General features: G+C 45.9%; 3 protein-coding genes across 10 annotated transcripts in view; 1 reads left to right on the top strand and 2 right to left on the bottom strand.

The window, feature by feature from the left end:
- LOC125627264 (uncharacterized) overlaps positions 1-4,658 on the bottom strand; it is a 17,893-nt gene extending 13,235 nt beyond the window's left edge. For 2 of the 4 annotated variants that reach the window (XM_075123358.1, XM_075123357.1), the window contains exon 1: positions 4,127-4,471. Coding sequence is in view for 1 of the 4 variants with exons in the window: in XM_048831189.2 (XP_048687146.1) it covers positions 4,127-4,332 (206 nt within the window). In the remaining 3 variants the exon portion in view is untranslated. Of the gene's footprint in view, positions 1-4,126; positions 4,474-4,550 lie in introns of those variants that run through there. The other 2 variants (XM_075123359.1, XM_048831189.2) reach the window with 2 other exon arrangements.
- Positions 4,659-4,688: 30 nt separating this feature from the next.
- ACSBG2 (acyl-CoA synthetase bubblegum family member 2) lies at positions 4,689-44,980 on the top strand. The gene is made up of 15 exons (XM_048831182.2): positions 4,689-4,828; positions 16,500-16,617; positions 22,661-22,740; positions 23,328-23,566; positions 25,342-25,430; positions 26,318-26,438; positions 27,259-27,339; positions 28,884-29,033; positions 33,117-33,293; positions 34,200-34,381; positions 35,322-35,555; positions 36,763-36,980; positions 38,909-39,048; positions 40,114-40,360; positions 43,070-44,980. Exons 2-15 carry the CDS (start codon positions 16,505-16,507, stop codon positions 43,174-43,176), a joined length of 2,178 nt encoding a protein of 725 aa, XP_048687139.1. The 5' UTR covers positions 4,689-4,828; positions 16,500-16,504; the 3' UTR covers positions 43,177-44,980.
- A 6,077-nt stretch (positions 44,981-51,057) lies between these two features.
- On the bottom strand, positions 51,058-112,747 carry MLLT1 (MLLT1 super elongation complex subunit). 5 transcript variants are annotated; one of them, XM_048831191.2, is made up of 13 exons: positions 112,614-112,747; positions 105,633-105,813; positions 91,171-91,253; positions 79,148-79,291; positions 76,766-76,891; positions 73,975-74,520; positions 66,982-67,069; positions 65,265-65,376; positions 62,704-62,803; positions 59,880-59,951; positions 58,952-59,014; positions 57,044-57,115; positions 51,058-55,522 (listed from the first exon to the last, which is right to left on the bottom strand). In XM_048831191.2, the coding sequence occupies exons 1-13, from the start codon at positions 112,623-112,625 to the stop codon at positions 55,394-55,396; spliced, it is 1,728 nt and encodes a 575-aa protein (XP_048687148.1). In that variant the 5' UTR covers positions 112,626-112,747; the 3' UTR covers positions 51,058-55,393. The 5 variants fall into 5 exon arrangements, with proteins under 5 accessions (XP_048687148.1, XP_074979192.1, XP_074979194.1 ...); XM_075123091.1 differs by having other exon boundaries at positions 66,982-67,079; positions 73,976-74,520; XM_075123093.1 differs by lacking the exon at positions 112,614-112,747 and adding an exon at positions 108,735-111,088 and having other exon boundaries at positions 66,982-67,079; positions 73,976-74,520.
- Between the last annotated feature and the right edge of the window lie 31,432 nt (positions 112,748-144,179).

Genomic DNA, 144,179 nt, shown 5'->3' with positions numbered 1-144,179 from the left:
GTGTGGACACACTTTCCTTCACTGGAGAGAGTAAGATCTTTTATGCTGCACATAGCCTTGTCTATCATAGCAAACTTTGTAGCCATAATTCCCGCTTCATATTGCTCCACCATTAGCAGCAATGACAGACGTTATAGTGTAGATAAGACTCAGCCATTTTTTATCTTATCATCTAGCCCTACTTAGCATCTCTGGAGTCATACATGGGAGGAGAATTAAGTGAGTCCAGTGTCTTATCTAGTAGGCCACACTACCTTTTTGCTGCTCAGTACGTCTACTGTTCTTGCTGGCAGGGCTGGCTAATGTTTGCAGCTACAATGTTTTCTAGCGTAGATGCAGGCTATGAGCTTTGTTTTGCACTGACCTGAAAGCACTGAATGCATCCGATGAAGTGAGCTGTAGCTGACGAAAGCTTATGCTCAAATAAATTTGTTAGTCTCTAAGGTGCCACAAGCCCTCCTTTTCTTTTTGCGAATACAGACTAACAGGGCTGCTACTCTGAAACCTGTCAGTATGTTGCTAGTTAGTTTCTAATTGTATAGTGGAAACATCTACTCTGCTCTCTGTTGCAACATTTGATATGCACATTAGGATTTGAATAATTTTTATTTTTAGAGACACTATATTTTTGGTAGAAACTTGGAAGAGTACTGTGCTGTATACAGGGATAACTACTGCACCATTAAGAAGAAAGTAAACACTAACTCGTATTAGTAGTTCAACACTGCTGTTACAGAGTGAGACACACATCAAGGCTATGTCTACACTACGCACCTTTTAGCGACACAGCTGTGGGAGAGCTCTCCTGCCAACAAAGCGCTGTTCACACCGGCACTTTTTGTTGGTAAAACTTTTTTTGTTCAGGGGTGTATGTGTTTTTTTCACACCCCTGAATGACAAACATTTTGCTGACAAAAGTCCAGTGCAGACAAAACCACACTGCTCTCTTCCTTTGTGAAGATTTTACATTTCTACGTTCTTTGTTATTGCCTTTCATCTAAAATAAAGGCCATCCAGACACAAGGTAAATGTTTTCCCTTTGTCTATGGAAAAACATCACAATCACCAACAGAGGACAGAGTCATTTGTTAGAAAATGACAATTCTGTTTTGCAAAAATATTCAAGGTTTCAAAAGGTGGTTTTGTTCCCTTAGCGCTACTGACCAGCATGTTGCAGACTCAAGGTCACGTCCCTGCTCTCCCTGATTAAGAGTAGCTTTTCCATTCCAGATCACTCTAAATCAGGCAGATCAATGATTTGAATATAGGTCTCCCACAGCACAGGTCAGAACCTTAACCACCTGGCTGTAGAGTAACTCTGTCTATCTCAAAAACCTTCCTGATGAGGATTTTGTGGAAACTATCACATCACCAAATGTTTTGGCTTTAACAAGAGTATTTTACCAAAATGTCATTTCAGCATAAGTGTCCTGACTAGCTCCAGTAGGACCCAATTCTGCAGTCTTCCTCAAACACTTGATTTCCATGAGACTACTTGATTGTAAAATCAAGCGTGTGTGAGTCTTTCCAGGACCAGAGCTGTTGAAGTGTGGGCTTAGTCACCTGGATTTCTCTTTGCAAGCAGTCCTCATATAATACTCTTTTGTAGGTTCATCACAGTGTACTTTATTTACAATGTCATAGGCAGCTTCCTGTCCCATTACCACAAAAGGTGCATTCCAGTGGCAAGGATAACCCCAACATCTGTTTCTGCCTTGTCTGTCCTGTTCCTTCTTTCTCTAGCTCCTACTTTGGCTTCTTGGCATCTCCCCTGGTCCCTCACTCTCTAGCCGTTTGGTTCTTCAGGCATTTCTCTCCTTCCTTAAAGGAAAAGGGCTCTGATTTGTCATAATTAACACAGATTGGGGCAATGCCTTGACAACTCCCGCCTGCTTCCTCTGAAATGTTCCTCCAACTTCCAAAGGCACCCAGGCCACTGGGAGATTTTTCTTTCCCTGTGGATACGTTAGCCTCAATCTTTCTCCCAGCACCCAGTGTCCTAACCAACAAGCATCCCTCAGCAAAATCTTCTAGACCTGTCTCTTGTCACCATCCAACTCTCAGAGAGACTATAAGTGCTTGCTTTAATTGCTTCCTGAAGATTCCCCTCTCCCCCCTGAACTTGGCAAGATTATACAGTAACTTCTCACGTAGCGTTGTGGTTATGTTCCTTAAAAATCCTACTTTAAGTGAAATGATGTTAAGCGAATCCAATTTCCCCATGAGAATTAATGTAATAATGTGGGGGTTAGGTTCCAGGGAAATTTTTTTCGCCATCCAAAAGACATTATATAGCAGGGATCGGCAATCTTTGGAAAGCCCCTGGCGGACCGGGCTGGTCAGCATCTGCAGGTTCAGCCGATCGCAGCTCCCACTGGCTGCGGTTTGCCGTCCCAGGCCAATGGGGGCTGCGGGTAGCTGCGTGGGCCGAGGGATGTGCTGGCCGCACACACAGTATAAGTTTTAAACAAACAATTTAATACTGTACACAGCAATGATGATTGTGAAGCTTGGTTGAGGTGGTGGAGTCAGAGGGTGGAAGAGAGTGGGTTATTTCCCAGGGAATGCCTTACTGCTAAATGATAAACTAGCACTCGTCTGAGCCCTCAAGTGTTAACATATTGTTGTTAATGTAGCCTCACACTCTACAAGGAGCACGAATGGAGGGAAGAGACACAATAGATGCTTGGCAGTAGCTGCAAACATTCCCTGTGGAAACTGAACGTGATGATGACCCTATCCCACTGGGGTGCACCAGTCCCTCCACTTTCCAAACTGCCAGGGCCAGGGGGGTTGCATGTGTGTGTGTGAGAGACACACACACTGTGTGTGTGTGTGTGTGAGTGAGAGAGAGAGACACGCATTACCCCTTTAAGTACACTGATCCCACTCTAAGTACACTGCCTTTTTAAGTAGATCAACAAGTTGAAACAGCAGCTGCTGCCAGCAAGCTCCCTCCATCCTGAGCCCTGTCACGATCCCCCAGCTCTGTGGAGATGGGGTACAGGAGCAGGGGGACACCCTGACATCAGCATCCCTTCTCCCTCCGCTTCCCCCCCCCCCCAGCACAACAAGCAGGAAGCTCCTGGAAGCAGCTCCAAGGCAGAGAGCAGGAGCAGCACACAGCAGGGGGGGGGGGCACTCAAACTGCCTGGCAATTGAAAAGCCTGCTGGGCAGCTGCTGCACAGGGAACTTAGGGGCACTGCCGGCTCACCCTGGTTCCAAGCCTCCACCAGCTAGCGCCAACGGGCTGCTCTTCCTGCAAGCAGTGGAGAAAGCAGGCAGCTGCCAAACAACACTATAAGGGAGCATCGCACAACTTTAAACGAGCATGTTCCCTAATTGGTCAGCAACATAACAACGTTAAATGAGGAGTTACTGTCATCTACATAGGGGCAGTCCCTTTTCAGATGTCCTGAGCCCCCACACTGATAAACAGTTTGGCAATTTGTGGGTGGGGTGTCTTTCCTCTCTTCTCTTTTCTTCTCCAGCACTTTGTAGTCAGTAGTTCCTCATCTTTCCTCCCCAGGTCATGTTCTTTAAATGAACATGTTGTTTTACTAGGGACACCAGCTTCCACAAACTCCTCAGTGAATTTAACAGTGGCTTCCAGAATAGTGGGTTAGTACCTTCCGCACCCAAGACCTAGTGACTTTGGGTGGCCACTGGAAAAGCTATTCCAAAATAATGAAGTCCATGATCTCCCCAACCCCTCACCTGGCCTCAGCCACCCAGTGGTCCAATCCAATAATTTGTGCAAAGCCCCTAGGTCTTGTCCCCTGTGACCACCTGGCTGCCTAAAACTTCTGGCTGTATCGATCTGCTGACAGACCCATCTGATCTAAAATGGCAGCCTTTATGGTATCATAATCTGATGCTTTTTCATCCCACAGCACCCTATAAACAGCTTGAGTTTCTCACGAGAGGTTGATAGGGAGCCCATACCCTTTATACCCCGAAAGGCAGGGAGGGAGGCAGCTGAAGACCCCATACCCTCTTTACCCAGTCTGCTCCTGAAACCATCCGTTCAAACATTAACCAGAAGGCATCAGGGTCAAGCATATGGCCCATTTTGCACAGCCCCATGACCATCCCCCACTTATCACTCCCTGTCATGAGACTCACCAGTTTCTCCAAGAGTTGTTACTGCACCTGAGACTGGCCTGCAATAAATTGCTGTAGACTTTGTTGCTGTTCTGCTTTGTTTGTTCCCCAATGCTTACTTTCCCAGTATCTGTCATCCCCTGCTTGTGATTTATTACCAGCAGGTTATGCAATTTATTACCAGCAGGTCTGCAATTTGTTTGCTGCCCCTGGCCGATTATAACCATATTTATAAGCAATCGATGCTAATTGAGACAATCCCCCGCTGTTGTAACAGCTCCTCCGACCCCCTCCTATGTCCCACCTCCCCTGAGCAACGCTCCCGGCCCTGCCAGTACCGCGCAACCGCGTGCCAGGAAGTCGGCTGCAGACTCCAGGTGGTCTAGTGGAGGTCAATGACCGAGGGTTACAGCAGGGGGCGGGGCTGAGGCAGCGCGGAACCCACCTCTATTGGCTGCTGGCGAAAAAGTTGCTCCTATCCAAAACGGCGGAGCTCGCTCCTGGCCCCGCCCCCTCAGGAGAGGCGCTCCGTCCAATGGGGCGGGGAGGGGGCGCGCGCGGGGCTTTCAAGCGGCGGGGGGTGACGCGCCGCGGACGGGATTCGCCCTCTCGCCCCTCCCCTGCCCGCGAGCGCTCTAAATTTAAGGCAGCTGGTGCCTCCTCCAGGCAGCCAGTCAGTCCTGCAGCGCGGAGAGGAGGCTCGGTTCGGCGCGGCCACCCCAGGTAAAGGGAGGGGGGCTGGTCCCGCAGGGGTGGAGGAAACTGCCCTTACAACCCCTCAGGTACTGGGGGGGGCTGCCTCAGGCCGGTGTGTGTGGGGGCGATGGAGGGGCCGCCCTTACCCCCCCCAAGTACTGGGGAGGGACGCGGCTGCTTCAGGCAGGTGTGGTGGTGGTGGTGGTGGTGGGGGGGGGGGGGGCGATGGAGGGGCTGCCCTTACCCCCCCCCCTCAGGTACTGGGGAGGGACGAGGCTGCTTCAGGCAGGTGTGGTGGTGGGGGGGGGCGATGGAGGGGCTGCCCTTACCCCCCCCTCAGGTACTGGGGAGGGACGGGGCTGCTTCAGGCAGGTGTGGTGGTGGGGGGGGGCGATGGAGGGGCTGCCCTTACCCCCCCTCAGGTACTGGGGAGGGACGGGGCTGCCTCCTCAGGCAGGTGTGGTGGTGGGGGGGGGCGATGGAGGGGCTGCCCTTACCCCCCCTCAGGTACTGGGGAGGGACGGGGCTGCTTCGGGCAGGTATGGTGGGGGGGGCGGCGATGGAGGGGCCGCCCTTCGCTCCCCAGTACCTGAGGGGGGGTATGTGCCTGGCCCCTCAGGTGGGGAGGCGATGGATGAAGGGGCTCCCCCCCGGTACGGCTTGGTGATGGAGGGGCGGCTGCTCCCCCGGAGATGGGCTGTGGGGGGGGGCTCCCCTGCTCCCCTCCTCTCCCTCTGCGTGGGCAGGAGCTGGCGGGGCAGCGGCCGCCTGAGTGAGGCGGCTGGCGGGGGCTCTGGTGACCCGCCCCGCCCGGGTGGAGCCGCTCGCTCCCTGGCCCGAGTGCCCGCAACGTGCCGCGGGCGGGACGCCGCGTTGCTGGAAGCTCCGCTGCGGCGGGCCCTCGGGCTGGTAGCAAAGGCTCGGCGAGGGGCTGGGCAAGGCAGGTGCCTCACCGCCCCCCCACTTCCCCACAGCGGAGTGAGGGCGTGGGTGGACGGCAGCTTCCTCAATGAGCTCATGGCTGGAGGGCGCTTTATGGACGGAAAAGCGCAGCACCCGTGCCACGTATTGGGTTTCCCCTCTGAGGGCGCGGGGCGGGCGGCCCTGGGGGGGGGGGGGGGGAAGAGACACGTCATCTGGGGCACTTGAGGTTTTGTGTCTAAGGGGAGAACTGGAATTTCCATTTTCTCTTTTGGTCTCCTCTTTCTCCCCCCCCCCCCCCCCCCCCATGGCGCAAAGAGTGAGCGTTTGGCCGCTTATTAGCGCGTTTCTGATGTGTGCTTGCTCAGAGTCCCCCCCCGAAGGTAAAAGTCCTCCTAGCTACAAGAACGTTAGTTTGTTCCCTTACATTTGAAATCTGCCAGGATGTTTGTAGTTGTCACCTAGTTTCTAGACCTTTGTTTTGTTGACACTTCCTTAAGCAAATATTAATACAACGCTATGCCTGCGTGAGGGCTGGTCACTTGTGTCTCGCGTCTCTCTAAAAATGTGACAAAGTTGTTTAAAAAGACTTCATGTTTCTGATTTTTCTGAACTAAAATCTTAATGTATTCCATATTCTTAATTGGTACTGGAGCTGACCTCATCAAATGTGAGATCTGATCAGATTTTGAAAAGTCAGTCTTCCAATGCTGAGGAACTTCCTGCTGCAAAAATGATGTAGATTGTGCTTTGTATATATTATACCCTTTCTTCTGTGGCTGTCTTGTAAAAACTGCCAGTATACTTCAGAAACTGGTGCATATTTTAACTGCCTATTTCCAGTTCTGGACAAAAAATGTTTGGTGCTATGGTAGACCCTAGAGGAGAGATCTCATCTGCCTCTATTGAAACAAGATCAATATAGCTGTGTATCAAAGAATCAGCAGTAGACTTCCTGCCACATACATAACTTCCTGTGGAAAAGCTGATGGCTATAAACTGTAAACAGTGCTCTATACTTTCATCAGTATTAAACTGTTTTCAGTGTGTTTCCATCTGTGTGAGTAACTCATAGTACCTCTGCTGTCTGCCTCGACAGGAAGAAGTGCATTTGTGACCTCTACAACAGGTTAATGTTCTCTGATAACCTCTAAGCTTACTCATGCAGTGTCTTGAGACTATCATGTGTCAAAATGATGACTTGTAACATGTCTATTGGCTGAAATAATCAGGTTACACTTGCATGATGCTGTAGAGGGAGCCTGCAGTGTTAGGAAAACGGTGCTGAAATGACTAACGTTGGTATAAGACATCAGAACATTCTGCAGCCACAAAAAACTAATCGTTCATACCAGGATTTTTAAATGTCCTCTGTGTCCATTCAGTAACAAACTCCACATTTTCCTAAACTATATTATGTCAGTTAAATCCAGATGTCAAGTAGGATCGCTATATAGAATGATCACAGTAGTATCTAGTTCAGGGTTTCTGAATTTTTCATGAGGTGGTTCACATCATAATTGTGCCATATGGAACACCACCCCTTCTGTTTTCGGCAGTAGCATGGACCACCATATCTGCCAGTAATATCAAAACACCCCTGTGGCAAATACAGAAACTGCTCTTCTAACCTTGTTCTGTGGAAGCAAGGTGGCTTAGCAGATGGCTACAAGGGAAGTTGGAAACCTGTGACTATGCAGTCTCAACAGATCACCAGTGTTCCATGGACTACAACTGTTCTAGATTTGAGATCAGATTTATACACTAAAGCTAAAAACACAGTTAAATGAGAGAGGAATCTTAACCAGCTCCTACTAATTTATAACTAGTGTAGCCTTAACTAGTGAACAAAAATTACTACACTTGCTGTGATGGCTCACCAAATTTAACTGGTGGAGAGTTCAGGCTGCATATCTAGCCAGTTCCACTTGTGTTCTGGATACCTGCAGTGAATTCTGTCCTTTTCAACCTACAGTTCTGTACTGAAAAATGAATACATTTCTCTGCCTACCCTCACAAAAATTCTCATGTACAATAAAACAGGTTTTAGCATCTGGTCAGAAGTCCATTGAGAATTCTGGCACCCAGAAAGGGCTGGATAAATTTCCAGTTCCCATTCTGGGCAGGAATAAAGAAGATTAAATGTTTAGAGGGGGGAGGAGAGGTTTACATCTATTACTCTTCCCTAAGCAGCAGCTAGCTGCCTACCTATATTTCCCTGTCTCCTGTATTTCTCCATCTCCCTCCTGGTGAAATATAGCTACAATGAAGTAAATTTCTGATTAGTAGAAACTAGCTTAAAATTACCTTAAAGATTCAGTAGGGGTCCTGTTGACTTGAAATTCAGTCAGTTTAAAAACTCAGGTTAAAGGGATAGTCTTGAATACTACACCAACACTCTGGTCCTGTCAACTTTTGTGGTTTCAAAATTGTAGCATCATGCTTGAAAAAGTGGCTTCTCACTGTGTGGTGAGGGTGGGGGGAACCCCAGTCAAACAAAGGGAAACTGACTATATAGTCAAACTTATTTTGAGCTTATGCTCAAATTTTAGTCTTTAAGGTGCCACACAAACTTGTGTTCTTTTTGTGGATACAGACTAACACAGCTGCTACTCTGAAACCAGTCAAACTTACATTACCCCATCTAATGTGCTATCAAATGCACAAACAGAAAATAGCCTACTGGTAGAGGTATGCTGGTGGGGAATTTTAGCAAAGTTTCCCATGTAGATGCAATCTGTTTAACCTGAAGCTTAGCTTTTTTTCAAGCATAATTATGTTTAAATGTCAACTATAATTATGGTAACAAAACTATCTTTGTTTGACACCCCTCTGCTGTAAAACAAAGAACCTTTGAGAGAGATAGTGAGGAAGCTGTAGTAAGTCACACTATTTCCCATATGTAAGCAACTCTCCAGTACATGGCAGGAAATTGCAGGAAAAATCATTTGAAATCCATGCTCCCCTTCCTCCACCCATTAGGGTCATGTTCAAGAAAATAGTCTTACTTAGCTTCCTCTAAGTCAGTGCCTTCTGCACAAGGAGATCAAGATTTAAAACCATAAATATAAAGTACTCCTGCACTAGAAACCATGTAATCTGAACGGTTTCAGAGGAACAGCCGTGTTAGTCTGTATTCGCAAAAAGAAAAGGAGTACTTGTGGCACCTTAGAGACTAACCAATTTATTTGAGCATGAGCTTTCCTGAGCTACAGCTCACTTCATCAGATGTTTACCGTGGAAACTGCAGCAGACTTTATATACACACAGAGAATATGAAACAATACCTCCTCCCACCCCACTGTCCTGCTGGTAATAGCTTATCTAAAGTGATCAACAGGTGGGCCATTTCCAGCACAAATCCAGGTTTTCTCACCCTCCACCCCCCCCACACAAATTCACTCTCCTGCTAGTGCTAGCCCATCCAAAGTGACAACTCTTTACATAATCAAGTCAGGCTATTTCCTGCATAGATCAAGGTTTTCTCACATCCCCCCCCCCCACCCCCATACACACACAAACTCACTCTCCTGCTGGTAATAGCTCATCTAAACTGACCACTCTCCAAGTTTAAATCCAAGTTAAACCAGAACAGCTGGGGGGGGGGGTAGGAAAAAACAAGAGGAAACAGGCTACCTTGCATAATGACTTAGCCACTCCCAGTCTCTATTTAAGCCTAAATTAATAGTATCCAATTTGCAAATTAATTCCAATTCAGCAGTTTCTCACTGGAGTCTGGATTTGAAGTTTTTTTGTTTTAAGATAGCGACCTTCATGTCTGTGATTGCGTGACCAGAGAGATTGAAGTGTTCTCCGACTGGTTTATGAATGTTATAATTCTTGACATCTGACTTGTGTCCATTTATTCTTTTACGTAGAGACTGTCCAGTTTGACCAATGTACATGGCAGAGGGGCATTGCTGGCACATGATGGCATATATCACATTGGTGGATGTGCTGGTGAACGAGCCTCTGATAGTGTGGCTGATGTTATTAGGCCCTGTGATGGTGTCCCCTGAATAGATATGTGGGCACAATTGGCAATGGGCTTTGTTGCAAGGATAAGTTCCTGGGTTAGTGGTTCTGTTGTGTGGTATGTGGTTGTTGGTGAGTATTTGCTTCAGGTTGCGGGGCTGTCTGTAGGCAAGGACTGGCCTGTCTCCCAAGACTTGTGAGAGTGTTGGGTCATCCTTTAGGATAGGTTGTAGATCCTTAATAATGCGTTGGAGGGGTTTTAGTTGGGGGCTGAAGGTGACCGCTAGTGGCGTTCTGTTATTTTCTTTGTTAGGCCTGTCCTGTAGTAGGTAACTTCTGGGAACTCTTCTGGCTCTATCAATCTGTTTCTTTACTTCTGCGGGTGGGTATTGTAGTTGTAAGAAAGCTTGACAGAGATCTTGTAGGTGTTTGTCTCTGTGAGGGGTTGGAGCAAATGCGGTTGTATCGCAGAGCTTGGCTGTAGACGATGGATCGTGTGGTGTAGCTCACGAAAGCTTATGCTCAAATAAATTGGTTAGTCTCTAAGGTGCCACAAGTCCTCCTTTTCTTTTTTCATGTAATCTGAAACCTCTACTCCCTGCCTTTTTTGTAAAGGTACAGCCTGCTCTAAACATTAAGGCCAAATTAATTTTAATAGTACAGTCTCTGAAGTGATGTTACTGAAATATTAACTGTACTAAAGTTCCAATATTAGACTAAGGGACATCAGTTAGTTCACTTTTGGCCAAGAGAAGCTGACTTGCTGAAATTATCCTGTCTGGTGCAGCTTCTATTTTCAGTGTTCAGTTGTTTCAGAAATATTTCCAGAGTACTTTTTAAAGTTAGACTTTCTGCTCCAGCATCCAATGTTTGTTGCTGTGTCAATCCCAGGATATTAGAGAGACTAGGTGGGTGAGGTAGTCTCTCTTAATTGGACCAACTTCTGTTGATGAGACACACAAGCTTACACAGAGCTCTTCTCCAGGTCTGGGACCAGATCTATGCTACCACTTATAACTTATGTAGCTCAGGGTAGGGTGTGAATAAGCCAACCCCCTCAAGCAATGTAAGTTACACCAGCTGTTCTCAAACTTCATTGCACTGTGACACCCCTCCCCCTTCTGACAAATTACTACATGACCCCAGAAGGGGGGACCAAAGCTCAAGGGCTTCTGCCCTGGGCAGGGGGCATATAACCTTAGCCACCCCCTCCCTTCCCTGGGCTGAAGCCCTCAAGCTTTGGCCCCAGGTGGTGGGGCTCTGACTTTAGCTTCAGTCCTGGGTGGTGGGGCTTTGGCCCTAGGCCCCAGCAAGTTTAATACCAGCCTTGGTAACCCCATTAAAATGGGGTGGTGACCCACCGTTTGAGAACCCTTGACTTACATTTCCGTAAGCATCAGTCTGGACCATGCTATATCAGCAGGAGAACTGCTTCTGGCAACATAGCTACTGTCTCTCACAGAGGTGGATTTATTATGCCAGTGGGGGAGCACGCACACGCTCTCTCATCTGCATAGAGTAGGGGTGGCCAGACTTACAGACCCTCTGAGCCACATACAACCATCTTCAGAAGTTCAAAAGCCAGGGCATGCCAGCCAGGGCTCAGGGCATGAGCCCTGTGGGAGACACCTGATGGGACTTCAGCCTCGCTCCTGCTGAAGCCCTGAGCCCCTGCAGGGCAGAAGCCCTGAGACTCCCACTCCATGCTGGGCAGCAGCCCCTACCTCCACCACCTCACTGAAAAGCAGAGGTCCCAAGCTGCTCCCCCAGTCTGGTAGGTGGGGTGGGGGGGGTTGCAAGCTGCACTTTTAACAGTAAAAGAGCCACATGTGGCTCTTGAGCCACAGTTTGGCCACCCTAGCATAGAGCATCTTGACTAGATACACTACAGCAGCGCAGCTACACTGATGCTACTGATGTAGCACTTACAGTATAGGTACCCCCTGAGCGATGCAAGTTTCAGTGCTGTAACATGGCTGTATAGACAGTGCTGGGAGCCCTTCCCCTCACAGAGGTGGCTTTATTACAGCGCTGGCAGAGCTCTCCCCCAGTAGTGGAGCCAAGACTACACAGCCATGTTAAAGCGCTGCCCCAGCAGAACTTACACAGCCATGTTAAGGCATACCCTAGAGCTGGGAAACTTAATCGAAATAAGCTATTACCAGCAGGACAGTGGGGTGGGAGGAGGTATTGTTTCATATTCTCTGTGTGTATATAAAGTCTGCTGCAGTTTCCACGGTAAACATCTGATGAAGTGAGCTGTAGCTCACGAAAGCTCATGCTCAAATAAATTGGTTAGTCTCTAAGGTGCCACAAGTACTCCTTTTCTTTTTGCGAATACAGACTAACACGGCTGTTCCTCTGAAACCAGCTAAATATAAGGTGGAACAGATTGTTTAGCATAAGTATTTAACACATTTCAAGGGACCATTCAAGGTGGAATGACCTGTTAACATGCTTCCAGTGGGGGGGGGGTGTAGACTATTGAACCTTAAATCCAGCCTTGACAACTCACCCATGGCTAGAAAGGGTTAAACATCCAGTAAAATGAATAACCCAGAGAAGACATGTGGGGAGATAATGTTTGCGTATTTACCTATATATGAGTAGGGTGGACCATGTAATCAACAGTCTTTGCTACTACAAAGCTCACCATCTCTGCTGTGAATCTGAAACTCAATGAATTGAACTCCTGTCTGTGTATGTATAGTGATCTTTTAACCACATTCTTTTTTGTTTAATTTTTAGTTTAAATAAGAATTGGTTGTCATGTATATTTGGGTAAGCTCTGAAACCTTCATTAACTTGGGAGGTAAACTGTCCAATCCTTCGGGACCGATAGAACCTGTTCTTTTACATGATGGAATATTTGACATGCATACCTGGATGGGGGCCTGATGCTGGATCACTTTAAGGTTACTCTTTAGACTTGAGTAACCAGTAAGGTAATAAATAAGCTGTGCTGGATTGGTGAATTTAAGTATTGGAATATCCACCAGCTTTTTGGGGATTGTCTGCCCCATTCTTTGCAGTTCACCCTAATTGAGTGACCACAGCTGGCTCCCCCACTAGGACACCAGGAACAACTGACCAGGTCATTGTACAAGATTCACTTACATTAACTACAGACATTACAGCAGCACAGCTGTACCACTGTAAGGTCTCCTGTGTAGCTGCTCTTTGCCAGAAGAGGAGCCTCTCCTGCTGACATAACATTGCCCACACCAGCACTTTTGCCAGCAAAAATTATCTCTGAGAGGTGGTTTTTCATACCCATGACTGACACAAGTTTTACCAACAAAAGTGGTAGTGCAGACAAAGTCTCTATATTCAGTTACCCAATCCAATGGCTAAACATTAACAAATTTTGTTTACTGTTTAAGCAACTACTTATGCTAAATGAAATGGAGGCTGAGAGTCTGTCTTGAATGGACATATTAAGAATGTATACAAGGGCAGCCAAGCGATTTACTAACAGTTGTGCGACAATTAGCAACTATGGTAATCTTTTAAAACGAGTGTTCACTAAGCTAGGTAAGTTAATACCTAAATATTTGTAACTAGTGTGTGAACAAGTGACTAGATGTTCTAAATGGTACCATGTAAGGAAATGTGTAACGCAGCAGCAGCTCCTTGCCTTTGCGGAAGATGGTGCAGTAGGACTGAGCCATCCATCTCCTGGGTGCTCCTGGCAGACCTTGGTGGGGTCGATCAGGGTGCCTGGACAGACATGGCTATCCTCCTCTTAGAGCACTGAATGGGAGCCAGACACTCCAGGTCATTCTCCAAGTTTTGTCTCATGGAGATTCAGTCCTGCCTGGAATATAATGCGAGTTGGAGGCTCTCCCAGCTGGCAGCACTGTGCAGTCAAGCCTACCCCTTGCTCCCGTGGCTCATGAAGCCTGGACAGTAGTAAGGAGCAGTTCAACTATAGGCTGAGCAAGTGCAGAATGTGCCTTTAGATGTTTAAAAGCTCACTGATGCTGTTTGCTGACTAGGTCAGACCTCAGCACAACCAACATTCCCATTGTTGCTGTTTGCTCTATAATATCTGAGTAAGGGGGAAGACATTTTATGGCAGGGTGAGAGGTTGAGGCCAATTGCCTGGTGTCCGATTTTGAGCAACCAGACACCAGGGCATTTAGAAGAGCACAGCAAGGCACGCTGCGCATCAGAGAGGCTTTGAAAACCAGTTTCATGACTGGCCAGGCTTCAGTGTGACAGTTGTTTCTCCTTGATGCAAACCTGCCCTTTGTTTTTAATACACTGTAAGCCAACCACCCTCCCCCCTTTGAAATAAAGTAACTATTGTTTTGAAACCATTCTTTCCTTATTAAGCAAAACAAAAAAAACCTGACAGGGTAGCCTGAGTGGGGTAGGGGAGGAGGGAAGGACAAGGCCACATTGCTTATTGTAGGAACACTCAAAATCAAACTGTTTGAATGACAGCCTTCTGTTGCTTGGGTCATCCTCTCCAGTGGAATGACTGGGTGCCCGGAGTCTTCTCCTTCCCCCCCCACTCCCCCCACATTCTTGGGTGTCTGGGTGAGGCAGCATGGAACATGAGGAGGAGGGTAGGCGGTTATACAGTGGATGCAGCAGGGGTCTGTGCTCTTGTTGGCTTTCCTATTAGCTGAGCATCATGTCCTGCCTCCGCTCTTCACACTCACTGAATTCTTTCTGGCCTCTGCCACTGAATATCTCAGGGCACAGCTTAATGCATGATCAGTGCGGGGGGGACTGCATAAGCTCGGAAAACATGTCATGAGTGCTCCCCCCACCCCCGCCTTCCCACCTGCGATCTCCTCAGGGATGGAGATGATAGGGGGAGCCTAGAAACAGTCTACACTCTACAATTCTGGGGGGACTGCATGGTCACCTGTACTGCTGAGTTTGCCATGCTGACCAAACAGGAAATGAAATTCAAAAGTTCCTAGGACTCTTCCTGTGTACCTGGCTAGTGCATCAGAGTTCAAAGTGCTGTCCCAAGCAGTCACAATGGAGCACTCTGGGGTAGCTCCTGGAGGCCAAAACCATCGATTTGCATCTGTACTATCCCAAATTTGACCCAGCAAGGTCAATTTTTAGCACTACTCCCTTCATCAGGGAGGAGTACAGAAGTATAAGAGCCCTTTAGGCTGACGGAACAGGCTTGGCTGTGTGGACGCAGTCCTTTTAAATTGGACCTAACATGGCAGTGTAGACCAGGCCTTAGTCTTGCTGGATGTTCTGATTTGATTTGGGGTCAGTTTGAGCCAGTCTTTAATGACTTAGCTCTTCCACTCAGACCACTAGGTGACACTCCTACTTCATGCTTCCTGCACTGTCTTAGCAGGAGACTTAACTTTTTTACAATGCAAAGTGCAGAGGGGAAACAGAGGCACAAAGGCTTCATAATAAATATTTCAGAGAATTCCCATATTGTCTCCCCTTATCTCCTACACTGGTGGCTTGACTGCCCTCCTATCACTGAACATCTGTAAGAATTTCCTACTGGGATAAGAGTCTAGCATACTATAGATTGGCCATGGTGAAGCAGCCACGCAATATATTTTGAAGAGTTGTTCTGATGCAGCAAAATGATTCAGAGCTGCTATTACTCTCTTCTCTCACCCCACAGTTCAGCAGACTCTCTGCTTCATGACTAGCTAGAGGAAAGCAACCAGCCCTTAACCTAAACCCATTTATTGGATTTTTAGGTTATAGTGCCTTTTATTGACCACTTTAAAGTTATTGCAATGTCTGTCCTGTTAAAAGAAATAAAAAATAGTATGGTGAACTATGCCTCTTAAAGGAGTTAACAAGAATGTGTTTTCCTCCCTGTTTATAGGGTGATTCTCTTCCGGGAAAATAAAGCCCAGCCCAACCCAACTATCCTGAGTTTGAGGACTATATACTGACATTTCTTCTAGCATTAGGTTAATTTTAGATGAACAAACTCAACCTTTAAGACACAATAGTGATACATTCACTTAATGCTGACTATGAAACCCACTCAGGAAGAAGGCAGCTACTGAACTGTCATTCATATAAAAATGAACTGTGCCTACTTTGTGTTCAAATATAATAGATACTTGACTGTCTGTAGCATAGTAACCCTGTTCCTGTGACCACATCACAGTTGTTGTGGACATGTTCCAGGCAGGAAAAAGGAAACTATCCAGCATCCTCTAAGAAAGTAATTGCATGTGCTGGTGTTGCAGGGGAAGGAGGAACAAACACATGATCAGTCTTTCTATATAAGGAGAAAAGTGGGGTGATGGGCTACTTCCAATTGCAATGCAGAGAACACATGACCTAAGATGTTACAGCTCTTCCTGGTAGGTGCTAGTTTTAAAAAAAAAAAAGGATGTTACACATCTGTGCTCATGCTGATAGACTGCAGAGGAAGAGGATTGAACAAAGGCACAGAAAATGCACTGAGATTCTAAACCATAATTCTGTGGTGGTGGTTGGGTTTTTGGGGGTTAAGATCTAAATTCATTATTTCTGGCTAAATAGCATAGGATATAAATGAGAACCTTTTTATGAGATGTTCAAAATTGTAAGCAGGTCAACTATAGACCATACTTTTAAAAATGAATTGAAAATCTGACTAACAAATCTCATTATATATATATTCTATATCTAGCACCATCCTAGTACTGGACCAGATAAAGAATCTTATTTTATTCTTTGCAAATACAAATATTGCTGCTTTCAGTGACAGTTGTTTGAATGGGCTTGTTCAGATAACAATGTTGATAAGTGGTTTCCTTAAAGCAGTTTTAAACTATCACTTTGTCATTTTAAACTTTTGCAGGGACAATGCTGTCTGAATCAGAAATGGATACTGTATTGGCAGATTCAGCCCCTAACTCAGAAGTTCCAGTACCATGTGGGGTGTCTCTTAGTGATGTCTTGGTGAACTCTCCATCCAGGTTTGTCCAGTTTCTTTAAGAATTTAGATTAATTTCCATTTGATTAACTAGAATAGTTTCTATGATCTACATTCACATGGGCTTGTACTATTAAAATCTAATGCTGTGAGGAAGGAAAAGAGCAGAATAGAACTCGCTTTTAGTGCGGTGACTAGCTTCTGAAATACACTGCGTTTAGCTTGTATTCAAAAAGCATTCTGTACAGGCAGACTGAACTTCTTATAAAAGTATGCATTTAATGTTAACTCTGGCAGAATTTAAACTTGTCCGTAGAAAGGCATGGGCCGATATTTAGCACTTCTATATTATGGAATGTTGCTATACTGCAAACAGAATATTGGGTGTCTGCAGGGAAATCTCCAAATGTAGGAAAGTACATCTTGTTTGTGCCACATATGAGGGAAGTAAGGGGGATTTTGGTCAAAGTAGACCATGTAGAGCTATGTATCTCTTACAGCCCATGGGCAAAACTAAAAGATTGGCTGCCCAGAGATGGGAGATCACTGTGCAGCTCCCCCCGCCCCCTCCCCCGAGAAAACACACTCAGTGGTGTGGCTGCACCCAACCCTGACACTGCACAAGGACCAGGCCTGCCCCAGAAACACCCCAGGGACCTTCCCCTCCATGCCAGGTGTGGGCAGGCAGGCTCAGCAAGGCAGGATCCAAGAGTGGAGGGACTTAGTGTAGGGGGGAATCCAGGTGTGGGTTGAGAGGGTTGTGTGGGGCAAAATGAGGAATCTGGGTGCATGGGCTTGTTGGGGTGGGGGTCTGGGTGCAATGGTGATGGAGCCCCTGCAGGAAGTCCCAAGTGAAGATGGTTGGGGCTCAGTAGGGTGGGGGTGCAGGTAGCTCAACAGGGTGGTCCAGATGCAGGGGGAATGGGGCTTACTAGAGGGCTCTATGGGGGGAGGGGGTGTGAGATTCAGCAGGAGGTTCTAGTTATGAGACTGTCTGGATGCATGGGGGTTGGGCAGATGGTGGAGCATTTCCCTGTACAGGGATCCCTCCCCTTGCAGCTGAGGAATGATGGGTGTAGGAAGCAGGGGAAGTTTGCAGAGCTTCCTGCAGCTGGATGAGAAATCTTTGGGTAGGTCTGACCCAGCTGCCATGTGGGGGAAGAGGAAGTCCTGTCCTCCCCAGCCCAGCCAGGATTAGCAGCTGAGCCAGATGCAAGGTAGAAACCATTAGCCAGGTCTTCCCCTGCCCCACAGTGATTTACATCTCTGCTGGCTGCCCTGGGTACCCAAACCATACTGCTGGGGAAGGTCATGTGATCACTCTTGTGGCTTTCCTTTGCTTCCCTGTCAGTCATTTTTCTGCAGTGTTTGGGGAGGAGAGAACTCCATAGGTTCACCTGACCAGCTATAGTCTATTGCTCCATGGCCCATAAAACCCTCCCTAATTTAGATGGCCTGGAACAAAGATTTGTGTATAGCCTTGAACCCTAGCCAATAGGGAATGTCTTGCAAAAAGATATCTTCAGTTAAGGCTTAAGGTGATTTAAGCAATAATATTTCATTCACACTTGCTCCTGCATAACTATAGCATAAGAGCCTTGTCAAACCAACTGCTGCTGGAGAAATTGGGATCCTCTTTTTTAAAAAGGAGCCTAAGAATTAGGCTCCCCAGTCCAATGAAATTAGTGGGATTTAGGTGCCAAACTCTCCAGAGGCGCTCGGCCTAAGATCTTGTCTCTTTATTTGAAACACATGAAGAAAACAACTTTTGACCTGGTGTGGGAAAATAGCCTGAATCTCCAGGTAAATCAAAAGGAAAGCTTGTGTTGTGGTGGTAGCATTGTTTGTGGAAGTGTTTGTACTCCAGTGCCACAACCTGCTAGAAAAACCACCCACATCTTGCTAGTGAATACCAAACCATGTTAAAAAGCTGGTACCTCTTAGCCCTGCGATAGTTTCCCAAACTTCCTTCCAATAATAAGCAACCTCATTGTACTGCTAATAGAGTAAATTTTACCATTTGCAAATACTGCAACACTGCTCCTCTATTTTCTTAATGATGTGGCTTTACTCTTTGATCCATAAGATTCAGTAAGAATGACCAGTCTGACTTTTCAGTGGTTCTGCATCCATTTCAGTATTTATCCTCTGCTAGCTTACAGCTACCAAATGCCCTAGTGAATAGTGAAGTTTCTGCAACCTCTCATTGGTCTTCAGTTTTATGTACTGATCTGCCTGATTAAAGCAGTCCTTAGTCTATCTCCCCCCTCCCCTTGCTTTTACCTCCTAAACTACTCTCACAAATGCACAAACACTTCAGCAAAATGAACACTTAATAGTGACAGTTATTCATGCCAATCTGTCAACAGAAGTGCAAATTGATAAGCATACTTTATGCTGGCCCCGCAGTTAAGACTCCATAGCTTGCTGAGCAAGGTTAAGAGACAGACTTGATTACTTTCTCCTGTTCTGGTTCTGGATTGCAGACCTAGTGGGAGAAGCAAGCTTTGTTTTATTGTGCAGTGTCAAAATAGCTACCTCAGACTTAATTGCAGTGGTTTGAGTCCTTCTATTTTGGCAGATCATGAGAGAACCGCCTCCAAATACAGCAGTTGTGCACCCACCCCTGGAACTCTAGGGATGGGAACAAGAACTGAACTTTACTGATTCAAAACCAGTGACAATGTACTAACTGTAAAATGTCAACACTTCTCCCCCCACATCTGCTTGACTGCCAGTTAAGTCACCTCATGTGTAATGAACAAGTCTGCTCATTTTTACAATGAGATAAACATAGCACCTCAAATGCCAGTATGTGTTTCTCCAGAAAACTACATTTTAAACAGAACAGTTCAATTCCCCTTCAAAAGGGGGAGAACTAGAAGTTTGGGGTGAAGGACACAAATTCTGACTGAATCAGAAACAGAAACATGCCTTGGACCAACATTCTCTCATACCAAAGCCAACAGCTGAAACTACAGATCTGTCTACAGCCAATCATGTGCCAGGACTCTTGTATGTCACAATGATCTAGCTAAGGTTTTCTATTTCTATAGCAACAGTTCGTGTCCGAGTGACCCTGCCTGCATGTAGGGTCAAAGTGGATACCTAGTGCTAGGGACAGCCTAGAATTCAGAAGTCAGTGATGTCATAAGAACCTAGTGAGTTCCAGAGTATTTTCTGAACAAATGCCAATCTTCTAGAAGTGGACACTGAGGGATACAGTCAGACTTAAACTGTGGATCAGTACTTAACAGAACAAAAGGTGGGACTCTTCCCCCTACCTGACTCTTCATGAAGAGTGAAGGTTCAGCACTGACACAAAGTGCTCACCTGCCTATCGACCTGCAGTGATGTCAAAGTGACAGACTTTAGAGAAACACAGGCAAGATAGATGGGAATATTCAATCCTTCTAGGGTGGAAAATAAGCTTTATATATTTTTTTGGCAGTCATGGCTGACTAATAGGAGTTAAGGTGACTGTATGAATGGCGTTGTACAGTGCAGGGGAGCAAGCACCAGCCATATGAATACTAGGAGAGCAGGACAGTTACACTGGTAGCTCAAGAGATCTCATTCTGGTGAGTGGTTCATGGGTCCCCAAAGGCCAGGCCAGAGTTCAGCTTCCAGTTAGGTTATCTGGAAGGAACAGTATGTGACTGCTGTCAGTCTTCATTATGGCAAATATACCTGGCTAATGAGGGCAGAGAATGAAGGTCTGATAAATAAACCTGTCTTGGAGAGGAAGAAGACAAAGTCTCTTCATTCCTATCAGCAGCCAAGAGAGTAGAGTAGAGTTCACTTCCTCCCCAATTTCTACAAAAGTTAAGGGACAGTGCTTACCAGATGTCTTCTAGCAAGGTTGAACCTGGAGCAGAGCTGCTGCCCAGCACCATGATGGGATGATCCCTTAACCTCTAGGTTGATGACTCAACTAACTCTGGTTAAGGCTGTGTTAGTCACTGGTATTTTTAGTAAGTCATGGACTGGTCACAGCTAGGGGTGCAGGCTCTGGGGTGGGGCCAGGGATGTGGGGTCTGGGGTGCAGGCTGCCCCAGGGCTACAGTGGGGAGAGGACCCCCCAAGCTTTCCCCACAGCAGCACCTGGGCTGGGGGTGCCTCTCCTATGGCCACAGCAGGCCTGGGAGGAGAGGAATCTCTCCCTGCTGCAGCCCTGAGCACCTGTGTGGAGCTTAATAGGCTGCTGTGCAGCTTAGAGGGAACTTGGCCCATAACCTGTTCATGACTTGTACTATACCCCTGACTAAATATGGGGAGGGCTGGGGGGAGGATGCCCCGGGGGGGGGGCACTGTGGGGGGAGTTGGTGGGGCTGACAGGTTCCCAACCTGGCTTCTCAGAAGCAACATGTCCCTCCCTAAGCTCCTAGCTCTGTGCGCTGCCAGCACCATAGCTCCCATTGGTTGGGAACAGTGCAGGCAGTGCCTCTGGGTGGAGGCAGCACACAGAGCTAGGAGCTGAGGGAGGGATGGACAGACATGTTGCCCCTTCTGGGAAGGGCCCCACCAAAGTAAGCACTGCCCAGAGCCCTCACCCCTCCCACACCAAATATCCTCCCACTGCTGGGGGGCAGGCAGTGGCCTGAGACTACCCCAGCAGTGGCTGGTGCAACTGGTCCATGGGCTGCCCCAGAAGTCACAATCATCAAATTGGTGACCAACTCGCAGCCTAAACTATATAGTTTGAGCTCAAGGTGAGGCCTACTTAACTCTGAGGCAGTGATCAGAGACTAAGTCTAGACCATAAAAATGGTGAAACACTAGTTAGGTGTCAGTAGCAGCTGTTAGTCTGTATTCGTAAACACAAAAGGAGTACTAGTGGCACCTTAGACTGACCAATTTATTTGAGCGTAAGCTTTCGTGAGCTACAGCTCACTTCATTGGATGCATCCGATGAAGTGAGTTGTAGCTCACAAAAGCTTATGCTCAAATAAATTGGTCAGTCTCTAAGGTGCCACTAGTACTCCTTTTGTTTACTAGTTAGGTGGTGGTTTCAATCCCATAACAGGTATCTCAAACATTGTATGACTTGTGAAAAGCTACTTCCATGGCTTTTTGGAGGAGGTGGGGACTAGTGTGTATGGTAATGCCCTAAAAGGGACTGGAGATGCATGGTGGGCTAGGAAGAGACCTCAAGACACTATTGAGGCAAACAGCTTAGTAGGAGTCAAAATTGACTTACGTGGCTCACATGATCCACAGTTCCATAAGATAGAATGCAATAGGATATAACCTTTATGCTTCAAGAGAAAAGCCAATCATTAACTGATAACATTTAGGAAAAACTTCCCTTAATGGACTAACCAGACCAGAGGGGGTTTCTTTCTTCGTCCTTTGAAGCATCTGGTGTTAGCAGAAACCACCACATCAGGCCGACTAGTGATGGCTGAAGCATACTAGTTTGGGCAAAAGTAGTGTTGTGAAAATTTACCTACTTTCAGGCTGCTGAATCCTTCTGAGGGAAGTTGGGGACTCTTGGACTTTCCTGAGAGAGTGCTGGGTGACCACTAATCTGAGTGGTAAGGAGGGAAAGCTGCTGGGGCCAAGTGTCCTGGATTGGCACTCTGTGGTAGCAAGCAGGGAAGACCTGCTCCCTAAAAGGAGCAGAAGAGAGCTCCTCCACTTCTGGCATCTGCTTTTGCAAGTCTACTACTTGGGAAGTTGGTTTGGTTTTGTTCAATTGTACCAGCCTTCCAAGCTGCCAGTGGATGCTAAGCTTGAGTTCAGACACAGCTTGCCTGGAAATGCAAGTAATCAGTTTATGTTGGTCAAAACCAGTTCTGTGTTCAAACTTCTGTTAAACACTTTGGATTTAGATTGTAAACTTTTTGAGGCTGGGACTGTCTTTCTAGGTTAGCCCCACATAGACTATCAGTAAAAGAACAAACTCAAATCCAGAATATTGGGGACCAATAATATAGTAGGAAAATCCCCCTCCTAACATCAAGGGATTAGCAAAATGAAATTATGAAACTGAGAAATATCTGAACTGTGATGGGAATATGCTATGCACTTAGGTCAGTGCACTAAAATAACATCCAATACTTAGTGCTTGCTATTGCTTGCAGAACTGTTGAGGACCATAGTGCTGAGACAACTGAAGAGACTAAGACTGAAGAATCTCAGTTAAATATGTTTAGATCCAAAGGTAAGCAAAAAGGAATCTTACAACTGTCTTTTGTTGTAGACTAATACATTGCTCTAAACTTCAAATTGTTGAATTCCAAAATTGTATCTTATAAAACAAGAAACATGAACTGCAGGATAGTCTCCTGAGAAACCATGCTGAATTTAGCTTGGGTTGCAGTGGTGGTAGCCCTCAGGGAGGGTAAATATCCACTGGCACACAGTGTAGTAACACAAGCCCCTGCTGGGGTTGGGGCAGAGGCACTGAATGAGTTTGGCCTCTTGTGCCAGCTGTTCCTGTGCAAGCATCTTTTGGCAGAATAGCATCCTCCTTGTTAGAGGATATGTGAAAGTATTAGTGGGAGGGAGAGGTTTCAAGTTCCCCATCTTTGTTCTCTTGCACACAGCTTGAATATAGTTCAGGTTTCAGCAAAACTCCAGTCTTAAAATAGAATCTGAACTACCTGCCAACTTGCCCAAAGTACAGAATAAGTGACAATTCACGTTATACCTTGGGTATAATCTCTCGGATCTGACCTCTTATTTCATAGTGGCAGAAGGAAAAATCTAAATGCAAGACATTACACTAACCTATCTATTTAATACTAGCTTCATCCCCTGCCTCAGGCCTATGGACAACACGACGGGATGGAGAAGTTAAACTGAGGCTAGATCAACATGGTATTGGTAGTGAGACACCAAAGACTGTTCATGAAGTATTCCAGGAAGCTGTTAAAAAATATGGTAACTATTTTGCCCTTGCATCAAAGAAGGGTGACAAGTGGATAAAGCAAACTTATAAGCAATACTATGAGGAATGCCGGAAGGCAGCAAAAAGCTTTATAAAGGTATGTCTTGTAGAACTTTTATTCACCCATCCACTATTACTGATTGCAGTAATGTCCATATTAAGTCACTGAAACTTAGGCAATGTTTAAGTATGCCCTAATCTTACAGGAAGAGGGTGGGGCACAGTGGATAGTCTGGCTCACTATCATGGAGTCTTGAGATACACTTGCTAACTGAATTGTTCTGTCTGAAACCTCTCATGTGCTTGTGCCAGAGGATGACTCTTCAGGAGGCTTATGAGTTGGTTTTTCATCTTGGATATACTTAACATTCCTCAAAGGAATTTAAACTTAAACTCCAAACTTGGCTTATTCTGTTTTTAACTCTAAAAATGTGGGTTAATTCTAGACACATTATATAAATGTTCCTCCCTGCCCACATTCAAAAATTCAAGACCACCTTACAAAACTGTCAAACTTACCAGCCAAGCCTCAATCTGTTTGCATGTTCTCTGCTGCAATAAGTAATGAGAACCAAGGATGTGATTACTCTCTCCAGAGCAAGTGTTTCAAGTCTGGTTCCAAGAGGTCAGGCTCCTCTTAGACTTCTCAGCAACTGGCAGGAGCTGCTGCTTGACACCACTGTTACTATATGCAAGTGTCTGCTACTGTCCATGAAATGTTTAATCAAAATATTTCAATATTAAGGAAATGGCCAAACTGGGAAAAATGACCTTTGTATAAGAGTGAAAAGTTGCTCCAAAACTTTCTGCTTGGCTTTTCATTAGCATAAGTCTTGTCTGCCACCCTCTTGCAGAAACTCTATGGCGGAATATATTAGACCTCTTCTCCAGGTTTCACTCATGAGAGGATTTGTCAAACTAAAAATAGCATGTGCTTTCTGTTAACCTATTGCTCTAATTTAAAGCTCTGAAATCCAAGATTCCTGCCCTTTCAATTGCACAGTAAGAGTTCCTGCTGCAAAACCAGGAGGATTTTAGGTGAAATCCTGGTACAGTTGAAGTCCATAGCATACCAGCCCTGGGCTTCAATGGAGTCAGGATGGATGCCTTAGATATTAGATACATCACATTTTAAATTGAAATGTGACTAACCCTTTAACTATGTAAGGTACTAAATGCAAGGGTCTCAACGCTTTCTGCCACTTTAGCTTTTTCCAAGCCCACAGAGGGAGCAGATATCTGTCTGGATTAAACTCAGGAATTTGGATTCCTGATCTGGTCTTCCACTATAGAGTATTAATTCATGCTAATGAAGTGGTCTTATTGTATTTGCTGGGAGTCTGCATTTGCACTTTGTCAGCATTGAACAAAACAGAGCAATATATTGAGATTAAATTTAAACTTGTGTTTTGGTTCTGTGCTAATTCTTGAGGGAATTTCTTTAATGTGAATCCTCTTGTACACTGGCTGAGCTTTTTCTTGATGATTAAGCTCAAAGTATATGCCTGCTTCTAGCAGCCATATAGAAAAGATGTTCAAACTAAGGCTATGTCTATACTATTAATGTTGGCAAAACTATATTCAGGAGTGTGGAAGAAAAACATCTGAGCAACAAATTTCACCAGCAAGAGCGGTGGTGTACACAGGGCTATGTCAATGGGAAAGCTTCTCCCACCAACATAGCTACTGCTGCTTGTTGAGGTGGTTTTATTACATCAACAGGAGAGCTCTCTCAGCATGGAGCAGCTACACAAGCAATCTTACAGTGGCACACGTGCCACTGTAAGTTCACTAGTGTATACATGGCTTAACTCATCTTAAGGCATTTATTTTTCCCAAGAGAAATAAGTTCTATCCGATCTTTATTTACAGTTGGGATTGGAGCGTTTCCATGGAGTGGGCATTCTGGGATTTAATTCTGCAGAGTGGTTTATTGCTGACATTGGAGCTATTCTAGCTGGGTAAGAAACCAATTTAGTCTTTTTAAAGTGCCAGGGCAAGCTATCCTATTTTCAGATGCCAATAGGTGTTAAAAACATGATTGAACAATTGATGTCAAAGGCTCTACTCTTTATTTGTGGTTAGCAATTTGTTTAGACTCTAGATATACCTCTTTATCATTAGACCTCTAACAAATGAACAAGGTGGGCTAGAAGGATACATATATAGCTTGGTTAGAGCAGGGGTCTCAACCTTTCTTTCAGAGCCCCCCCTTCCACATGCTATAAAAACTCCACTACCCACCTGTGCCACAACTGGTTTTCTGCATATAAAAACCAGGACTGGTAATAGGGGGTAGCAAGCAGGGCAATTGCCTGGGCTCCCACACCACAGGGAGCCACATGAAGCTAAGTTGCTCAGGCTTTGGCTTCTGCCATGGGTGGTGGGGCTCAGGGCCTCAGGCTTCAGCCCCATGCAGTTGGTCTTCAGCTTTCTGCCCTGGGCCCCAACTAGTCTAATCCTTGGTGGACTCCCTGAAACCTGCTCATGGACCCCAGTTGAGAATCACTGGATTAGAGGATGTCGTGCTTCCAGAATGCTGAGCTGAAGCAATAATATGCTGGTCTGAAAATGTTTCATTGCACTTCATGTTGCAGGGGAGGGGAGAGACTACTAGTCCTGTAACTGAGCAGAGGTTCTGCAAAGAATCTAGTATATTGTGGCTCCTGAAAAACAAATCCTAGATCTTTATGAATGGAACTTCAATTTCTAGAATTTAGCACAAAGGAGGTATCCTCTTTAAACTTTTTTGTAATGGAGCACTTTTCCAGGTGGGAGGGCTCTGTTAAAGAGGCCAACTTCTAAGACTGAAATCCTTAATTACCCTCTAACTCTGATTTATTTATAGTGGTTTTGCTGTTGGCATCTACACCACAAACTCTCCTGAAGCCTGCCAGTATGTAGCAGAGAACTGTGGTGCTAATATCCTGGTTGTGGAGAATCATAAACAGCTGCAGAAAATCCTAGAAGTAAATATCTTTTTATAGAGTTTAGGGGTGGCTGTGGCATATGGAAAGCATTTGGCTGGGTTAGATAGTCAAGCAAGTATTTAAATTCCATCCCTAGCTCTAACTTAGGGTGTGTTCCTTCTCCTTTTTATTCATTCTGTCAAACCAAGAAATGCCTGTTCTTTCTGGGCTGGGGATGGAAGGGGACTTGACCGTACAGCAGAACTCCCACTTCCCCCTGCAACTTCAGACTGCACCTGGTGTGTGCTATAGCACTCTAAAGGGATATGGTGGAGTACAAACACTCACTAATGCTGGCAAGCCTACCTGTGAGCAGGCAGGGAAGCCAAACTGGGACTAGAGTGGCAAGGTGATTGCAATGTTAAATATAAAGACTGGAATCATTAACTGAATTTGAACAGTCCAACCTGTGCTCTCACCTATCAGAGGTGGATGGGAGGGGGCTGGTAGCCAAAGCAACTTTGAAAGGGAAGTTAAAACTATAAACCCTTCTAGTCAAGGCTCTGAAGTTTTACAGGAACACCTTGATTTTCAGAAAGCATCATGGGATTTTTAGTGATGCTTAATTTTTGCTTGTGGTATTGTGACTGTTTCAGTCTGGATAATTACTTTCTAACTACCTGAAGTTAGAATCCAACAGGCTTCAAACTATATCATTAAATAGTATTAATATTCTTCACTCCAAAGGTGGCTGCAATTTCAGTTGTGGGTGAAGCTATTGTCTTCAGACTACAACAAAGTTCTGTTGCATACATCAAGCTGAAAGGAAGGCACAAGAAACACTAATTTACTCTGATCCCTGGCTTCCACTTTACTGCAGGTTCAGCACAAGCTCCCTCTTCTGAAAGCAATCATCCAGTACAATGGAGAGCTTAAGGAGAAGAGACCAAATCTCTACACTGTAAGTAATGACACTTAAGTAACATTTGAGATGTTGCTTGCATATAACACATACCTCTGTAAATAACTAGCTACACTTTGATGGTGCTGCAAGTACACCTCAACATGCAGCTGTAGTGAGTAATACTGGCAAACTGTCCCATTGCCATCTCTCATGGCTCACCTATGGAGGGGCCCCTACTAGATGATTCTTGTTCATTAGGGAACAGTTTGGGGTGGGGAAAGTTCTCTTATGTTCTTTCATAAATTGCTTACCCTTGTATGCAGTGGATGGAGGGGGAAATACTACAAGATAATTCTCCACTCACACAAGTGGTAACTCCACAGCTGTGTGGAGTGGATGTAATGACTACACAAAGTAAAAGCCATGTAGAAGTAGGCCCTTTATTTCTCAAACTCTCTGGAGGATAACCCTTTCCAATAAAGCACAACCAATGACTTTCCTGCTAGTGTTCCCTGTCCTATTTTTAAATAAGCCCTTAGACAGGACATCAGCAAGACTCAATGAAATCACTAACAGCCCAGGAAACTCCCTCAAAACTACTCCCCCAAACATGTCTTCCTTCATGTGTCAGTAGAACAAAATCACTGCACTGGGGCCAAACACACCTGTGTTCCTCCCCACACACCCCATATCCACAGCTTTATACACTATTGTAATTGAAGTAAATTCTTGATTGGAAAGACTTCCATGGACTAATGGAAGATATAATTAGATGTGTAAACTGTGACAAAGTTCTGTCCTTGCCTCCATGGGTCCCATGTTTCCTGGCACATTTCACTAGCCTCAGAGGCTCACTGTGACCCTCCACATAACCCTTCTCTCTAGAGACAAGGATCATAGTCAGCCATTTTTATCATAAGCAGGTGAGGGAGGTGAGAAGTTATCCATCCTTGCACAGTCTCTCCATGATTAATCAGGGGGCAACCCAGGCCCACCCTCTACTCCAGGCTCCAGTCCAGGGACCCTAATAGTATCAGCTATGGTAGCTGACCTTTTAGAAACATGACTTAAAATTCCCTGGGCTACTTCCCCCACAACAGCCCTCACTTCCTCAAGCTTCGCTTCACCCTTACCTCAGGGCCTCCTTCCTTGTGCCTGATATGGTGTGTACTGCTCAGTCACTCTAACAGCACAACTTCCTCCCACAGCTCCTGACATGCACACCCACCTGACTGATTGGGAGGCTTTTAACTAGTTTCAGCCAGCCCCTGATTGGCTTCAGATGTCCCAATCAACCTAGTATTCTCCCTGCCTTCTGGAAAGTTCTTAATTGGCCCCAGGTGTTGTAATTGACCTGGAGCAGCTGCCATTTTACTTATTCTGGTGCCAGGGATTTGTTTAGCCTGGAGTTAATATCTCCCACTACTTTTCTATAGCCATCTGACCTTACCCTGTCACAAAACCTATGAAATCTCACTGGAAAAACAATAGTGGTCTTCACCAATTTAAATTCCTCCACCTACCCACCCCTTCCAGACAGCTTAGTTGCATATGTGAAAGATGGTGTAAAGCCTGACCAAGCTCTTTACTTTTGAATGCAGTGGAGTGAATTTATGGGCCTTGGCAGTGGTGTTCCAGATTCCCAGCTCGATAAGATCATCGATTCCCAGAAGCCTAACCAATGCTGTATGCTGATATATACCTCAGGAACAACTGGACAGCCAAAGGGAGTTATGCTCAGTCATGATAATGTAAGTATTCTTGCCTAACTGCTATTGGTGTTCAGACTTCACTGGGATGCACTATTTTTTTTTAAATAGTGTTGAGGTTGGAAGAATGGCTCTAGCCAAAATATTTAACATTGGGACATAATGGAAACAAACACAAATTAACTTTGGAACAGTTTCTCTTTTCAAGACCACTTTGTTTAAGCAAGATTTGGCAAAATTCATTTACTTCTGGTCAGAGTGAGGCAAATCATGCCTACATTGTTATGCCCCACATGTGTATGTCCAACACACCCATGGCTTGGTCAGAATAGATCTCTAGGAAAAGATATTAGGCATATTTTGTCCTAAAAATGCAGACAACCATTTTGTACATGTTGAAATTAGTCTGTCACTACAAGGGCGGTTCTCTCTCTCTCTTTCTCCTATAACCCAGATCAGGACACTGAAACTGTTACTGGGTTTCTTGTAGACTTGGGCCCTACTGTTCATTACTGCTACTAATAGCTAGCTCTTAGGTCTTTTAAGTCTCAAAGAAATGTACAAAGATCAGTATCTTCATTTTACAAAGCTTAACCTTGGCCAGCATTCATGTGGGCTATTAATGACATACCCTCGCCTTCCGTCAAATGGAATGGCAGAGCCACTAACCTAGACACTCCTCCATGGTGGTCTCTGCATAGAGGTGACTGAAGTAGTTTGGGGTAGCTTGTTTCCCTAGTATTACTGATGCTGTTTTACACACCTTATGTAGTTGGCAATTAGTCTGCCAGCAAAAAAGTCAAAACGGATTCAAGAGATGCTCTGAAAGATTATGCTCTTTGTTCAGCTGGTGAATCTGTTAAGACACCAAGAGAGACTCTGAAAAGCAGAGTACTTGGATTCAAGGGCTACACCGTGTGTGTGAGGAAGGATAAGTATGGGTCAGATCAAAATCGAGTCTTTAGCCTAACTCCAAAAGCATTGGACTGGTTTGTTTTATGGCTGTGACTTGGTCTTCTGTGGATGCAAGTTCATACAATTTGCTTTTAAATCCTACTTAAGCTCTAAGTCGGGGTAGGCAAACTACAGCCGGAGGGCCACATCCAGCCCTCCAGACATTTTAATCTGGCCATCAAGCTCCAGATTCTGTGCTGCTCCTGGAAGCAGCAGTGTGTGTCCCATCTCTGCTCCTATGCGTAAGGGCAGCCAGGGGGCTCCATGCACTGCCCCAACCCCAAGCACAGCCCCTGCAGCTCCCATTGGCTGGGAACTGCAGCAGCAGCGCCTGTGGACGGGGCAGGGCGCAGAGCTGCCTGACCACACCTCTGCTATAGGAGCCGGAGGGAGGACATGCTGCTACTTCGTCTTTGTCTTCAAGCATGTATGGCTGCCATACAATTTCCATACCCAGATGTGGCCCTTGAGCCAAAATATTTACCCACTCCTGCTCTAAGTGCTACAGTCCCAATCTCCCAGACGGTGATTCTAGATTGAAAACCAAGTAGTACTGGCCACAGACACTAAAGCAATCAAGGCGAACGTGACTGAGATGTCATGGTAGGTTTAATCTCCGCTTTCTCTGTGTGTACACAGAAGCTACTTACAGAGTGTCTTTCCCCAATTCTCTTGATCAAAACTAATTCAGGACTGGATCCAGGATGCTTTCTTAGTGTCTGAACAGGCCCAACAGTGAACATGAGAATTTCCAGACCAGTGCTCCATCTAGTCCAATAGCCTGTCAAAAGGTTCAAGACTGCCCTGCTGTGAGCAATGATGGAAATACCTGCCCATAAGTGAAATTTCTTTCTGCTTCCTCAGAGTATAAATGACACACCCCTTCAGTCACCCCTGAGAAGGGGTAGTATAAAGGGGGAGGCAGACTGCTGCCCTTCCAGTAGCAGGGGGCTGAACATGTACTTGAAGCCTACATCTAGGACCAACAGAAGTAGGCCATATAATACAGGATGAAGGGACTCTATTCCCCAAGACACACACATCTTTGTGTTATTGCTTCCAGGGATAATCGGCTGAACATGAACTCCCAGTGTGGCACTGACCTAAAGGGCTAATGCAATCTTTGGAAGCATAAATGGGAGAATCTTGAGTAAGACTAGAGGGGCTTTCACTTTTTATTTTTTTATTTTAAATTGGTCATTGAGACCATAGCTGGACTACTGTATCCACAATTCAAAAATGATAAACTGGGGAGGGCTTGGAGGAGAGCCCAGAGAATGATTTAAAGGATTGGAAAACATGCCTTATAGGGAATGGATAGGCTCAAGGTGAGGGATCCAACTAGTCAAGTGCCTAAGTCCCCGTTTTGGCTCCACTGTGATCCACACCACTCCTGCTGAATTCTGTAGGCGCTGAAACTCACATGGTGCCTAAGCTTCTTGTTCAGGGTAAATGTTCCCTCCATGCCTATGTTTCATGCTCCAGCCCAGCCTAGACAGTGACTTTCAAATCAAGGAAAGACCAGCTTTCAGTAACTAAAACCTCATGCAGAGCCTGATCTCATAGTGGCCTCCAAGGAAGCCCACTGGAGCAGCTCTCATTCAAAATCTGGCTGGAGGAGGGGGTAATGGTGGTGCCCACTAGCTCTTAGCCCCAATAGCTAAAGCACTCACCTGGATTATGGGAGACCCAGGTGGAATTTCCACTGCTGAGGTGGGCTCTACCACTGAGCTGTAGGACATTCTGATGTGGGGCGGTCACTGGACAAGAGAATGGGAATGACTGACTGTGTAGCCCAGTGGTAGGGCACTCGCCTCCTGGGTCCAGTCACACATTATTTACACACAGTGGAACAGCTTCCTCAGGAGAAACTGAGCCCCACATCAGAATATCCCAGACCTCCATGGCTAGAGCACACTTGTTCATATGCTCCCTTCTCCCCCTCTGCCAAAGAGGGGGAATTGAACTTGGAGTTCCTGTTTCCCAGGTGTGTTCTAACTTCTGAGCTAGAAGCTGTTTGTAAGGGGGCATTACCCCCTCCAGCCACTTTGTGTGGAGTGGGGCAGAGTCTAACTCAGTCTCATGAGAAATTACTTCAGTGCCTAAACTACCTCACTCCAGATGACAGGTTCCCATTCATGGATTGCTAAGCAGAGATAGGCACCTTTAGGACACACCCCTCTGGTCCACATCTCCCACTGGCTATCTTAGCAGGCTTCCCATCTAACATGGCTTTTGTGAATTGCATTCTTAGGTGCCTATCTCTCTCTATTTGTTAGAGGAAGCTTAGGTACCTAACTTGGCATTATGGATCTCCATGTTTTTTCCTGTGACTTTCTGGATGCCTAAAAGTTAGGTGCCATGATGCTCAGCATTGCAACACCTGAGTCCTTTCATGAATCCCACCCAAGGAGCACTAGGATAGTTAGTCTCACAGAGAAGGCTAATGGGTGACTTGGTCAGCCAACAGGTATCTAGAGGGGGAACACATACCTGCTCAGGCATAGGTGAGGTTTTTTGCAGGAGTGGGTAGGTGAGATTCTGTGGCCTGCATTGTGCAGGAGGTCAGACTAGATCATAATGGTCCTTTCTGACCTTAGTATCTATGATTGTCTCTTCAGTCTAGCAGACAAAGATATAACAAGCCAATGTCTGGAAACTGATGCTAGAGACCTTCAGACTGGAAATAATTGCCCTCTTAAAAATTTAGACCTTAACCACTGGAAGAATTTACCAAGGCTCATGGTAGATTCTTAATCAATGGCAGCTAGTAAATTAAGATAGCAGATCTTTCAGAAAAACATCTGTAGTTCAAAAGGAATTATTTTGGAGTTCTATGGCTTGTTACGCAGGAGGCAATTAGATCACAGTGGTCCTTTCTGGCCTTGGAATCTAGTAATCTAATTCAGTTACCTGCTTAACCTTAACTGATAGGGCTCATTCTGATTCCCCCCCAATTGGTTAAGTTAAACACAAGTTTCAAACTAGCCAAAGAGACCAGGAAAAGGGAGAAACTCTCAAAGTGAAATGAAATGTTTAATGGATTTAAAACACACACAGCATACTTTCTGTGAACTAGAGTATCTAAACTTTAAATGACATCAGTGTTGTCCTTGCAGGCTTGTTCAGAACCACTAGTGTGAATGGTAACCATGAGATGCTTGTTTTCAGATAACTTGGACTTCACTATCAGCAGGGCGCTATGTACAACTGACAGATGCTACTGAGCAACAGGAGCTGGTGATCAGCTACCTTCCCCTCAGTCATATTGCTGCTCAAATGATTGATATTTGGCTGCCAATAAAATGTGGTGCACAAGTTTTCTTTGCTCAACCAGATGCACTGAAGGTAAGGACTACGCTACTTAATCTAGATCCCTATAGACAGTAACAGGGCTGTATCTTGGGGGGAGGAGTGTTGTCACAAGGAAACCTAGGTTGGCCATGAACAAAGCTGACAATCCCAAGAAATTCAGATTGTTTATCCAAGTAATAATAAATTACACCAATTTTGTAACATAAAACAGACCCTTAAACTTGAGACACAAGCAAGTAACTTGCATCTATTCACCTTTCTGCTGCGTATGGTACAAAGATGGATAAGGTGACCATGTACTCTGAATCTATATGAATATATTGGGTCCTTATGTCATTTTCAGACACTCTATTCTGCAACTTTCCTTTCTAATAGCAGGGTAGTGCCATGGGTTTACTGGCCATACTCCAAAATCTCTACCCTGATATGCAAAGGGCCAGGTTTTTGCCCTTCATGCAGAGTTGGCACATGTGCATCTGGGGTCCAAGCAAGGGGCATTAACGTGCCCTGGCCTTTGAAAACCAGAGTTTCTGACAAGCACTCAGAAAGCAAACTCCTCTCCACGTTGCTAGCAATACAAAAAGGCAAGGTGGCTAGTATGAATGTTTCAGGGCTAGACTAATTGCTGAGCATGAGAGGTTAGTTTCTGGGGGCACTTAGCTTTTGCTTGGGAGTGACATTTGACACTAATCTGGAGTCCACAGTATAGTAGCACTATGGCATATTGTGAGTTGGATTCCTGAAAGTTGAAATGAGGGCTGATTCTGGGTTTGTGCCCCTTGAAGATGAGTGTACTATAGGAATGGAGTACTCTACTCATTTGTAATAAATACTGACTTAATCCACTGTCGGTGGCTTTTGGAAGGAAATCTAGGTGTCAACTAGAAACCTCTTCTGAACAAAAGTGGTTTTAAACATTTAAAATTCTACTTCATTTAGGGCAGCTTGATAGACACATTACGGGAGGTCAGACCAACAGCTTTTATGGGAGTTCCTCGCGTCTGGGAGAAAATACAAGAAAAAATGAAATCTGTGGGTGCAAAATCATCTGCTCTCAGAAGAAGAGTGGCAGCATGGGCTAAGGAAGTAGGATTACAAACTAACCTGAAACGGATGAATGGGTAAATTTTTTTAAAAAGCAATTTATATGCAGCCTGTAGATCCTAATAGCATATTTTGCTCTTCTGTTGGGATGCTATCAAACGTAATATACAGGATTCTGTCTTTAACTAATGGTCTGTTGTAAAAAGTTAAGAGCATCTTCTGAAACTAAGTAGAAGCTTGGCTGTCTAGGCTGTTCAAGGACTAGTGAAGAGTTCTGCACTTAGGAAGGAAGAATCCCATGCACTGCTACAGGCTGGAGACCGACTGGCTAAGCAGCAGTTCTGCAGGAAAGGACCTGGGGATTACAGTGGACGAGAAGCTGGATATCAGCAGTGTGCCATTGTTGCCAAGAAGGCCAATGGTCTATTGGGCTGTATTAGTAGGAGCATTGCCAGCAGATCGAGGGAAGTGATTATTCTCCTCTATTTGGCAACTGGAGTACTGCATCCAGTTTTGGGTCCCCCCCCCACTACAGAAGGGATGTGGACAAATTGGAGAGAGCCCAGCAGAGGGCAACAAATGATTAGGGGGCTGGGACACATTCTCTTATGAGGAGAGGCTGAGGAAACTGGGGTTATTTAGCCTGCAGAAGAAAAGAGGGGAGATTTGATAGCAGCCTTCAATTACCTGAAGGGGAGGTTCCGAAGAGGATGGAGCTCAGCTGTTCTCAGTGGTGGCAGATGACAAACGAGAAGCAGTAGTCTTAAGTTGCAGTGGGGGAGGTCTAGGTTGGATATTAGGAAACACTTTCACTAAGAGGGTGGTGAAGCACTAGAATGGGTTACCTAGGAAGGTGGTTAAGGCCTGGCTTGACAAAGCCTTGGCTGGGATGGTTTAGTTGGGGTTGGCCCTGCTTTGAGCAGGGGATTGGACTAGATGACCTCCTGAGGGCTCTTCCAACCCTAATAATCTATGATAAGAGACTAACCTGAGTCTCTTTCAATTCTTCTTTTAAAGGGCTTCTGAACTCCCAGTGGACTTCCGTCTAGCCAGGCAGTTGGTGTATAAAAAAGTTCGGAAGGGTCTCGGGCTGGATCGATGCACAAAATGCTACACTGGGGCTGCCCCAATTACTAAAGAGACTCTGGAGTATTTCCTGAGTCTGGACATTCCTGTGTATGAGTTGTATGGCATGAGCGAGAGCTCTGGACCTCACACAGTCTCTCTTCCAGACACATTCAGGATCACTAGGTATGTATTCCTCATTGTGGAGAGGAACTAGATAACTGACTCTTACATAAAGAAGAACTTCATTAGAGTTTCTCTCATACCAGAAACTTATAGACAACTTGGATCACTGCTGCCCTCCACTGAGACAGGCAGCTCCCCTCCTTCAGCCTGTACCAGCATCAGCTAGCCACCAGTAAGAGGGGATTGGGAGCAAGCCAACTTCTCAACTGTATGGCTGAGGTACAGGAATGGTGGAACTTGGCAGTGGCCTATAGAACAGGAGCTCTGTTTTAAAGCCTAAATCAGCCAGGCTCTCTAGGAGGCACAACTGAGAAATGGAGGGATAGAGAGAAACTGGTAAAAGAGGAATAGTCATTTGTTTCTCAGACTTCTACTCTGGCACACAACCATTCTTCATGATATAGTTAATACATCCAGTAATTTGTAATATATTCACATTATCTTTCTTAATCTTTGAAATCACAAGTCCCTGTTTATTCAGTGTTTGGAATAAATAGCTTAATTATAATACAATTTTCTAAACCTAAGGTATTCTAAAACAATCTTCTGAAAACACTAAGGGCAGATCTATACTTAAAACACTGCAGCCAGGCTGCAATGGCACTTCAGTGAAGACCCTACCTGTGCCAGTGGGAGGGCTTCTTCCATCAGTGTAGGTAGTCCACCTCCCTCAGAGGCAGTAACTAAATCAACAGGAGAATTCTCCTGTCAACCCAGTGTTGTCTACACTGGGAGCTAGGTCTGTTTAACTGCATCACTCAGGGGTCTGGATTTTTCATATCCCTGAGCAACATAGTTATAGTGACTTAATTTCCTAGTGTAGACCTGGCCTAAATGCCTAGTACAGGGGTGGCCAAACTTGCTGAAGCCCCGAGCCCTGGCAGGTGCATCTGGCTCTTAAACTTCTGGAGATTATTGTATGCAGCTTGGAGGGTCAGTAAGTTTGGCCACCCCTGGTCTAGTAGGTCCTAATCTCTCTAGTTAATATCGGATCCATTGTAGGTCTCATTACACTACACTGACAGGCAGCTTATAAACAAATGAATTCCTTGCTGAAAGATGTGACACCACAAAGCCATGAGACATACTCAGGTTGTGCAAATACTTTTAAATACTTTTTTTAAATTTTAAGTGGTACTGATAGGGAATATAACAATTTATAGCTTTTAGCATACTGAATCTTAAGGAGAATGTGTCCCTGTTTTAGCTGTGGAAAAGAGATTATAGGCTGCCGGACAATGATTTACAAGCCAGACAATGATGGCAGTGGAGAGATCTGTTTCTCAGGTAGACACATCTTTATGGGCTATTTGAACATGGAAGATAAAACCAAAGAGGCCATTGATGATGAAGGCTGGCTCCATTCGGGTGATCTTGGCAAGCATGACAAGAATGGATTCCTTTACATCACTGGAAGAATTAAAGGTAATACCTCATCCTTGGTTTGAACTGTCTGGCTGCACCATCCTGTACTATGAACTGTTACTACTTGCAAGCTAAGTAGGCCTCTATCGTGACTTGGTATCAAATAAGTACCTCAGGAGTTATCCACTTATGACCTAGCCTGGCATCAAGGTGATGTGGTAGGGTATTCTAAATGTGGTGTAAAAATGCTACAAAACTAAAGAACAAATTGTAGAAGTCAAGACTTCAAAAGGGGGTGGGGGGTTTAAAGAGCCAGTGGCCTGCTCTGCAACATATTGTCTAAGGCTGAGTCTTGCTGGCTATAGTCTGACTTCAGGGAATCAAGACTGGCAGAGTAACTCTTCTAGTTTCAATGGGCTGTGGTATTAGCTCTTACCACATCATCCACCTTCTCAGTCAGATGAGCCAGCTATTTGGATATAAAACTTTATTAAGGGAAGCCATTCCCAGGAGTGGCCTGTATATGCCACTCCTTGCTATGAAGGACACCTACTTAGATCACAGATCTGCTTTTGTATCTGTCCTATAGAAACTTGATTTATCTGTCCTAGTGTGTCCTCTTCAGAGAGAAATAGTTGATCCTTCCACCTTTGCGCTGTCAGTAGCACAAGCGTACTAGGGGAGGCAGTGGGGGGGGGAAAGGATTAGCATTTCCCTCAGGGGGATGGGAGGGAAACTCTCTGGCAGCAGATCATTATACTGCAGATGTAGGAGGCACTGCTTGGCCGTATAGGGTATCTTCCACTAGGGTTCTGGTGTGTACAGGCTCCATTCACTGAGTGGTGGGGGGGCAGTTGGGGGGTTTTTTCTTTGGCCTCCTCTATACAGCTGTTTATACCCATGCTATCTGGGCATGTGCTATCTGTACCCCTACATTCTACTGTAAGGGAAGAATAGCCTTCGTCCCATCTCCCTCGGCCCCTTATCCTCTTCTCAAAGGGTCTAAAACTGCCTAGTTCTGAGCCACTGTAGCAATGTCCCCCTCCTGTCTCGCAGCTCTAGGGCACCTCAGACTGTCGCTGTCTACCCCTACCCAAATACATGGCTGGTCTTCAGTCTTTTGAGTACTGAATAGGCACCCCTCTGCATTGGCACAGACAGGGAAGAATCTGCCTCTGGGTCCTCCTCTAGTACTGGTAGCCAGGTATCAGAACTGGAGTTCTAGTAAGGACTGGGTTAAATAGGGTCCCTCCCTGCCTGGGGTGTAGAAGTATGGCCCAAGACCCTTCCTTCAAGGAAAAGAGTAGTGAACAGTCAAGTAACAATAGCTTAATGGCTCCAAATGACCCCTACAGCAACAGCTCAAACTCCATAATCCCAGATGGTGGAGTCTCCCCAGGACCTAAGCACAAATAAGGCCAAGGGAGGGGATGGGGAAGAACGACTAATGGCAGATAGGGCTGAAGATCTTTTTTGTTCTTTGAATGCAAAAGAACAGCTAGTCTCTTTGCTCTTGGGGGCAGTTCCTCTCTGGGCTTTCCTAAAGGGAAGATTCTCCAGATCCTAGTTGGATCTGCACAAGTCAGGATGACCATTGTCCCAGGGAATCTTAGAGTACTAAGCTGTTAAAAGGTTCACCAAAAATAACCTGATACTCAAGGCCCCATGTACTACATAGCCAACTGTACCTAAAATTCTTCAGTCCTAAGTTCTCCAGTGCATTAGTGAAACTCCCCTCTACAGCAGTTTCAAATCTGTTAGTCACTTGTGTATTTTAATAGCACAGCAGACCATGTATGTCTTTATTAAATTGACTTTTAGGGACACATCATTGTTTGGTAGCTACAAGACTGAAGTTGGCTGTCTAACATGTGCAAGTGCTGTAATCTTTGCATATGTCAACTTGTCTCTGAAACCTACACTTCTCAAAACACAACTGAAACTAGTGAAAAATCGCATTTTCATAGTTATGCCTTACTGTCTTCTAGAGCTCATCATTACTGCTGGAGGGGAGAATATCCCTCCTGTTCCAATTGAAGATGCTGTAAAGGAGGCTGTTCCTATAATTAGCAATGCTATGTTAGTTGGAGACAAGGCAAAATTCCTTGCTATGCTTCTAACTCTGAAGGTATGGTTCTTTCCATTATCTCCTAATAAGTAGCCAGAAAATAAGATGAGCTATCTATCGCCTTAGCAGAATAGCTGTACTCTGAGAATAGAAGAGTTAAGAGGGCTTGTTGCTGTCAAATCAAAGATCTGAAACTGTATCTAATACCTGCAAATAAGCATTTCACAAACTAATCTTCTGATAAACACCAAACAGCAAGTCATGCTGTAACTTTAAATTACAAGAACCTGACTGTAAGAAGTACATGGGAGCAACTGACTGCATGTTTAGATTCTATGGCTATAGTTTGGTTATGAAGAGGTGCAATTCATCCCTCTATATACATATTCAGCAAAATAGAAGGGAGTTGAAGTTGAGGACATGGAAGCAGTAAGATGCAAGAGGGAAAATGTGGTTCTCACTTGTAGTTCCTCCCCAAACCTCACCCACCATAGCAGTGACAAGCTGTAGCTTCTTTGTTTAAATCTGATTTGCTTTAAAAGTTTCCCAGGTTGGTAATGACAAGCTCAAGAGCCTGTAAAAACACCTGTTTTGATCTTTTTACCAAGTAAGATTGAGCTCTAGATTTCTGCAGGCTAGTTCCCACTCTCCATAATAAGAGCTGTTGGGTGCTGAGCTGTTAAGAGACCGTGACAAAGCAGTATGGGAAGCCTGTGCTGCATGCCTCTCCCAGATTCAATGCATTTCTTTTTCTAACTCCTAGAAATGCCCCCAATAATCAATGGGAAAAGAGCGTGAACCACAACTGTAGCTGTAACAAAATTAGCCCTAGAAATCCTTTACCTACTTCTAGAGCAGCCTAGGTGCTGAACAATTTTCCCCCAGCATGCTGAGATCTGAGGGGTTTCACTTGAACATCATCTCCTTCAACTACCAGGCGTCAGTGAATTGGTAAACACATCACCTTGGTGCAATAGCTTCTGGCTGTCTGCTTAGGATCAGCCAAGGTAGTAAGAAAATAAACTTTGCTGGGTTAAATAAGCATGTGACTGTAGAAAAGAACTACTTTTTTTTCTGTAGTGTAGAACCAGTGAAGTCATGGTTTTTCTGTCCTTCCTCTTACAGTGCACTGTAAATGAAGAAACAGGGGAACCAGAGGACGACCTTACTCAGGAAGCCATAGCATACTGTCTCAGATTAGGCAGCAAAGCTACAAAAGTCTCAGACATTGTAGGTGGCAAAGACAAAGCTGTTGATGCTGCTATCCAGAAGGGAATTGCATTAGTCAATGAGAGAGCCACCTCAAATGCTCAGAAAGTACAGAAGTGGGTCATTCTAGAAAAAGACTTCTCAATCTCTGGTGGAGAGCTAGGTAAGTGACCTGAGCTGCTACTACACTAGAAACAAATGCTGGACTCCTGATTTCAAATTAGGGGGTGGCTCATCTTCTCATTGCCCTAAAGTCCTGAGTGATGTGATCTCTTGCATGTATTATGATACTAAAGGCAGTCTTAGAATCATAGAATATCAGGGTTGGAAGGGACCCCTGAAGGTCATCTAGTCCAACCCCCTGCTCGAAGCAGGACCAATTCCCAGTTAAATCATCCCAGCCAGGGCTTTGTCAAGCCTGACCTTAAAAACCTCTAGAAGGAGATTCTACCACCTCCCTAGGTAACGCATTCCAGTGTTTCACCACCCTCTTAGTGAAAAAGTTTTTCCTAATATCCAATCTAAACCTCCCCCACTGCAACTTGAGACCATTACTCCTTGTTCTGTCATCTGCTACCATTGAGAACAGTCTAGAGCCATCCTCTTTGGAACCCCCTTTCAGGTAGTTGAAAGCAGCTATCAAATCCCCCCTCATTATTCTCTTCTGCAGGCTAAACAATCCCAGCTCCCTCAGCCTCTCCTCATAAGTCATGTGTTCTAGACCCCTAATCATTTTTGTTGCCCTTCGCTGGACTCTCTCCAATTTATCCACATCCTTCTTGTAGTGTGGGGCCCAAAACTGGACACAGTACTCCAGATGAGGCCTCACCAATGTCGAATAGAGGGGAACGATCACGTCCCTCGATCTGCTCGCTATGCCCCTACTTATACATCCCAAAATGCCATTGGCCTTCTTGGCAACAAGGGCACACTGCTGACTCATATCCAGCTTCTCGTCCACTGACACCCCTAGGTCCTCTTCCGCAGAACTGCTGCCTAGCCATTCGGTCCCTAGTCTGTAGCTGTGCATTGGGTTCTTCCGTCCTAAGTGCAGGACCCTGCACTTATCCTTATTGAACCTCATCAGATTTCTTTTGGCCCAATCCTCCAATTTGTCTAGGTCCCTTCTGTATCCTATCCCTCCCCTCCAGCGTATCTACCACTCCTCCCAGTTTAGTATCATCCACAAGTCTTAAACTGCCCTGTGAATGTACAGTGTGTGTACTCCACTGTGCTGGACACTCAAGCAACAGAACTGTAGGAGCCTGTCAGCTAGGTAGGTTGGACAACAGCCACTTTTGGCACTCTGAAAGTCTGGCATGTAGTAACCAGAAATTGGTTGAGGTTTCTGGTTGACAGGAGAGAGGGGAGGAGATGCTGTCTGGCTTGTGGGTGGAACTGGTTGTGACCTTAGTCTTAGAGTGGGATGGCTTAATATTTCATTCCCAATTCCAACAAGCCTTGCTGGTAACCATCTGCACCCTGGCATCCTGTTGTAGCAACTTGTTGCTGCATCTGTAGCAGTTGAACAGTATCCAAATCTTTGATTTAATGTCCAAGCTTCAAAGTGAACATCCCCCAGAGGTATGGAAATTTGCAGTTTTGGAGTTAATGATTTCTGGTGCCTGCTCCTACTTAGGTCCAAAAGGGCAGAGTACTCTGAGGGGCACAAGTAGGTAGCCATTTGCAGGGCTGCTTAATTGCACTAGGTGAGGGAACCCGGTTAATCTCAGAGCTTGGCTACACTTGCGAGTTATAGCACATTTAAAGCAGCCCTGGGTGCCCTAGCTCACTACCTGTCCACACTGGCAAGGCACATAGAGTGCTCCTGGTACTCCACCTCAGCAAGAAGATTCACTTGTTGTGCCTCGGCTGAAACATCCAGGTGTCAGTGTGAACAAGGTGTTGCGTTACTGCACTCTGCCCTTAAGTCATGTGGCCACTCTTCTAATCGTTTTTGGAATCTCTGCAGGAATGCAGATATGCCCTTCAAAAGCTCAGTTTCTGACAGCTGGCATGCTTATCAGGAGGGAGAGCTGCTATCTGAACTTACCAGACAGCAGGCTGACATGCTTTCAGCCCCCCAACCCACTCTCTCCTCCCCCCCCATACACACAACATGCTCCTTGTCAACTCCACCCCCCCATTTGAAAAGCATGTTGCAGCCACTTGCATGCTGGGATAGCTACCACCATGCACTGCTCTCTGGCCATTGCAAGAGCTGCTAATGTGCACTTGTTGTGTCTGTGTGGACAGATTGCAGCGCTTTCCCTACTGCACTCTACAAAGGCTGGTTTAACTCAAAGCGCTCTACATCTGCAAGCCATCTGTAGCCATGCCCTTGAAAACAAGTGAATACTGTAACCATCTTCTCTTAAAGAATGTGCCAGAGCCTAAACTCCCTCCTGGAGGATTGCAGTAAGCTGCCTCAGGCTGTCATGCACCTCCCCTCTGTGGTGCCCACCCACCAAGAACCATTCAGTTCCTGGCCTGCCAAATGACTCTGGTGCCTGGATAGGCTTGAGCCCAAGATCAGGCATTTCTGTTCACTACAGCCCTGGAAGTCTAGATGGTATGGGAAGCCAAGGCTTACACCTTCTCTCCCTGGCTCTGAGGCCAGCAGCCTTGCTGCTTCCTTCCATTTGTGTACACTTCCCCATTCAGCAGTTTTTTCTTGTGCCTTCCACCCTGATGTTAAGTGATTTCCTTCCAAGATGGGAAACCATAGTAACTAAGGGAGACTTTCCAAGTTGGATGCCCAACTGTCTTTTGTGCCTTTCTCTAGAATCAGGAAGCAGCCTTGCTTCAAGACAAACTTTTTGGAATTGGTCTTAGTAGGATAAATAACAGTTAAAATACTTCCCTCTTACAGGCCCAACAATGAAACTGAAGAGGCCTGTTGTAACAAAGATGTATAAAGATACAATAGACCACTTCTTCACTGTGGAAACCACATCAGCAAATCCTCTTTCAAAGTAACCTTGGAATACTGCAGGTCTCAACATACAGTTCTCAACTCTTCTACTGCTGTGTAAGTGTGTGTGCGTGCTGTTCATTGCTTTGACTCCCAAATGAAGGAATAAATGCATCTCTGAAATAAACCAGGTTTAATATTGTAGCCCTGCAATCACTGTATTTGTATACATTCCTGACTCTAGTTATTGGTGATGCTGCACTAACATTCCCTCTCTTTGGATGGACTTTTTCTAATGGCCATGGTCGGCTCAATCAGTTGTGTATCATATATGGGCAAATAGAATCTCAGCAAAAGTTAAATAGTTACAATATTTTAATAGTACCATGGCATTACTTTGTATTGTAAAAACCATGATAACTTATTTTTTTCCACCAAAGTTTTTTTGTCTGAAAATGAATGTAAACACAAGCAGGAATCTTGGTTTCTTTGTAGTTACACTTGAGGGCTGGGGTACTTTTTTTAATAGCAATGACTTCTGTAAGTAAATTATACATACAGCATATAAAGGATTTCTATACAGTGGATACAAAATATAGGTTTACTTGGTTCATTGTATAATACTTTTTTTGGTTGGGATATCAAAGCCATAAACTTGTTGAAACTATACGGTGCATATGTTGTAAGAAGCATTCCAGCAAAGGGAGTCTGATAGAGCTGACAAAATCCTGTCCCTTCTGACTTGTTCCTCAGTTGTCCCACAACCCTGGAATGTCTTAAACTTCTCACAGGTAGAACTTCTAGGTTTTTATGGCGTAGTACACTTGGGGTGAGTGAAGTCTTAATGACTTCTTGCAAGTATACTTTTAGGACTGTAATGGACTGAACAGTTTTTAAAGGTTAATTGTCTTTGAAAAGAGAAATAATGCATGCATTAGGAAATGCTCCACTGATTGGTATTGCCTTTTCTGGCAAAAGGGTTAATTTATTAGGGGGAGGTTCCCCCTCAGTGGGGGTGTGGAGGGAACTAGGTGTGGTGCTGCATTTCTATAACTTCAAGCAGTCTTGCACTGTAGGCCCCTCTACAGAAGCAAGCAACTGTTACTGAATTCATGGATGCTTACAGTAAACTCTATTCTACTCAGGGGCACCTTGCCTGATGTGAACAGGCATATCAGTTATCTTCTACTCTATGCCTGGATGAGTAAATTAGCTCTGCTTACCCCCTCCTTTTAAGCAGTTATGATATGGTAGTCATGCAGAAATCTGTATCATTATGAAGGCCTAACTCCAACTAAGTTTCAGGGACCTTAAATGTTTTAAAGATCTAATTTTTTTTGAGAAACTTGTATTCATCTGTGATCGTGAACAACACTGTATGAACCATGTATGAGATTGTGAAGGATTGAACAAGTGCAATCATTCTAGCTACTTTCAGACTAACTCTTGTCGTCTTCAGTTCATTATCTTTGTCAGTGCCTGGAGTGGATGGGTCAGGCAGAGGAATATATATGAATGAATTATTATAAGGCATCTCAAAAGGCTGAGGAGTACTTCAGGACACAAGGATTAAATGGCTATTCTGACTTGTATATCAAATGAAACTTTGCCATCACTTGAGCTACATCAGGGTTTGTTGTTTAAACTGCCATCTGTAAGATGGCTAGGGAAGGAATTTAAAGCACTTATACAAGAATTGAGGATTGTAAAAAGTAGGGGGCTCTATGTAATTGGAATTATAATGAAGATTCCACATGTGTAAATAAGCTTGTAATTTGATAAAGTGCTATGCACTATTACCATTGACTGCCCTTCTGTATTTATGGGACAAGTGTGAAATGTCAACTCTTAATAAACATCTGAACCTCATTTGTCTTTGAAATAGCATTTCAGTAACTTGCCACAAGGTAGGTTTTAGTTAAATGTCACTAAATGAAGCTTGGACCAGCAAACTAGTGGTGAAGGGGAAGTTGAGTATCTATCTTGGTTCATGGGACAGTAACAAGATTTAGAACAGAGGTACAGAGAGCAAGCTTTCATAAAATCTAAGTGAGGTGACTCAACCCCTCTAGGAACACCACCTGTACATTACATCCTGTTGGTTATAGTGCTGACATTCTGCTAAGACTTTTTTTCTTCATAGTGACTTGCATAACCTTCACTGCCTCTAAAGTAGGGAGAGAAATGGAGACCCTTAACTGTCAGGTTTTAGAACTTAAATGCAAAGCTAACAATCCCTGCTCTAGGGAGGAGGAAGCCTAAAAACAAGCAGTGGACAAGAGTGCAAACTAATTCAGCCCTATAGCTGACTTAACTAGTAGAAGCAGAGAACACTAAGCATTGGAGAATAGAGTACTGTTTAATGGACAACACATTGAACTACCCATCAGCCCTGCAATTAATACCACATTTGCCCACCTGTGCCAGGTAGCTTGGACTCCAGCTAAGGAGCTGTTTGTGGTGTAGATGCTGCAGCCAGAGTCTGAACATGCACTCTGGGACCCTCTGACCTCAAGCTCCTAGATCACAGGTTCTAGCCAAGCTTGAACACCTACAGTACAATTAGTCCTTTTGCCAGGTGACTTGACCTCCAGTTAAGGGTCAGCTGTGGGTAAGTGTGTTAACAGATTAAACTCAAATTAACTTAATCACACTTAATTGTTAGAAATCAATACTTGAAAATTTAAAGAATTTTTTCTATTACAAACATTTGCATTGTGGAAATTAAACATGATTTTTCAATTCACTTTATACAAGTACTATAGTGCAATCTCTTGTGAGCGTAACTTAGACTTTTTTGTTACATAACTGCACTGAAACACAATGTAAAACTTCAGAGCCCATAAGACCACTCAGTTCTCCTCCTTGTTTGTCATAGCAATTGGCTGAACAAGTTTGTTTACATTTACAGGCAATACTGCTGACATTTACAATGTCACCTGAAAGTGAGAACAGGCATTTGCATGGCATTTTTGTAGCCAGCATTGCAAAGTATTTGTGCCAGATATGCTAAACCTTCATATGCCCCTTTGGCTACCATTCCAGAGGACATGCTTCTATGCTGCTGTTTGTGTGTGTTTGGTTTTAAAAAAAAAAAAAAAAAAAAAGACTGACCTCCCTGGCAGGAGGGGGGAGAATTTTGCTCAACCACATTGTCCTTTCATGTTATAGCTGTCTTGGATGATGACTCAGTACATGTTTAGTTTTTTTAAGAATACTGTCACAGCAGATTTGACAAAAAGGTACCAATGTGACCTTTCTAAGGGTAGATACAGCATTTGACCCAAGCTTTAAGAATCTGAAGTGCCTTCCAAAATCTGAGAGGGATGAGGTATGGCACATGCTTTCATAACTCTTAAAAGAGCAACACTCCAATGCAGAAACTACAGAACCTCAACCACCAAAAAAGAGTCAACCTTCTGCTTATGGTATTTGACTCAGATGAGGAATATGCAGTAGTCCACTCTGCTTTGGATCATTATCTAGCAGAACCAGTTATCAGCATGGATGCATGTCTTCTGGAATGGTGATTGAAGCATGAAGGGACATGAATCTCTAGTGCATCTGGCACAAATATCTTATGATGCTGGCTACAAGAGCATTGAGAATACCTGTTCTTGCTTTCAGGTGACATTGTAAATGAGATGTGGGCAGCATTATCTCCTGCAAATTGTCTGAGTAGACTTGTAGGTTCTAAAGTTTTACTTTTTTGAATGCAGTTTGTTTTGTTGTACATAAACTTACAAATGTAGAATTAACTTTCCTCCATGATAATTGCACTACAGTACTTGTATCAGGTGAATTGGAAATATACTTTCTTTTCTCACAGGGCAAATATTTGTGACCAAAAAGAGTGAGCCCTATACACTTCATTACACTTTATAATTGAAATCAATATTTGAAAATACAGAAGACACCCAACTTTAAATGGTATTCTTATTTAACAGTGCAATTAGTCACAATTTTTAAAATCACTTGACAGCTCTAGTAGACATACATGATGTGGCCTATAGAAACAGGTTCCAGCCTAAAAGGGAATTGGGGATGTTTAATAGCCACCTTGTATAAAAGGCTAATAGAAACTCCTTATACAAAACAGTACTTGAGCCTTTTCCTATTAAGATGGCAATTTGGGACTTGTGTCTCTAGAGAACTTGGGGCATGGTCTATTTAACTCCAGTAGCATCAAAGAGAGATTTCTACCTTTTATACAAGGGTGATATAACCAATACACTAGCCTTCCTAAAGTTTAAGGTGAAATAGGGTGTATTCATGTTGCAAATGAACTCCACATTCAAGTACCATCCTAAAGAGCATGTGTTCCTTATTCTAAATGTCCTTTCTCCCTTGAAGTACAGCAAGAGATCTTGGACCTGCTGTTGCAACAAAGGAGCTACCTTGAAATACTAGCTTTAGAAAGTGATGTAAAATAGCCAGTTATGAACTCCAGGAAAGAGCAATGACAGGATTGGTTTTGGAAAGGTAATTAATTCCTTTGAGTGGAATTTAATTGCATCATTACATAGATCCATCAAGCCCAATATAGGGGCCAGCACCAGCTCTTTGAGGAAGGTAGAGAACCTGCCCCCAACAAAAGTTTCTTCCTAGCCTTCTCCAGTTTGAGGCTGGGTTTCTCTTCTGAAACATAAGCCTTAGTTCTGGATAGAACCTCTTTGAAAAATATGCTCATGGTCTTATCCTGGAGTGCTACACATTTACAAAATGTCACTTAACTCTAGAAGTGCTTGATCTACCTTTCACACTTCACTTACCTTTTTACATGGATCTAGAAAGAGAGTGGGACTCTTTTCCACATCACACCCTGCTTTCTCCTGGTGATGATTCTACTAATGCCACACACTCTCTTCATGGAGCCATGGGCACTAAAAACCTCTGCTTCAGAGCCATTCTCCTGGGGTTGCTTTAATGTAAAAGTGCAAAATGCTCTTTAACTCAGAGCCAGGCTCCCAGTGATGTCCCCAGATTACATTACTCAATGCTGATGAGGCAGCAGGGAGAATTCTGTACATGTGACTATTTTTTCAGTTAAACATCTGTGAAAGGGGTTGAGGTAACACACATGGTAATACTTCCATGACAGCACTTACTAAGCAACAGTTGGAAAAATTCAACTTCCAAGATCATTGAGTGCATGACTAGGAAGCCTGCGCTAAGCCCAGAGGACTTGAATCTACAGAAAAGGGGGAAACTTTTCCCCATGTACTGTCCAGCCTAATGAGAGCTGTACTATTTGTAAAAAGAAAAGGAGTACTTGTGGCACCTTAGAGACTAACCAATTTATTTGAGCATGAGCTTTCGTGAGCTACAGCTCACTTCATCAGATGTTTACCGTGGAAACTGCAGCAGACTTTATATACACAGTTTCAGAGTAGCAGCCATGTTAGGCTGTATTCACAAAAAGAAAAGGAGGACTTGTGGTACCTTAGAGACTTACAAATATATTTGAGCATAAGCCTGTGTGAGCTACAGCTCACTTCATCAGATGCATTCAGTGGAAAATACAGTGAGATTTATATATACACAGAACACAAAAAAAAAATGGGTGTTTATCATGCACCCTGTAAGGAGAGAGTGATCACTTAAGATGAGATATTACCAGCAGGAGAGTGACTGCCCCCCCAATCTCTCTGGTCACTCGATTTCTGACCTAAAAAAGTGGCTATTCTTCAACAGAAAGACTTCAGAAACAGACTCCAAGGAGAGACTGCTGAATTGGAATTAATTTGCAAACTGGATACAATTAACTTAGGCTTGAATAGAGACTGGGAGTGGTCAAGTCATTACACAAAGTAAAACTATTTCCCCTTGTTTATTCCCCCCCCCCCCCCCCTTCCTCAGACATTCTTGTCAACTGCTGGAAATTGCCCACCTTGATCATCTCTACAAAGGGTTTTCTTTCCCCCCCCCCATCCCCCTCTGCTGGTAATAGCTCATCTCAAGTGATCACTCTCCTTACAGTGTGCATATATAAATCTCCTCACTGTATTTTCCACTCAATGCATCCAATAAAGTGAGCTGTAGCTCACAAAAGCTCATGCTCAAATAAATTGGTCAGTCTCTAAGGGGCCACAAGTCCTCCTTTTCTTTTTGCAAATATTTGTAGTGTTAAGTCAATGTAGGAAGTTGGGTCTTAATTTAGCATTGTACTGTCTCCAGCAGACTAATCTGCAGTCAGCGGGTGCATTAGATTAGATCACTGGTTCCAAGCTATTTACCACTGTGGGCTACAGCCACATATATTTATTTATATATACACACAAACATTCTACCTGTATGGCCCTGAGGACGTCACATGGGCCACATCTGTGTGCTGATTGGGCTGCAAGTTGAGAACCGCTGGAATAGAGACATAGGCAGCGTCCTGCCATCATGGAGAATTCTGTTTGAGATCCTGAGCCAGCCAGCCACCCTGTAACCAACCCATTACCAGTGCTGTTAAATCTGATGGGCAGGTTGCCTCCTGCAATTATTCATTTTCTTATTATGCATTGCTAATGGGGGTGTGTTCACTGCCCATGAACAAAGAGGACAAAGGTAGTATCATATGGCAGAAGCAGGGATAAACACTGATGTGTATTGCTTAATCCTGCAGTGTATTCTAAGGTTTATAAACCTTTGAACACACCTGTTAAGGGAATTTTAGTAACACTACTCATAATTCCAGCCAGAAACAGTATCCTTACACATTAGAAAACATTCTAACCCCACAGAAAATAGTGGTCCTAGCGTGACTGATCACAAGAGATTTTACAGTAGACTAAACAGCTCCAGATGTTCACCATAAAATTCTACCACCATACCTGCCAATATACAGTTTCAATTCCATGCAAATACTTTAACTTCCAAGGTAAGTGTAGTGAGATCTTTAATTGGTGACCTGGAAAGGAAAGACAATTGAGTTTTATTCCATCTCATTTTTGTGTTGTATAAAGGCAGCCAAAGGCTGGGGGAGTTTTCCTGCTTGTTTTGCTACCTTAAATATCAAGTTTGGACTTCATTGCTTTTGCTGAAAGACACTGGGAAGTGTGAGAAGGTGTTTGAGCCTCTAACGAAGATGGCACAAAGATAGTCCTGAGTTAAAATGCTGACTTGGGAACTCAGGAGGCCTGTTTTGATTACAAGCTGACCTTGGACAAGTCAGTTTCCCAAATGTAAAATTGGGATAATTCTTCCATCTTTCGGGGTCCCATGAGCATAAATTCCTAAGTCTGAGGTAGTTTTATTGCAGTGATTGGGGGGGGGGGGGAGAGAATCTGTTGGCTCCTAGATAACATTCAAAAATAACACCTGCATGAAAGAAAAGCTGAAACTTGAATTATTTTAAACTCTCTTCCCTCTCACTTAGATTTCCCTTCCTTGGTACCCAGTATCATAATCACAAGTTGCTGTGCCCCAGAGCCTCTTCCAGAGCAGACAAGACGTGCATTTCTCATAAAACTAAGCAGCAAGCATTTTTTAAAAACAGAAACTGCCTGGACAGTAGAGTGCTCACTGACACTGCTAAACAGCAAGTTGTTCCTTTTGGCCAATACAGGCCAGGTCAGACTGCACTACACACCACACTGATGAAGATTAGTTTCATGTGAGTGGTGAACAGTTTAACTCAGAAGTGTGATAACATTTAGCACTTGTGCCCTTTTCCATTTGTCAAGTAGTTACTGTTCTGAGTTTAATGGAGCAGATGACAAGGCTCTAGAATAGTTAATATTTGTCCCAAGTATTATTGACGCTGCTGTAAGAGCAGAGTTGCAGGAGTCACATTCAGTTGATTATTTCAAGTTTAAGCTAAGGCCACTGTTTCCATATTACTTCTCTCAGGAAAAACATTTTCTGAAGCAGAGATTTACAATGTAGAGGTCATTTTCTAGCAGAGCATCTCCTTTCCAAGTCGGGAATGAAGTTAAGAGAAACAAAATACCCCTTCATTTTTACTTTTCCATCTTACTTTATTTCACGTTTTTCTATAAAACTCCTCCATAATTCCACAAATTTAACAAAAAGTTTAAAATTCAGGACAGAAACAATCCTGTAACTTATTACAAACATTATTCTTCTCTCTTTTAATCTTGGGGGCCAGATGAATTTCTTATAGTTGAGTGAAGAACTCATTTCCCAGCACCACCTTTCATATCCTCAAATGACAAGGTATTTAATACCTTGGGTTTCAGGGAGAATACAATTAAAAAATCTAGAAGCTGAAGTACTTACACACTTTTGGGAGTGCAAACTCATCTCTTTAGTTCTTGATGGCTATTTCATGCCTCATGAAAGCAATACCCATCTGATTTTAATTTATCTTTAAAAGTAAGAACCATTACAAGGTGCACAATGGTTGTGTCTAGTTTTGACACTTCAGAATGTCAACTAGCAAGTGCCAGGCACCTGAAATGATCAAGGAAGCTTCTTTTGAGTATATCAACTGTGCTATAGTGCATGTAAAGCCATCAGTGGCCATTGGACAACATTACATTTGAAATTTACTGAACCAATAATGACACAGGTCTCTGCATGCAGAGAATATGATGGGGCAAGCTCCATAAAGGGAAGTTTAAATGTTTTACCATCAAAATAAGTTAAAGATCTCTGACAAGAACTGGTCCTAGATTGTTGCATCATAGCTCCTTACGAGTTCTGATGCTCCCACCATGGAGAGCAGTATAAGAACTTGTGGCTAAATCATTGCACTTCCATATATTCAGGCTGACTACATCAAAGCCTGTTTTACACTACTATTGTGTCCAATGTTCTTCCTACCTGGCATTCTGTGATCTGGTCACAACCTTTTGTCCATTTCTACAGTAAATGCCAGTAATGAAAGCCTCAAGGCTTAATACAGATCAGACCAAGACAACTGGACAGTGTTCTTGACCCCTATTCTGCCCTTTTATACAAAGACCAAGGGCAAAAGAAAAGCTGTGCCCTGATCTCACATCCACATTACTCAAATCAATTACTCTGAAAGCCTTCAGGTTAATCATTACTTGTACATGCCCTTAATACCAAGCTGAAGGACATTTAGAGTAAACTTGAGTTTTGTCCATTTTCCTTGGAAAAATCATTATGGCTAAAACAGTCAGACAATTGCATTATTTTAAACAATGCAAGTTACTATGCATCGTCGTACAGATTTGTAGTGGTAATATCAGTATCAAAATCTCCTTTCTATTTTACAATTATCCACCCATGCTCTCAAGAGTGACACAAGAACAAACACTTTATCCACAAAGACTTGTACATGGCATGTTCAGAATACCAGTCAGCCTACTAGAGAACCTACAAGTGAAACTTTTCTTAAATGTAACTAAAAGGGGACACAAAGGTTGGGAGGTCCATGATTTAAGCAATTTTTCCTTGTTTGCAGAGTCATTCCTCATGTGGTCCCCAATCCTACCACCACCACCCCCAAAAAAACTAATGATTTGGTAAAATACCAGCAAAGTACTTGGGAGAAACAAACCAGCAGGCGCACACAACGGAGAACACTATTGTTGGGGGAACATTTCCATTTCAGGTTTCCCAGATTATTATAAACAGTCTAAAAAATTCATATGTAAAATACCTTTTATAAAAAAAAAGATTCCCCATGAAATAGTAATACTTGTTAAATTTCACAAGTGAAGTAAAAATCCGGGACAAGACGGTGCAGTGGCCACAGGGGGGAGCCCTAGGCACCACCACATGGCACAGCTATGTTCAGGGACAACCTCAAGACTCTTGCTCCTTGGCCCAGCTGGGGAGCATCATGATAAAGGTTCTGTTTTTAATATGATGGGGAAGTGTTTGTGTGCCTCTCTCTAGTCCTTTGTGCTACAGATCTGGAAACTACTTAGTCCCAAGACCAATACAGTAAGTATGGGTGCTAGGGGTGAAGTTGATTTAGAAATGGGATTTGGGAGCAGGGAAGGAAGTTGATCTCGGGAGAAGAGAGGAGGTGAAAGTCTTAGGGACTTTCCACACAAACAGCTCAGTTAACACTGTTGCTGTTACATGGAGGGGAAGGCCTCACTCATCCCTTGGCTAGAGTCTCTGGAGCAAGGCTATTTGGAGGCTCTGAATACCTGGAGCCATTCTCCATACACCCAAAAACTTCTGGAGTGGGCTTGGACATGTTGCAACATGACAGAATTCACTCCCTCCATCAAAAATAGTCTCAACAAGCACTGACTGTTCTTATAGTTTAAATGTACTCAGTAAGCCCTGAACAGCACAAGGGATCTGCAGAACATTAAAAAGCTAAGTCTGGTGCGACTTCCTTCACTTAGCCATATCCAGTTGCAGAGCTTGAGATAGTACTGTAGTCTCATCCTTTCCTGGTAATCCTCTTAACCTTGCCATAGCACATTCTTGTACACAGTTTCTATCCAGGCTTGGAAATGTCCATCAGGAAAACAAAAACAGATCAGATCACTGTCAGCATGACAGGGGATAGACCTGGCATGAGCTTGACGTTTCTATGAAGACGTGTGACAGATGGTACAAACAGACAAAATTAACAGGAATCGGGTCAACATGACCCAACTCAAACAAGCTTATCATTATATTGCCACTTTAATCTATTAGTTGCAACATTTCCATGATAAAGAAAGGGAACATCCAAAACAAGGGACTACAATTTCATATTGAAAAGTGGGACAGCACATGGGAGAAGCTTTAGAATGATCTTTTATACCTCATCCAGCTCCCACATGGAACTTTTAAAGAGGTTTGTTTGTTTGTGCAGGGTTATTCTGAACTGTTGCTTTCCCCACAACTTTCGGCCAGCAGCCCATTTACATCTGGCAAAAGCTTAGAACCTGATTGGAAAAGTGAAAATTATTTCTTTAAAAATAGTGACTTTAGGAAAGAAGAGTTTAATCTATTTCTGAAGACATGACAGGTATTTCCCCCACCTCCATTTGGAAGTTGAACTAGGGTTAGTGTTTGCCATTACCTGCCATCTTTTGAACAGGTGAGAGAAAAACCTGACTTCACTTGTTCCAAGATCTTTTCGTTTTCTAGAGGTGTCCCAGGATTAAAATACTCCCTTATTTTGGTTTTCCCAGAGTATAGCCACTACTATAGGGGCCACTATAGGAAAAATTCATCCTTGAGAACATAGAACAAGAACCAATGACATATTTTGGCAAAGTTATTCAAACACTGAAGAATGAAAGTGAGACAGGTGAGTCCCTTCCAGAGCACAAAACGCTTTGAAGATCGCTGTTCAGCTTTCATACACTAAAAATTGTTCACAAGAGGCCTTTTAACAAACAAACAAGTCAAATCTTATTATTAACCACCCCCCTCCCCTGCCATTACCATTAAAAAAAACATAACAGAAAAAACACACCTTTAAAATCTTAAGACCCAACTAGGCCCTTCTTATACATACAGTACATACATATATATAATATATATATATATATATATATATAAAATATACAGCTTACAGTTTTGTAGTCCTATTACAGTTAAAGCAGACTGAAAGGAGTGAGACTTTGTTTAGGGGCTTGGATCAACAAGAAGTCTCAAAACCCCAGTGGGAGACAGCAGATTCTGGAAGCCTCTTCAAAGAGCACAAACTCTGTCTCTCTGAGAAGCTGAAACACAGAATAAGGCCCTGCACTCTGCATATGAAACAATGCCTTCCAGGGATCAGGGACCAGATTACATACAATAAGCTGTTGTACCAAACCGCTCTAGAACTTGCAAATGATCAAAAGCAACAACTATCCACTTCCTCTGCAACAGACCAACAGGACCCCTTGGGAAGCAGTCTCTGTTGCAAGTCACATGGCTAGCTTTGTAAAAGCCAATCTTGCTTACACAGCGCGAACAATTCTTCCCCCAGCTGGGAGAAATCTGACTCAGTTGAGTCTCTCTGCGGGCAAGTCGGTCCCTGGATCCAGCGAAGAAAGCATTGTCCAAATTCCTTCAGCTCTCAGAGATACCTGAAAATGTATTCTGAAAGACACAATTTCTTGAAGTAAAACCAAACCAAGGTCACACTCTTGTGTAGCTGGGAGCAGCACATCTTTTGCTCTGCTCAGTACCTGTGCCCGAGTGTACGTACGAAGCGAGGGAGGACAGACTCAGCACTACGGGTGCTTGTTTGGAAAAAGTGCAGCAGGCGGTGGGTGCATTCACAGAGCATGGCTGTTCTCTAAGGCAGTGCTTCGGGTGAATTGAGAGAGTAAAAAGGCCTAGTTCCAAGGGTTTATTTCCTGGTACCAAGAGATGGGATTTCTGGTTTCAAAAGCAGCCCGCTTCCAAGGCTAAGCGTCATGTTGCCACTGCTTCCAAATAACTCTGCAGCTTACGGACGGTCGTTTCATCCAAGGAGAAAAGGTCAAAGTCAAAGGTTGTGTTGGTAACGTTGAAATGCCCAGTTTCCTCAATAAGATTTACAATCTGAAGAGAAAGGAGCAAGGATGTTTGTGAGGAGCTCAGATACAGCCATACCTAGTGCACTGGAAGGGGAGGGTCGGTTTGGCCCAATTAAACCCCCTCCCTTACCCTCACAAGAGGGCTTTAAAAGCTATCTCCTGGCAGAGATGGGTGCCCAGCCACAAAAAGGCACTGGCAGACCATTTCCCCTTAAATCTGAGGCATTTTAATTATCGGGACGCTCCAAGGAGCCCAAGTTGGGTATGGCTTGAACAAAATACAGGTAGGAAGGGTCCTGTGCACTATATTTCAACCCTTTTTCAATATGAGCACTCAACGCGTATCTGGCTTCTTTCTACACTTTTTTGCTTTAATAAAGAGGGATCACTCACTTGTGGTGAACCATCCATTGCAATGGAAAATTACAGGTGCCACTTGTTAGGATATAGATATTCAGGCCTGTTTGTAAAGGCCTATACGCTAAGAATTTAGGTGTATTCTTATCACTTGGCTAGTTAGAGATATAAAAGAAAGAATCAAAATCACTGTCTGCCAGTGTAAGGTCCTTCTCCTACTGTGACAGTCTGCGGCCCTGTGCTTAGGCTAAGGTCTTTGGCTAAGCAACAGAGGCAGCCATATGCTGGGAAGCAACTGGTCACATCCTCACATTCCAAACTAGTCACATTGAAATAAGGTGCTATTGGGCTGTGAGGAATACAATCCTGTCCTGATAGTGCCTATCGCCTCCAGAGAAAGGGAAGTACCTAGAAGATGTAAAAGGAAACTTAGTTTGATAGCATCCTGTCTGGCAAGAACTCACTTATCAATAGCTGGGATGTGAAATCCTCATTTCTTTGTTGTTCTATCACTGTAGTCCCCATTTCCCTATTGTTTGTCTGTATAATCTCTGTCTGGTTCCGTGATTGCTTCTGTCTGCTGTATAATTAATTTTGCTGGGTGTGAACTAATTAAGGTGGTGGGATATAATTGGTTACATAATCATGTTACAATATGTTAGTATTGGTTAGTTAAATTTCAGGAAAATGATTGGTTATGGTATAGCTAAGCAGAACTCAAGTTTTACTGTATAGTCTGCAGTCAGTCAGGAAGTGGGTGGGGGATGTGGGAACAGGGAATGGGGGTGGGGAAATTGGAATCATGTTTTGCTAAAGGGGGAAATGGGAACAGGGAATGGGGGTGGGGAAACTGGAATCACATTTGGCTAAGGGCAGGAATGGGAACAGGGACACAGGTGTAAGGCTCTGTGGTGTCAGAGCTGGGAAGGGGGACACTAAGGAAGGAAACTGGAATCATGCTTGCTGGAAGTTCACCCCAATAAACATTGAATTGTTTGCACCTTTGGACTTTGGGTATTGTTGCTCTCTGTTGATGCGAGAAGGACCAGGGAAGTAAGTGGGTGAAGGAATAAGCCCCCTAACACCACTTAAAACACAAAGGGTCTGACTTACACCAGCGATGTGAGAAGATTACCTATGCTACAAGGATATAGGGTGTAATTTAACACAAAACCGACAGACTCTCTACCTGCTGTAGTACATTGCGCTCCCGCAGCGCCATTAGCCGTCTGTGAAGCTCCACCAATTCATCAGTGTAGGCCTGTGAAAGAGAGGGTAAAAAGGAATAAAACAACACATCTGGCATGTTTCCAGTACTGCCAGGGAAGCAAAGCAGTTACTTCCCCAATGAAGATTTTGGGCAGCTGCTTGAGGGCCTTCTGTCACTTTTTTGTTCCCATTCCCCCCCCCGCAAAAAAACCTTCCAGTCCCTCCTCTGTAGTCTAATTCATCAACTCTCATCTGCTTGGAAATTAAACTGACTGAAATCCAGCTGCGTTGGGTCCAGTCAGGTATGTTTCATAGTGCACCACAAGGTGTCTCCCTCCAAACAAATGGCTTGTGAGAAGTGATCTGAACCTTTGAACTTAGAGCACCCCCAATTTCAGGCTGAATGTCTCTTGGTGAACTTCCATGTTAGTGCCCTATGAGCAGTCTGTGCTAAATGCTCACCTGTGCCTCCAAATACAATACCAAGTAGGTGGTCACCTATGATGGGATTCTAGTAATACACTGACACTAGTATGTGTTCATATGAAGCTTCCAACCAAACTGAGGAAGAAACTTTTTGAAATCATTGTTCCCCAGGAAGTTTCACTGATACTACATCCAAGAAACGGGGACATTTACACCCTCACCCACTTCAATTTAAGAATTAGACCAGACTTTCAGGGAAGCCAGCCAAGAGGGCAAATCTCTGTTAGCACACTCTAGTGCAGTGGTTCTCAACCTGCAGCTGAGTCAGCGCACAGCTGTGGCCCATGTGACATCTTTAGGGCCAGAACTAGGGTAGGGCGGGAGGGGCACCCGCAGAGCCAGCGGTGGGGGGGGGGGGGGGGGGTGCGTGCAAAAATGGGACGGCACAGGATCAGGCCCAGCAGCATCAGCAGGAGGCCAGGGTGCTTCGTGTCCCACCTCCAAGCCTCAGGATTGCGGGTCCAGTGGCCCTAGCTGGAGCAGGCTCCCCAGCATTAGGACTGCAGAGGCAGGCGGGCAGAGCTATGTGCTGCCAAGATAGGAGACCAGCAGGTGTGGCGTGGCATGCAGGGGGCTGGGGTCGCAGGGCAAGGGTATAGCAGACTAGGGCCGCAGAGCGAGGGTATAGTTGGTATATGGGGTACAGACTCTAGGTGGGGGAACTGGTGGCTGGGGGCAGTCCCTGGATAGGGGGCTAGATACTGGGACATAGTCCCTGGATGGGGAGATTGATTGCTGGGGGGGCAGTCCCTGGGCGGTGGATTGAATGCAGAAGGGGACAGTCCTTGGGGGCGGGGGGCATTCTGCCTAGGACAGGGCACTGTCTCTGCAGGGCAGGCATGTATGCTAGCCCAGTGTTTTTTTGGGGGGGGAGGGGAGGGCAGTCCCAGGCTGGTTGGGTGATGGGTGGGACCTTCCCTGGCTGGGGGGCCATCTGGGAAGGGGTTGGTGGCAGTCCCTGGGTAAGGGGGGCTGGGTGCATGGGGACAGTCCTGCCTTGGCGGGGGGGGGCACACCACACCAGGCAGTGCTCCCCGTCTTTGCAGGCAGGCTCCGCAGCCACGCTATCAGCAACAGTGCAGAAGTGAGGGTGGCAATATACCATGCCAGGCCACCCGTACAGTAAATTAATTAATTTTAACAGTTAATGTTTTGTCTTATTTTACTAATTTAAAATGCTCTTGGTAGACATTTGCCTTTATTGAAATGAAAGGCATTGAATCGTATTGCTGTCAGACGACAAATACTCGACCTTTCTTTTTTTTGGTAGATACACAGGTAATACGTGGATTGTGTGGATGCGGCCCACACAACGCACAGAGAGCTGCAGATGCGGCCCACAATGGTAAATAGGTTGAGAACCACTGGTCTAGTGCTTTCAATCAGAGGACAGATTCTTTACCTGTAAAGCTGTCCCAGAGTTATTCATGCATGTACCAGCAAAACTGAGCTCATTTAAGCAATCCTACCAAGGCAAAGAAATCAGTCATGAGATACACCTTAGCACAGCACCCTGAAGTTTCACCTGGGGACAAGCATCTCACCCAGAACACTACGCTGACCACTGAAAGTGTGTATTCTGACCCTTCTGCTAGCAAGATCACAAACACACATTGTCTTCAATATTTAAACACTGCCTTTCTTCTGGATGAATAATATTCAAGCAGAAAAGAAACCGGCTTGCAGTCCAATAGGTAATCCTCATATTGTGATTTTTAGTAGTATGATGTGTGGCTCAGAAATGAAAGTATTAAATGTACATTTGAAGGATTTCTACATAGGAAGAGTTCTCCTACTGAGACCTTTCCGAACAGTGAAGAAATCAGCCATGTTTAGCATTTCAGTAAGTTAAATACTGTGTGTGGTTCAAAAAACTTGATTAAGTTGCCCCAGAGGGGAGAAAGAAGGGGCATCCACCGAGATAAATAAAGCTCTCAATTAGGTGTGCAAGGCTCTGAGCAATCAGAGCATGAAACAATAATCAAACTGCCATTCTAACATTCTGGCAAAGATCAAACAGCTGTAAACTGCCTTGTCACCTGTGGCCACAATGCTCCTCAAAGAGAAGACAAAGACCAAAGTAAGAGAGAACTAATCTAAGAGGCAACACCTGGAAAGGATGTGGGGTTCATTTCTTAAACACTTATAACATTTCTATCACCTCATTTTGAGTCAGTACTTCTAGCATCAGTATTTCAGGGTTCAAGCCTTTAATGGCCAAAATTGTTTCAATGTGGGGGGCAAGTACTCCTTCTGAGCTCTTGTTTTCATGGAGAAATGTCCTCCTGTATCCCACAATACTATGCTATGCCTACCCTAAGCAAAAGTACCTTGTCGTATGTTCCCTTCTTCAGGATCTTTTCTGGCTTGTTGCAAGGTTCTGGACTCTTTCTTCCAGAGGCCTGAGAGGAAAACAAATAGTGGGTTGTGACCAAAAATAACTGAGGCAGAGCAGAACTGTAATGGTTTGGCTGCCAATGGAAGGAAATCCTCTGGCTGACATGGGCAGTGAAGTAGATGAGCTGTGGAGAGAGCTGCCTTCGGCAGTCCACAGCACCAAGGACAGAACCATGATGTAGGGATTGAAGGCAGAGAGGGGAAAAGTTTCTCCGTCACTAAATATTGATAAAAGGCTTGAAACACTTGCTGGCTTGATTGACTTGGGCAAAGGGAATGATCACAACCTCAGCAGCTCTGCAACGCAGAGCGACAGCTCTTATTTTTCACAGTGCTGGATAAAGAAGTGAACGAAAAAGTTACGCTTACAATTAAAAAGTCCTTTACGAATGGCACTCCTGGCACCTGCAAGCAGAGGCAAACTGATTCACACTGCTAACCAGCTATGGAGAAGCCTGCCAGGAAAAGATGGCAGTCATGGCCTAGTAGGTCAGTAGGCCATTCCCTAGGAGTAGCACTGAATTGTTCCCTACAGGGTATGTCTAGCATTTTGCCCATTTTTCACTGGCTTGTGATTGGGCTTCCATCCTTGACAATCCACAGTTCAAAAGATCTCACTTAGAAAACTGTTTCTGATGTTTAGGATGCACTTTCCACTTATTAGTTTAACAACATTATTTCTAATGGACCTCCCAAAATATTCTTTTCCATCTTGGTGTTTCTGCCCTGCAGCTAATTGTAAGCACTCTTTAGTCATCATCTAATCTCTGTTTAAGAACATAAGAACAGCCGTACTGGGTCAGACCAAAGGTCCATCTAGCCCAGTATCCTGTCTTCCGACATTGGCCAATGCTAGGTGCCCCAGAAGGAATGAACAGAACTGGTAATCATCAAGTAATGCATCCCCCATCGCTCAATCCCAGCTTCTGGCAAACAGAGGCTAGGGACACCATCCCTGCCCGTCCTGGCTAATAGCCATTGTTGGACCCATCCTCCATGAATTTATCTAGTACTTTTTTGAACCCTCTTATAGTCTTGGCCTTCACAACATCCTCTGGCAAAGAGTTCCACAGGTTGAGTGTACATTGTGTGAAGAAATACTTCCGTTTGTTTTAAACCTGCTGCCTATTAATTTCATTTGGTGACCCCTACTCCTTGTTTTATGAGGAGTAAATAACACTTCCTTATTTATCAGAGGGGTAGCCGTGTTAGTCTGTATCCACAAAAACAACAAATAAATGTGTTAGTCTTTAAGGTGCCACCGGACTTCCTTGTTTACTTTCTCCACATTAGTCATGATTTGCTAGACCTCTATAATATCCCTCCTTCGTCATCTCTTCCAAGCTGAAAAGTCCCAGTCTTATTACTCTCTCCTCATATGGAAGCTGTTCCATACTCCTATCATTTCTGTTGCCCTTTTCTGTACCTTTTCCAATTCCAATGTATCTTTTTTGAGATAGGGCAACCACATCTGCACACAATATTCAAGATGTGGGCATACCATGGATTTATATAGAGGCAATATGATTTTTTCTGTCTTATTATCTATCTTTCCTAATGATTCCCAACATTCTGTTTGCTTTTTTGACTGCCGCTGCACATTGAGTGGATGTTTTCAGAGAACTCTCCAAAAGGACTCCAAGATCTTTTTCGAGTGGTAATAGTTAATTTAGACCCCATCATTTTATATGTATAGTTGGGATTAGGTTTTCCAATGTGCATTACTTTGCATTTATCAATATTGAATTTCATCTGCCATTTTGTTGCCTAGGCACCCAGTTTTGAGAGATCCTTTTGTAGCTCTTCGCAGTCTGCCTGGAACTTAACTATCTTGAGTAGTTTTGTATCATCTGCAAATTTTGCCACCTCACTGTTTACCCCTTTTTCCAGATCATTTATAAATATGTTAAATAGGACTGGGCCCAGTTCAGACCCCTGGGGGACACCACTGTTAACCTCTCTCCATTCTGAAAACTGACCATTTATTCCTACCCTTTGTTTCCTGAGGGGAACATTAAACAATTGTTTAATGAGGGGACGGAGAGATTTACTTATAATATATAAATTAATCTGTTGTTCTTTTCTGAATTCCATCCAATTTGTTGCCCTTTTGCTGGCAAGATGCTAAGACCTGCATGCAATATGCTATGGTCTTATCATTGCTGCAATGAGACAAGTTGCAACCCAAAATTCTGACATCTCTGGCTGGCAACTCACATTAACGGTTGTACCTAATTTGCTCTCCATCACCACACAGTTCTCTTGGCATCACTGAGTTCTAAAGAGCCATATTTCACTGTGTTAAAGAGATACTGTACAACAAATCATTTCTGACTCAAAAAATCAATTACAATTAACTTCAGATTACTGTAATTGAAAGATACTAGAGTAAAAGTTATTCCTATTTTTCAATTTGCTTACTTTGTATGTAGTCAGTTTGCCTTGGGGAGAACACAAAATTAAGAAGTCAGAAAATGTGAATGTCAAACCAGGGAAATTTGCAGGGAGTCTCACAAGTAGGTAGGTATAGCACCTGGAATTTTGAACTCTGGAATTTTGAACTCTGAAATTGACTAGATGTCAAGTTGATCGTGTCCTCTCCCCACCCGCAATTAACATGAGCTCTTCAAGGGCCTAGTCCTGCAGTTCCTTCTACAGGCAAAGCTTCCAGGGTGTTCAGTCTTGCCTGTTTAGGAGATGCAGATCCAAGCCAAAGCCAATAAAGGAGCATTGTGTCGACACCCATGTTGCAAGTACCTTATTATTAGTTGGGGGAAGTTTCTGACTGGGAGGGGGTTCTCGACTTGCCAGGCAGGAGTCCGCACTGTTGTCACTGTCACTGTCGCTAAGACTCAATCTGAGAAGCAAGTAGCATAGAATTACCATCACCAGTTAGTAGGAAACTGCTATTTAGTTATAAGAGAAATACATGGATCAAAAATCATCTTTTTGTAGTTGAGGTTGCAGTTCTGTTTTGGTCAACCTGCGGTTCCAATACAGCACATTTCAATCCAATTCAGAATGAAGAATATATTCCAAATGATGACATGCTACTGCAATTGTTCCCATACAGAAGCTCAATGTTTTGCAATGCTGTAGGTACTGTACACAAGTAGCACTAAACATTTACAATGAATGAGGAAAACCACAAAATTTCCACTGAAGGCTCATCCTCAGTGTATAAACATGCAAAAGCACCACAACTTCAACCGTATTTAAATATAGGTTGACCATCAATGACAGACCCTGAAAAAGCTCCACACTCCTTTTCAGTCACTATGATATAAACAGAAGCTAATCAAAGTAGTATATTTTTGTGGTGGATAGAGGGCCCATTGAAAACCTACAGGTGCTGCCTGGGCTAAATCAAGGGTTCTCCAACTGGGGGTTGGGACCCTTCAGGGGGTTGCAAGGTTATTACACAGGGAGTTGTGAGCTGTCAGCCTGCACCCCAAACCCCGCTTTGCCTCCAGCATTTATAATGGCATTAAATATATAAAAAAGTGTTTTTAATTTGGGGGGGGGGGCGGCGGAGGTCGCACTCAGAGCTTGCTATGTGAAAAGGGGCACCAGTACAAAAGTTTGAGAACCACTGGGCTAAATGCATGAGATTCCAGATCTTGGCTACAGCAGCATACCCTCAGGGGAGATGGACAAAATCCAACTATTTCCATTGACTAAAGCAGGAAACTACTTTTGGCCAAGTCCTGCAGGAGCACAGTCTAATCAGCAGCAGGAATGAGAATTACTTCTGGGCTGAGTACTGGTAACCTGAGGTAAGGAGATTACACAGCCAGCCAGCCTCGCCATTTCTCTATTCTATCCAGATCAAACTCATTCAGTGGAAAGAGACAAATTTTATATTCAATTACGGTTCCTGAGTCATGGTTTGAGTGTTGATTACTGCTTCCAGTCCACAGCAGAGCTCCCACCATGGTCACAGGCTAGAATATGGTGTTAAATAACCAAGTTTCAGAGAAGATTTTCAAAGCCACCTAAGGAAGTTAGGAGTACAAATCCCATTGAAAGTCAATGGGGCTTGTGCTTCTAAAGCCTTTATGCTCTTCCTTCATTAGTGACAGTTTATCATCTGGTATATTTAGGGTGTAAGTCCCACTCAGGCCACAGACTGTCTCTTTTCTGTGTTTCTACAACATCCAGCACATGGAACCCCAATCCTGGTTGCGTGTTACCATAAATAAATATTTACTGCTGCTACTACTAATAGTAGTTCATTACCTTAAGTCACATCCAGCACCACTCCATGGAAAACTACGTTTCCTTTGGGGATCTTTACTATTTCTACTCCATCTCTTCTTTTCTCTGTACCCCCCCCCCTTTATCCCTTCTACATTTTCTTCTCTGCAGCATCTACAAGTTCCCAATGCCACCCGCAATGCCCACAGGCTTCACTCTACCTCTACTGCATCCCCTCCACTAAAACGATCAGCAATTAAATAGTCCATGCTGACCTTTAAAATATCATTAGGCTTTGGAACCTGAAGAACTCCTCTGTGTGGCTCGAAAGCTTGTCTTTCACCCACAGAAGTTGGTCCAATCAAAGATATAACCTCATCAACCTTGTTTCTCTAATATCTTGGGACCAACATAGCTACACCACTACCACAAATATTAGGCCTTAGTATCAACACTCCAGCGAGATTAAAGTGGAAGGAGAGAGAGGGGAGTTTATTTTGTTGTTTGTACAGTGCCTAGCACTGCAGGGCCACCGTTCATAAATGGAGCTCCTATGTGCTACTGCAATGCAAATAAGAACGTCACAGGCTGCCTGAGGCCTCAGTAGGACAACACTGCACTGGTGGAAGGTTTAAAGGTTTAACTATGAGGACTAGCAGCTTTCACTGAAAAAGCCTAGATTTTGCAGAAGTCTTCAGTCTACCTCTATTCCTCATTGTCTTATCGAACATGGTCTTTATTTCCAAGCACTTTGACCTGCTCCCCTTCATCTCTCTCTTCTAATTCTTCCAACTCAACTTCTGTCCTCTGTATTCCAGAGGAACAGTTCTCACAAGACTCTAATGACTTCTTCCTTTTCAAGTCTAAGGGGTTTTCTACCATACCAATTCCCCTTAGTCACTTTGCTGACCTTAAGTCTAGCAGCCACATACTACTACTCAAGGCCCTCTTCTTTAAACCTCCATGAATTTGTTCCTTTCAAAAAACCATTCCTCATCCCAGCATTCATGTCAATGCCCTTGTTTCCTTTCTCTTACAAAGTTATGGTCATAGACGTTACAAAGACAAATAAACATAAGCAAAATGAAGCGATGGCTAGGCATCTTTCATTCCCTTATCACCTGGAATCCCGGCTGACCGGGTTAGCTTTGACTGCTGCCTCTTCCTCAGAAGAGGAGTCATCATCGTCTGATTCCTCTGACTGTAGATCCTCTACCATGGAGCGCAGTGGGCCTGAGATTAGAGGTAAGGGAGGAAAAGGGAGAAAAGCAGTTTAACGCAGATGCAATATGTCTTCAGCATGATTGCTACAGAATCGTATTTGACTGCTACAAACTAAACTTGGCTTTGTTTATCCCTAAGGTAACCCAGAAGAGTCATGATTTATTAGACAAGCATCACAGATGTTTAAGTTCTATCCAAGGATATGTCAGCTTGTGTTTCTCAAGACTGAAGTAGTGTTGGAAATTCAGTTTTCTAACATAGTTCACTGGGAAAAGAACATTAACTTTTAAAAACCCTTTTTATACTTTAAAGGGTTTTTCTACTCCCCCTGCTCGTGTCAAAATAAAAACAGCCACTTTTCAGTGCATGTGCCAGGCAAGTTTTAAGTGTCACCCAAGAAGTGGCATTTGCAGCACCACAGTGCTTGTTAAGACTGCCGAAAGTAGCGGTGGATGCTCCATCTCTTCGAGTAATTAAAGCTGGACAGAACAAAGCACTGGAAATGTAATAATGGGAACATGCCTGCATTGGCAAGGGGATGAACTTGATATAATTAATAGGTCTTTTCCATCTCTAATTTCTATTAATTGGGACAAACTGAGTTTGTGGGAGAAAGTCATAAGCCTGGTGATGCCATGAGATTTTAGTCAGCACTGAACAAATTCACAAACTAAAACCTCTTAAACTGAACAGATCACAAAAATCTTAAAAGATTAAATAAAAGCAGAAGCCAACACATTGTGCAGGAAAAATCCAGTTCCAGAGATATTCAGTGCCCACAGATTAACTACCAAAGTAACAAATATTTGTTTATGGCAAATACATAAGGTACTACTTTTTCCCTTGCATAGAATCACATAGTAAATTCAACATGCATCAATTCCATTCAGCAAAACCAAGCTATGTCCTTGGCCTTAGATAGTTTTGATGAAGCAGGTTTAAATTCTGCCTGTTGAATGGTGATGTAAAAAGGATAACATAAGAACGTCCATGCTGGGTCGAACCAATGGTCCATCTAGCCCTGTAAATTTGTTAGTCTCTAAGGTGCCACAAGTACTCCTTGTCTTCCAACAGTGGCCAATGCCAGACACTTCAAAGGGAATGACAGAACAGGGCAATCATCAAGTGATTCATCCCATCATCTAGTCCCAGCATCTGGCAATCAAAAGCTTAGGGACACCCAGAGTATGGGGCTCCATCCCTGACCATCTTGGCTAATAGCCATTGACGGAGTTATCCTCCATGAATTTATCAAACTTATTTAAACTAATTCTCTTTTGAATTCAGATATACTTTTGTCCTTCACAACATTCTTGGCAACAAGTTCCACAGGTTGACTGTGCGTTGTGTGAAGAAGTATTTCCTTCTGTTTTAAACCTGCTGCCTATTAATTTCATTGGGTGACCTCTGGTTCGTGTGTTACGTGAAAGGATAAATAATACTTCCCTATTCACTTTCTCCACATCATTCATGATTTTATAAACCTCTATCATATCCCCCCTTAGGCTCTATTATATCCCCCTGGGGAATTCCTGGACTGTAACATATGGTAAAAAACACTTTATACAAATCAAGCGAGAAGGTTTTTGAAGAATATCACTTCTTGCAACACACCTTGACTGTGGTTCTGAGATGGTTCAAAATCCGAGTCAGAACTGGAGTCTGAGCTGGAACTGGAGTTGGAAGGACTGGAGTGGACAGACTTCACCCCCCATAGAAGGTAAAAAAAAGAAAAAAGAAAAAAAAAGAAAAGAAAAAAAAATCTTAACCTTTCAATCCACAGAAAAGAATGACCAAAATGCAACATGGTCTAGCAGTGCTCAAGAACGTCACATTATCATTCCATTCTACATCATTTTATCTACAGCACTGCTCACTAATTTTTTTAAAAACATATAAAATGTAATTTCAATTAATTAATATTAGTGAAAGGTTCTGGACTAGCTAGGGTGACCAGATGTCCCAATATTAGGGGCTTTGTTTTATATAGGCAACTATATACCCCACGCCCCTTAAAAAAAAAAAAAAAAAGTGTCCTGATTTTTCACACTTGCTCTCTGATCACCCTATTCTGGGCTGCTAGTTTTTGGGATTGTGTAGTCCCAAGACAGCTGAAAGAGCAGCAGCACAAGCTTCCAATACACACCACCCTCGCTACTGAGTCTCAGATCATCTCAAAAAGCATGAAATAGTATGACAACTTGTATGACAACCTGGAAGTGAAAGTGGATACAAAGTCTATTTTCACTGTGAAAGACGAAATGCAAAATGTAAACAACCAGCATAAATCATGAAAAATAAATTAAATGTTTAAGATTACTTTAATCCTCATAGCCTAAAATGCTCTTTAAACTAAGAATATTTCTATTTAGAACTATATATGTTAAACTGACAGTACATCTTTAAACTAAGCATTCCTAGCAGTGACTGCTTTACAAGACAACTGTGATTTGGCTCCAGTTTAGATTTTTATAGAAATTGTAACAAAAGCCAAGATCAATAAAAATGCTTCCATCTTTAAAAAAAATACCAATGAAAACCATTAAATATTCCCTTGCATTGTTTGCAATGCCAACACTGAGAACCTGAAAATGAAAGTGACCAAACAGGTGAAATTAACTTCAGGGACACCCCTCCAAGCAGAAATGCAAGAAACAAACAGTATAAAATTGTGACAAGTAAATAGGAGTTTTAATAGGTGCTATTAGTAACATATGGAAATTAAGTATTAAAATCTTTTTACAGTATTTCATGTAGCATCAGGTATTTGCAGAGCACCCACATTCTGTAGTACCAGAGACCACAAGGTGGCAGTCAAGGCTAAATCAAGTATTCTGGTCCAAAACAGCAGAAAGTAAAAAGATAATTTTAATTATTTGTTGTAAGGATTATTGTAAGAGATAGTCCTTTGGGTCTAGATTTACTTTAAGTTCCCCTTTGTAACAGGATGCAGTGCTATTTCTTGGTAGTTCTCCCAGGAAACAGCATTTTAAATTTGTACATAATCCTAGAAAGCCAATGGTTATTATTTCATACAATGGAATACTGAGTCTGAAAACCCTACTTTTCTATTGGTGAATATATTTTATATACTCGGAAACATTAATACGATATAGGAGTGTGCAGTGGACTCAGCAACATGCATGTCAGCTTTTAACATTAGCAAAAGAAGGCAGTGACCGCATTTTCTCTTTATATTTTTATGTTGTAGGTTTATTATCTAGCGCACCAGAGATACATGTATCTCATACCAAAACCAGGGAAATACAAGTGTTAAACAAGATCTTTCTACAGTTACAACTTATTCCATAGCAAAGTAAACATTTTAACACTGGGGATATTTGATACATTGGCATATAGCAGCAAGGGTTAGAAAGTTCACAAGACACTTATTTGCCCATGAGGATTAAACCTACTAAGCAGAAGCAGATACCAAAGACCTACAGCAGAGCTCCTTCAGGATTGCTGGGAACAGGAGGTGCTGCTACTCTCACCAAGGTGCTGCTTTTGAACTTAGATCTGGGAGCCACCCTGATAACTCTGGTACCTGACCAACTAACAGGTGTTCTTCCCCTGCACTGCGCCTTCTTGGCCCCTTAAACAACTAACTACTTAGGGGAGGGGTCATTCATAAGCATCCATTTATTTCAAACACTTGGGAGGCATCCAGCATTGCAGTAGCTGGGCACACTTTGCACAGCTTAGATTACAAACAACATTTCCCCCAGGATAAGGAGATAACAAAAAACAAAGCAAAAACCCCCACACTACTCACACTGCCCCCTGCTTCCTTGGGCCTCCCTGGAACAGTTAACTGAAGCATTCCAGATGAACAAAGATGTGCTTAGGGTTGCCAACTTTCTAATTTCTGAAAACCGGACACTATAGCAGGAGCACGGGAACCTCCCCCTGCCCCGCCTCTTCCCTCAAGGCCCTACCTCTGCTGCTCCTCTTCCCTAAAGGCCCCACCCCACTCACTCCTCTTCCTTCTCCCCCGTCACTCAAGCCTCCCCACATCCCTCCACTCCCTCAGGCTGGGCTTTCTCTGCTCCAGGGCTGGATCAGGAGCTGCAGCCCCTGATGCAGAGCTGCAGCCCCTGATGCAGAGCCTGCCTGCCCATGAGATGCCGGTAGGAGGTGGCCCCGGCTGAGTAGGAGCTAGTGTGGTTGATGACCGAGCACCCCTCCCCCACCCAGGCAACTGGACTTTTGTGTCCCGTCAGTACATCTGACCAGACACTGTACAGGACCCCCTTTGACCGCACTTTTCAGCAACCTTAGCTGTGCTGAGTCACAGGGAAAACCTGTTTGAGGTACATGGGCTACAAGCTACTTAGAAATTCAAGATGTTGGTTTTACCATCTATAAATGTACCCAGGCGACTGGCATCAGTGCAGAGCACACAGCAAGGTGTTAGATGCTTTTCCTGGTCCATCCCACTTTACTAAGGCAGGTAGCCACACCCTGCACACCACTTAGCTACAGTTTACTCTACTCCTTGCAGACTATCAAAGAAATATGCTTAAAATGCTTCGCTCGGTGGGAAGCTCTTGTCCTGAAAGACAGGTCTTTTTGCCTTGCATTTACAGTTTCAAATTACCCTAGGTTAAGGGATCTCTGTTTTACGACATGGGATCTTATAAGCTTGTTTCAGCCAACACCTATCCAGTCAATAGTTTTGGGCACACAAAAATACTAAACTATGGACTAAAGGATGACTACGGCAAAGCTATTTTCCAATTACGTGGCCTCTTCTCAGACAAGTAGATTGGACTGCGTTTATGATTGCTGGATGAGGTTCTACCTGTCATATTATTGTGAGCAAGGACAATCTGAAGTTGGGCTGAAGTTAACAGCTGAGTGAAATATTTGTCTTTATAGAACAACTGATTAGACTAATTTCCTCCTGTAATATTCCACAGCATCTGTCACCTGCTGCATCCAAAATCTACTCCCTTACCACCTAAAGTAGCCTTTCCCCACCCTATCCAGGGTGGAATTATGTGTGTTTCTAACTATTTACCTATGTTTGTTTATCTGGAATAAAGCATCCCCAATTCGTAGAAAGGTCATGGTTTTGACATTTCCTAAACTTGTGAAAGCTGAACTTTCACTAAGGAAAAATGAAGCCAATCTCACACATCCTCCCCGCAACTCTGCTACATGTTGTTAAAAGACCTACACACCTTCTACATCTTTCATTCCCCTGCCTCCCACCTAGGCCTTCGTGCCATGCTCTCCCACAAATTCATAAAATGCTGGCGTAGACCTTAATAATATACTACTTTTTCTCTCTTACATACCTTGAGGAGCAGTGAAATAGTTAGTGTCAACATCTGAAATATTACTGTAATCTGATTTAGTACCCATCGGTTTAAATAGGGAAATTCACACCTCAGAACTGTTGTTTCAGGCTCTTTGCAAATTCAGGCAGACTCCACTGTATCAGTTACACGTCGTCAGGTTTTGAAGATTTTCTGCTCAACCATAACCGCTAGAGATTTTTTTCTCCTTATATAAAAGCTCAGACTCAAGAACAAATGGGAGGCCTATTCAAGTACCCTTCACATGCCCCATATTTTGGGAGCCACTGATCTAGAGCGTCACTGGAACACCTCACCCATACAGAAGAATGTCATACTAAAACTGGAAAGAGAGGAATCTTTACTTTTAGAACAATCTGACCCAACTCTTATTTGACTATTTTGAGATTTCCACTTCGTCATTCCAGATTGTGGGAGTGATCTCTCCTTCACTTTTACACATTCTCTTAAAATAGATATCAGTTCATTAGTACATGTTTTAGCAGCTTTAAAATTTAAACAGTTCAGAGTTTGCATTATGAATAAAACTGGCTACAGTGAGTTCCAGGAAAATGATTCCATCTAAAATTTTGATTGTTTATATTTCCAAAAATCATTGATGGAATAGTCATTCTTTGCTATACACATGCATATTGTACATAACCTATATATACACACTACATGCACATTGACACCTGGAAAGAACTTCCTCCAGGAAAAATTAGCTGGAGTCTTTTCTGCCTTTCCCTGGGATGACAGGGATTATCCATGAGCATCAGGTGATCATATCACACATGATCTTATAACCACATCCTATTTCCTATGTCTATATGTGAAGCATGCAGTGTTGTTGTAGCCATGTTAGTCCCAGGATACTAGAGAGAGACAAGGTGAGTGAGGTTAATATATTTTATTGGAACAACTTCTGTTGGTGAGAGAGAGACAAGCTTCTGAGGTTGTGAAGCACAAATAAGCGATGATGGGTTTAAAAAAAAAATCTCTATTTGGCAGGTAAGTCAACATTTCACTCCTGAAGTCCCTCTCTACCTATATCCTCCTCAGATGGATATTGTACATTTTATGACTGACATAACCAGGATAAAAGAAGAAGAAATTTAGAGCATTTTAACTAATGTGATCAAAGTTACAAATGAATAAAATCACTTGTGACTGGCTGAATTACCTTTGCCAATTTCCACTGCTCAATGAACATGTTTCACAACTGCACCCCCATAACAATAGCTACACCTATCTCAATTTTTTGCATATGGACAGTAGCCCTTCATCTTCTGACAAATGTCCAGAAGCTGACCAAAATTTGGGCTCAGATTATTTTTACAGATCAGTGTCAACACCAATGCTAATTTAGCAACAAGCCTCTCCAGTTGTTTATTTTTAAGTATCACCTCTCATTGAGGCGGTTATAAAAACAATGGAGTTAAAAAGTATTACACTTATTTAGATCTAAGCATTGTATTATGTACTGCTGTGGGTAAGACCACTGTCCTGCGACAGTGAGGGAAGCTCAACCATTTTATACTCCATTCTAAACAGGAAGGAGGGAGTTCTTTTGAGACCAGCTTCATCCTGAGCAGTAAGGTGCATGGACATTCTACCAGGAAACTGAGTGCACATTCAGAATGCTGTTCTCTTTGTAAACTTTTTTCAATTTTCCAAATTCCATGCAGTTCTCACCAAGGCATCCAAGGCCCTTCCTGAGTTTAATGCTGAATCAAAACATTGAGGAAAAGACATGCAAAGGGCAGGGATTGGAAAAAATGCCCTCTGCCATAGCCAATTGGCAAGAGGGTATGTGATGTCCTGTCCATGGTCCAGTCCCCTACGGCGCTCTGCCTGAAATACGCAGGCAGAAAAGCAAATCACAGAACACACCAACGGAGCACTCCACTTGAGCACTCCAAGGGCAAAAGAGGAGTGCTCCTGTGATTCAATGCAGAACAGGTAAACAACCATCCTTGAGGGAGAAAGTGGCATTTTGCCTCTCCCAGCAGCCAAAGATAGGGGAGAGATAATGAATGAATGGAACTCTCAGTTTACCAAGGCTACATCTACACTATGGGCTAGGGGTGTGATTCCCTGTTCACATCGATATACTCATTCTACCTCTCATCTGAGCTCGTGTGCTAAAAAAGTACGGTAGCTGAGCGGGTACAGGCAGCAGCAGCATGAGCTAAGCTGTGCCGCGTAGATACCTATGGGATTCAGACGGGTTGCTGCCCATGCTAGCACGCTAGCTCAGATGAGACCTAGCACGAGTATGTCTACATGAGCTGGGAATCGCACCCTAGCTCATAGAGAGGCAGTAGGAAAAGAGGGAGTAGAGCAGTGGTACCCAAACTCTTCCTCTTGTGCCCCAACCTTACCAGTAATGCAATGTGGTGTGTCCCTCCATGGCTGGTAGCGGACTTGCGGCCAGGTAGGGGGCCACGGCCAGGGAGCGGGGGCTGTGGGCTGGCAGCCGAGAGTGGAGCTGGGGCAGAGCAGGGCTGGGAGGTCCCCCTCCAGGCCAACATGGGAGCTGGCCCAGGCCCTGCTGCACCTTCCCTCTCCCTCCCAACCCCCCGCCCCCCCCCCCCCCGGATGTTCCTCCTTGTCCCCCCAGAGAGGGTGTGCCCCACTGGTGTAGAGCTTCTCCAAGCAGCAGACATCTACACCACAGAACTAAACCTACTCAACCAAGATTGGTGCCATAAATTAATTTTATTACAAGGCCTTGTGATGATCCTGGAACCACTGCAGGTGCCTATCTGTAGAAGAACCCGTCACTTAGTATGTTTGGTCCTCTGGCTAGGCTAGCAAGAATCAGGTAGAGTTTCTGAGGCCTGCCTAATAGTACTATATTCTCTGTTCTCGCCATCAGCCTCAGACAAGTCAGTACATTCTATTTTTACAGTTATGATGCTTTTCGAAAAGAAAAATTATTTACTCAGTTCTTTAACTGGGACGAGGGCATAAAATCATGATGTTATCACCAAAGAAGTTGAAGGCATATTCAGGCCTGTACCATAAATGTTACTGCAAAGAAACTAAGTCTGAATGACAGATCATAACTTAGACACATGGGCAGTGGGTGAACCATGGGCTCGGGGAGGCTTGCCCCCAGCCCAGCCCACCCCTTCCCCTAAGGCCCCACTATCATGCATTAACAGTTCATTATTGCACTTTGATCTAGTCCTCTTTGAAACAGGACTAGATCAAAGACTATATCTAGTCTGCATTTTTCCCATGAAGAAACCCAAGCAACATGCCCACCAGGCCAGGTAGGAGAAAAACTCTCTCTCACCTCTGATTTAAAAGAAGTTTCATCCTCTGAATTGGACTCCTCCATCTCCACGGGTTTTTTGATCTCCTTGGCTTCGCTTTCAGATTTTACTTTCTCCACTTTGGCATTCGTCTTCTCCTTGGTTTGTTTCTTCTCTGGATACGAGGAAGACGCAGTTCGGGGAGAAGTTCCTGGGATGTTCTTCACCCCTTTGGAGCTGCTCTTTTTTTGCTTTTTGGCGCTTGGCTTTGGTGACTCCACGTTGGAGGGCCTCTTGCTGGAAGATTTTGGCTCCGGCTGTGGTCCACCCTTTGGAGAAGTGTTCTCCAGTTTGGTCTCCTTCAGGGCTAGTTTTGGTTCCTTGAAAGCAGCTTTAGGAAGTGCTTTCTCATCCTTAGGCAGTTTGTTCTCAGCTGGTTTTCTGGAGGAATCTTTCAAAGGCTTGCTTTGTTCTCGTTCGAGGTCTTTGGAGGAGTTTTTGCTCTCAGAGTCTTTCCTTGGCCTCTCTCTGTGCTCCTTGGTTACTTTGTGTGGTTTGGATGCTTTACTACTGTCCTTGTTTGCATCCTAAAATTTAGGGACAGAAACACAGAAGCTACATAAAAACCTGAAACTCAGTACAGCACTATAATCCAAATTTGCACAGACTGTGGTAAAGACTATATTACTTCATGTAAGTGTTAAACATAAGGTGAACTTTTATACCAAGCTGTCCTTTTAAAAACAGACACATTTTAGGAACAAAACAATTCAATGGAGGAGAATTATTAGATCTTTTACTCTGCCAGAGTAAGCTGTGATCACACCCATCCCCCTCCAAAAATGCCTTACCTATCAAGCATTAAACTAATACTATGTTGGATCTTAGGAAAATGATTGAGGTCTCTGACACTTGTATCACAGCCAAGGCTTCCTGCCACAGCACATCTTTAGCTTAACAAGCAGTACAAAAACACACCTCAGTAGGCACCTGCCTATCTCAGGGGATAGAAATGCATAATGAGGAGTCATTTGCCTTTGCCATTTTTGGATGACTGGCCCCACTTAGTGCACACATGCTGCTCTGCCATCATGGAAGCAGGAGAGAGAGGGTCTGTACGGAATGAGACAGTAGGGAAAGCATCTCTAATTTAGGCCAGGTCTACATTACCCCTTATTGTTGGCAAAACTTATGTCACTCGGGGTGTGAAAAAAAACAACACCTGCCTGAGCGACATAAGTTTCGCTAGCATAAGTGCTCGCGTGCACAGCACTATGTCAGCGGAAGACACTCTCCTGCTGCCATAGCTACCGAGACTCATTTAGGTGGTTTTATTAGGTCGATGGGAGAGCTCTCTCCCATCGGCATAGAGTGGCTATACGAGCAATCTTACAGCGGCACAGCTGTGTCGGGACATCTGCACCACTGTAAACTTGCTAGTGTAGACCTGGCCATAGTCTTTCTTCCTGATTCAGCATTTTCTATCGAATACCTGTCCAAAAATCAAATCAGCCACTATTAGACAAGCAATACATGATTCAAAGTCATTTTTCCCTGTTGCATCCCATAAGAATCAAGACACAGCCAAAATACAATAACTTTAGAAGAATGGAGAAAACGTATAGTAGGACTGAACTCTTTGGTCATTAGAGAGACACGGTGGATGAGGTAATAGCTTTTATTGGACCAACTTCTGTTGATGAAAGAGACAAGCTTCCGAGCTTAGACAGAGCTCTTCTTCAGGTCATTTGAGCATTCTGTTTGGCCATTAATTTTTGTAGCTATGCAAACCGACAGAATACATGTAATCTGCTTCAAGGCACATTGCCTGTGGGGATCATGCGAGAATTGCCCTTGCTATGTACAAAAACCTACACAAGATCAGCTGCATTAGGCTGGTGGAGGCTGAAGGTGAATTTCACCTTCTTCTGGAGCCTCTGGGAACTAGCTATTGCTACAGGCAGGATATCAAAATCTTCAAACTACTGGCTTGATCAGGTCCAGCACATCTTGTGCTCTTTACATGGCCATCCCAAGCATTCACACTGCTAGAGTAAGTTTTGATTCTCTAGTCAACCTCTCCTTCCTGCTGGGAGGTTGAATTCCTCAGGGACTCTGACCACAGCTATTACATGAGACAGGGGGCAAAAGCTGCATTCAATTACTCTACATCCAGTGATATGGAAACAAGTTATAACAACTGGAAATGACTTAAAAAGAAAGCTTTACTAGCCTCAGTTAAAGATATCAGCTCTAGCAGTTGAGCATGTAGGCTTAGCTCACAAATATTCACAAATCCTGTCGGCTTTAATTATTTAAAATCTCTTCAGAGGGGCCAGGAAGTCACAAGAATTCTAAAGGCCTTCTGGACTTGAGATAGAGAGAAACAGGAGCAGTGGGCTCAATGGGACTCCACTAGGGACATGTTCATCTATGAATTTCCAAAGCACTTGTCACTATACTAGGTAGGGACTAAATAATAGCCTGTGTGCATGAGCTACTAGAAAGGAAACCTAGGCTCCTCAGAGGCATTTAAAGGGTTCTTAACGTGTCAGATACAGAGGATGACAACAATGGTTACCAAGTGCTGCACCTCCTCCATTAAAAGCTGAGGAAATCGCAGTGCTGTTGCTTGGAAGGGAATCCTACAGAGCAAATACAACGCAAATTGCTTGGGTCGCTAACAGGAGTCTAAGGAAGAAGAAATCCCAGATGCTCAGAGTAAGTAACCAGAATTAGTTACTACAGAGGAAACTTAATTTTGGGGTGCATTTCCAGCAACAGAGCCCTGTACTCCAATGCTCCAAAATAAATGCAGCATGCCTCACTGACCTTTGACCCATGGGATGGTTTGGTCTTCTTGGGATCAGAGAAGGCAGAGAGTGGTATTGTGGGTAACATAGGGTAGTCAGGACTTGGCCTGGACACTGTTTCTGCTCCTTCTGGCATTACCATCACCTAGTAATAAAGAAGAGAAATGATATACAAGTAAGGAGAAATGTTGACTATTTTAACATGATTACTCTTCAGCAAGTGACTTTTGATCATTTCTAGCTACTATTATTTAGGTCTTTTTTCCCTTTAAAGATGTAAGATATCTCCTGAATAATTCCAGTTAAGATTCCCAGCTCCAATGACAATGTCTAAATAGAGACCATCCAGAGAGATGAGTTTGGGAGCCAAGATGCAATGACAAGTTTCAGTTCCACCAAGGGGAACTTCAGCACCCTGTGTACAAGTAGGATGCATAACTGTGGCTATGACCAAGAGAGGCTGGAGACACAGAGTAAAATGCACCAGCCTCTCTTATGCCCTAAACAGTTTGGAGGCAAACTGGGGGCCAGGGAGAGCAAGATTTCACAGAATATGAGATAGTTGGATTCTTTCAGCCAAAAAACCTCCATGAAAAACATTTATTGGCAAGATCAGAAACACACATGGATAGCCATGAGAGGCCAGAATGTCTCTAGGCTCCTCTCAATGTAGCTAAAGTAATTCCCCTGAGAATTTGGGACTGAAAGAAATGTCTTCCACATTTTTTGCCAATGAGCTATGGGACCAATAAGATTTTTGATGTGTCATATCAGACGTGACTCTCAGTTGATCCACCCAGTTTCTAAATAACGGGTCCAAATATGATGTTACTCCAATATCTGATGATCCTAGAGACGTGCAAGAAAAATGCATGACTAAAATCCTAAAAAGTGTCAAAAAGCAAACAGTGCTCAGCACCACTGTATGGCTGAAATAAGCCTCTTCCTCTTCATCCTCATTGCAGGAGGATGTGGGACTTGTAGGGAAGTTCTGGATAGACTGACTTAGAATTTAGTCAAATAAATTAATAGTTCCACTTCTGAGATCTTCTGCTTACAAACTTCTTCATGGAACAAAACTATTTCTACCATCCCAGGCCAGAAAGATGGTTTTAGGTAGACAACTTTTTTTCAGATTAACTTAGGAATACCTGGAATAGTAAGGTGCTTGACTGGAATGGAGTCATGTGTGCCCTAAAACCCTGTCACATTACAACCTCAGCTGAAAAAAGACTCAGGGAAAGACTTACTGTCAAAATATTAGAACCCCGACTGCGAATCTGCCAGATCTCACAGGGAATGTGGGTCAAGGTAATTTGCTTAGACCTTATACAACTATTTGGCAATATTCAGTGAATGATTCCTCAGTACCAATTTCCACAAAACCAGTAACTTACCCACTGTGGCTGCCCAAGTCTTCATTATTGCAGCTTTTCAAGGGTCTGTCTAGGCTTTTCTCCATAACTTTACTTTTACTATTTACTTCTTTTTACCATTATTTGCCTCCATTCTCCATCACACAATCTTGATCCCCCATATTTCCTGTTCTCCTTTAACTCAGTTTCCTTCATTTTCTGCTTCTCCTGGCATGTCGTGTCTCTCCATTTCCTTCTTCTCTTTTCCTTTCATTCTAATTCTCTATTTCTCCAAGTTTGTGTTTCTAACCTCTCGACAGACATACCAGCTTTAAAAAAGCAGACATGATGAAATGGTTCCCCTCTCCTCTGCAACTGGTGGCCCCCACCAGCATATGCAGAGAAAGAATGTTTTCTCACATGCAGAGGCGTGTTCTCCTCTTAGCCTGCTTTAAATAATCTGGCACCCAGAACTTCTCCCTGGTTCTGCTTCCTATGCGATAGGCAGCGGATGCCAGGATTAGGGGACACTTACTGGCCAGAAGTGCCAACTATTAAGCCTGCTTGTGGGAAAGAGGAATAGGGACACTAGGATATCTTTTTTCTTGAGTGTCCTTCTGTATATTGGAACATTTGGAGGAAGTTATTGACACCAACCAGTTCACAAAAGGAGCTCACACTATCTGAAAACAGCCAGATGGACAAAAAAAGTCACCATCCACAGACTGGTGCCTGCAGCCACAAGTTTATGGCCTTGGCACAGTGTGCAGACAAATTTACACTGAAAATACAAATGCATCAAGTGATCCACACAAGAACATCTTGCAGCTGCTAGCATTTCAATTAAGTCACCAGAACCTGAATCTGCCCCAAGACAAATGCAGCAAGTGTTCAGTTGAGATTGTTTATAATAAGGGTATCTAAATAGCTAAGTTATTCAGAAAACAGCTGGGTCTCAAGTACAGAGAGAACCCCCAGAATAGAATTAGTTGGTTACACCTTTTCACTAAAAGTCTCTTCGCATCCCTGGTTCTTTCGGCACTCACCCCTCCAGCTTTAATCAGTTTGCGTCTGAAGTCCTTGGTGGGGTTGTTGAATGTCAGTTTCTCACAGCGAAGATGGTTCACAGGTGGGTTTCCTTCCAGATTCAGGAAAAGGTCATATGTGAAGCAAACTTTCTTCGGTTCCTCCTAAAACCAAGAAAGCAGAAGACTCATGAAGTGTTTTGGCAAGTGTGCTAGGTCAGAGGTTTCAAATGGTCAGTCCTAGGAATGCTGAACTAACTCTTGAATGAATGGCACATTCATAACAGTTTTTCATCTTGGGAATCACAGAGTTTTCAAAATCTAGGTACAAATATCTCATTTTCTAAAATGCCTGCAATGATTGCAGTTGCCAAAAAACTCAGACATGAATTTCCCCTAGAGTGACAATCTATAGATAAAAGAAAAGGAGTACTTGTGGCACCTTAGAGACTAACCAATTTATTTGAGCATGAGCTTTCGTGAGCTACAGCTCACTTCATCAGATCTGATGAAGTGAGCTGTAGCTCACGAAAGCTCATGCTCAAATAAATTGGTTAGTCTCTAAGGTGCCACAAGTACTCCTTTTCTTTTTGCGAATACAGACTAACACGGCTGTTCCTCTGAAACCAATCTATAGATAAGGATATTGACTGACACCTGCCAAAACCGATTGTTTACAGGGATGCTGGTCTTTGTTAGGCATCCAAGGTCCAAGAAAGAAGGTACAAATTTTATCCATTCCACTCTTTAGTACAAACATACAATCTATCTATTCAGCCTCTTTGGAGAATAATGGAACTATAGTTACCACCCATTAGAAACATATTTTGCTTTATTATTTAGGGAAAGGACAACTCCTGGACTCCAAAGGGATGCGGGTTCTAGAAAGATTAGCCACTGTGAGGGAAGGAGTGCTAGATATGCAAAATCCCTTTTGAAATAAAAACTGAATGAGTTGGGTGGAAGCTGATGAACGAGCAAATGCCCTAGTCCTTTCAGCTTTCCAAGTACTGTAAATGAGCCATCTTTACCTGATGAAGTCTGGCATTTGTATACAAGTTCAGACTGTGTTCCTATTTGTGGCCAACTGATTCTGTTCCACCTGCTGCATCAGTGAAGAGAGTTCTCATGCATTTGTTGTATGGGACAGACAGTATGGGGCAGGGCACTGCTGGAACTCTTTCCACACAGGTAACACAATTCCTTAATCTTCTTCAGAAAAAGTAGGAGTGACATCTCCTCAGTCACCTATCCTCGTATATCAAGAAACTAGGAGAATTGATAATACTAGGTTAGCAAATGGACAGACATTTACTAGTTTTAGTTCCCAGGTTTATATTAAAGGTTTTACAAAAGATAATATGAATATTGTTTGTCTTCAGTGCTATGAAAAAACACACAAAACCCTGTCTCCTGCAATTGATTCCTTGTACTAGCTCAGGAGAACCAGAAAATGAAGACGTACATCAGTGAAACGGATTAGTTTCTTTCTGTCATCCAGCCATAAGGCAATTGGAGAAAATAAACAAACCACGTGTTTAAAACTGAGTTAGTAATCCAAGGTGAGGCTAGTAACAGAAATAAGGGTTTTAAATATGAGTTTTATGCTGACTGTGTCCCTTTCACGTACCACTGGCTGCTAGTTTTTTGGCTGCTACTAACGTAAGTGCAGCCATTAGTGAGAGGGGAATTCTCAGCCATTGTGATGCTTTATCAGTCTCTGTCAGTGCAGTGTCTAGTTCTACTGCTAATGGAAGGACTCTGCTTGCTGCAGGAGTATCTATCACCTTACACACACAGATAAGCATAAGGGTATGTCTACAATACAATCACTGCTGGGAACAGATGCAGTGCTGCAGATATGCCGCTGTAGCATAGACATCACTACAGTAACAGAAAGGGTTTTTCTGTCAATGCAGTTAATGCACTTCTCCGTCTTATGTCAACATAGCTGCATCTACAGTGGGGGTTAGGTTGGCCTAACTACATCACACAAGGAGTGAAATGTTTCACAGCCCTGAGTGAGGTTGCGAGGAAGTTCTGTGAACTCAGATGATGATCCTTAACGTAGCACACAGCGCTATTAGGGAGGTGTACAATAACAGATTTCACTAGAAAAATAAAATGGAATGCCCATCCGGCCCAATTTGCATCCCAGTCTGTGGTAATAAGTGAAAGAACAGTTTTAGTTGGCAAATTGCATGGATAATGGTCTCTAGGAAGAGAAACCTTCCTCTATTTGCCTATTTAAGGCTATGTATCACCTTTAATACTACAATTTCAAGTGCTTTTCTCCTCTGGGGATTTGCAGCCCACGTGTCCTCATGACACCACTGAAATTAGACATGTCCTTTTTATTACAACAGGGAAAAGCCTCAAGGACCAGGGTGAACCAGTATTGCCTTCTTTCTTACAAACACAGGGAGCACAGAAGCCTGCTTCAGACCAACATTCTGTTTCTATTTTAAGGAGAGGGAAGGGAGATTTTGGCTCCCTAGACAGTCAAGCTTGGGTCCTCTTCTCCCTAGTCCTTTTGTTTTACCCTACCCCTTTGTTTAGGTACTACAGTCAACACCACCCTGATAAGCTCTTACTACTCAAATCCCTTTCAGAGATCCCTTCAAAATGAATGCTGCTGAACATGGCCAGAGGGTGACATTTGCCAGTGACTCAGCTATAGCGTCACACCCGACACTCCTGGAGGCCACGCAGACACCCTCTGATGTTCCTGACCTTAGGAAACTTCCTGATCTTCTCCTATGTAACAATGAACTGTTTGGTCACAAGATAAGGCTTGGTATGGATGGAAGCTGCATTTCTATTATGCCAGATTTCATTAGTGAGTATGTCATAGGGATTGTCCTATAGCTACCAAAGCATTCTTCAAAAACAAAGAGGAGTCTGGTGGCACCTTAAAGACTAACAGATTTATTTGGGCATAAGCTTCTTCAGATGCATTCTTGTCCACATCAGGACAGCACCAATCCCTTTCCCCTCCTGTGCTTCAGACCATTGTACACACTTGTCCATCACCCTGTATATTGATACTCCATTTCCTAGGATCATCCCAGAAAGCAATGCTTCAAGAAATGCTACTGAGCATAGCAAAGGGGACCCTTCTGAAGCTATGTGGGGCCTTTCAGAAGATCCCATACTTGCATGCATGCATTCCATGCATGTCGCATTCAGTCCATAACATTCAGCAACTTCACAGCAGTCTTACTTACTACAGATCACTTCCTGCAATTTCATTTACCAGTCTAGTGCAGCTGTTATACAAGAACAGAAGCCTTGGGCTTCTAGCCCAAGTCAACCTATTTTCAGCAGATCTAATGAAGAGCTGGCAATTCTCAGACCACACAGATTCTGGAAGTTTGCCATGGAGATACTAGTGTGTGCACGTAATATATTTTTTTTATATATATATATATATATATAAATAAATGCGACTCCCCTTAAGAGCTAAGCCACTGTTAACCTTAAAACAAACATCTGTGACCACAGCTGGCCTTTCATCAGAAGTAGTACCTATGAGAGAGCTTGGGAGTCAAGTTTTTAGTCTCTAGCTTCCCAGGCCAGAAGAAGACTAATGTGCAGGTGATTGTGCTATAGCACAAAGGTTTTGGGGCTCTCAGGTAAACACAGTGTGAACATACAAATTACACAGATGAAGACAGGGTCTTTAAAATCCAAGGAACCCCTAAGGTAAGTTTTGGAGAATCCAGTTTCTCAGTGCTATGTTAAAGAGCCACTGGTACCTCACAGGAAAGTGGAAAAAATATATTTAGTAAGGATGCCACAGTTTAATTTCATTCTCAGTTTGTCAAAAAGGACATTTTCATGAACAGAGAATTTAAAGACCTCTGCACTTTCTTCTCTCCACTTGTTGGGAATCTATAGCTGCTGTGGAGGGTATCCTGAAGGCTGAGGTAACAATCTCAGGTGCAAAATATACAGAAAAAGTAATTAATTCTGGAACAAAAGATTGCAAACATATGCAATTGCCTCATATAACTTAAATAGATGAAGACAGCCCCAGAAAGTGTGACGTACATAGAATTGTTTCTAAAAGACTTCTCAAGGTTTGCCACATGGAGTCAATGGCTCGAGGACATAACTAGCAAAAGCAAGCTTTATCTAAAGACCATTATCCTGTAATAGTAGGCAAATGAGGAAGCACAGCTATACTGTTTTCAAAATAGATTTACATGTACAGAAGCAGAAGAGATCATTCCCTTTCATCTCATGTATCTAGATACTTATATGGCCCTCAAAGTAACTGAGGGTTTCCCATGTATTTATTCTAACAACTCTATGATGAATCGCCACATTTTACAGATGGGGAATTGAGACAGAGGAATTAAGTGATTTGCCCAAAGTCAGAGACTGTGGCAGAGCTGGGAATTGAACCCCAATCTCCTGAGTCCCAGTCAAGTGCTTTAACCATAAGATCACCTGTCCTCTCTTCTCTAGATGCAAACAGCCCTGTATGGGAGAATAATCCATTTAGTAGTCAGAGAAGCATTAAATACGCTCCATTTCACACAGGTTTTCAACTCTAGAAAACAAGCATTTTTAAATAAAAAAAGGTATCATACCAGAGAAATGACTGCAAGCAGCCTTAAACCAGAGAGCTGCTAGCAAGTATGTGTTTCTTCAGTGCTGGGTTCACTGACCACTAGAGCTTAGAACCCTGTGGGTCCCCGAAGGTTAAGATCATCCAGTTTCTCCCCCAGGACTCTCCAAACACACACCTAGGAAAGTCCAGGAGCACCTCCACAATATGATTTATTACAGGCTACTCACCCTCCAACTCTAAAGTGAAAGTCCCAGTACATCTACAAGGCCAGACTTCAAAGCCATTCTAAATAAGAAACTAGGTTTTCCATTCTTCCTTTCCGAAACTGCCTTAGGTGCACAGCTGCATGCGCTGTTGCTCTTCTCCCAGGCCTCATATACACGTGACATGAGGACTCAGCACTGTTATTTACTTGAGTTGCTGAGATAAGGGCTGGTAACTGTTGTAGGCTCAAATGATCCCACTATATAGAGCCCAACCTCTGATGCTGATAAGTATGCCAAGAGAGGAAGAGCCAACTAGGCACATTCAAATAGATATGTGGCAAGATTAATTTCTAAGAAGTGACAAACAGATGCATAAGGGGAAAGGCAAAACGTTTGCAGAGTTCAAGTCCCTTCTTAAAGGGACAGATCTCCTACCTCTCCAAGAAGACAGTTAGCGGGGATGTTTCAACAGTGTCTCTGCAATGCTAAAACTTGCTAGAACTCAAATTCAAGTCCAAGGATTAACTCAGCCCTTCATGCTGTTAATCTTGTATGGATCTTTTCAATTAGAGGCTTTGGAAACTGAGGTTCTGTCCACTCCACATGGACAACAATCCCTCAATCCTGACACACCATTAAATAAATAGACCAGGAACAGCCTACTGCAAAGCTTAAGACATGTCCTAACCAATCTGCAACCACTTTGAGTCCCATCCAATGGATGCCTCTACTCCCCCCACCTGTCACCTATCGGATCACCTTATGCTTGATTCCTCACTATTCTAGCATCCATTTGCACCCCATCAATTACCATCGCCTACTCCTCGTTAGTTACTGACATTTTAAAATTTTAATAAAGGGTTAAAGTTCTTGTGACAGTTTTATATGTCCTCGGTCAAAACTTCCCCTTCCCTCCGGTTGGGCAAGGTGTGTTGTCCCTGGCCACATGCTCCAACCAAGAGGTGAAGAATTTTACTGGTGCTATGTGCACAGGGTTTGTAAAACACTTTGGAATTCTACAGAATGAAAGGCCCTAGAGAAATTTAAAATACTAAGGAAGCAGCTCCGTGATTACTTAGGCTACATCTACACTATGGACCCTACAGCAGCTGTTCTATGCCAGTGAGAGAGAGCTCACCTGCCAGCATAGTTAGACCATTTCCAATGAGCAGCAGTAGCTATGTCGGGGGCAGATGCTCTCCCGCCGACAGTGCTGTCCACACAGACGCTTTTGTCGGCGAAATTTATGTCAGTCAGGGTGTGGTTTAGTTGGGGTGCGGATTTTTTCCATACCCCTGACTGACAAAAATGCTAGTGCAGACAAAGCCTCAGTAACCATGACAACTAACAGTGCTTCCCCATTGCCAGAGATCTAGGCTGGGACATGGTCATCTTTCTGTAACCAGTACATAACGCTTTCTGGTGTATGGATGAGACCCTCTATTCACGGCTATATAACCTGTTTGACTGGTTCTCCACCCAGATCTGTGTAATAGGCCATTTTAGAGTGACTAGCCTAAGGTGCTGCTGGTGTTATTCTGGGGGCAAGTCCTCAAGACACTCTTAACCTCTTGGAGACATGATGGGATTATTCAGATTTCCCCAATTACAGAGATAAATATATGACTAGATGTCTTGATTTTATAAATTATAATCTCCTCAAAGAGACATTTATTCCTTTGTTTTAAAAACTCAAGGTATAATAAGACTTTAAAAACTCAAGGTATAATAAGTCTGGGCAACCTCTACAGTTCAGGAAAACAAAATCTCTTTTTCTCTAAAGTAGCTGACATGAAATAAAATTCAGAAATTGATAGCATCGCTGACAGAAGGGGAGGTTGGTAAGTGCTAAGGGTTAAATTCCCAATGGCTAATATTAAAAAGTTATTCATTTTCTTCATCACACACTGTTTACATAACTCCACAGGTATGAATGACACTTTACAGATAGAAAATAAGACAACAATCCTAGTTAGGAACTTACAATCCCTTTTTCTTCTAACTTTTCTTGTCTTTCCTCTGAAAGAGCATAAGATAGAACTATTTTACTATCTAGGTTCTTATGCTTGTGTTTACCTTACAAGTTTTAGTAATATTTTATACACCACTTTCCATATATTCATTTGTTTTTGTGATATATAAAAATTAATAAAAAACTGAAGTATCATATAAACCCTCCATTTTAAGCCAATACTTTCTTGGAGCAGCGAATACATTTTTAGAAGGTAATTTTCAAATCCAGGTATATGTTTAATTAGCTGTCAGCTCTTAGAAATGCTGAAGGGCACACTGCCCCACTTAGGAAAGCAGCTACATTTGACAACACTGCTCTGCCAGCCAGAGTGACAGTGATGTGTAACATACAGAATTGCACGTAAAGAGGCACCACATAAATCCTTGAGCACCAAACTGGAAGACCTATGAAAGGCAGCAAGACACACAAGAAAACTTAGGCTGAGGAAACATACTGAACAAACTCCAGTCCATCCAAAAAGAAAATGGCTAAAACAAAGCAACAATTATGAATTTAAGAGGAAGTACAAATATTGCTCTGTTCAACAGCAGCCCACTAGAAAATGTTGCAGGGCTGATTGAGAATCAGGTAAGGAATGCTATTGAAAAATGCAAGATCACAATGTGTTGATCTAAAGCATGAACAAAATAAATAGTAAACTAAATCTTGTTTTTTTCAGCATGCTACAATTAAACAACAGATGAAAGAGGTCAAATCTATCCCTTCTCACCCCCAATCAGTGTAGGAATTTTCCCATACAGCACCTTAAAAGTGCTTTCTTCAGTAAAGTTTTAAGTGTCTCAGGTAAAATGCGTTCTCCACAATTTCCCTGGAAGACGATTCCACAAATTAATATATCTCACTGACAGGAAGATTCCTGCTATTTAGCCTAAGTTTTCCTTTGTTCATTCCATCCCTTTTCTCCTAGTTACACTCTTTTGGATCACCATAAACAGTTAACTCAAATCCTGAAGGAGACTTGCTAATACAAAAGAAGTTTTCTTCCAAAACAAATATTAGACAAAGTAAAAAAACCTCATTTTTTAAATAAAAGCAAAATGTTTGATAAGAACCAAATTGGTATCTCTCCTTCCCCACCCATCTCCCTTCTTAGTAATGGAGAATAAATTAAGTTTCATTGTATGTATTCTATTATGTAAATACTGAAAATCGTCTCTCTTTTTAACACTGCAGTTTGAAGATGGTAAACTTTATTTAGGTCCTAATGCAATGGTTTTAGATACCTATCACATTAATATCTTCTGTCTGATCTTGGTATAATATGAAACTGTATTTGGTTCTTTAGTTGTAATGGTTTATAATCATTTGGTCAGTGTCCACAATGTAATAATAGTGGCTGAAAACCGCAAACCGTACCTATAATTTTATGTTGTAGATTTAAGTGGTTGCTGTTCTGAAATATGTATTTGGAAATAAGCAGCAGGCTGTGATAAATTTCAATACCACCAGATTTCTGGGGAAGGAGTAGGAGAAAGATTGCAATGCATTTACTGTAACCAGTTCATACTGATCCAATTACAGGAAGAAATAGAAAGGGTTTAAAAATAGAAGTGGGCGAGCTAACATTTTCAGTCAAACAGTCCCAAATGAATTGGCAGTTACTATTAGTCAATTTCACTTTCACAAAACTGCTTTTCATATAATCTGCTGAGAACCTTCCATTTTATTTTCAGGCTTGATTCCAGAGGCAGGAGCTCTAGCTGGCCACCAGCACTAGATTAGCAAATGAAAGGATCCCCCCTACCTTTATGGTATGAAAGTCTTATTTCCCACAGGGCCTACTCTGACATTGTGGAGGACTCAAATCATTTGCCTTCAGATCATTAGGATCTTTTTCCAAGTCAAATGGGCAAGAGTTTAAAAGCATTCACCCACCCACGATGAACCACATTACAGTATAGTGAAGGTGAACACACAGTGTCAAGGCGGGGCCACATGGGGTGGAGGTTAAGAACAGCTCCCAACAACACCTTCTGTACTCTGCCATCTCTACTTCTGGTGCCTCTCTGAGAAGGCAAACATGCGCCAGCTATGGCGGTGCTGGGGCTGCTGACTCTCCCAACTCCAACTGGGCGGTGAGAAAATGCAGAGGACAGAGTTGACAGGCAGCTTTATACCACGCTGCCCAGAAGTCCCCGATGAAGCTCATTGAAGATACTCTCAAAGTAAGGTTCTCCAATAGCACTAGATGGCAGCATGCTTCATTACGCAAAAGGTAAAGAGTACATTGGCTCCAACAAACAGTACTTCCCATTTTAGCAACAATTCAGAAACTAACCAAATGGGAAAGTGGAAGAGTTAAAGGAAAGACTAAAACCTTGGAATTAAAAATTAATTTAAGCAAACCATGAAAAAGATCTACCCTCGTGGATTAGGAGTCCATTGCCTCTCCAGTGTGTTTCCACCCTCCCACACTTCAACCTTTCAAAAGGTATTAAAAAGTGGTATTGTTACAGGGCCTAAAACCCTTTGTAAATCTCAATTCACCTACAGGAACAGGATATGAGGGTCGAAACTGACGAACACCGCAGTCACCAAGCAGACACATTTCAACCATCCGCCAAAACTGTCAAAATTTAGAGATTTTAAGACCAGAAAGGACCAGTGTGATCTAGTCTGACCTCCTGCATAGATACAGGCTACAGAGCATTTCACTAAGTGATTCCTGGATCAAATCCAAAACTTCTAACTGAGCTAAAGCAGGGGTATCAAACTCATTTGGAAGTCAGGGCCAAATTCCATATTTAATTATGACCCATGAACTGTGATATAAATTCAGGACTATATGTGCCCACAATATATAGCAGACCTGTCGCTAACATCAGTAGGTTTGCACAGAGATCATGGGGAGGATACAGCCTTTAAGTAATAAACATTTAAGGTACTGAACAAACAACTAATGTCACTTTCAATCACTCAGTGAGAAAGCATGCTCCCCTATAAGCCAACAGTAATCCTTAGAGCCCGACGTGGGTACAAAATTTGTATCTGCATCTGATCTGCAAACATGGTCCACGGACATAAAGCAGATATCCGCAGATTTGCGGGACTCTAGTAATCCTGCCTTCTCTTTTCCTTCCTCATCTTCTTTTGTGTTTCTCCTCCACTTCCTGATCTTTGGGATTTTCCTGTCTTCTCCTCCTCCCCTCTTCGCATTTTCGTCTCTGCAAAGACCCTCAAAATGGCTACCGTCTCTCATTGTTCTCAGTGGGAAAGAGAGCACCCCTGCTTTTATCAGTTAAGATGGACACCATGTCCCTAATATCTGTGAAGGAAGAGATTTAAGCAGTCTTTTGCAATAATGGCCACCACCTCCCATTGTTCCCCAAAAGGGTGAAACCAAGCTATATTCAGGGAAGGTGGCAGCCCTATATGCCATTAGGTGGCAAAGAGCAGACTCTGACAAGCATGTGAATAGGGAAGGAAGACAGGGAAAGCAAGAGAATATGGAGGGCAGGAAGGACAATCGAGTGTGGGTGCAGGAAAGAGAATGTGGGGAGATGGGAGACTGAGGGCATGTGAAAGACAGGTGATTATAAGGTAGAACGGAGGGAGAATGCAAGTGGGGCAAAAGAATGGGAGGAAAATGGAAGAGAGGAAAAGACAGCGATAGGAGAGAGAAGTGAAGAGCAAGTGAATGACTGTTCACCCACACCAGGATTTGGCAGCTGGGAGGGGACTCTCCTAAGGGGAGAGGATCACATTTTTTGTTTGGTTATTTAAAGGTGAATTCTGAACCTGAAGTGAGTGAAGGGAGGGGGAGGTGTGGCTTTCACCTAAAAGCTTTCAAAAAATCGGAAGGAAAAGTCACAAACTTTGCCTATTTAAAATCTCATTATTTTTGTGGGTCTGGGCAAAACTGCTTCTATCACCGACCCTCATGCCCCACGCACTGCAATCCCCACTTCCCTTTACATGCCTTGGGCTCCCCCATGTCCCAGCCTCAGAACAGTGACAATCTTGGGCAAAAAAAGCTTCCAATGCTATGTCGGAGGTGCTCCCCCTGTGGCAAAACATGAGAAATTTATCGGACTTGCTCATCAGCTCATTACTGCTTCAGTAATAAAGGTCAGAGCTCCACAAGCTACAAAGGGAAAGCAGACAAACACACCAAACATTCACATCTAATAGTGTTGGGAGGAGGTAGTGTGGTGAAGAGAGGTGCAGAAGGCAAGGATGGAGACAGCCTAATGTGTTCAGTAAAGGAGGTGCTGGAAGGCAGATAGGTAGAGTTACAGTATTGGTGTGTGGTATACAGTAATTGTGGTAATGGTAAAGTATCTACCCATGGGTGAGGAATTAGAGGTTATGTACTGTTAGGTGGCTTAATGGTTTCATTTCCTAGCTTTTCTGGGTTTATGTCAGCTATATTATACATAACAAACAACTGGTTCACATCCAATTTTTTGTATAGTAACCAAAAGAAGGGAACGCTCAACACAACGATCATAACAAAGAGTTAATTTGAAACTGAATATACAACCAGCGAGTGCAAAGTTGGTTTGACAAATCCCTAGTCTCCGTAACCTTCTTTAAGTCATGTGGCATAGGACTTTTGAGGCAGGACTAAACTTTATCTTCACTGTATGCAGCGAATACTACATTTTAACTTTCACATTGTTATCGTTGAATCTTAAGATTTAAAGTCTTTCGCATTTTCTTTTGGGGTGAACAAACTCAGACCTATAGTCTCTATTGTGAATTACTATGTCCAAGACACACAAGTCTTATGTTTGTGTCTACATACCATATTAATACTGGTATAACTATTTAGGTTAAGGGTGTGATTTTTTGAAAAAATTTTTTAATAGCAGTACAATCCTTAATGTGGAAGACATTATACCAATATAAAAGGAGCTTATAGTTTACTCCTGTACAGCAAGACAAATAAATTACTCTGGTATACACATCTTTATATCAATACAACTTCACCCCCACTTGGGGATCTGTACTATACAAACTTGTGTTTAGACAAGCCCATAACTTGCTACACTATCCTTATATTACCTTTCTTTACAACTGTCTCTCTACCAGACAGGAGTGTTTCCTTTCAAAGTCTGGCAGAAAGCTTGCTATAACTTCCAAAAATCAGAGTCAATTTCTGTTTATCAGAGCAATAAAAACCACACAAAATGGTCACATAATTTAGCACATTTTTGCCAAGCAGTTTAACTGTCTGGTGCAGTTCAAAGCAATCAAAACAATTAGGCGAATAGGACTCTACCTTATTTTTGAAGTGTACTTCAATGGGCATAATGAAACCAGCGTAGCCGGACTCCTCCACTTTGTAAGGAGGCTCCTTGCACACTAAGAAGAAAAAAGCAAAACAAACATTAGCTTCAGACATAATGTAACAGTATCCAAGATCAGAGCAATTACAAGGAAGAGAAATGAGCCTCTGACAATGCAGGGCAAACCTCTGACCTTTATAAACACAGAATAAGATCCTATGCTTAATTAGGGGTAGGAAAACTGCTTGCCCGCTACCGTCAAAAATGAAAGGTTAGTCACCTTGTGCAGTAACTGTGGTTCTTCGAGATGTGCACTCTAAGGGTGCTCCACTTCAGGTGCAAGTGGGTCTCTTGAGCTCTCAGAGATTTTTTTATTAGTAGTGTCTGTTCTGCCTGCGCATGCACCCTACGCAGCCTCATGCTGTGCTGCAAAGGTATACAGGGTGCCCGAGGGAACCACAGTCACGTCCGTCTGTAGCTGAGCGTCCAAGAAGAACAGTCGGAAGCACAGGGGAAGGAGGGCAGGTAGTGGACCACCCACAAGGACACACATCTCAAAGAACCAGAGTTACTGCACGAAGTGAGTAACCTTTTCTTCTTCTTCTTCAAGTAGTGTCCCTAGGGCTTCTCCTCTTCTGTTGACTCCCGAGTACTATCCTCACAGGGAGAAGCTAGCTTCAGAATTAAGTACAAAAGACTGAAGACAGTACAGCAGAACAGACTCACTAGATCTGGCAGCATGGACTAAGGCATAATATTTAGAAAAGGTAAGCACTGAAGCCCAAGTAGGAGCTCTGCATATCTCAGACACAGGAATGTTTTTGAGTAACACCATGGAAAATGCCTGTGATTTGATAAAGTGTGCCATAGTTCTTTGAGGATGCAACACACCAGCTGCATCACAGAAAGCAGTAATACACCCAGAGATCCAGCTTGACAGTCTCTGTGAAGACATCATGGATCTCTTTGATCTTTCTGCGATAGAGACAAGAGTCTAGGTGATTTCCAAAACTGCTTGGTCCTATCCAGATAAAAGACAAATGCCTGTCATACATCTATGGGAAGGGAAGTCTCCCATTGAGACTGATGTGGTTTAGAAAAAAATACTGGTGGATAAATAGAGTGGTTAAAATAGAAATCTGACAGCACCTTATGTAAGAACTTTGGGTGTAGTCATGGGGCATCTTGTTCTTGAAAAAAATATCATCAAAGAAGGGTCTGCTGCCATCAAGGCTCCAATTTCTCCAACCTTGTGGGCTGACGTGATAGCTACTAGAAAGGCCATCTTCATAGATAAGTGAAGTAAGGAGCAGATCAAACCTTATGCGGCCTCCATATCTGTGTCAGAGTAGGATTCTTAACCTGGGGGTAAAGGTTTTCCAGACCCTTAATAAATCTCAATGACATAGGGGAAGTAAAAATAGAAAACCCTCCTCGTCGGGAATAAAATCCTGATATTGTGGTGAGCTGATCCTTAATACAGTTTAAAAAAATTGGGTTTATTAAAAAGAAAAGGAGTACTTCTGGCACTTTAGAGACTAACCAATTTATTTGAGCATAAGCTTTCGTGAGCTACATCCGATGCATGCATTCACTGATTCATGGATTCATGCATCCGATGAAGTGAGCTGTAGCTCACGAAAGCTTATGCTCAAATAAATTGGTTGTCTCTAAGGTGCCACAAGTACTCCTTTTCTTTTTACAAATACAGACTAACACGGCTGCTACTCTGAAACCTGGGTTTATTAAATAAGTCCAGCGGACAACTGAGAGCAGAGAAGATTCTGGCACATGGTGGACACCAGTGGTTGAACCTCTTCCATTTCTGAAGGTAAGTAATTCAAGCTGACTGCCTTCTACCATTTATGACAGGTTTCAGAGTAGCAGCTGTGTTAGTCTGTATTTGCAAAAAGAAAAGGAGTACTTGTGGCACCTTAGAGGCTAACCAATTTATTTGAGCATAAGCTTTTGTGAGCTACAGCTCACTTCATCGGATGCATTCAGTGGAAAATACAGTGGGGAGATTTATATACACAGAGAACATGAAACAGTGGGTGTTACCATACACACTGTAACGAGAGTGATCACTTAAGGTGAGCTATTACCAGCGAGGGGGGGGTATTCCACCATCAACCTCAGCCTGGACCAGTCCACACAAGAGATCCACTTCCTGGACACTACGGTGCTAATAAGCGATGGTCACATAAACACCACCCTATACCGGAAACCTACTGACCGCTATTCCTACCTACATGCCTCCAGCTTTCATCCAGACCACACCACACGATCCATTGTCTACAGCCAAGCTCTGCGACACAACCGCATTTGCTCCAACCCCTCAGACAGAGACAAACGCCTACAAGATCTCTATGAAGCGTTCTTACAACTACAATACCCACCTGCTGAAGTGAAGAAACAGATTGACAGAGCCAGAAGAGTACCCAGAAGTCACCTACTACAGGACAGGCCCAACAAAGAAAATAACAGATTTATTATATTATTATATATTATTTATTAAAATAACAGATCACCACTAGCCATCACCTTCAGCCCCCAACTAAAACCTCTCCAACGCATCATCAAGGATCTACAACCTATCCTGAAGGACGACGCATCGCTCTCTCAGATCTTGGCAGACAGGCCAGTCCTTGCTTACAGACAGCCCCCCAATCTGAAGCCAATACTCACCAGCAACCACACACCACACAACAGAGCCACTAACCCAGGAACCTATCCTTGTAACAAAGCCCGTTGCCAACTGTGTCCACGTATCTATTCAGGGGACACCATCATAGGGCCTAATCACATCAGCCACACTATCTGAGGCTCGTTCACCTGCGCATCTATCAATGTGATCTGTACCAGCAATGCCCCTCTGCCATGTACATTGGTCAAACTGGACAGTCTCTACGTAAAAGAATAAATGGACACAAATCAGAAGTCAAGAATTATAACATTCAAAAACCAATTGGAGAACACTTCAATCTCTTTGGTCACTCGATTACAGACCTAAAAGTTGCAATTCTTCAACAAAAAAACTTCAAAAACTGACTCCAACAAGAGACTGCTGAATTGGAATTAATTTGCAAACTGGATACAATTAACTTAGGCTTGAATAAAAACTAGGAGTGGACTGGTCATTACACAAAGTAAAACTATTTCCCCATGTTTATCCCCCGCCCCCGTTCCTCAGACTCTCTTGTCAACTGCTGGAAATGGCCCACCTTGATCAACACTACAAAAGGTTTCCCCTCTCCCCCCCTCCCCGACCCCCGCTCTCCTGCTGGTAATAGCTCACCTTAAGTGATCACTCTCATTACAGTGTGTATGGTAACACCCATTGTTTCATGTTCTCTCTCTATATAAATCTCCCCACTGTATTTTCCACTGAATGCATCCGATGAAGTGAGCTGTAGCTCACGAAAACTTATGCTCAAATAAATTTGTTAGTCTCTAAGGCGCCACAATTACTCCTTTTCTTTCTACCATTTAGTAATACTTGTCCATCTGTTTGACAGGAGTACTCTAATCCCGGGAACCATGTACGAGCCATACTTGGAGACAGAAGACCCCTACGCTGGGGTGAAGCACACGACCTGCATCCTGGGAGAGGAATGAGGGAAGGTCGGAAGCTTGAGCACTGGTTGGACACACAGGTGAAGGAAGTAAGGATCCCAAGCTTGCCTCAGTCTGGCCAGTATCACAAGGATAACCCTGGCCTTTTCCTGCCTGATCTTGTTCATCACTCTTAGAATTAGTGGTATTGGAGGGAAATGCGTAGAACAAGCCCCATTTGTCCAAGGAAGGAGAAAGGGTCTCCCAAAAGAAAGGCAATCTAGACCTCCCCTCAAGCAGAATAATGGGCACTTCCACAGGTGCACCTATTCTCCACATCCAGCAACAGGAAGTCCCCACTTCTGGAATATCCCATGAAGGATGTGAGAGTCCAGCTCCCATTCATAGTCCTGGAAGAAGCACCTGCTGAGCATATCGGCTGTGACATTCTGAACTCCAGGAAGGTAAACAGCAATCTGATGGGCTAATACACCATTTCCATAACTTCATAACTTTGGCACACAGAGAGATGGACCTTGTTCTTCCATCCTGATTCTGACTGATTTGCCCTTGATGAGGGATAAGAACTGAAGGCAGGCATTCCTAACTGTCCTGAGTTTTAATAAGTTGATATGAATACCAGTTTCCTGAGGTGACCATCTGCCCTGAGTTGTGAGTGTGTTGACGCGTGCTTCCCACACAATAACAGCGATGCATCTGTTGTCACTGTTATTGTTGGAGCTGAGTGGATAGATGGACGCCTGTGCATACATTGTATTGATATTTCCACCAACCAGGGAGTTCTTCATCTAGAGGAGAACAGTAACCTGTTTGTCCAAGCTGTCTCTGGTTGAGGAATAGGTCCCCCTAAACCAGCCCTGAAAACAGCAGAGGCATAATCTTGCATGCTCCATCACAAAGGAGCAAGCTGCCATATGACCCAGGAGTTCCAAACAGTTCTTTAATGTAGTATGGGGGATTCCTTGAATTGTCCCAACCAGACTCGATAAAGTTATGAATCTGTCTGTGGGAAGGAAGGCCTGGCTATCAGTGAATCCAAATATGCACCCTATCAATTGTATTCTCTGAACAGGGGCTAAGTTGGATTTTTTTACATTTAACTGGAGATCCAACTCCTAGAAGAGGGAGAGCCATCTGAGTGGAAGTTAGTACTGCTTCATAACATTAGCCATTAAGGAGCCATGCATTGAGATACAGGAAGACTAAAATTACTTCTTTATGAAGGTAAGCAGCCACTACCACTAAAGCCTTCAAGAACAGCCTTGGGGCTGAAAAGAGGCTGAAGGGAAGTACTCACTATTGAAAATGATCCTGGCCCCTGGTGAAATGCAGGTATTTCCTGTGTGGTGGGATGTATCACTATAAAGAAATAGGGGTCCTGAAGGCTGAGGGCCAAAACCGATCTCCTGCCTCTAGAGAAGGGATTAGAGCTGCCAGAGTCACCATCTGGAACTTTTGAGACGTTACAAATTTGTTCAGTTGTCTTAGATCTACATCAGCCTCCATCCTTCTTTGACACAAGAAAATGCTTTGATTAAAACCCTTTCCACTTGTGAGGGGATGGGACCGGTTCATTGGCTTCTAAACAAAGGAGGGAGCATACTTCTTGACTCAAAATAGTCTCATGAAAGGGGTCCCTGAAGAGAAACATGAAGCGGATGGTGTAGCTCGAGGTTATAACCACTATGACCAACTTATCTGTTGTACTATGCTGCCAGGCCTGTTGGAAATAGGAAAGGCAGCCTCCAGAAGTGGGGAGGTAGGCAAAAGGTTGCGGCTTGCAAACTAGAGGTGAGGGAAGAGTTGAGCTCTCAATCAACCTGTGAAAATTGTTCTTTCAATGATAACTAGGTAGGAGCTGAAGGAGGGTGGGAAGCTCTTTTCCTCTGGAATCTCTTTTCCTAGTATGTTCGTGGTTCTGTAAAAATCAGAGAATTGTACTGGGTGCAATCTCTGGGCAGTTTGAGATCTACAAATAAGAGGACATTTAGCAGGACTGTATATACTGAAAGACCTCAATGTAGCCCTGGAGTTCTTCAGGTGTGCAGGGATGCGTCCATAGCTCCTGAAAAGAGTTTCTGACCATCAAACAGGAGGGCCTCAACTATATTCTGAACCTCTCTCAGAAATCCTGGCAACTGGAGCCACAATGCCCTGCACATGACAACTGCTGTGGAGATGCATTTAGCAGCAGTGTCTCCAGCATCCAAAGATGCTTGGAGAGAGGTTCTGCCTAATAAAAGACCCTCCTTAAGACAGCCTGGAAGCACTCTCTATGCTCCTCTGGAAGATGCTCAATAAAGGATGCAAACTTGTTGCAATTCATCTAGTCATACCTGGCCATGATCGCCTGATAGTTTGCAATTCAAAACTGGAGGGTTGCAGATGAGTAGGCCTTCCATTCAAAAAGGACCTTTTCTGGTCCTTGTCATAAAGAGTAGACCTAGAGTAATGTTGTCTACCCTGCTCATTTATGGCATTCAGCACCAGGGAATTAGGTGGGGATGGGTAAACAAAAATTCTGAGTCTCGAGCACGGGGAGATAGTATGTTATTGCCCATTTACAAGTTGCCAAAATGGTGGCAGGAGTTTTCCACATGGTCTTTGCTGTATCTAGGAGCACTTGTGCTCGTGTAGTGTGTGCTGTGACTCCATCAGCCAGTGGGTACACTGGATTGTGTGTAGCACGCGTGGATGCGCCGAGACCCCTTTGGAGATACGCTGGGAGGAGCGCGCTTGGCCCTTGGATCGGTCACAATGGCCAGAAATAGTTTTGGCAATGTGCAAAAGGAGCAAGTTCTGTGGAGGCAGAATGCCAGTGCACAGCAGATATCAAGGGAATGCAGGACCCTGTCTGCGTAGGAGACGTGTGGTTTGGGGAAGAAAACAGGTTGGAGGATGCACCGATGTAGGTGAAACTCTGACACTACTTTTGGGAGAATCAAAGAATCTCAGGGTCGGAAGGGACCTCAGGAGGCCATCTAGTCCAACCCCCCTGCTCAAAGCAGGGCCAAGCCCAACTAAATCATCCCAGCCAGGGCTTTGTCAAGCCTGATCTTAAAAACATCTAAGGAAGGAGATTCTACCACCTCCCTAGGTAACGCATTCCAGTGTTTCACCACCCTCCTAGTGAAAAAGTTTTTCCTAATATCCAACCTAAACCTCCCCCACTGCAACTTGAGACCATTACTCCTTGTTCTGTCATCTGCTACCCCTGAGAACAGTCTAGATCCATCCTCTTTGGAACCCACTTTCAGGTAGTTGAAAGCAACTATCAAATCCCCCCTCATTCTTCTCTTCCGCAGACTAAACAATCCCAGTTCCCTCAGTCTCTCCTCATAAGTCATGTGTTCCAGTCCCCTAATCATTTTTGTTGCCCTCCGCTGGACTCCCTTCAATTTTTCCACATCCTTCTTGTAGTGTGGGGCCCAAAACTCCCACAGTACTCCCGAGGAGGCCTCACCAATGTTGAATAGAGGGGAATGATCACATCCCTCAATCTGCTGGCAATGCCCCTACTTATACAGCCCAAAATGCCGTTAGCCTTCTTGGCAACAAGGGCACACTGTTGACTCCTATCCAGCTTCTCGTCCACGGTAACCCCTAGGTCCTTTTCTGCAGAACTGCTGCCTAGTCATTTGGTCCCTAGTCTGTAGCGGTGCATGGGATTCTTCCGTCCTAAGTGCTGGTCTCTGCACTTGTCCTTGTTGAACCTCATCAGACTTTTTGGCCCAATCCTCTAATTTGTCTAGGTCCCTCTGTATCCTATCCCTACCCTCCAGCATATCTACCTCTCCTCCCAGTTTAGTGTCATCTGCAAACTTGCTGAAGGTGCAATCCACACCATCCTCCAGATCATTTATGAAGGTATTGAACAAAACCGGCCCCAGGACCAACCCTTGGGGCACTCCACTTGATACCGGCTGCCAACTAGACATGGAGCCATTGATCACTACCCGTTGAGCCCGACAATCTAGCCAACTTTCTATCCACCTTATAGTCCATTCATCCAGCCCATACTTCTTTAACTTGCTGGCAAGAATACTGTGGGAGACCGTGTCAAAAGCTTTGCTAAAGTCAAGGAACAACACGTCCACTGCTTTCCCTTCATCCACAGAGCCAGTTATCTCGTCATAGAAGGCAATTAGATTAGTCAGGCATGACTTGCCCTTGCTGAATCCATGCTGACTGTTCCTGATCACTTTCCTCTCCTCTAAGTGCTTCAGAAGTGATTCCTTGAGGACCTGCTCCATGATTTTTCCAGGGACTGAGGTGAGGCTGACTGACCTGTAGTTTCCCGGATCCTCCTTCTTCCCTTCTTTAAAGATGGGCACTACATTAGCCTTTTTCCAGTTGTCCGGGACTTCCCCCGATCGCCATGAGTTTTCAAAGATAATGGCCAATGGCTCTGCAATCACATCCGCCAACTCCTTTAGCACTCTTGGATGCAGCGCATCCAGCCCCATGGACTTGTGCTCATCCAGCTTTTCTAAATAGTCCCAAACCATTTCTTTCTCCACAGAGGGCTGGTCACCTCCTCCCCATGCTGTGCTGCCCAGTGCAGTAGTCTGGGAGCTGACCTTGTTTGTGAAGACCGAGGCAAAAAAAGCATTGAGTACATTAGCTTTTTCCACATCCTCTCTCACTAGGTTGCCTCCCTCATTCAGTAAGGGGCCCACACGTTCCTTGACTTTCTTCTTGTTACTCTTAACATCTCTTGCTAGCTGCAACTCCAGGTGTGATTTAGCCTTCATGATTTCACTCCTGCATCCCCGAGCAATATTTTTATACTCTTCCCTGGTCATTTGTCCAATCTTCCACTTCTTGTAAGCTTCTTTTTTGTGTTCAAGATCAGCAAGGATTTCACTGTTAAGCCAAGCTGGTCGCCTGCCATATTTACTATTCTTTCTACACATCGGGATGGTTTGTCCCTGTAACCTCAATAAGGATTCTTTAAAATACAGCCAGCTCTCCTAGACTCCTTTCCCCCTCATGTTATTCTCCCAGGGGATCCTGCCCATCAGTTCCCTGAGGGAGTCAAAGTCTGCTTTTCTGAAGTCTAGGGTCCGTATTCTGCTGCTCTCTTTTCTTCCCTGTATCAGGATCCTGAACTCAACCATCTCATGGTCACTGCCTCCCAGGTTCCCATCCACTTTAGCTTCCCCTACTAATTCTTCCCGGTTTGTGAGCAGCAGGTCAAGAAGAGCTCTGCCCCTAGTTGCTTCCTCCAGCACTTGCACGAGGAAATTGTCCCCTACCCTTTCCAAAAACTTTCCTGGAGAAATTTAGGGTGTAATCGTAAGGACACTTTATCCTTGTGGAATACAGTGTAAGAGGGGTCTGCCATCCTAGCCACCAGTTCACTGACCGATCTAATTGAGGTAATGGCCACCAAGAGAGAGGTGAGAGAGGGAGCACGTTGCCAGCACTCAATGTAGAGTACAGAGAACAAGGTTAAGGTCCCATGGGGGTGTGGGTTTGACTACTGGCAGGAAGGTATTAAATTAAGTAAACCCTTCATGAAACAGATGGTGGTTGGGGGTGTAAACAGAGCGGTGCCATCCATGGGAGGAGGAAAGGCACTGAGCACTGCCGACGTTTTGAGATTGAGAAGGTCGTCGAGGATGATAGGTATAGATATTGCACTCAGTGGTGGGGACTGTGGTGAGCCCATGATGTGAAGCATCTCCATTCAGCTCGGTAGCAGGCCATGGTGGATGCCCTCTGCTCCGGTTAAAAATGTGTCGCACTGGGCTGCAGCATGCCCTATCTACCCTCAAGCCTCATCCAAACACCAGGCCATGAGGTGAAGAGGGCTCAGATTGGGGGGCCAGTTCCGGCCCCAGTCTTGTGTGAGGAGATCCAGGAGGGCTCGGAAGCAGAGCAGTGTGTGGGTGGAGAGTCTGAGGAGGTCCATGCATCAGAACTGACAGGGCCAGAACAGGGCTACGAATACCACAGTGACCCAGTCCCAAGGGTTCTTGCGTATCACTCGTGGGAGGAGGCATAGCAGAGGTCACCTGTCCAGGGGAGGAGGATAGTGTCACCCTGCGAGTCCTCTCCTATTACTCCCCTAGAACAATAAAGGGGGAGCTTTTGGTTCTCGTAAGTGGCAAAGAGGTCCCACCGAAGGGTGCTCCGTTTGTCGAAGAGGTACCAGAGTGTGGCGTCGCGCAACTCCCACTCGTGGTTGAGGTAGAGAGTCCTGCTGAGCGTGTCGGCTAGTGAATTCTGGATGACTGGGATGTACATGGCTTGGAGCCTCATATGGTGCTTGATGCACCAGTTCCAAAGGTGGGTGGAGTTGGAACAGAGGGAGGGAGCCTTGGCGCTGCCCTACTTGTTGATGTACACAACTGCTGCACTGTTGTTGGAGAACAACTGAACGTGGTGGGACTGGATGAAAGGAAGAAATGCCTGGCATGCAAAATAGACTGCCCACAGTTCTAGTATGTTTACATGCATCCTGGCTTCCCATAATATTCACACTCCCTGGGCTGTGTGATGGTTTAGATGGGCTCCCCAACCCATGAGAGGAGCGTCTGTTGTGATGGTGGCCTGTGGGGTGGGAGGGATGAAGGGGGTACCGACTATGACCTCGGAAGGATCAGTCCACCAAGTGAGAGAGGTCAGCACAATCTGGGGAACAATATGGTTCACAGATAGAGAGGAGCCATATCTGGAGGCAATGCATGTGCAGACATGTGTAGCGTCACAAAGGTGCAGGCTGCCATATGTTCACGGAGAGAGAGACAACGTCGGACTGTCGTGTCAGTCTTGGTAGGGGTATACCAAATAGCCAAGGTGATGCATTTGTGCTGCTGCCACAGTGAAGACCTTCGTGAAGACTCGCAGAGCCGCCACTATGCCGAAAAGACCCGGAATTGTAGTGGTTGTCTCCTACCCAAAAACGGAGAAATTTGCAGTGGGCTGGGTGAACAGTCTGGACTTTCTGATAAAGGTGTACAGCACCCGAAGATCGAGAATGGGACGGTGCCTTCTGCTCTTCTTTGGGATGAGGAAGTATGGTGAGTAGGAGCCTCATCCCATGTAGTGAGGTGGGACATGCTCTATGGCTCCCTGGAGGTGGGAAGTGAGATGATGCTGGGGGGGCAGAGGAGAGATGAGAGAAATTCTATGGCGTATTCATAGTGGATGATCTCCAGTACCTAAATGTCCATGTTGATCTTGCCCCAATTGCATGCAAATAGAGCAAGACAACCCCCAAAGACGACATGGAGCACCATGGGTGGCATCAGGGGAGGTTCTTAGGTGTCGATCGGCATGTCAAAACTGAGCTTTTGACTGCTGGTGGGAGAAGGTCGAGGAGGCGGTTGTGGCAGAGGCAGTTGTGGAAGAGGCAGGGAATCGAGGTTGTTGAGAGTGGTGCCACCTATGTGGGGCCTCCTGAGGATGCTGATAGTAGGCTGAGTAGGAAGTGTGGGGGCACAGACAGAACTGCTGCCTCTGTTGTCTGCATCATGGCGCCAGAACACACATACACATCAAGGGACCGTAACGTGGCCCTGGAGTCCTTCAACGAATAAAGGGATTCATCCATTCTGTCGTGTAACAATCTGTTCTCATCAAAGGGGAGGTCCTCGATTGTATTTTGGACCTCCCTGGGCAAGCCGGATGACCGGACCCATGAATGTCATTGCATGACGACCCCAGTTGTGAGAGAGCGAGAAGACTTATCAGCTGCATCCACAGCTGCCTATAGGCCCACTGTGGTCACTAGGCACCCAGTCTACCCGCGACTGAAACTGCTGCTGTTAGTGTGATGGCAGCTTTTCCTGGCACTCTACTAGCCTCACATAGTTATTAAAATCATACGTGGCCATCACAGCCTGATAGTTTGCAATCCGGAACTGCAGTGCTGCTGAAGAATATACTTTTCGTGTGTTTTGCTGCCTGGTCTGGAAGGGTCGACTTCTGTCGGTGCTAGCATGCGTGCTCTGCTGCTGTGTGGACGACGAGAGCTGGGGGGTGGATGGGAAAAAAGAAAATCCCTTAGCAGGTATAAAATACCTCCTCTCTGCCTGTTTCGGTGTGGGGGCACAGGAGGCAAGGGCCTGCCACACTGCCCACACTGGTTGAAAGATGGTCTCATCAATAGGTAGTGCCAAACTAGAGGGCCCGAGGTTGGAGCATGTCCAGAAGTTGATGTTGTTTGTCCTGAATCTCCTCCAAGGGAATCCCCAGGTCTGCTGCTACCCTGATATTACCAGTTGTTGTCTGGCAGAGAAAGCGAGAGGGAAATAAGCACTTCAGTAAGAGCAAGCAGCCGTTGGGACAGGCAGAGCAGACAGTTCCAGTTCAATGTCTGCCTCTTCCTCAGAACTCAACGGTGCTGGTGGAAGAGCAGGGGAGGCACGGTAAGATGCCTGGGAGCGTGCATGCTGTTGGCGCTAGGGGTGTGAGGGTGCCCGGTACAGCCAAGGGGAAGGGTCCCACGGATGCAGTAGGTTATGGTCCTTGCTGCTGGATCATACACTGGTAGGGATACAAGTCTGAACTGCAGCGCGACGTTGGGGAGAACGAGGGTTCTGGCTCCGAAAACTCTTCCGACTCCAAGGATAGTTCTGGCAGTGGGGGAATAGGTGACACAGGAGGGCCGCAGCATAGCAGGGGTCTGTCCGGCAACAGCAGAAGAGGTTCGTCTTCTGGAGTGGGGACATCTCTAACAAGCAAGGGTCCAGAGAGGAGAGGAAATGGCAGGTATGGGAGCATCAGCTCTGCTGCTGACAAGAGAGGCTCCAAGCGGCCAGGAGTCCTTGGTGTGTCCATGGAGATACCAGAGGGCCCTGGTGGCATCTGCAGGGCCAGCTTCTCCAGGAGCCACGAGGAAAATGGCAGGATAGGTGTTGCACATGCCAGTGAGCACTCCAGACACATGGGTACCAGAGTCATCACTGAATCCTGTTTGCAATGAGCTTCACCCTCCATCCAGGGAAGCCTGTGTGCTGGTCCAGCAGGATTCATGCGAGACATCTCATCCAACCTGGCCCAGCTCAGGTAGGAAAAGCTGCACTTGGGAGCAGTCTGCAGCTCTTTGTGCCCATGAGAGAGTCTCATGTTAGAGTTTGTTTGTCTTCAGTATCACCAGACCTGGGGCTTGTGAGGTGCTCGTAAGATCACTCACCTCTGGCTGACGGCCATTGTACAGGGGATCTGATGGTCCTGGATCCGAGAGTGCACGTGGTCGCATAGCTTACTCCATTAGGAACTTATGGAGGCAGAGCTCCTGAGCTTCCCAGGTTTGGGGCAGGAAGGACTTAAAAATGGAGCAGCAAGCCACAATGCGAGCCTTGCCAAGGCAACAAAGGCATCGCTGGTGCTTGTCAATCACAGAGAATGGGCGAGGGCAAGAGAGAGAATTTTTAAAACCCAGAATCCAGGGCATCGTCGGACTAAATTATCTACAACAAATGGACAGAAGTAACTTTTTTTGCAAAAACTAAGAGCACAAAGGAACAAAGGTTCCGACTCAGGCAATGCAGCAGTAAGAGGGAACTGGAGAGACATCAACCCGCACAACCTAGTATACCTTCAGCTGCAAGCAGGAGGGGATACACTACGCACGTTCGGGTCAAAGGACACTGCTAACGAACACTTCCAAACTCAGGTGCATGCCACACGTGCACCCACATATGGAATACATACAGGGACCAACACTCAAAGAATTTTAAATTAATAGCTTGATTAGGAAATGGCAATTTCCTCAAATCTAACACCACACAAGTTAATTTCCCCACTTCCACACTCTTACTCCATAGTAAGGGTGCCAAGAGATGTAACTCAACAATTCCCTGCATTCCCAACAACAAAAAAGCCGGTTTGAAATAAGGGTCAATTGACTTGATTTTAACTCTGATTTCACATTAAAATCCTACCACGAAATGATTTCAGATTTTTAGACTATTTGCAGGCCGCCTTTTTTATTTTATTAAAAACTGTTTCTACAATATTTTAGTTGTTAAAATAACTTGTTAGCAGTGCAGTGAAGCCCAGCCCATGTCAGCAATCTCTTGCTTCAGGTTAGGGAAAGAGTCATTTGCAACAACCCTTCAGGCCAGTCTAGGAATAGCACTGATGGACTGCAAAATCCCTCTATTACAACCCCTCTTTGGTGAAAAACAGGTTGGCATCATGGTGAACCTTAAGGTAAGTGTGAATCAAGAAGGGGGAAACAAACTACCATTTTTAGTGCTGGGTGACACAGTAATCTGGTTAGCAAAGATGAATAGTCATCAAGATGTTTGTTATAAGGTAATTGCTGTGCTAGGATCCTTGTCAACCAGCATAAACTGCAACTTTTATTCAAGTCTTTCTATAAATTTGTTTCTAGTTCAGCAGTCCAATTTCCTATCATACATCAATTTTATTGCCACCACCTTGTGGCAGACATAATCATTATATGTATTACCTGCACAGGTTTAAGACAGAACTACCACCTTTCAAGTTGCTTTTCACAGCATGAGAGTTTTACAAATAACCATGACAAGTATATACCCTTAAGACAGCTGCATAGCCACCAGTGGCACTTCCCACCATGTAACATGGTAGTCATTTGTCCCCATTCTCTTGGCATTAAGTTCTCTGAAAATACGCAAATAATAATAATACTTCAGTAACAAAAGAAAAAAAAGAGGGAGGAAGCATTTCACCTTTGACCCTTTCATTAGAGGAAAGGTCACATTCTCTCTAATCTTCCTCAAACAAAAGTGGCAAACCTCAAGACTCAAGTGTATGCAATGTGTGTTTTGTTCCTCCTTAAGAAAATGTTTCACAGAAACAACAGTGCAATGCCAGACCCAGACTGCATGACTATCCCCCAGAGAAAGGAGACTGAATGCCAGTTAACATGCACGCTCACCACGTTTGGGTTTAGGGAAGCTCTCATGTAGCCGAAAGACCACCTTCTCCACAAAGTGCTGGATGTCGCATTGTTCTGGGCCACGGACAAATACCATCCAGTCATGAGTAAACCCTTCGGTGGTGGGCTTTTTCCGGAGTTGGGCTCGGTGCCCCAGCTCCAGCTTCACTTGCACCGTGCACTGGAAAGGGAGAGAGATGTGGGACACTAGTCAATACAGGCCAGATGACATTGTTTTACAGAGCTTTGAGATTTACAGACAGAAGATACTAAGTATCAGAAGGACAAGAATCAAATCAAGTGTTTATCACAATGAAACTAAGTTGCCACAGAAGATCATGGCGATTCTTTAAAACTAAATTGTGGTCAGTCAGAAAAGTGATTGTGAAAATGGTTTCTAACATCATAAATCTATTCTGTGTGCCTGAGTCACACCTTACTCTGCAGAGTCAATACAGCTATAAGAAAAGGAGTACTGGTGGCACCTTAGAGACTAACCAATTTATTTGAGCATGAGCTTTCGTGAAGTGAGCTGTAGCTCACGAAAGCTCATGCTCAAATAAATTGGTTAGTCTCTAAGGTGCCACCAGTACTCCTTTTCTTTTTGCGAATACAGACTAACACGGCTGTTCCTCTGAAACCTGTCAATACAGCTATAGAAGACAGATACATCACTTAAGCTGTAAGCTAAGTTCTGACTCCACCATCTTTATCATTCAGGAAGACAAAGCAGAACAACTGGATTCTCAGATCCAAATTGTTTACAGCATTTGCAGATAGTAAAATAATCTTAAAAAGAGTGTTAGGCATTTGCTCACTGGGTTAGACCATTATGAAAGCCCACAAAAAAAAAAATCTTACAGTACTGCTTTTTCCCAGCACTTGAGTTAGTAAACTTCCAGGACACAAGTATCATGTATTTTCATAGGAACTAGAATTTAGTTGCATTATAAGTTTCATACATTAGTTGATTTACATGGCCTATGCTTACATGGACTTATACAGACAATACACTATTGTGTGTTTGCTAGTAGAAGAATTGTGTAATTTACAAAAAAAATGTAACTATGATGTTCTGTGTGTTTACCAAATAATTTATGTAACCTCTTTCAAAGAAAGGATCACAAGACTCTTTAAGGGCAGGAACTGTGTTTTTGTATGTATATGTAAAACACCCAGCACTATAGGGACCTAGCCCCGAATAAAGTTTCTGAAGTCTAGTCTAAATAATATTAAACAGATAACACTAGAAAAAAATGGGTATTGTGCCCCATACAAGGAACAAAAAGCCCACTACACAGAGTATAAGAAACAGCTGAAATTAAATTAAGATGCATACATTACTGTAGACACTTTACATCTCGGAGACAGTGGAAGGAGGTAGGTGGATGTAGGAGAGGGAAGGCAAGTATTAATTTCAAAAAAACTAAAGCACACCAAAAGGTTTCAGGAGAGATTTGAAGAGCCAGAGACTCACCTGAGAATATGTGCCATGTATGTATTACTCTAGTTTGAAGTATGTGCCCTATACAAACTGAAGTAGTTGCCAAGACCATCTTACACTAAATTTAATAAAATGATCAGATTAACCAAGTAGAAGTTCAAACCCACATGAAGGTTGGCAGTGCTTGGTTCGGATTCCCACTCAACTAAGATTTATGAGGAATAAGGGATTTGATTTCACTTATAAATTGTATGTGTAACCTAGTCAGGTCTCAGATGGGCATTTTTAAGGGGAACATTATTATTTGTATTACAGCTGCATGCAGGGGCCCCAAATAAGATCAAGGTACCCACTGTTTTAGGCATAGGACCTATACATAGTAACAGGTTTCAGAGTAGCAGCCGTGTTAGTCTGTATCCGCAAAAAGAAACGAGTACTTGTGGCACCTTAGAGACTAACCAATTTATTTGAACATAAGCTTTCGTGAGCTAGCTGTAGCTCATGAAAGCTTATGCTCAAATAAATTTGTTAATCTCTAAGGTACCACAAGTACTCCTTTTCTTTATACTTAGTAAGAGTCCCTTCCCTAAAATGCTTAGTCTAGACCAGTGTTTCCCAAACTTGGGAGGCTGCTTGCTCAGGGAAAGCGCCTGGCGGGCCGGGCCGGTTTGTTTACCTGCCACAGCCGATTGTGGCTCCCACTGGCTGCCATTTGCTGCTCCAAGCCAAACCACGGCCAGTGGGAGCCACAATCGGCCGAACCTGCGGACGCGGCAGCTAAACAAACCGGTCCAGCCCGCCAGGGGCTTTCCTTGAACAAGCAGCGTCCCAAGTTTGGGAAACACTGGTCTAGACAGATACTAGTTGAAAAAGGTATTTTCTCCATATGTGAAATGGTGATCTGAGAGTATGACAATAGTGATTTTGAGTGTCCAAACTTGACACACTTGGAAGGGGCTTGGTTTTCAGAAGGTGTTTATTTAGCAATTTCTGATAATCTAGACCAGGGGTGGCCAAACTGTGGCTCACGAGCCACATGCAGCTCTTTTATCGTTAAAGTGCGGCTCGCAGAGCCCCCCCATGCTCCCCCGCATTCTCCACCTGCCAGGCTGAGGGGGAGGAGGGGTGCCTCAGGACCTCTGCCTTGCAGTGGAGTGGTGGGGCTGGGGCTTCTGCCCAGAAGGGAGGGGAGTCTTGGGGCTTCACCCCTGCAGGGTGCACCTGCCAGGGCTTCAGCAGGAGCTGGGCTGAAGCCCTGACAGATGCCTCCCATGGAGCTGAAGCCCCGAGCTTTGACAGGTGTGCCCTGGCTCTCGAACTTCTGAAGACTGTCGTATGCGGCTCGTATGGTCAGTAAGTTTCATCACCCCGATCTAGACCCTTTAAGGAGTCTTAATTAGAGCAGCCAAAAATCAGACAGCTTTCTGAAATCTTGGCCTAAGCTACTTGCTGAAGATCACACAAGAAATCTATAGTAGAGCCAGGAATTTAACTCTGATCTCCTGAGTCCCAGTCTAGTACCTCAATCACAAAACCTACCTTCAAAATTGTTTCTCTAAGGCAAAAAGATTTTAAAATTTTTCTTCCAAGCTATCACCTGCACCATCAAATACTTTCAGAGATCAGCAGTTTATGTATCAACCATAAAACCCACGTACCAGCTCTTCTAATTAACTGCTTAATCCATTCTACAGAAGTCTTTCTCTTGAGTCACCTTCCTCTTAAAGATATCTTGCTAGGTCATTTTCTTCTTCTGCATGTTGGCACCTGTCATTTCCATGGGCTGCACCTCAATATTACAGATAATGGTGCTCCGTTGTCAAATATTTCTGTTTCCTACCAAATGCTTCCCTTTCTTTAGGCTTAAAAATCATGAAGGTCCAAGGAAAAAGGCAAACTGATGAAGTGAGCTGTAGCTCACGAAAGCTCATGCTCAAATAAATTGGTTAGTCTCTAAGGTGCTACAAGTACTCCTTTTCTTTTTGCGAATACAGACTAACACGGCTGTTACTCTGAAACCTGAGTTTTAATCAACACACAAGAACCTAGTACATGGTGATGCACCATTGTGTAGATAGTCTACCTAAATTCTGACATCCATGGGGGAAACCTCTTGAAAGCAAGTTTATCTGGGATATTTCCCATGATATTCAAACAGGAATTCTTTTCAACAGATTCATTTTATTCTGTAGCTTCAACTACACCTTAAATTTTGCTACTGCATCCAACACATTCTACTCTTCAGAGAAGTATAAATGGCTATTACCCTATGGAGGTTCCTCAGTTTCAGTGACTGCATCCCATACAGTTCTCAGCTAAAACTATATGGATGAGGGGAAAATTAAATATAGAAAAGAACTGCTTCGAGTGGGAACTATTCGCAACATTCTCTTCAGGTCCAGTTAATAGCTGAAAGGAAATCCAAATAAAACCTAAAATATTTTAATTTGCCCCATTTGAAATTATGGAGTAAGAGATTTCTCTCATGCCCTGAGGAAACAAAAACCCTGTTCAACTGGTGATGGTGGGGATGAACATACTCTACAATAATTTACTAAAGTCTTCAACCCTCCCCTCTAATTTTCTTTTGATGTATCAATTGTTTTCAAGTCACCAACTCTACCTATTCTCTCTTCCTTTTGGATTATCAATCAAGCACTAACTGAGCCTCCCGTATGACTTCATAAGCCTGAACTTGTGCGGATATGATATGTCAAAATACATACATGGACACATGGAAGAAGACGGAAAAAATGATGATCTGAAATAAAAAAAAGACTATCTGTTCTGAGAATGCAGGGTCTCCCCCCATGACCAGGGCCAGCAATAGCCCTGTTGATAACGCTACCTCTTCTCCCACGTCTGACAAGGGGCAACAGCATTACTGTTGACATGACTTCCCCTCAAGCAGAGCTGAGTGAAGGGTAGTTGCAGGGCAAGAACCTTAATGCTGACGCTAATCCTCCCCCAAACTAATGCCTAGAGAAGACAATGCCCCTGCAGATGCAGTTGCTCTGCTCTCGCATTGTGGGAGGGGGCAGTATGCAGAGCCCTGCTACCGATACTGTCCTTCTTCCCTCATGTCTGAGTGAGGGAGCAACAGGCCTGTTGCTACCCATCATACCCCCTTCCCATGTCTGGGTAGGTTCTGAGCTGGCTACAGGCCAGCTGCATCATCGCCCCCCTTCCCCTCATGTCTCTGAGGGGGCAGAGGGGCAACAGCCCCACTGCTTCCCCTCTCCCCAATTATGCCTGAGAGAGCAGGGGAACACAATAGCCCCGCTGTTGCCCCTGCCCCAACCATTACGCCTCTGAGGGGACAGGAGGAGACAATAACCCCACTGGCCTTTTCTGCCGCCTTATGCCTTTGAATGGGGGGAACAGCCCCACCGTGTTCCTGCCCCCTTATCCTTCTGTGGAGGCAGGATGGCAACAGCCCCACTGCTGCGCCCCCATTATAACTCTGAGGGGATGGGAGGGCTACTGCCCCTCACTCCCATTATGCCACGGGAGGGGTGGGGGGGGTTCAAGAGCACTGTGTCGCTCCCGCCCCCCCCCCCATTACACCACTGGGTAGGGGAAGGAGGGTGGCAACAGCCCTACTACCACTCCTTCCATGACTCCTCTGGAGCAGGCAATACCCCCCCCCATTATGGCTCTGAGGGGGTAGGGGGGCAACAGCTCTGCTGCCGCCCTTCTCTTTATGCCTCTGAGGGGACAAACAGGGCTTAATTTGTACTGAAAGAGGTGCCAGGCCTCAAGCATTTTTTTTTTTTTTTTTTTTTTTTTTTACACATTCATAACTGATGCGGCAAGCCCAGAGGTGCCGGGGCTCTGAACTGCCAAGCTGAGAAGTGCCAGGGCTGAGCCCTGGCAAGCCCTAAAACAAATTAAGAGCTGGATAAGAGGGGTAAGAGCCCCGCTGCTGCCCCACCCCCCCATACGACTCTGAGGGGACGGGGGGGGGAGCAACAGCCCCGCTGCTGCCCCTCCCCCCCCATACGACTCTGAGGGGACGGGGGGGGGGGAGCAACAGCCCCGCTGCTGCCCCTCCCCCCCATAGGACTCTGAGGGGACGGGGGGGGGGAGCAACAGCCCCGCTGCTGCCCCTCCCCCCCATAGGACTCTGAGGGGACGGGGGGGGGGAGCAACAGCCCCGCTGCTGCCCCTCCCCCCCATAGGACTCTGAGGGGACGGGGGGGGGAGCAACAGCCCCGCTGCTGCCCCTCCCCCCCATAGGACTCTGAGGGGACGGGGGGGGGAGCAACAGCCCCGCTGCTGCCCCTCCCCCCCATAGGACTCTGAGGGGACGGGGGGGGGAGCAACAGCCCCGCTGCTGCCCCTCCCCCCCATACGACTCTGAGGGGACGGGGGGGAGCAACAGCCCCGCTGCTGCCCCTCCCCCCCCATACGACTCTGAGGGGACGGGGGGGAGCAACAGCCCCGCTGCTGCCCCTCCCCCCCCATACGACTCTGAGGGGACGGGGGGGGGGAGCAACAGCCCCGCTGCTGCCCCTCCCCCCCCATACGACTCTGAGGGGACGGGGGGGGGGAGCAACAGCCCCGCTGCTGCCCCTCCCCCCCCATACGACTCTGAGGGGACGGGGGGGGGGAGCAACAGCCCCGCTGCTGCCCCTCCCCCCCCATACGACTCTGAGGGGACGGGGGGGGGAGCAACAGCCCCGCTGCTGCCCCTCCCCCCCATAGGACTCTGAGGGGACGGGGGGGGAGCAACAGCCCCGCTGCTGCCCCTCCCCCCCATAGGACTCTGAGGGGACGGGGGGGGGGGGAGCAACAGCCCCGCTGCTGCCCCTCCCCCCCCATAGGACTCTGAGGGGACGGGGGGGGGGAGCAACAGCCCCGCTGCTGCCCCTCCCCCCCATAGGACTCTGAGGGGACGGGGGGGGGGGAGCAACAGCCCCGCTGCTGCCCCTCCCCCCCCATAGGACTCTGAGGGGACGGGGGGGGGGAGCAACAGCCCCGCTGCTGCCCCTCCCCCCCCATACGACTCTGAGGGGACGGGGGGGGGAGCAACAGCCCCGCTGCTGCCCCTCCCCCCCATACGACTCTGAGGGGACGGGGGGGGAGCAAAAGCCCCGCTGCTGCCCCTCCCCCCCCATACGACTCTGAGGGGACGGGGGGGGGAGCAAAAGCCCCGCTGCTGCCCCTCCCCCCCCATACGACTCTGAGGGGACGGGGGGGGAGCAACAGCCCCGCTGCTGCCCCTCCCCCCCATACGACTCTGAGGGGACGGGGGGGGGAGCAACAGCCCCGCTGCTGCCCCTCCCCCCCATACGACTCTGAGGGGACGGGGGGGGAGCAACAGCCCCGCTGCTGCCCCTCCCCCCCCATACGACTCTGAGGGGACGGGGGGGGGAGCAACAGCCCCGCTGCTGCCCCTCCCCTGAATTATGACTCGGAGGGGAGGGCGAGCAACAGTCCCGCTGCTGCCCCTCCCCCATGGCGCTGAGGGGGCGAGGGGCCTATCACCCCTGGCCTCTCCCCATGTGTGGGAGGCCGGACTTCCTCCTCCTCACCTGATTGTCCATGGCTGGGCCCGCTGCTTCCCCCGCTCGGTCCCGGCCCCTCACGGCCCCGCCGCGGCCCCTCGCCTCATTGTGTGTCACTCACAGGCACAGTCCCTGCCTCTCCCTCCCCCCCCTCAGCCCGCCCCACGGAACCGGAACTAGACGCGCCCGGACGGGCAGCCTCCCCCGCCAATGGGAGCTCAGCCCGCATCCAGGAGGCGGGGCATCCGTCGGGAACCGCGAGCCCCCCTCCCCCGCCAGCTGAGTGGCCGGCGCTGCGGCCAATGGGAGGCGGGTGGGGGCGTGGCCAGCCGGCGCATTGCTGGGGTCAGGCGGCAGCGTGGAGCTGAGGGGGCTGGGCCCGCTGCCGGGGCGGGGGCTGAGCCCTGAGCCGAGCCCCCGCCCCCCCCCGCTTCCGCGGGCCTCGGGAGGACCTGGCCCGGCCCGGCCCCGCCCCGGCCCCGCCCGCGTCGTTCACCCACGGCCCTGGGGGCCACCCACAGAAAGGGGTCCCGCCAGCGGCTGGGCGCCTGACTCCCAGAAGTGCCCCACGCCAGCCCCCGGGGCGCTGCCCCCAGTGCACAATGCTGCCCCGCCCCGCGGGCCCCGGCTCCTGGGCGACCTGCAGGGCCCTGGCTCCCATCGCCCCCCCTCCCCGCGCCAGCACCGCGGGGCCCCTGGCTCCCATCGCCCCCCCCCCGCGCCAGCCCTGCGGGGCCCCTGGCTCCCATCGCCCCCCCCCCGCGCCAGCCCTGCGGGGCCCCTGGCTCCCATCGCCCCCCCTCCCCGCGCCAGCCCTGCGGGGCCCCTAGCTCCCATCGCCCCCCCCCCCCCGCGCCAGCCCTGCGGGGCCCCTGGCTCCCATCGCCCCCCCTCCCCGCGCCAGCCCTGCGGGGCCCCTAGCTCCCATCGCCCCCCCCCCGCGCCAGCCCTGCGGGGCCCCTGGCTCCCATCGCCCCCCCTCCCCGCGCCAGCCCTGCGGGGCCCCTGGCTCCCATCGCCCCCCCCCCGCGCCAGCCCTGCGGGGCCCCTGGCTCCGATCGCCCCCCCCGCGCCAGCCCCGCGGGGCCCCTGGCTCCGATCGCCCCGCCCGAGCCCCGCCCATCGGCCCCCCCGCACCAGCCCCGCGGGGCCCCTGGTTCCCACATCGCCCCCCCCCCCCCGCGCCAGCCCTGCGGGGCCCCTGGCTCCGATAGCCCCGCCCATCGGCCCCCCCGCACCAGCCCCGCGGGGCCCCTGGCTCCCAGCCCAGCCCCCGCACCAACCCCGCGGGGCCCCTGGCTCCGATAGCCCCGCCCATCGCCCCCCCCCCCGCACCAGCCCCGCGGGGCCCCTGGTTCACACATCGCCCCCCCCCGCACCAGCCCCGCGGGGCCCCTGGTTCCCACATCGCCCCCCCCCCGCACCAGCCCCGCGGGGCCCCTGGCTCCCAGCCCAGCCCCCGCACCAACCCCGCGGGGCCCCTGGCTCCGATAGCCCCGCCCATCGCCCCCCCCGCACCAGCCCGCGGGGCCCCTGGCTCCGATAGCCCCGCCCATCGCCCCCCCGCACCAGCCCCGCGGGGCCCCTGGCTCCGATAGCCCCGCGCATCGGACCCCCCGCACCAGCCCCGCGGGGCCCCTGGCTCCCATCGCACCCCTTGCAGCATCCCCATGGGGCCCCTGGCTCCCATCGCACCCCCCGCACCAGCTCTGCAGTGTCCCTGGCTCCCATCACTCCACCTGCACCAGCCCCGCGGGGCCCCTGGCTCCCAGCCCTGCAGTGTCCCTGTCTCCCATCGCACCCCCTGCACCACCCCTGCCTCGCCCTGTCTCCCAGCAGGCCCCATCACACCCCCTGCACCAGTCCTGCAGGGCCCCTGGCTCCCAGTGGGCCCCATCACACCATAGGTGCTGGAACTGTGGGTGCTGTTGCATGCCCTGGCTTGAAGTGGTTTCCATCCTATGCCGGGTTTGCAGTTTGATTTATTGGCTCTCAGCACCCCCACTGTACAAATTGTTCCAGAGCCCCTGCCTGCACCAGCCCTGCAGGGCCAGTGGTCCCATCACACCAGGGCAAGAGCTACAGCTCCTGACATGAATCACCCCTTCAGCCAGCTGGAGGCGGAGAATCTCCAGAACACAGTGCAGCAGAAACAGTACAGCTCCCTATGTGCATGCTGGTCTCCTAGCATGGAGTGTGTCATCTTGATCTAAACTGTCCTTCATGTTCCATGGAGACAGATGATTCCAGTATGGGAAAGTGCAATGCGCTGCTGATTATCTTGCATGAGAAAAATGGCACAGAAAAGTTGATAGCACGTTTTCAGTTGTACATCAAGAAGCCTTGGCAATGCAACATCATATGAAGTAACTCCTGCAAAATGAGTGGTTATTAGCCACAGGCCCAGCTGTGCTATGAGATGCAGCAGTTACTACCACAAGCCCAGCTGTGGATGAGGCGCCTGAAAGGAACTGTTGTCTGTGGCATGCAGTTCACTGAGAAAAGATCCTCAGATGTGGTTCTCAGTGCTGCTGGTGAGTTTGTGTGTCATATTTACAACCAAAAAAACAAAGGTTTTAATTTTTTTAAGCCTGGAAGGCAAGTTATTTTCCTCAGTTATGTAAGGCTCCAAATAAGCCCCTGGCTATCATCACATTTTGAAAGTTTGTTGAAATCTGTAGGGGTACATACAAAAATACATGTCATCCATTAACATAGTATGTGTAGCCAACTCATAGGGAAGAGGCAGGGATGAAAATGAGGGTAAGTTAGTGACATCTGAAAAAAATTAACCAAGATCCTAAATTATTCTAGACACAGAAACAGTTTTATTAGCCTGATGTCAGATGTTTGCAAAGCCCAATGGACTAGAAGTGTTGAATCTCAGTTGTCTAACAGCAATGACTCCATCACTGTCTCCTGGTTTGAATGCCACTGCTAACTGCTACTCTTTTAGTTTTCCATGTTCCCCTCTGCTAGAAACAGGGTCTGAAAACTGTCTCTCTGTTCTTTTCCTTAGAGCTTCTCTTTATGGGAGGTCTCATTGATAGCTTTGATTGTGAACATCACTTCCATGCAGATAACTCCCAGCTGTACACGCCTCTTTTTCCTCTAGCTCACTGTCCTGATTGTTAGTTCCTAGTATCATCATATGGTCCTTAGTGTCTGCATGCTGCAAAGACTGAAGTCCGTTTTGGAGAAGAATCTTCTTTTCCCCTTGGCTCAGGCTCCGCTATTGATCTCTTAAACTTTGCTCCTAAAACTAGTCATTTGTGTCATTCTTCCCCTTGAACTTTTCATCCTTCGTCTTCCTTCTCTGTAAATTGTAAACTTCTCTCTATTCAGTTTAATTGTACGTGAATATTATCAGGATACTTCTTTTCTTTGAGCCTGCCCCCGTCAAAAATATTTTAATTCCTTAATCTTCCTTTATCTCAAATATTACCATTCTTTCTTTAACACTTTCCCTAAATTACCATCCTCTAAACTCCAGGGATTCCACAATGCAATGACCAGACTATTCGCTCGCTTCAGAATGTGGGACTGTATCTCTCCTGTCTTTGAGTACAAGTTTCCCTTCTGGCTTTCAGTTGTTCCTGGACTCCGCGCTTACTGCAACTCAGCCATTTTCTCTTCTGGCCTTTTGCCCGTGACTTCTCTGGCTCTCATTTTATTAAAGACCTCTCTGTACTCTGCCCCAGGCCATTGTGAATTTTCAGAAAACATGCATCAAGGACTCTGTACAGAGCCAATCTAACTAGCACAGCTAAAACTATTGCCATCTGAAATGACTGGAGAATGAGGAAGATTTCCACAGTGCAAATGTATGTAGCACATACAACATGAACATTCCCGCATCTGAAGTACGTTCTAAGGAGGTGATAAATTAATGAGAGGGGTGGGTCTCAGGAAAATTTTGGATTTTTTACGTTCTCCGATGCTCTGCTCCCATACTAGTCAGGAATATATATGCTTCAAAGCCAGGTCTGGAGGTAATAAATTGCATCCGGTCTTCTCCCTGGTAAAGTCTGTGTGCAAAATGATGACGTTTTGAAGTAAATTCATACCAGAACATGAAATCTAATGTTAGAGAGATGCACAGGTTGGGTTAGAATAGTCAACTTTTGAGAGAGAAAATTTCTTCTTAAAGTATGGTTCTAATCTATTTTAAAATGGCACTGTGTTATGCCATATATCTTGTACTTCTGATTCATATTTGTGGCTTTAGTGATTAAAATAGGGTTTTATTGATTTTTTACTCCGGATAGCCCTACACAATCAGCGTTGCTAGGGTCTTATATTCTTTTAACATGGAGAGGCTAACATGTATTAACTCGCACATTAAAATCCTTGTGTATGGAAAACAAGTTGTAGTTTTAATATGTCTTAGCTGGTCAAGGTAAACTCTAGGTTCCTGCAGACATATCTCCACTGCTACAATGATCAGCTCCTCCACAACACACTTTTGAAGATCCATGGGTCCTACTCTTGCCTATCACAACATGTTGTGTACCTCATCCCGTGCACTAAAAGCCCTGATAGCAACTGTCTAAAACGAGGTGAAATGAGACAATCACCATGCTCTAGAATGAACTTGCGTAGGAAAGTGATAAAAGACAGAACCTGTGCATCACCTGAGGGTGAACACTTTTGGCAAAGCAATCACTTTCTAGCTGACCAATCAGTCCTCACCCTCAAAGAAAACTTGCACCACACTTTCAAAAGATGAACCTGTGAGCTAACATTAATGACTTTGCTAGATACTCAAAATTATGAACTGAATAAAGACACCAATTTTATGGCTTATTGCAACAATCTCTTAACCCACTCCAAACCCTGCTTTTCCCTTCCTTCCTTTCCTCCCTGTGACTGGGGTGTATTAATGGGCCACTTCACCTTGAATGGTCTCTTGAAATATATGATAACTACTTATGCTAAACAATCTGCTCTACCTTGTCTTTAGCTGTGACACTCTGAACAGTGAAGAGACCATTACTCCTTGTTCTGTCATCTGCTACCCCTGAGAACAGTCTAGATCCATCCTCTTTGGAACCCCCTTTCAGGTAGTTGAAAGCAGCTATCAAATCCCCCCTCATTCTTCTCTTCCGCAGACTAAACAATCCCAGTTCTCTCAGCCTCTCCTCATAAGTCATGTGTTCCAGTCCCCTAATCATTTTTGTTGCCCTCCGCTGGACTCTTTCCAATTTTTCCACATCCTTCTTGTAGTGTGGGGCCCAAAACTGGACACAGTACTCCAGAGGAGGCCTCACCAATGTCGAATAGAGGGGAACGATCACGTCCCTCGATCTGCTGGCAATGCCCCTACTTATACATCCCAAAATGCCATTGGCCTTCTTGGCAACAAGGGCACACTGTTGACTCATATCCAACTTCTCATCCACTGAAACCCCTAGGTCCTTTTCTGCAGCCATTCGGTCCCCAGACTGTGGCGGTGCATGGGATTCTTCTGTCCTAAGTGCAGGACTCTGCACTTGACCTTGTTGAGCCTCATCAGATTTCTTTTGGCCCAATCCTCCAATTTGTCTAGGGCCCTCTGTCCCTAGTTGGTTCCTCCAGCACTTGCACCATCAACTATTACTGCCTTTCAGAAGCTGCCCCTCACTGTCAGTTAAATCAGTGCAAGTGCCCCTGGTGAGGACATGCACCGCTGACACAAGGAGCGTAGTATGGACATGCAAAAGTGATGTAATTACTATGGTGGCTATATGTCAATGTAACTTCGGTCAACTTAATTTTGTTGTGTAGACTTCCCCTGAGTTAGTTCTGTAGCCTGAAGAAGAGCTCTGTGTAAGCTTGAAAACTTGTCTCTCTCACCGCCAGCAGTTGGTCCAATAAAAAATATTACCTCACCTACCTTGTCTCTCTTGTCTACACTAGGAATGTAAAACCAGTTGGCTAACTTGTGTTAGCCGACACATTAATAATACACCTTTTTTCCTCGTGTAGATTTCTTGTGAACTGACTTTCTTGTGATCTGGAGTTACAGAACCCCGTGTAGCTTTTCTGAGTAGAACAACATTTCAAGGGAAAACTTTAAAAATTCCCTTTGGGAAAATGTTATGGTGCATTTAGAATTACATTCTACATCATTCAACAAGGGAAATGGGCAGAACAATTTGCTACACAAATTCAAATTAATTACACTTTCTAGAATCTTTGTAGATTGGAAAATGCATGAGTATTTTGATAGGATAGCGCTAAGAAAGGTAATTTGACAGTCTTTCCCTTAACTTCCGTGGGACTTGGCTCAGTCCCTTTGGGAGGAATATAAGAGAGGAAAGGATCCTTGCCAAGACCAACCAATCCTTAATGTGGGATCAAGTCCAGAAACTGCGTGCTGAGGAAGGAAAATACACATTGTTTGAGAATAGCTTGAATGATCTGACATCAAGTAACAGTCACATAATGCTCATGCTGTGGGAATGACAAAATGGACCAGTGGGCAGGAAAAGACAAATAAATACCATAGCTGAGTATGAAAGAAAAGGAACTAGCAATCCTCATCATTTACCTACAGTCTCTAGAATATTCCCAGTATGACAGTGGGAACACATCATCTTCCCTGCAGCTGTTTATTTAAAGGAGCACTGTCAACATGTTTAGGTTCCAAAATATACCTGCAAAAATCTAACATTACTCCTTCGGTGTAACTTAAGTGGATAATCTCCCCTCTCCCTCAACAGAAGCTGCAGAGCATGAGGTTTGCCATGCTTCCCCTGCAACAACCTGGGGTAAGTTTTCACTACAGTCAGAAGTGTGACTGCAGCTTGCCATACTCAGGCTAGCTTTAATCTAGCTAGCCGTGCTAATAGTACCATGAAGATGCAACAGCTCAGGCTTCACCATGGGCTGTACAAGCCTATCCAGGACCCTGGCTACTTATTTGCATTACTAGGCTGCTAACTGTGTCACCATGTCTTCACTGTTATTTTTAGCCGCGCTAGCTAGATGGAAGCTAGCCTGAGTGTGCCTACTCAAGCCAATCACACCTTCAGTCGCAATGTAGATATACCCATGGTTACAGCAGCACAAAGATTTGTCACAAGGGACAGGAGTACATTGCAGAAGTGGGAGAGAATGGATAGTACAGAGAAAATTGTGGGGATTTTGCAGAGATTTTCCTCAGTTTTTGCTGATGTTTCTCCTGATTAGGAGGAATTATCTACCTTTCTGAGGTACATTCACCCTTATGCTGCAGTCTAATGGTAAAGCAGGTAGCTAGGACTAGTAGAGAATCTATCAATCTATCGGTTTTAAGATTCTGTACATCTACCTACCACTGTAGTTTATGAGCCCCTCTCACATAAAATAGATTGGCAATAGCAAAATCCAGTGTGGCCGCCTTGGAGTCTCTGGCACACCAGTTTTGTATTATAGAACTCTTTCTGCATGGGGAGGGAAGGGTGAACATTTCTGGTGGGGAAAGTGGGGTGGCTGATGTTGTAAATACTGTTCTGGTTTTGATGGAAAAACGTTATCAAAAAGGAAGATTGTCCAGCATTTCCTTCAGGTGGTCAGACTCTGGTTTCATCTGATCTCCTCTGGAAGTTCATTCTGTAGCTGGATTCCGTCAACCAAGAATACTTTGTAGAGTTGGGTGGAAAACAATTTTCCATCTTGTGAGAGTTTTCAATATTTTGAAATGTTTCCTGTCCCAAAATAGGACAAAATGTCCCAATCTCGAAAATATTAATGAACCAATCATTTGAAAAATGTTGGAATCAATCAATCAAAATGTTTCTTTTGGTAAATTTTTGAAACATTTTGTTTGTACCTTTTAAAATATAAATTAATTTAGATTTCAAAACAAAAATAAAAAAATGATTTCCCCTCCCCCTAAAATGTCAGAGTGGGATGTTTTAACAATCTTGACTTTTTTTTTTTCTTCAAAAACTGTTCTATTTGAGAGATTCATCAAAACTGGCCCTTTCTTGTAAACAGTTTTGGTTCCAACAAATCAACGTTTTCTGATGTAAAACCATTTCATCAGGACATTCCTGACCAGCTCAAGTCCTCTGTGTTTTGTTCTGCATTGTCTCAGAAAAGCATAACTGCCTTGGTGGTTCATAGATTGAAATGTGGTCTCTAATGTAGCTAGAACCTGATCCATTAAATGTTTTGGAGATTAGGATTTAAACTGGCAGCAGAAGGAGTCGGTGGTAGGACTGGAGCAAAGACTAAATGTGTTCATGGAGCTGGAGCAAAGGCTTAATGTGTTCAGCCTAAACCACAAAGAAGGTGGGTAACTGCATTTGTATCAGCTGGACTCTTTGCAGAGGTTTCACAGTCAGCTTGAGATACACAATTATACAGCAGTTTCATTTATGAAGAGAAAGAGAATACATCATTTTGTTGACACTTTAGAGGGAGTTTAGGAGGTTGAAAGCAGTTACCCAAATTAGAATTTGGCCAGGACACTATGATTAACCCCTGTTACTCTTGTGAAAAATATCTGAGGATGTTAAACGTCCACAAGGGAAGCTATCCTTTGAATACATCTTCATTATTTAGTTACAAAAAGGAAGCAGGACTCTAAATGATTGTGTGCTACAGTTACGGCCTCACAAATGAACTGACCACATTTTCTATTTCTCTATCTTAGAGTTTTATACTGCCTCCTATCATCATAGTATCTGAGCACCTTCCATGTAAAATCAATAGCAATAGAAAAGTTCCTAGTGGACCATGCTACAAGGGGCCACAGCAATGGTTCCCTCACCCCACCTAGCAATATTGTTAACCTATCCAACTATACTCTCAGCCCAGCAGAAGCAGCTGTTCTATCTCGGGGCCTCTCCTTCTGCCCCTCCACCCCCACGAACATGATACAGTTCTGTGGTGACCTAGAATCCTATTTTCGACGTCTCCGTCTCAAGGAATATTTCCAAAATACCTCTGAACAACATACTAATCCACAGAGGTCTCCCTGCCAACACTACAGAAAGAGGGATTCTAGATGGACTCCTCCTGAAGGTCGAAACAGCAGACTGGACTTCTACATAGAGTGCTTCCGCCGACGTGCACGGGCTGAAATTGTGGAAAAGCAGCATCACTTGCCCCATAACCTCAGCCATGCGGAACGCATTGCCATCCACAGCCTCAGAAACAACTCTGACATCATAATCAAAAAGGCTGACAAAGGAGGTGCTGTTGTCATCATGAATAGGTCGGAATATGAACAAGAGGCTGCTCGGCAGCTCTCCAACACGAGTTTCTACAAGCCACTACCCTATGATCCCACTGAGAGTTACCAAAAGCAACTACAGCATTTGCTCAAGAAACTTCCTGAAAAAGCACAAGATCAAATCCGCACAGACACACCCCTGGAACCCCGACCTGGGATATTCTATCTACTACCCAAGATCCATAAACCTGGAAATCCTGGGCGCCCCATCATCTCAGGCATTGGCACCCTGACAGCAGGATTGTCTGGCTATGTAGACTCCCTCCTCAGGCCCTACGCTACCAGCACTCCCAGCTACCTTCGAGACACCACTGACTTCCTGAGGAAACTTCAATCCATCGGTGATCTTCCTGATAACACCATCCTGGCTACTATGGATGTAGAAGCCCTCTACACCAACATTCCACACAAAGATGGACTACAAGCCGTCAAGAACACTATCCCCGATAATGTCACGGCTAACCTGGTGGCTGAACTTTGTGACTTTGTCCTTACCCATAACTATTTCACATTTGGGGACAATGTATACCTTCAGATCAGCGGCACTGCTATGGGTACCCGCATGGCCCCACAGTATGCCAACATTTTTATGGCTGATTTAGAACAACGCTTCCTCAGCTCTCGTCCCCTAAAGCCCCTACTCTACTTGCGCTATATTGATGACATCTTCATCATCTGGACCCATGGAAAAGAAGCCCTTGAGGAATTCCACCATGATTTCAACAATTTCCATCCCACCACCAACCTCAGCCTGGTCCAGTCCACACAAGAGATCCACTTCCTGGACACTACAGTGCTAATAAACAATGGCCACATAAACACCACCCTATACCGGAAACCTACTGACCGCTTTTCCTACCTGCATGCCTCCAGCTTTCACCCTGACCACACCACACGATCCATCGTCTACAGCCAAGCTCTGCGATACAACCGCATTTGCTCCAACCCCTCAGACAGAGACAAACACCTACAAGATCTCTGTCAAGCTTTCTTACAACTACAATACCCACCTGCAGAAGTAAAGAAACAGATTGATAGAGCCAGAAGAGTTCCCAGAAGTTACCTACTACAGGACAGGCCTAACAAAGAAAATAACAGAACGCCACTAGCGGTTACCTTCAGCCCCCAACTAAAACCCCTCCAACGCATTATTAAGGATCTACAACCTATCCTAAAGGATGACCCAACACTCTCACAAGTCTTGGGAGACAGGCCAGTCCTTGCCTACAGACAGCCCCGCAACCTGAAGCAAAGACTCACCAACAACCACATACCACACAACAGAACCACTAACCCAGGAACTTATCCTTGCAACAAAGCCCGTTGCCAATTGTGCCCACATATCTATTCAGGGGACACCATCACAGGGCCTAATAACATCAGCCACACTATCAGAGGCTCGTTCACCTGCACATCCACCAATGTGATATATGCCATCATGTGCCAGCAATGCCCCTCTGCCATGTACATTGGTCAAACTGGACAGTCTCTACGTAAAAGAATAAATGGACACAAATCAGATGTCAAGAATTATAACATTCATAAACCAGTCGGAGAACACTTCAATCTCTCTGGTCACGCAATCACAGACATGAAGGTCGCTATCTTAAAACAAAAAAACTTCAAATCCAGACTCCAGCGAGAAACTGCTGAATTGGAATTCATTTGCAAATTGGATACTATTAATTTAGGCTTAAATAGAGACTGGGAGTGGCTAAGTCATTATGCAAGGTAGCCTGTTTCCTCTTGTTTTTTCCTACCCCCCCCCCAGATGTTCTGGTTTAACTTGGATTTAAACTTGGAGAGTGGTCAGTTTAGATGAGCTATTACCAGCAGGAGAGTGAGTTTGTGTGTGTATGGGGGTGGGGGGGATGTGAGAAAACCTGGATCTATGCAGGAAATAGCCCGACTTGATTATGTAAAGAGTTGTCACTTTGGATGGGCTAGCACCAGCAGGAGAGTGAATTTGTGTGGGGGGGTGGAGGGTGAGAAAACCTGGATTTGTGCTGGAAATGGCCCACCTGTTGATCACTTTAGATAAGCTATTACCAGCAGGACAGTGGGGTGGGAGGAGGTATTGTTTCATATTCTCTGTGTGTATATAAAGTCTGCTGCAGTTTCCACGGTATACATCTGATGAAGTGAGCTGTAGCTCACGAAAGCTCATGCTCAAATAAATTGGTTAGTCTCTAAGGTGCCACAAGTACTCCTTTTCTTTTTGCGAATACAGACTAACACGGCTGTTCCTCTGAAACCTGTCTTCATGGACTCTGTAGCTCCTCCTGCCTTTTTGAAGTAAAAACTCTGCTTGAAGTAGTTTGTGACCGGTGTTTTTGTTTTATTTTGTTTGTTTGGTTGTTATAGGGTTTTTCTGGGGAGTGGGTGTTGTGCGACGTCACCATTGTGAGTGACAATTTTGCTATGGTAGAAATGCGTTTTTCAGAAGGAAGGTTTTATGGCATTTCCTAACAATGGTTAACCTCAGTATTTGCTTGATTTCTGGAAGTTTGTTCCACAGCCTTATCCCCTTGACTGTCCCCTGCTCTCATGTACTTCATCCTTGGGTTTGGGATCCCCATTGTCCCAGGAGAGTGCAACGGTCTCAGTAGTCCAAAGATCAAAATTCGATCTATAATGTAGCTGGTGCTTGATCCAAAAATCAAGTTGAATATTAGGACCAAGGCCTTGAACTGGCATCAGCTGAATTGATATCTTAATGCTGATCAGCAGGTGTACTTTGGGACTTTCCACTGTGGCCATACTGTAGATAGAGGCAGGTACACCAAATGTACTATAGAATGTATCTGTTGGCTCACTGTACAATATTCATCACTTATAAATTAGTATCACAGACTAAGTATGTGTGTATGGAAAAGGGACAAATTCTGCCCTCAGTTAAACTGTTGTAAATCTGGACTAATCCCAGGCTTATCACAGAATTACATGGTGGAAGGGGGCAGAATTTAGCCCAAAGTTTATACTAAATTGAGCTGTCAAAATGTTTTTGTTATTCATTGTAGTTCTTATTGCAAATCTTGCTCTACCACTTACATGTAATGATATCTGAAACCCATAACTAATCTATATAATATGCCAGCTCATTACATATTCATAATATAGAGCAATGTGAACTCTGAGGCCTTGTCTGTCCCTCTTCGGGGGGGAGGGATAGCTCAGCGGTTTGAGCATTGGCCTGCTAAACCCAGGGTTGTGAGTTCAATCCTTGAGGGGGCCATTTAGGGATCTGGGGCAAAAATTGGAGATTGGTCCTGCTTGGAGCAGGGGGTGGGACTAGATGACCTCTTGAGGTCCTTTCCAACTCAGATATTCTATGATTCTCGACTGGAGAGATCAATTGAATTGTTCTTCATTCGGTAGGCTGTGCCCTTCACACATGCAAGTTTGCTACAATTGACTTTTCACTTGTTATCAAGTCTGTTCAAGTTATCCCAATTTCTTGAGAACCTTAATTGGAATTAGCTCAATCAACTGTTTGCTTGTGTGAACCCATCTCACTACTGTGCTAACACAATAAAATACAAATAGTCCTCCCTTCTGCTGTCCCCCAGTACCCCAGTGACTGTAAAAATGGCTTGTCTGGTTGGTCTCTTTTCTGCACTCTGCTGTCCAGGGATCAGTTTGGCTGGAAGTCATCTACCATACCAGCAGTGCTGGGCACTGTGTGATGTTCATTTGTGAGCCATATCATAGTGAGCAGCTTCTGGATACAGAGCTGTTTTTTGCAACAAGAATTTATGGAAATTCCTTAACTCCTCCTCCCACAGTTCCTTTGAGTAGCCCTGGTTCTGTCTCACAATACTGAGCACAAATTGCTCAGAAGTTAGAAGGCATAGCACCATGCTAGTGAGCAGTGCCAGGAATTCTGGGATACATACCCAGAATGCAACGTACTACAATCAGGGTAGCCCAATACTAGTGTGGATGCAGGACAAAGCTGTACATGTTTACTTGCATCAGTACATCACTAAGAATGTAAATACACTCAACTGGAATTTAAGCATTTAAGTATTCTGTATAGGATTTATACCCCACTTGTCACCATAATATCTGAGGGTGTGTCTTCACAGCATAGTTAGCTCAAGTTGTAACTCGAGTGTTACCCCAATTCAGTTCCCACCTACACACACAAAATTCTTATTCAAGTTAAGTGGCGCTTTAAGCCTGAGCTACGTACCCTGTTGAGGGCAGGGGTCGGGGAGGGGGTCGAAGCTGAAATGAGTAAGCTAGTAGTGCTGTGGAGATGCAGCACCTTATCAGCGCCTCATTTGATCACTCTGTGCTGCTCATCAAATCACCCTGTGTAAATCCAGTGTTGTTTTGAACACTAAGGACTTGTCTTCGTGTACAGTGCTACTACACCGACAGGAGAGCCTCTTTTGTTGGCATAATTAAGGCACCTCCCTGAGAGGCAGTAGCTATGTGAATGGGAGAAGCTCTCCTGTCAACAGGGCTGCGTACGAGGGAGGTTCGGCTGGTATAGCTACATCGCTCAGGGGTGTGGATTTCTCAACACTACAGACCAATATAGGTCTGTAGTGTAGACCTGGCCTAACTCGAGCTAGCTATTGCAGTGAAGACATACCCTGAGTGCCTTCCAGCAGTGCATTAAGCAACACAACTAACATCTGCTAAATGTTGTTTGTTCTCTGCTCATGAGATTAAACCAGATGATTTTTGTAATAGAGACAAGACCTATATTGTTAAAAACATACTTTGTACTTTACCTGACAGACTTTACCTAACATCCCTTAGCACTGTTCCTGAGGCAATTGATCAGCCCTGACTCAGGCTGGGTCTGTACCTAAAATGTTTAGCTCCACCTAGCTACATCGCTCAGGGGAGTTTGTAGTATCTGTAGTGTAACTACACCCTCAGAGAAAACAGTGTTACCAACATTAGTTCCTCTGAGACCTGCCTGTTCTTTGGGGGTCTCCATTGATGTGCTTATCCCTTCGTGCTTTATGAGATTTGAAAAGATCCCCAAGGTGGAATGGTTGCATAAGTAAATGGGAGTGCATAAGGAATTTAATGTGCACAAAGCCCTGGGGAAGGCATAGCTAGTAGACAAATCAGCCCTCTCAATGGTTCTAAATGTATGGGGATGTCCCACATTAATGAGCTGTCAGCTGAATGTCTCAGCATCCAAGACAACCATGGGCTGAGCTCCTGTTTCTTTATATTCATTCCAGCAACTTCTGGGTTTTGCAGTGGGTGATGCAAATCCAATTAGCTTCCTTCTTTCGGGGGCTGTATTCTGGCAGAGAGTTGCTATTTTGCTGTCATTTACAGCAGATCCAGTGCTCATGGATAAGAAACTGGCCTAATTTGCATATTCATATATGCAGATTCAGTGTGGTAGATCTCCTTTATTCTTGTTTAGGTTTTTTCTTTCAGAGGCTCTGCTTCTGAAATCCTTGACTTGGGCCTTGCCCACAACAGAGAATTTTACAAAATAATTGCCACTGGTTCTACAAGCAGGGTTAAAACTGGTGGGTGATTATGTAGCCAAGCAGGTCACTATGGCTCTCATTGGTGCTACCATCAGATAAACTGGTGTTAGGACCAGAAGGGATATTTTTCGGAAAAATCTCTCATGTAAACTCTGCCTAAATGTTTATGTGTAAGAGGAAAAGGGAATCATAGAGTTCAAGGATGGAGAAGACCAACTGGATCATTTTGTTCAACGTAGGTGGAGAGATACCAAGGACAGACTAATCTCCAGCCCTTCTTGGGAGGGTACAAAAGGAATATCAAACAAACCCTCTCTGACCCCTACAGGTACACAAGCCTGGACCAGATATATCCCCATTGCATCAGCTAAGTCTTGCTATCTGGGGAGCATACAAGCTTGTGTCTGATACCAGTGAGGGGGAAACTCTTCTGTGTTGACGGGGGAAGTGAGTCCAGATGCGTTGGTGGAGAGTCTGGCAGTATCAAGCTAGCAGAGTGCAAGCTGTTCTCAGTTACCCCACAAGGCACACTTCTGGGGAGCCAGCTGACCATCAGGCACTGTACTCCTCACTTCTGTCACCCCCTCACTCAACTCTCAGGCTTCCTTACCTGGGCCCTTTGAGAGCGTTTGACTGGATCTGTTTGAAAAGAGGAAACAGGAGAGCAGATGCCAAAGCTGAGTCCAGGAGGTTCTTTCCACTCCCCACACTCCAACCCCCACGCCCCCATTACGATAGTACCTTCAGGCCCCAACGTGGGAAACCTTAATTCTATTATTTCCAAACTTTGGAGTGATTGATTTTGAAACCTTTATAAAATCCAGCCATCTGTCTAATTCCTGTTCTCTTTGTCACACCCATGGAGATATACTGATCATTATCTGTATTACTGTTTTATTATTACTTCATTTGATTCTTTGAGGATGTGCGTGAAAAGCTAAGAGGAGTGTGTTTTGCACTCTGAGCTGAAGGTGCCTGACTTTGTAGTCGTTCTGTGCTTTGGTGGGTGAGAGTTTTGTCGTCGTGGTCCGGTCTCTAAGAAAAAACACTATCTCCTGTACTCACGATTGTTAGATAACATGTTTGCAGTTTCTGCAGAACATGGCTGATGTGGAAAGTAGTGACCACGGACACTCTTTAATAGCTTGAACCAGTCCCCTGTAAGAGTTTTGAAGATTCAGACACAGACCTTGCATCTACCTTGGTATTCCCTGGGGAGCCGTTTTGTTCCTCTTTTGTTCCTTATTCAGTGCAGCCTAGTGGATAGAGCACTGATCTGAGGCTCAGAAGATCTGGATTTTGTTCCTGGCTCTGCCACTGGTCTGATGGGTCACCTTAGGGAAGTCACTTCACCTCTTTGTACTTCAGTTTCCCATCTATAAAATGGGTATAATGATGCTTACCTCCTTTTTACAGCACTTTGAACTCTACTGATGGAAAGTGCTATATAAGAGCTAGGTATTATTGATAAAGAACTTCAAAAACAGCAGAACTGCATCTGAACCAGAGAGACTCTGGTTTGTATATTTATGGATATAGATATCAGTTTCCCAAACACAGTAACTAACAAGGACACGAAAACAATGAGGAGTCCAGTGGCATCTTAAAGACTAACAGATTTATTTGAGCATAAGTTTTCGTGGGTAAAAAAACCCACTTCTTCAGATGCATCACAAAGACTCAACATTCTTCTCTTGGCAATTATAATTGCTGGGTGGTATTGCTAGTAATGATATCACATCCCCCCACTTACACACTTAGCAAATATTTTGAATCCAAGGTAGCGAAATTATTCAGTTACTTTGGGCGGAGTGAGGGGCCGTGTGCCGTTTTGGTTCATGCCACAGAGTTCAATGAAGGACACTCTCTCCAAGGAACACTTCCCTGTTGGTTGCCAGAGAGAAGATAGAACAAAGGGTAGTAACAGAGGGAGAAAACAGCTGGCAGGATGAAGAAATTTTGGTTCTGCAGCCATAGATCCTTCTGATGTTCTAGTACTACCAGTGTATGAGCAGCGTGCCTCAGGTGGCATGTGACCGGGATTCATCACTGAATTTGGTCCACTGATTTGATCATTAGCTTCCCTGGCCCGGGGAGTGTGACGTGAATGCTGATCCATGCCCTGGTTATAGTACTGATACTCAGGGACTCCCAGCATGTTTCTGTGTATGGTGACCCTGACAACGCATGAGATCTTATGAGCACGTTAGGTCTTAAAAACAAATCAGATGCTTATCCCCAGTGATGTATTTTTTCTTCTCTCGGGAACTGCTGTTTAAAATGAGGTGCAAGGCCTCTCCTTCACCCCCACTATTCACAGCACATATTTAACTCCAGCACACAGGATAGTGAAGGCCCAGATTGTTAATAGCCAAGAAATTGGATTGCCAAAAAGATACTCTTAGCAACTATGAGCTGCATCTGGGAAAAATTACTGACAGCTTGAACATTCTTCTAGTCTCCTGATTAGTGAGGGACTCAGTAGGGAAAAAAAACCAACAACACTGTCAAATAGTTAGCTTAACTAAGTTCTTTTGTGGTAGAGAAAAATCTAAATTATAGTGTATATCAACCGAAAAATGCAAAAGACGTTAAAAGCACAATCACCCTCCTTGCCAGAAGGAGGAGAGACATTTTTCTTAGTAAGTAGGAACACAATGGAATTTATTTTCTTCTTTCAGTGTATTTAGTGCTGATGAAAAGAACCAGATGAACAGTCATGAATACAGCATGTCCCTAGCAGATGCTGCACAGGCCGTGCAAGTGTCCTCAGGCTGCCCTGCTAACGTGCTTCAATTCTGAATTAGAGGGACCAGCTTTATGGGTAGGAAAGGCATACCATCCGTTTCCACTTCTATTCAGTCCTTCACCTCTCTGCTTGAGACTGCTTGTGAGAGATCCAATTAACACCAAAGGTGAGGCTGGTTTTACAATGTGGCCATTTGTCCATTGGGATCTAAACCGAGACCCACCAACTCCTGTTGCACAGACTATTGAATCGCTTTCCGTCACACTCTACAGACTTATGCTGGATTTGAACTAGTGATGGAAAGGCTCCTTCTATTATCAGTCCCTTGAGCCAGCCAGATCCTCCGCAATGAACACTTTACTTGGCATACGTGTCCAATACCGAATATGAGATCTTGGCAGTAGTGCATGATGGACAGCAAATCCCTGCCACGGAAACGCCTAATCACATGACTTGCCCTTGGCAGCTTATGCATTTCTGATGCAATTGGAGGGTGACAGCGCACTGAAGAAACCACCATCTGCTCTCAAGGTGCCGCCTCCTGGCTGACACATGGGCTTGCACTGATGATGGTTTCACTGGAAGCTGCTCAATTGCAATATCAGACTGATGCAGCCTTTAAGCGTAATGTTTGCTGCTGACAATCCACCTAAGAAAGGATTTCCCTGGTAACTTATAAGCCGATCAAACATCCTAACAGAAAAACAAGGTCACAAAGAGTAGGATATTATTTTCTATGGAGAGCATATTACCCTGCCTCCTAAAGGCAGTGACCGGCAGTGGCGGGCAGGGGAATCAGACTGGTGCTGAGAACTCAGCCCATGTGGAACTGCTCACATGGATCAAAGAGGTTCAGTGTCCAAAAGGGGAGGTTTGTTTCACCACTTGAGAATCAGCCTCTGAAAAAAGCCACTACAAAAATATACTGCCCTGGAGTGTAACAGCTCCATGGTCACTTACGGTGGCTGGTGTTTCCCCGTACCCTGGATTATAGCTTGCCATGGCATACACGCTTGCTGGTGTTTCAGAAGATCTCAGACAGCTTGGTGTTGGTGGTCCTCACGCTGGCTGATGTTTCTGATGCCCCATGCCCTAAGTGTCTGAGTTCGGTGCCCACAGCCCCCATAGTGACTGTCACTTCTGATACCTTTGAAGTTCCAACATGGCAATTTGATTCTCTCAGCCCTCACAGAGGACTGAACTTATGAGGTTCCCAGGTGTCCGTGCAGCATTTCAATGACCACAGACCTCAGAATTACTGGAATTTCTAAGGTGCCTGAATCCCAATATGGCAGCTAGGTGCTGGTAGCTCTGACTGTACCTGATGCTTCCAATGTTACAGACCCCAATGCGGCATCTGAGTGTTTGTGTCTCTAACAGCGACTGCTGTCTCTGGTGCCTTGGAATCCAGTGCAGCAGCACAGAACCACAGCTCTCTCGGTTTTAGTGGCCCATGCTGGCCATAAGGTGTAGGACATATGTGATGGCTGCCATACCAGGAGCTGAACCCGGGGCCTCTAGAGCTATAAACATGAGCTGCTGTTGTTTGAACTACTGAGCCAGATCTCCCTGCTTAGAGCTATAACACCCATGTCCACTGTAAAACACACTTACCAGTGGGTTGTGTATATTTCTTATATATCATAAATATTTTATATAGATGGAGGATAGGATCAACTTGGCCACATTTCATGCCTTTAAAATGCATTCTGTAAACATCACCAATGCTGGCCAGAGTCATTCTGTTGCCTATTTATTTTTATATGCAGTCACATATCATTTAAATATACGTGCGAAATGTGTCATGAAACATCTGATGTAGATGGAAAATGTATGACTGTACTGTATAGGCAGTACACACTAGATCACTTGTCAACAGCTCAAAAGTGGTGAGCATTTGCATATAATTGTGTGTATGCTGCAATATAATGATGCCATAATAGGGTCATTAAGGTGCACATCACTAACCTGGCCACAAAAAGCCACAGTATCTATTGGTCAGCAATAAACAAAGTGATTTTAGCAACTAACGACAGCTAGATTATTTAGTGTTTGCAGATTATGATCTACCCTCTTTTTTTGCTTTGGTTCCTCATTAGGCTACAGGTCTTGGGGTCCATACAAATCACTGCCTGAAAATGAGCAACAGAAAAGCCAGGGGTGAGAATTCTTCTTATGGCATGTTGCTTTTGGGTCGATATAAAATATTGATCATGAGAAGTGAATCTAATCGAAAAAGGAGGCCCTTATTTCTAGTGGTGTAAAGTCTGGGAAAATGAATTTTAAGGGCCAGTTTTTGCTCTTGTTTAGACCAGTGTACATTTGAAATGATACTGCACCTCTCTTCCTGACATTTGGCCAGTCAGTGAGTGCAAACCTGCCCCCCATCTCACCAGGGCAGATCTGACGCTAGAGCTTCCCTTCTGTGCTGAAGGGCCCCAGGTGGAGGGTGGATGGAGGAGAATTTTAATTAACTGTCTGCCTCTGCATCATCCCTTGTTCCTAAATTATTTTTCTCCCTGTGTCCTGCCCCTCACTGGGATGCTGGGTTCTGGAGTCTGAAATTCTCTTCCAGATACCATCAAATGTTCCTGCCTGTCATCTTCATGCAGTGTGACTCTAGCCCTAGGAGGAGGAGTCAGGGAGCAAGGGGAAGGAAATCCCATGGGCGGGACTGAGATAGGGGTAGGGTTAGAGTGACCAGGGGCCCATATGTTTGTTTCAGTTTTCACCACAAACATTAGCAGTGATTGGAGGACTAATGTAGTGAACATCTGTGAAAATGGGGTAAGAGCTGAGACTAAAATAGGGAAAGAACAAGTTAAGAATTACTTGACAAGTTAGATGTCTTCATGTTGGCAGGGCCTGATGCAGTACATCCTAGAATACCTAAGCAACTGGCTGAAGAGATCTCTGAGCCATTAGCGATTATCTTTGAGGACTTTTGGAGGATGGGAGAGATCCCAGAGGACTGGAAAAGGGCAACTATTGTACCGATCTATAAAAAGGGGAATAATAGACCAGTCAACCTAACTCTGGTACCCAGAAAGATAACGGAGGAAATAATCAAATAATCAGTTTGTAAGCACCTGGAGGAAAATGTGGTGATAAGTAACAGTCAATATGGATTTGTCAAGAACAGATCATGGCAAACCAACCTAATATCCTTATTTGACAGGGTAACAAGCTCGATGGGGGGAAGCAGTAGATGTGATATATCTTGACTTTAGTAAGGCTTTTGATGCTGTCTCACATGACCTTTTCAGAAACAAACTAGGGAAATGTAGCTGAGACAATAAGGTGGGTGCACCACTGGTCAGAAAACCATATGGCCACACAGGTGACTTCACAGCCCTTTGTGGCATTGTTTGCACTCAGCATGCAGGATGTGGCAGCCCGACATCCCCACTCCATTCATGCTGCTCCCCATGCATGGCGCAAAACACGAATCCATTCAAATTCAGAGAACGATGCCCCGAACTGTTCCTTTGATGATCCCATCCGTTTTCTAATAATGTGTTCATAAGCACGACAGTTTGATCTCACCCCGCCTGTGCCACGTGCATCCTGCAGATCCCACTCCTTTGCTTAGCCCACGTTCACTGCTGTCCCCAAGCTAGCAGGCAGGAGGATGCTGGTGGGGGCACACCCTGCAGCCCCTTTAAAGCAGCCTCGTGTTTTTTTACAGGTGTCTAGGGTCAGGGACTCAGCGCCCAGCCTTGGCAATAACGTTTGGCTTCGTCCAAAACCCCATGAAGGTTTCAGATGCCACGAGGCCTCTCCGGGTATCGATCCACTTGACTGGGCGTTTCAAGTTACACACCTAGTTGTGACTGAGGCCTGGGGCACCCACTCAAGTGCAGTAACATCATTTTTAATGTAGATGCGCTTAGAACAGATCCCTTGTTACAATCAGATGCAGGGGCTTTTGCCTCTGGGTTTGTCTGCAGCGGAAACTGCCCCCACAGTGACTCGCTGAGTCTGGGGATTGTTGCTTCCCTGTATGGCATCTATGTGTCTGATTATCTAGGGCCTTGGGAAATGCCCACCACCACAGCCCTTCCAGGCAGCCCCTTGAGGAGGCTGGGGGAGCATAGGTGACCAGCTCTTCCTGTGCCAAGTTACCTGGCAACGGAGTCATTTCTTTGAGCAGGAGGGAGGGGAAGAAAAACCCCGCTGCACTTTTGAACTTGGTGCCAGAATGCTGAATGGCTGGGGCTGGATAGCTCCATTGGTGGGGAGGGCACCCAGCAGTCAACCTGTGAAATTGACCAGAAGTTATTAATAGGCAGAAGAAGAATGCAATGGGGGGGGAGGGAGGGAGCGGGGGAGAGGGAGGGAGCGAGCGGGTGAGCGAGAGAGAATTAAATGGGGAGGAAAAGTGAAAGGGAGAGAGTGTGACAGAGAGAGAGACAGACAATGATGGAATATGAGAGACAAAGAGAGGGAGAGACAGACACACTGGACGAGAAAGAGAGCAGCGAGGCAGGTGGACAAAGACAGGGGATCTGATTCTCCGTTGTCCAGCTTGTGCAGTCATTTGACTAGGGTAAAGTGAGCGCACAGTGGGTGTAAAATACCACCACAGCATTCCCCTTTGTACTGGTGTATATGTCTGCCCACTGTTTCATTTCTTCACCTTTGTCTCTCTCTGGAACCATAAATGTTTACCTAATTTTACATGCAGTGCTGACATCTAGTGGCTGCAGAGGGGGTAGGAAAGGGAACCGGCAGGGTTGGGCTGAAAGGGCTGGTGTCCATGGGAGCTCTCCTGGCGCTTTTGCACAGTGTCTCTGGCACCGATGCAGCTCCCCTGGAGCTCGCATCACCAGGGCACTGGTGTTCTTAGGGCTTTGTTGTCGAACTCCATTCAAAGCACACTGAGATGACACAGTGCCAGGGTGAACACACTGAAGCACCGTCTGCTGCGTAGTGTTTCTGCTGTTGGTTCATCTGTGAGGAAAGGGCTGACCATTCCCAATGCAAGTGCACCCACAGTTACCTGACTCTGGGAGGCATGTAACATTGTGGGGAGTGAGCCCCTGCAGCAGCTGGTCCCCATTCGGAGCCACCCTTTAAGCTGTGTGCAGAGATCTTCTCCTACTGCTTGTGCGGGGACACAGACTCCCCAGGCAGTGTGGCCCCTGGGAGGCAAGGCAGCTCCCAGCCCACAGAGAGGACACGGAGAGATGGGGCCAATAACTGTGTCCTCTTCTCAGCCTGAACAACCCCACTGAGTCCTCAGTGTGTGTCTGTTTTGCTGCAGTTGGGTGAAGCCTTTGGCATCAGTAAGGTCATGGGGCTGACGATCCTGGTGGCCGACACATCTCTGCCCGACTTCATCAACAGCATGGTCATCACTCAGAAAGGCCCGGGGACACGGCCGTGCCCAGCTCCATCTTCGACACCATGGTTGTGTAGGCAGCCAGAAAAGGCTGCAGAGTGGCTGTGGCCTGGCGCAACGCAGTTCCCTCTGCTGGGGCTTTAAATCCGCTCTGGCTCCTGCCATCCAAGGGGCCCAAAGTGCTTTACACCAGTGCCGCAACTCAGCATCCCCCGTCCCTCCCAGATAGCAATGGCTAGCATGTGGCTGCCGTATCTTCTGCTGGGCCGTGGCCAGAGAGTGTCGGAGTAAGGGCTGGTCCCCAGATGGGAGAGGCAGGGCCAGGTGGAGATTGGCAGTTGTGAAGGAAAGGGATAGAGGGAGACAGAAAGGGAGAGGAGTAAAGGGAAGGCAAGGGGGAAGTGTAGCAAGAGAGCTGGAGAGGTATAAATCCAGGTACCGAGCTGCACTCCTCAGGAGATGCAGACAGAGAGTGTGGGGAGAGAAAGGGGATGGCTCTGAGCCACCTTTGCCCCTCCCTGATTCTGGGCTGCTCCTGGGGCTTATATGACCCCGAGGGTAGGTTAGAGCACCCCGACCTAGCTCCCAGGGCTAGCATAGTCCGTTTTGGCTGTGACGTGTTCTCCGAGCACTAAGAGGGTTTCTCTTTCCCAGGCTGCCGGCTCCAAGGCTCTTGTGCTCTCTCTTCTCACGTTTCTCCGCCCCATCACGCTCCTCTTCCTCATGCTCTTCCTCATCTTTTCAGTGGTGCTGGGTAAGTGGAGGATGAGCAGGCCTTGGGGGGGGGGGGGGCTGGCTGCTTGTGCTCTGCCTCCCGCTCCTCACTGTAAGCATCCTGCTAGAGAATAGGATTCTGCAGTGCTGCACACTGGCGTGAAGATCCCAGTCAAAGCCAGGCTGCTCCTTGCCTCCAAGGAAAGGCAAAGAAACAGGGGGCTGTCCCCTTGTGAAATCTGATCGTACAATCATAGAAGATTAGGGTTGGAAGGGACCTCAGGAGGTCATCTAGTCCAACCCCCTGCTCAAAGCAGGACCCATCCCCAACTAAATCATCCCAGCCAGGACTTTGTCAAGCTGGGCTTTAAAAACCTCTAAGGAAGGAGATTCCACCACCTCCCTAGGGAACCATTTCCAGTGCTTCACCACCCTCCTAGTGAAAAAGTTTTTCCTAATATCCAACCTAGACTTCCCCCATTGCAACTTGAGACCATTGCTCCTGGTTCTGTCATCTGCTACCCCTGAGAACAGCCAAGCTCCATCCTCTTTGGAACCCCCCTTCAGGTAGTTGAAAGCAGCTATCAAATCCCCCCTCACTCTTCTCTTCTGCAGACTAAATAATCCCAGTTCCCTCAGCCTCTCCTCGTAAGTCATGTGCTCCAGCCCCCTAATCATCTTTACAATTTTTCCATATCCCTGGAGATCCAGGAGAGCTGGCCCTTCCCTGCAGACTGGGGGTTGGAGTGCAGGAGCTGTCAGAGCGGGTGGGAGAGTGTGTGCATGCTGGGGAGTGCGGGGGGGAATGTGGCCTAGGGGTTCCAGCAGTGGACTGGTGTCAGGAGAGCCAACTGTCACAGACTCGCTGCTTGACTTGGGGTAGGGCTGCTCTGTGCCTCAGTTTCACCATCTGTGAAACAAAGAGAGTGACACTGATTCCTCTCGCGGGGGCAGGGTCATGAGGCTCAATTCACATTTGGTAAGGTTTCTGCCAGAGATGGGTTGGGGGCTTGTATTGTGTGTCTGGAGGAGCTTGTATTGGAGGGGACTAGAGAGGACTTGTGTCAGAGGGGTGTGGTAGAGGGGTAGGCCTTATGTCAAAGTGGGCAACTGTCTCATGAGTGGTAACGGATGCTGAGGTGCATGAGGTGGACTGTGCATTGTGACAAAGTTCCTGCTTTACCTTGGTGGGTCTTGTGCTTATTGGCAGATTTGTTCACCTTGGAGCTTCACAGCAGCCCTCAGCTTGGCCGTTTTTCTGAATTCACAGTCCAGGTCGACTCCTCCTGTGTCTGACCAGGAGTTGGGAGGATTTGGGGGGAGCCGGGGCCCGCCCTCTACTCTGGGTTCCAGCCCAGGGCCCTGTGGCATGCAGCTGTCGAGTGCCTCCTGGAACAGCTGTGTGACAGCTACAACTCCCTGGGCTACTTCCCCATGGCCTCCTCCCAACCCCTTCTTTATCCTCGCCATAGGACCTTCCTCCTGGTGTCTGATAACGCTTGTACGCCTCAGTCCTCCAACAGTCCGCGTTCTCACTCTCAGCTCCTAGTGCCTCTTGCTCCCAGCTCCTCACATGCAAACCACAAACTGAAGTGAGCTCCTTTTTAAAACCCAGGTACCCCAATTAGCCTGCCTTAATTGATTCTAGCAGCTTCTTGATTGGCTGCAGGTATTCTAATCAGCCTGTCTTAATTGTCTCCAGAAGGTTCCTGATTGTTTTGGAACCTTCCCTGTTGGGAAACGGAACGTCTTTTGCTTGCTCCTCAGCTATCTGCTTTCTGTTCTTTCCTAAAGCCCCCTGGCCCGGATTTTTCTTACTTTTTGGACCTGCCTTAGTCCCCCCGCGACCGGGCCAGATGCTTTTTTGTTTTTTCTTTTCATTTTTTGTGTTTTTTTTCCGTCTACATCCTTCGCCAGCACCCGCCCCTCCCCCACGCCTGCTTTCAGGCGCAGCTACTTGCCTCAGCTGAGCCCCCGGAGGAGGGGGGGGAAGATTGCCAATTTGCTGTCCGGAGGGGGGAGTGGAAACCCCCAGACCCAGCCGTTTTGCCAGCAGCTCGGACTTTACAACATTCTTTACATGCCGGAAGCCTTGGAACACAGCCAACATAGCCGGAGAAGAAGATTTCAGCAGACAGAAGAAATAATTCAAGAGAGCTATAAATCATCGTGAAGAGGGCCGTAAGACAGTAATTTTCTGAATTATACTCTCGTGGGGGGGAGTTTGACTGTGATTACTTGCGTTCGTGGTGGCACAGGGGGTGTGGCGTGGAGACCCCCACCCCCGATCCATCGGTGCCCCTACCCCCCCATCGTTATTACAACTGTCATGGCCCCCCCGCCGTCTGTCCCTGCTGGCAACCTGCCATCTCCCTTCGGATCCAGCTGTCTGCTTTGAACTTTGCCTTCCGGACCGGACATAACAGCCGACCAACCGAGACTCTTTGGACAAACGTGTGTGGGTCTGCACCCCCCCCCCCCGATTGCTTATCCCACAACTTGCCCCTATTACTGGACCCCGATTTTGTCCCCCCCCTCCTCCCAGTTCCCCCCCCCCTCGGCATTCCTCCCCTTCCTGCCCGCAGCATAGCGGAAGGAGGGGCTACTCCGCTTTCTCCCCTCCCCCCTCCTCCTTCCGGTGTCTCCCTGTCTCTCCCTGCTCACAATGGCGGGGAACGAGAGGGGCGAGACTGCTTTAATAAAATTAGTTGTCCCTCCCCCACCACCACCCCTGCCCGACCCCCAAGGTCCCCCCCTACCACTATTGTTAAGATACTTGCCACCCCCCCTGCTGGGGCACCGGTAGCAGGAGGCACCAGGGTGATTGCTGCTGCTGCTGCACCCACCACCCACCCAGATTCTAGGAAACCCCCCCCGGTTCGCCGGAAGGGCCAGGGTGGGTGGAAAGGAAAGGGCCCCGCTAAAACCACTGAGCCCTCCATGGCAGGGGCTGCCCCCACCGCTGTGGCCTCGTCATCAACCGTGGTGCCCCTCCCTGTGTTTCCCTCCACCAGCTCTGCGATTGTCCCTCCCCCGGCCCCCAGGACGTATGTCCGGGCGGCAGCGGGCTCCCCCCTGCCTGCCGCCTCGTCATCTCGCCCCCCCCCCCCGCCTCCGCCATCATCACCAGCGGCCGAGGCCCTTTCCCCGCCTTGACCAGGAAGCACAGCATCCGTTGCCTCCTGGTGCCCGCCTCGCCCCACGTGGAGACATACGTGCAGGCGTTGGCGAAGGTGGTAGGACCCACGGCTATTGTGGCGGCCTCCAAGATGTATGGGAAGGTCGTTTTCTTCTTAGCCTCGGAGGATGCCGCCCAGGAGGCGGTAGAGAGGGGCCTGACGGTGGGGGGGGTGTTTGTCCCCCTAGAACCGTTAGAAGACCTGGGCGTTCGCCTCATCCTTACCTCCGTTCCTCCCTTCTTACCCAATGCTGCCCTGTTACCCGCTCTTTCCACCCTGGGGAAACTTGTCTCTGTCATCAGCCCTCTCCCGTTGGGCTGCAAGGACCCCACCCTCCGTCACATTTTTTCATTCCGCCGGCAAGTGCAGCTTCTACCACCGGCAGGGGCGCGTGACGAAGAGGCGCTCGAGGGGTCCTTTCTAGTCCCCTACCAGGGAGCCCGCTATCGGGTCTTTTATTCTACCGGAGAGGCCCGGTGCTACCTCTGCCGTTCAGCGGGGCATGTCCGCAGAGACTGCCCTTTGGCCCGGGGGGGAGGGGCACCCGAAACCCCCGAGACCCGGCAGGACATCGGCCCCGTCGCTGCCGACGCCCCTGGCTGCCCGGCACCTGAAACCAACCCTCCTCCTACTCGACCGATCGCTGCTCCCGTCCGGGCCCAAGAGATACCTTCCCTACAACGCCCGGGCGAGCAAGGGAGTTCCACCCTTGCTAGTACCAACCCAACAGAGCCCATGGAGGAGGGTGTGGCAAGGATATTATCGGGTATAGGAGAGGGTCCTCCCCAAGGAGAAGCCCCCGCCCCTCATGTTGCCCCACCGCTACCTCCCCGAACCCCTAAACCATCGCCTCCGCCCCCCGACACGACCCCTGCTAACCAGCCCCCAGATGACGCTATGGAGGGCTGGACCCTAGTCCAGGGGAAGCGAGGCAAGCGGAAGGCTCGAGCTCCGCTGCATCCACCCGACGCGGAAGCCCCCCGGAAGACCAGGAAAGGAGGCACTGCTATCGAGCCTCCCGCCACGGCCACGAGCGAGATCCATCCGCTGGTGTCGGGAGGGGAAGACGGACTGGCATTGGAGGGCAGAATCCCCCCTCCACGGGAGACCCTCCCCTCCGAGACTTCTGAGGACGCCCCTTCTGCCTGGACGCTACCCGAACCCCCCGTGGACCCCGAGGCGACCGTTGAGGCGGACCCGAGAGGAGAGGCCCCCGGGGTGGCAGGAGTTGGCCTCTCCCCCGTGTACGCGGAGATTGAGGCCCTAGATTTGACCCCGGTCACCCAGGGAGGGGATGATCTGCTGCCGGCTGGCCTCGAGCTGGGCAGCCTTACCCCAGCCTCTCTTTCCCCATGCTCCCTCCCCCTAATTGCCTTCCCGGGTGAGCACCCTGCAGAGGGTGGTCCCCCACCTGATGCCATGGCCACTAAGACTACCATGGAGCCAGCACCTAGCATTATTGGGAGCCCCCTCCCTTACCCCTTAACCCTTGACTCTGCTCAGGAGGCACTTTCCTTTAGCTGCTTGCCTCCTGCACCCCAGAGCCTTACCCCTGCCCCCACCCCTGCCCAAGTTCCCACCTCCTGCACTGTTAATGCCGCCCCTGGGGTTATTTCCTTTCCGCCTTTCGCAGATTCCCCCCAGGGAGCAGTCTTTGCACTTTCTAGCCACGACCCATTAGGAGTGGCAATTTTTCCCCTGCCATCCCCCTCCACCCCAAGGCGTGGAATGAATTTAATAACCCCAGCCTGTCAGACGCCCCGTCGGTGGTCCGCACCCTGTCTACCCGCCTTAGCGGACCACGAGGCTGTATTAAGAGGCCCATCAGGGAACACCTCGGGAATTGTAACCCCACCCCCCCATGAGCTGCGGCATGCGCTACGGAAGTTCCTAGAGCACACCCGTGGCGCCCGCGACAGGGCACAGCTGGCTCTTCAGCTATGGGGGGACTTGGATCAAATCCTCCAGGCCACAAAGGCCCTTATAAAGGAGGGCAGGGGGCAAGGAAGGCGCGGTGCTGCGGCCTACGAGCGAGCCCGCAGCTTCCGACGCGATCTACTCACCCACGGGATGGGTCACGGGTTGCTGCGCAACCCGCCGGGGGCCCTGAACCCCCCCGCCAATATGAGGCCCCCACCCCCCCAGCCCTCCGCATGACGCCTCTTATTATTGCGACCCTGAATACCAGGGGCTGTAGGATGGCTCTCCGCAGGTCCCAGGTGCTCTCTTACCTTCGGGAAGGGAGGTACTCTGTAGTTTTCCTGCAGGAGACCCATACGGACCCGGCCGCCGAGGACAGGTGGCGGCTGGAGTGGGGGGACGGGGTATACTTTAGCCACTTCGCGACCTGGCAGGCTGGAGTGGCAACCCTGTTCTCCCCCAACCTACGGCCTGAGGTGCTAGGGGTCAATGAGGCCGTGCCGGGCCACGTGCTGCACCTTCGAGTCCGTATGGAGGGGCTCGTGGTTAATCTTGTTAACATCTATGCCCCGCAAATGAGCTCCAGGCGGCCACAATTTTATCAGCAGGTGTCCGACTTTCTCGGCACCCTGGATTCGCACGAGAGCCTGGTCCTGGGAGGGGACTTTAACACCACCCTCGAGGAACGGGATCGTTCAGGGTCCGAACCGAGTCTGGCCGCTGCAAATATTCTCCAAGGGATAGTTGACCATCACTCCCTAGTGGACGTCTGGCGTGACCATCACCCAGATGACACCTCCACGTTCACCTTTGTTCGGGTGGAGGCCCATCGGTCACACCACTCTCGGTTGGACCGTATTTACTTATCCCGTTTCCACCTTTCACAAGCCCACTCCTCCGCCGTTCGGCCGGCCCCATTCTCCGATCATCATTTAGCCACTGTAACGGTCTCCCTCCGTGCAGAGAGACCGGGGCCGGCCTATTGGCACTTTAATAACAGCCTGTTGGAGGACGAGAGCTTTGTGATGTCCTTCCGGGAGTTTTGGCTGGCCTGGCGGGAGCAGTGGCATGCCTTTCCCTCAGTGCGGCGATGGTGGGATCTCGGGAAGGTGCGCGCCAAGCTCTTCTGCCGTGACTACACTCGGGGCACCAGCCGACGGCGAAATGCGGCGATAGAGCAGTTGGAACGGGAGGTCTTAGAGATGGAGAGGCGCCTGGCCACCGATCCCGAGGACCCGTCCCTCTGCGGAGCGTGCCGGGAGAAGCGGGAGGAGCTTCGGGCCCTTGAGGACCACCGGGCCCGAGGTGCCTTTGTTCGGTCCCGCATCCGCCTCCTTCGGGAGATGGACCGCAGCTCCCGCTTCTTCTATGCCCTGGAGAAAACGAGGGGGGCCAAGAAACACGTCACCTGCCTTCTTGCAGAAGACGGTACCCCCCTCACGGATCCGGAGGAGATGTGTGGGAGGGCCCGTGACTTCTACACAAGTCTTTTCTCCCCGGACCCGACCGATCCTGACGCTTGTGAGGTGCTCTGGGAGGAACTCCCCACGGTCAGCGTGGGCGACCGAGACCGACTAGAGCTGCCTCTCACCCTGGCCGAGTTCTCGGAAGCCCTCCGTCGCATGCCCACCAATAAATCTCCGGGCATGGACGGGCTGACCGTGGAGTTTTACCGCGCGTTCTGGGACATTCTCGGCCCAGACCTAGTCACCGTCTGGGCTGAGTCCTTGCAGAGCGGGGTCCTCCCTCTGTCATGCAGGCGAGCGGTGCTCGCTTTGCTGCCGAAGAAGGGGGACCTCCGCGATCTACGAAACTGGCGTCCCGTCTCACTCCTTAGCACGGATTACAAAATTGTAGTGAAAGCAATTTCGCTGCGGCTAGGGTCCGTGTTGGCGGACGTGGTCCACCCAGACCAGACCTATACTGTCCCAGGTCGCAGTATTTTCGACAACCTCTTTCTAGTCCGAGACCTTTTGGAACTCGGGCGGAGAGATGGTCTATCGTTCGCCCTCCTGTCTCTTGATCAGGAGAAGGCGTTCGATAGAGTAGACCATGGGTACCTCCTGAGCACTCTGCAGGCGTTTGGATTCGGACCTCAGTTTGTGAGTTTTCTCCGGGTGCTGTATGCCTCCGCGGAGTGTTTGGTTAGGCTCAACTGGACCCTGACTGAACCGGTCAGCTTCGGGCGAGGAGTGCGGCAGGGGTGCCCCCTCTCGGGCCAGTTGTACGCTCTGGCGATCGAGCCTTTCCTCTGTCTCCTCCGCAGGAGGATGACAGGGTTGGTGCTGCGGGAGCCGGAGCTGCGGCTGGTCCTGTCGGCGTACGCCGATGACGTACTCCTCGTGGTCCAGGACCCGGGCGACTTGGCGCGAGTGGAGGCATGCCAAGCCATCTATTCGGCAGCCTCCTCCGTCCGAGTCAACTGGGTCAAGAGCTCTGGCTTGGCGGTGGGGGACTGGCGGCAGGTAAGCTCCCTCCCACCCGCACTTCAGACCATCCGGTGGAGTGCGGGTCCACTGCTCTATCTCGGCGTTTACCTTTCCGCCATGCATCCTTCCCCGCCGGAGAACTGGCAAAATTTAGAGGGCGGGGTAATAGAGCGGATCCGGAGATGGACGAGGCTACTCCGATGTCTCTCCCTCCGAGGGAGAGCACTGGTGCTTAACCAACTAGTCCTGTCCACGCTCTGGTACCGGCTCAACACCCTGGCCCCGGCCCCGGGTTTCCTGACCCACCTCCGGAGATTGATTCTAGAGTTCTTCTGGTCAGGAATGCACTGGGCCCCTGTTGGAGTTCTTCATCTACCCCTGAAGGAAGGAGGGCAGGGCCTGAAGTGTCTGTACACTCAGGTCCGCGTTTTCCGTCTCCAGGCCCTGCAGAGACTCTTTTACAGTGCACGTAGTTCGGCGTGGAGCATACTGGCGCACGCCTTCCTGCGCCATTTCCAAGGGTTTCGATATGACCGGCAGCTCTTTTATCTTTCACCGAGGGGTTTTCCGCGAGACCTCTCT

Source organism: Caretta caretta, chromosome 25, assembly GCF_965140235.1.
Source record: "Caretta caretta isolate rCarCar2 chromosome 25, rCarCar1.hap1, whole genome shotgun sequence".
NCBI lineage: Eukaryota > Metazoa > Chordata > Testudines > Cheloniidae > Caretta > Caretta caretta.
The sequence above is the reverse complement of the archived record's forward strand: the minus strand, read 5'-3'. Positions and strand labels throughout refer to the sequence as shown.

What these genes read in the sequence shown, in the direction of transcription:
- MLLT1 (XM_075123091.1), bottom strand. An exon ending in AACTGATTAAAGCTGGAGGG is followed by an intron (nt 76,892 to 79,147) that starts GTGAGTGCCGAA and finishes CTTTATTACTAG; the next exon opens with GTGATGGTAATGCCAGAAGG. An exon ending in TTCCCCCAACTAATAATAAG is followed by an intron (nt 59,952 to 62,703) that starts GTACTTGCAACA and finishes TTTTCCTCTCAG; the next exon opens with GCCTCTGGAAGAAAGAGTCC.
- ACSBG2 (XM_048831182.2), top strand. Translation starts at nt 16,505, where the DNA reads ATGCTGTCTGAATCAGAAATGGATACTGTATTGGCAGATTCAGCCCCT. An exon ending in AAATATGTTTAGATCCAAAG is followed by an intron (nt 22,741 to 23,327) that starts GTAAGCAAAAAG and finishes ATTTAATACTAG; the next exon opens with CTTCATCCCCTGCCTCAGGC. An exon ending in AATCTCTGGTGGAGAGCTAG is followed by an intron (nt 40,361 to 43,069) that starts GTAAGTGACCTG and finishes TCCCTCTTACAG; the next exon opens with GCCCAACAATGAAACTGAAG.